The sequence below is a fragment of the Podarcis cretensis genome, assembly GCF_951804945.1.
Source record: "Podarcis cretensis genome assembly, chromosome: 16".
NCBI classification, from domain to species: Eukaryota; Metazoa; Chordata; class Lepidosauria; order Squamata; family Lacertidae; genus Podarcis; species Podarcis cretensis.
This window is the reverse complement of record NC_137186.1, coordinates 35,104,689-35,240,848: the sequence shown is the minus strand read 5'-3', so window position 1 is coordinate 35,240,848 and position 136,160 is coordinate 35,104,689. Positions and strand designations below refer to the sequence as shown.

The window sequence follows — 136,160 nt, the reverse complement described above, 5'->3', positions numbered from 1 at the left end:
GATTATTTTCATGAAACAAGTGTGCCTTTGCCCAAAAAAGGTTGAAAAACACTGCTTTAGAAGGCAGCTGAAGGCAGCCCTGTATAGGGAAATGCATAATGTTTTCTTATGTTTTTATGTATGTTGAAAGCCGCTCAGAGTGGCTCCAGCAGCCTTAGTCAGATGGGTGGGGTATAAATAAAATAATAATAATTATTATCATTATCATATTATATCATTAATATTATAATATTTTGTCATCAAATATTATTGTTATAAGAATTTTAAGGTCTTACATATATAAATGTTCATAAATGTACCAAGCACACACACACACACACACACACATATATATATATACCACATGTCTGAAGCCCACAGAAAAAGTCCTGAAAGCCTTTTGTCCCTCCCAAATTTACCTCAAATATTGTCTCCCCATTGTCTTTTGGCCCACAAATCCTGTCTTAAGGGCACATTTAAGATTTCCGAAATTAAGTAGTTATCATCACAAAAGAATAGCCAGGCTCTCCAGGTAAATCCCTCCACAGGTCTCCTGCTGGCCCCTTCTCTGATGTATGGATGATGTATTGGGGGTGGTCTTGGGCTGCACCCCTTCTGTGACGTATGTATGGGGCTGGTCTTGAGCACCAGGGCGGGGAATTTCCAAAGTTTCTTCGTATAGGAGTTTGCCCAGCATTGTTCGGGGTCCCTCTCCCCCTTTGTGTGTGTGTGGGGGGGGAGCACCCTGCTGCAACAGCTTGAAGAAAGATCAGGCTTCCGAGCTGCTTTGCTTTTTCACATTCTCTGCTTGGCCTCTCTTCTTTCCTCCTCCCGATAGAGAACCTACAAAGGACTTGAGATGAGCTCGTGGGGACCCCATAAGCGAAAAGGAGTTGTTCTTTTTCTTGTAACAATATCTCGGGGTAGTGATGTATGGAAGTGAGAGCTGGACCATCAAGAAGGCTGACCGCCGAAGAATTGATGCTTTTGAATTCTGGTGCTGGAGGAGACTCTGGAGAGTCCCATGGACTGCAAGGAGATCAAACTTCTCCATTCTGAAGGAAATCAGCCCTGAGTGCTCACTGGAAGGACAGATCCTGAAGCTCAGGCTCCAAGACTTGGGCCACCTCATGAGAAGAGAAGACTCCCTGGAAAAGACCCTGGTGTGGGGAAAGATGGAGGGCACAAGGAGAAGGGGATGACAGAGGACGAGAGGGTTGGATAGTGTTCTCGAAGCTGCTAACATGAGTTTGACCAAAGTGCGGGAGGCCGTGGAAGACAGGAGGGCCTGGCGTGCTCTGGTCCAGGGGGTCACGAAGAGTCGGACACGACAAAACGACTAAACAACTGTAGCACCCTGCTTGTGGTTAACACTTAGCTGGAATGAAATATTCAACGCAGCAATAGAGAAATTAAAATAATAATTTATTTGTCAGACAAATAAATATGAGGCACAGTGGTATATGGTTACCAAGCTCTGGCCTGGCCTCCTGCCATTCTGGCCAGCACTTATATTTCCTTAATCCAGCCCCCTTGCTCCTCCTGTGGCTGCCTCTGTCCAATCAGCCTGGTTAAAATTCCTATTGGCTGTTTGCTAGAACCAATCACAAAAGATACACCCATTTCCTTCTGTCCTTTTATGGGAATCAAAAAGCTATATATTCTTCTATCTATAAATGACAAATAAGTAGTAATATATCTTACATGTGTCTCAACAAGGAATCTTAATTACCAGCTCACCTCTTGCCCTCCTTGCCCTATTGCCTTCCAAAACAGATGGTTAATCTTGAATTTTTATCTTAAACATATGTCAAGGATTTTGAGTTCACATCAACATTGAGAGATCTCCTTCATTTGAAGGTTTCTAAACAAAAGGCCTGACAACCATATATCAGGAGTGCTCGATGGCGTCTCCTGTCTGGCAGGAGGCTGGGCTGGTGGCTGACTTAATTTCAGGATAGTTACAACTCTTACAACTATATGAAATAAGAATCTAGCATTTCTTAAATCCTTTGCATAATTATATTTAAGCTAATATATTTAATACATAAATAACCTTTTAAAAGGAAAAGAAATCTTAAAAGGATCTTAGTTTAAGAAAGAAACAGCTTTAGAAAAGACTTCCCAAAAATGCTCTTTCTGCCAGCCAGACCAGTTGCTTTTCACTGCTCTTGACCTTTCAACCTTAGGAAAATATGGCTCAAGTTTAATGGGAGGCACATGGTTTTATTTTACTATTTATCAACCCTTAATTTGTAGGGTCAGTGTAACCTTGGCTCTTAGCCTGTAATTCCCTTTTTACGACTTTGAGAATTGTTTTCTGCTATAAATCAGGGGGCCCCCTTGTCTAGGAGTAAAACATTTTGCCAAGGTTCTTAGGCAGCTGGTCTTCTGCCTGGCATGAAACATTTGAAGATCTTTAAGCTCATTTTAAAATACAAGCCCTGATTAAACATATAAGCTTTAATAAAAATGCAGGCTTATGATTAGATGCCTCACAACAACAACAACAATTTTGCGTGGGAGAAACGCTGGAGGGTATCTGAGCGCGCACCACATTTGCCAAGGCTGCTGCGGGGCGGGTCCCGCTCCCCCGCAGCCCCAGCCGCTTCGCTGGGGGGGGGGGGGACGAGGATGCCCGGGAGCGCGCCTTCCCCCGCCCGCCCCGCCAGCTCCGGGCTCCTCCCCTTCGCCAAGCCGGCGCGCTGCTGCGCTCTGCCCCCTTCCGGCCCTCCGCGGCTGCCGTAGTCGGGCATCGCCTCCTCCTCCTCCGCCGCCGCCGCTCTCCCTTCCCTTCCCTTCGCTCCCACGTGGTGGCCGGGCAGGAGCAGCGGAGTAAGTGGCCGGAGCGGCTCTTGGCGGAGGGCAGGCGCGGGGAGCGAGGAAGGAAGGAAGGAGAGGGAGAGGGACCCCGCCTGCGCCCCGCTCGGATGCCCTTCCTAGCCTGGCTGCGCTCGGGGCGCCTGGCCGCTCCTTCCCTCGGGAGACCAGCCGGGGGCTGGCGGCTGAACGGCATGGCTAGCGTAGGTCTCGCCTCTGGATCTTCGTCCGGGAAAGCGTCCTGACAATCTGACTTGGACCAGCTGGCGCTTCTGAAGAAAGGAGTTCACTTCAGGGCGCAGGAAACTGCCTGGATGCGGAGCTAGCTCAGGATTGCCGCCTCTTGCAGGGTTTGAGAGAGGGGACCTGGAGATGCCACGGGGCGGGGGGGGGGCGTTCTGCATGATCGTCATCCTTGTTATTATTATTAATTAAATTTCTTTAGCGCCCTTCATCCGAAGATCACAGGGCGGTTTACGAAGACGCCAAGATTCATACCGTAATAACAAACCCAATCCACGCAGAAAAAACAGATTTAGTACAAAGATAAGATGCACGCCAGTGGGCCTTTCCCTATGCAACGTGGTGTTTCTGTTGTTTTATATTCTGTTCTTTTTAAAAAAGTGTAGTTTTACCTCTTTGTCCACTGAATTGCAGGGATTCTTCTGTTGCTGATGCATTACCTGATCTTCATTGTGAGCTGCGCCAAAGTTGCTCGTTTCAGCTCTGCGTATGGCATTGTGTTGAATGATGATGTCTGTATATGTACTGTATCTATACGTGAAGCAGAATTAAAACGCCACCAAAACCCCCAGTCCAGTAGCTCCTTTTGGACTTACTTGCTTGGTTGCCTTAAGAAAATTGTCTTTTGTCAGTTGATTTTGAGTGACCTATTCAATATCTGTGTAAAGAAGGTTTCTATGGCTGACGTGCCCTTTAAATGAAGGACTTCATTAGCTTTCGGATGATCTCTTCTAGTGCTTTGCAATGGCCGAGGAGTTGAGAACCGTGGCCAGCAACCAAGCCAAGAGGCTGAAGAGCAGCTGCAGCAACATAGAGGAGGCAGCGGAAGAAGTTGGAAAGCAGGAGGAAAACGGGCATGAAACGAAACGGTTCAAGACCAGTGGGGAGGAGGTGGAGGACGGGGTGAAGAGGTTCCCCAAAAGGAAGGTTGTGATGCTGATGGCATATTCAGGGAAAGGCTATCATGGGATGCAGGTGAGTGGCTCAGGTACCTAAGCTTGAGGAGTGTTTGTGGAGTTACCAGGCTAATTTGTCATTGGCCTTTGTTTAGGCATGTAGGTATGAGATGAGGATGGGGATTGGTGGTCTTGCTGCTGCTGCTGCTCTGTTTTGTCCACCTATTTATTTATTTAAAGTGGTGGAGAACCGCTGGCCCTCCAGATCTTTTAGGCTGGTGGGAATTGTAGTCCAATGACATTTGGAGGGCCAAAGGCCCCCTGCCCTATGATTCTCACAGGTGAATACCACTGCTTCCCCCTGTGCTATAGGGAGCCTTCACTGCCTTTGTGACAGTAGAATTTGAACATAAGGCTGCAGAGCGGAAGAGAAGCAGGGCCACTTCTATCTTGCCTCCCTTGAGAGACCATGTGCCTTTGGGCCACCTCTTAGCCACCACTTTTAAGACTTGGTGTCTGAGTTTGCTTTCCTCCCTTCTTCCTCTCCATTACTTTCCCTGCAAGTGCCATGTCTTCTAGATTGCAAATCTGAGGGCAGGGACTAGCCCACTACTGCTGTTTGCAAGTTCTTCCTTTTAGCTAAAGGGCAGGCTAAAGAAACCAGACCAGTTACCACGTTAACACCTTTCTTTGTTCCATCCTAGGCGCTTGTACCTGGGCTGACTTCCTGATCCTTAGCTCATCCTTTGTAGCAGCCAGGCAGCTCCAGCTCTGGCGAATGAGGTGCATTCAGTCTTTTCTTCTTTTTCATTCCAGCGCAATGTGGGGAATGCTCAGTTCAAGACAATTGAGGATGACTTGGTGACAGCCCTCATTCGATCAGGCTGCATCCCAGAGAACCACGGTGAAGACATGAAGAAGATGTCTTTCCAGAGATGCGCCCGGACAGACAAGGTGATGCGGTTTTGCGGGTGTGAATGGGAGTTTCAACAGCAAGGAGTGTCAGCATTGTGGATTGCAGCCCTGGGGAGCTCCTGCCACACAGTTTAGAAAATACTGAGCTTGATGGGCCAATGGTCTGACTCTGTATAAGGCAGCTTCTTATGTTTCTATATGTGGCACCCTAACACATATGTAACGGGACGCAGGTGGCGCTGTGGGTTAAAGCCTCAGCGTCTAGGACTTGCCGATCGAAAGGTCGGCGGTTCGAATCCCTGCGGCGGGGTGCGCTCCCGCTGCTCGGTCCCAGCGCCTGCCAACCTAGCAGTTCGAATGCACCTCCGGGTGCAAGTAGATAAATAGGGACCGCTTACCAGCGGGAAGGTAAACGGCGTTTCCGTGTGCGGCTCTGGCTCGCCAGAGCAGCGATGTCACGCTGGCCACGTGACCCGGAAGTGTCTCCGGACAGCGCTGGCCCCTGGCCTCTTAAGTGAGATGGGCGCACAACCCCAGAGTCTGTCAAGACTGGCCCGTACGGGCAGGGGTACATTTACCTTTAACACATATGTAAGATACATGGTCCCCAGGTTATGGTTTGGCATAGAGACCCTTGCATTCTTCAACTCAGTTCCGTTTCGCTTGCTTTCAGATTATACTAACTTCCTGAATCCATGCTTAGGACCCTCAGCCCATCACTGTCTGATGGAGACTTTTCTGTTTCCCTCCCCACTGTTGATTTTAATCCCTACCTGTTGATCCACGCAGGGTGTATCTGCAGCTGGGCAGATTGTGTCGCTGAAGGTCTGGTTGATAGACGATATCTTGGAAAAGATAAACCACCATCTTCCTCCTCATATACGAATTCTAGGTAAGGGAGTAAATAACAGGAGCTTTTGGTTGTGGGCCTTGATCTCGGTGATCTCACCTTTCAATCTTTCATAACCAGAGCAATAGGGATGAGCCCTTCTCGCCAGCTTGTAAATGCATAGGCGAGGTGGGCCTTGGTGTTGAGGGTGCTTTGAGTTAAGCTCTGTGACATCAGAAGACCCCTCCTGTCCCCCAGGTTCAGGAGTAGCCAACCTGGAGCCCTGCAGATGTTGGATTCCAGTGTCTATCAGCCCCAGCCAACATAATCAGTGGTTAGGGATGATGGGAGTTGTCATCTAACTACTTGACCACCCTGCTCTTCTGGATAGACTCCAGAAGGGACCTACAATTAATTAGGAACACCATGTTTCCTTATTGGTATCCACATGAGAACAGGGCATTTTAGAGCTCGTTAGATGACCACAATTCATGCCAGCTTTCTTAAGAAATGCCTTTAATGAGTTGCGTTTCCAAGTGATGCCCACTGCAGTCTTGGATGGCCGCTATAACTAAGGTCCCTGACACAGACAGACTTCGTATTTGTGGTCAACCACAGGTGAAAGACATCACTCATTATCTGTTAACCTGCCCCTTACATAGGTTTCTGAAACCTTGGTTCTCGGGGACAGCTCAGTTGGTAGAGCATAAAACTCTTAATGTCAGGGTCGTGCATTTGAGCCCTCTGCTGGGCAAACAGTTCCTGCAGGAGGTTGGACTAGATGATCCTTGTGATCTTTTCCAACTCTACAATTTTATGATTCTGTAAAAGCATCGTGGCAGAAAGGGTTTGGTTTCTTTTGAGTGACAGTAATATCTTTGTAACGCACAAAGTAACCTTTTTTGCATCGTTTACAAAAAAAATCAGGAAAAGGGGGTTAGATAAAATCACTATATATTGTTTTGGTGATTCGGAGATTTAATCTGAGATATAAGCCTCTCTTACATCATGGAAGTCCGCTTATATTATGTAGGTATGTATGTGTGTATGTATGTATGTATGTATGTATGTATGTATGTATGTATTGCATTATTTTATTAATCCTATTGCTGCAAGTTTGTCATGGCCTTTGGCTAGAACAATAAACTTCTGAAGTGGCTCCCCATGGCCCTTGAAGGTTAGCAGAGGCAGGGTCTTTGGCAAGCACAATTCTTTTCCCCACCAGTACCAATGTTCCCCATGACCTGGGGTGATTTGGCATTTTTTAAGTAGGCCCTTTCACTTAGATGGGAGAAGCTTATGTGCCAGGCCAAAATGATATAATTGCTGATTGTGGAAAGTGAACAGCGCAGCAGCCAAGACAGGCCCCAAGTTGTGCCAGACATGATGCACTTCCTTGTGTGGTCAGTTCCATACACACACACACACACACACACACCCCACCAATGGAATGTGAATAGTTTTGCCACCTGTACATTTTGAAGCCTTGGTGTACTGAGAAATTTGAGAGTTCCATTAAGCCAAAACTGTGGACCCCTGAACCTAAAGCAGGTCTGGGGGAGCCTGTGATCCTTCTGATGTTGCGACTCCAGCTCCCATCGTCCTCTGCAAGGATGGACAGTGGTCAAGGATGATGGGAGCTGAGCTTCAGTGACATTGGGAGGGTTACAAGTTTCCCCCCATCCCAGTGGTGAAGTATCCTGGGTCCACGGTTCACCTGAAACTTGATGGGATTGTACAGATCCTGTTAATAGAACATGTGTGTTTTAATCTAGGACTGAAACGGGTCACAGGAGGATTCAATTCCAAGAACAAATGCGATGCCCGGACATACTCTTACATGCTGCCAACTTTTGCCTTGGCACACAAAGACTGCGACCTTCAGGATGACACGTACCGCCTGAGCACGAAGACTCTGGAGACCGTCAACAGCCTTCTGGCTTGCTACAAGGGGACACACAACTTCCACAACTTCACCTCTCAGAAGGGGCCCAAAGACCCCAGCGCCAAACGCTACATCATGGAAATGTACTGCGAGGAGCCCTTTGTGAGGGAAGGCATGGAGTTCGCTGTGATCAAGGTGAAAGGGCAAAGCTTCATGATGCACCAGATCCGGAAGATGATTGGGCTGGTGATCGCCATCGTGAAGGGCTTCGCTTCCGAGGCCATCATGGAGCGTTGCTGGGGGGAGGAGAAGGTGGACGTCCCCAAAGCCCCGGGGCTGGGCCTGGTTTTGGAGCGGGTTCACTTTGAAAAGTACAATAAACGTTTTGGGAATGATGGGCTCCACGAGGCCCTGGAGTGGGTGGAAGAAGAAGAAAAGATTGCTGCTTTTAAAGAGCAACACATCTACCCCACAATCATAAGCACGGAGAAAGAAGAGAAGTCCATGGGGTGCTGGGTGGAGACGCTCTCCAACCATGACTTCAATTCCACTGTCTCGAGGGCACCGGTGGACAACAGGGATTCGAAGGTAACCAAATTGGTGGCCATCACTGCATTCCAAAGTTTAACTATGCGCAGTGTGAAAAAGTGTTTCTTCCATCTGTCGTGAATCTTGTAACATGTAGCTTCATTGTTTTTCCATGAGTTCAAGTGCTATGAGAGTGGGAGGAAAACCTTCCTGGATCCACTTTCTCCACGCATTCCGTAATTTAAAAACCCATGTTTGTGAATGCCACTGACAGTTGTGACTACTCTGTTTCTTTATCTCCTTTTTCCAGAGTGATGATCCTGAGGGCAGCGATGGATGTGGAGATGACTCGGACTGAACTGAAATCCAGAGGGCAGAAATATAACAGCACGTGGGTTGCCCCACACTGTTCTGGGAATCTTCTGCTCGATAACCTTGGGGTTGTCTCTCAACTGGTGGTGTTTATCTGCTTGGGTGATGAGCATTGCCCACCAGGCCAAGCTACGGGAGGAGAAAAAAAAGGAACTTTAGAGCAACTTTGTCTACAGTTACTGCGTGGGAAATTATGTCAGCTGGAGCCAATAGTGCATTAATTATGCTTTACAAAAGAATTATGTCCTTTTTACTGTGTCCAATGCACAATAGAAAGTAATTAATAATGGGACTCTTAAGACAATGGAAAAGTTTTTAAAATATCATTTCCCCCTCCTTTTTAAAATGAAGGCCAAAGTTTCTTCCTCCTTTCTTTTGTGCTTTTTCTGATTGTACTTCATTCCAGCTCAGCTTGCGGAAGGAGAGACACCCTCTTCCTTTCCTTAGCTTGCCATGTCTTTGCCTCTGGTGTTTCCAAGAGACAAAATAGTTTCTCTGAACAAAATCTGACTGTGGAATATCAAACTTTTCGCTTTCTCTCCTTTAAAAAATGAGCTACTTGTGTCAGAGGGCTTTAAAAAGAAAAAAATGCCTCTGGTTTTTGTTTTCTTTTTTGTAAATAAAATAAAGACTTCTCGTAGCACAATTAGAAAAGAAAAATCATACCTACGTTTTCTGTTTACGAAATAAAAGAGCTTAAGATTGTGAGAAGAGCCATCATCCTGTTTTTCCTGTGGCCAGCTAGACTCTTTTGGGAAGTTTGAAAGTAGGACCCGAATGCAACAACACTCTCTCCATTTGTGATTCCTAAAAACTGGTACCCAGCAACACATTGCCTCTGACAAAGAAGGGAAAACATTTCCATGACACGTGTGTGTAATAATAGTAACAATGGGATGCTTTCCTGCCCTGATCCTAGGTCTGCAATCATATAGTCATATAGGTCAGTGACTATGGGGTCATAGTTCTGTGTGGATCTCCCCTTCATGGGCAGAGAGGGGAAGTTGCATCTGGAACGACAGGTGCCTCCATCTTCCTTTACTTCATCAGATGAACACCACATCATCTTTAAAGTGGGGTACACGGTTCTCCTCCCTCCAAGTTAAATTGTTGCAACAATGCTGAGAGACAGTGACTGGCCCAAGGACACAGTGAGCTTTGTGGCTTGAGTGCAGATTTGGACCCTGTTTTTCTAGATCCTAGTTCAGCATCCTAACCGCTACACCGCACAGGATCTCAGTGGGATCTTGCTTCAATACTGGCAATGGGGCAGCTTCCTCCTTGACACCTGAAGGCAGAAGGCTTTGCACACACTTTGTGACTGTATCCTTAACTGCTAAGCTGCACCCGTCATATACACATAGCACTCTTACACAACCTGCACAGACACCCTAAGAAGAATACTGAGAACCAGTGCTTCCCCCCCAAAAAAAATATGTTTAGGGGTACTCTCATTTTCCTACTCATATTGAAATACTGTCCCTCAATGAGACCAAACTTAGATTCACAAAATGTTTAGGGGTATGCGTCCCCCCCCCAGAAAAAAAACACTGCTGAGAACTGTAGTTTACCCCACAGTGCTACAGTTCCCAGGATTCTTTTGTAAAGTGGGGTGTGTGTGCTTTAAGATTGTGCTTTGCAGGCAGCCAAAATATGTTTTCTCATTTATATGTGCGACTTTCACTTCAGAGGAGGTAGGGATCTGTGTCTGAAAGTGAAGTGTGGTGTCGTGGTTTAGGCTAGGTTTGCAGAGGCCCACATTTAAATTGTTCTTTGGCCAGCGATCTTTGGGGGGTGATTGCTATTTCTCAGCCTGGACTTCCTCACTGAGTTGTTGTGGAGGACAGAGTTGATGGTAGTAAAGCGGGGGGTGGGGAGGAATTAATGGTCCACCTTGAAAGTTTGCTTTTCAAAGATTTCCCAAGCAGCCTCACAATAATTACAACTCCCGTGGTTCTCTCTCTGTGAAATAGCCCTGTCAGTTGTTTTTCATCTGAATATATACTACAGCAGGCATTCAGTTGCTGCCAGGTTTATTATGCATTAAAGAGATTTATATCCTGACTTTCCTCATAAGGAGCTCAAGACAACTTATACTGTATAGTTTTTAATAGATTATAAATATCTATATGGTTTCAATTGTATCAATGTTTGATACTTAAAAAAAAAAGTTTTGTTCTGTGTTTTTAGCAGTTATTTTTTTTGTCTGTAAGCAGCCTTGAGTCTGTCAGGGTTTAAACGTATGTATGTATGTATGTGGGACGCAGGTGGCGCTGTGGGTTAAAGCCTCAGCGCCTAGGGCTTGCCGATCGAAAGGTCGGCGGTTCGAATCCCTGCGGCGGGGTGCGCTCCCGCTGCTCGGTCCCAGCGCCTGCCAACCTAGCAGTTCGAAAGCACCTCCGGGTGCAAGTAGATAAATAGGGACCGCTTACCAGCGGGAAGGTAAACGGCGTTTCCGTGTGCGGCTCTGGCTCTGGCCAGAGCAGCGATGTCACGCTGGCCACGTGACCCGGAAGTGTCTCCGGACAGCGCTGGCCCCCGGCCTCTTAAGTGAGATGGGCGCACAACCCCAGAGTCTGTCAAGACTGGCCCGTACGGGCAGGGGTACCTTTACCTTTATGTATGTATGTATGTATGTATGTATGTATGTAACAATATGGTTCCTATTCCTTCCCTCACCCATTTTATCCTCACAAGAACTCTGCTGGGTAGGCTCAGGCTACACTGACAGAAAGCAGCTAGCTCCAGGTCACCTTAAGCCTCTGCCTTAGCCCAACAGCCTTAACAGCTGCACCTCAGTAGTGTAAAAGCCAGTTCTGAGAGGAATGGGAATTTAGTGTGTGTGTGTGGGGGGGGTGACTTGTGACGTAATATGACGTCCCAAACACCATGGTTCATGGCTTCCGATCCGTCATGCATCTTGGGAAAGAGAACGCGCATCGCATTTGACCCTCCTTATTGCGTCCTTGCTGGGTTACCGTACCCTTACTCGCCCGCCCGCCCGTCCGCCCGTCCCGCTATTTGCTGAGCTTGTGATAGGCGGGCTGCTCTAACAGTCAGTACAGCTTACCCAATACCGCGAGAGCTCTCGCGCGGCGCCGGCCAATGGCACCTTGAGCTCGCGCAGCCCCTCCTTCCCAAGCTCGCAATAGTATCTTGTGGAAGGGGAGAGCTTGCGCGCGCGCCCTCCCCCCCCTACGGTGTCCTTCAAATGGCATCGCCCACCGTGGATCCTCCGCGGGGCGATGGCAGGACAGACCAAATGCAATCTTTCGAGAGGGGTGAGCCTGTTTAATGGGTAGGTAGGCTTTGTGCAAGGGCGGGTGAGGTATTTAATGTTAGATACTGAGGTGGTATTAGCATTATTAGCATGACTGCCTTTTCTTTTCCCTCTGCAGGAAGGGGGGGGGGGACACACGACTTCTGCAGTTGGTATGGAGCAGGCTGAAGTTCCACCGGGAGAGTTTCCCCCCAGCCTTGCATTCACTACCCAGGTGCATTCCCACTGAGCTGCTGTCCTTTCTGCAATGGTGCTTTAAAAATGCAATGAGAGAGGTAAAGTGATTAAAGGAAGCATGTGATGTGCATGTGATGGTGGCCTCAATATCTTTATTCCTTGCAGCATTCCAGTGTGGTGGTGGTATAAACTAACAGCACTGAATTTTGAATTGCATTTTGTTATGTTTCTGTATACTGTACTCTGGAAGCTACCCAGAGGGGCTGGGGCGACCCGGTCACATGGGCAGGGTACAAATAATAAAATTATTACTATTATGGTAATATAATCCAGTGTTTCCCAACCTTGGGCCTCCAGCTGTTTTTGAACTACAATTCCCATCATACCTCACCACTGGTCTTGCTAGCTAGGGATGATGGGAGTTGTAGTCCAAAAACAGCTGGAGGCCCAAGGTTGGGAAACACTGATTTATAATCTACCAGTACTGTGGTGGGTAATTAGTCTTGAGCATCTGTTTTAGCACTTGTTTTCCTCTACCTTACTCCAGAGGCTCTCTGACCAGTAGAGTGCTTTGGCATTGCCTGAGGATATATTGAAATCATGCTCATATCCCTCCCCAGTAGGATGTTTGGTTCCCATTGGGGTCTACAATTTGAGCAAACATTCATCTGATGGTAGGTACTTACAAGACTCTGGGCACAGGCATGACGCGGCACATGTACGGAATGCATACAGTGGTACCTTGGTTTACAAACTTAATCCATTCCGGAGGTCCGTTCTTACACTGAAGCCATTCTTAAACTGAGGCGCGCTTTCCCTAATGAGGCCTCCCACCACCAGTGCCCTTCCACTGTTCATTGACCAAGGTAAAGTTCGCTAACCGGAACAATACTTCTGGTTTTGCGGAGTTCGTGACCCGAATAGTCCGTTAACAGGACTGTTCGTAGACCGAGATACCGCTGTATTGGCAAATTACGGCGATGGATTGCAGCTTTACAGCATACCCAACCTCTCTGAGCAAAATCAGGGGAAGGGGCATGAGATCTGGGGCTTAGCAAAAAAGTACTCTTTAATAATTATCCCACATCTTTGCAGTTGGTGGTGGTTGCCAGGTTGGCTGACTGCCTTTGAGAGTGTAGCGGGTTGAAAAGTTGATTGGTTTATTTAATGCAGCTTTGTAAGGAAGCCTATGATAGCTGATTAAAGCAGGCATAGGCAAACTCGGCCCTCCATATGTTTTGGGACTACAACTCCCATCATCCCTGACCACTGGTCCTGTTAGCTAGGGATCATGGGAATTGTAGTCCCAAAACATCTGGAGGGCCGAGTTTGCCTATGCCTGGCTTAAAGCCTAGCAGAACAATCTGCAAAGAGGCTACTGTTGTGTGTTTTCATACTGGCTGCAGAGGAAGGTGATATCCAGTTAAGTCGTACTTGGATAAGAAGAACCATTTAAATAAATGTGCTTAAATGGGTCTACTCTGAGCATGAGTTACATCGTATACTGCAAGTGTCCCTGATAGTGAAAAAGAGAAGAGGAGCACCAGAGTAGCAGGAAAATTCAGGCACTAATTCTTCATAGAGTATTCTCCAGTATCAACCGTACTGGGTCCTAAGATTGGCAAGGGATGCCCTGATGGTGCTGCTGCAACTGGATGTTGCCCAGCTGGTGTTGACCTATGTCAGGGCCTTTTCAGTGGTGGTTTCCCATTTGTGGAATGCCCTCCCTGGTGAAACACATCTGTATCCCTCGCTATTCACTTTCAGGAGGAATTTAAAGATATTCTTGTTTACCCAGGCACTTGATGACTGGAAGATACTGTTCTTGGCAACCATGAAAATGATTAGATTCAAGAGTATGTGGTTGTTTTTAGACAACTTTTTAATTTTACTTTTAGTTGAATTGTTTTATCACTTTTCTGTGTCCTGCTGCCCTAGGTCCCCTTGGGAGATTAATTTAATAAATGAATACATAAAGTTATATATCTTTATTTTATTTATTAAATATCTATTCTGCCCTTCATTTGAGGATCAAACGGCAGTTTACAATAACCCCACCCCACAAAAATACATACCGTAGTAAAAAAAAGAAACAATACCCCACAGTTTAAAAGGCCATAGATTTATTTATATATGGAGACAAAAAACGTGGTGTTTTGATTTTCTATTCATATATAGTTAATACTCCTCTGTTGTTTTCTAATTATTATTTCTTTAGGCACTTTGATCACAGCTGCGGTATTCATGCTGATGAGAGATTATGGCTCCGCATCATGTTCAGCCATAGCAACCCTATTTGTATGATTGGACTCATTCTGCAGTTAAGCCAAGTTTCCAACACACCTGCTAGAAATGGAACTTCCTGGTGGCATCTAAACTCTGAAGTTTGTGAAAGGAACAAAGCTTTAGTTGAAGGAACCATTAGTGCTGTTCTTGTAATTAGTGCTGTTCAAGCCAAGCAGCTGTAAATAATTTGTATGCATCTAAGGCATTACCTATAGGGATGCGGGTGGCGCTGTGATCTAAACCACAGAGCCTAGGGCTTGCTAATCAGAAGGTCGGTGGTTCGAATTCCCGCGACGGGGTGAGCTCCTGTTGTTCAGTCCCAGCTCCTGCCCCCCTAGCAGTTTGAAAGCACGTCGTGCAAGTAGATAAATATGTACCGCTCTGGCAGGAAGGTAAACGGCGTTTCCGTGCGCTGCTCTGGTTTGCCAGAAGCGGCTTAGTTATGCTGGCCACATGACCCGGAAGCTGTCTGCGGACAAACACCAGCTCCCTTGGCCAGTAAAGCAAGATGAGCACTGCAACCCCAGAGTCGCCCACGACTGGACCTAATTGTCAGGGGTACCTTTACCTTTAAGGCATTAGCTATTAATGTTCATATTTTTCATTCATCCACACTTTATTAGATATTTATTTAGATATAGATACATATATAATTTCTGAACTTTGAAGTTCAAGATGGTGCTTTTTAATTTTTTTAATGCTGTGTCTGATGTAATAAAGTAGATCATTATTTGTTAATTGAATACAGTAATAAAAAGTTTGATAGTTATTCATATTGAATATTATATTAATATATTATTAAATAAAGCATACCTTTGCACAATTCTCCTTGAGTCTTTGATATTTTCCTCATCTCATCCTGTTCATTAATATTATGAATCCATTTCCTGTTTTTGTCTTTATGCCAGGCCTTGATTTAGTTAGTTTTTCTGCTAATATAAAAATGCAGACTTTATTATACCAAGCTTCTAATGATGGATCTTTAGAGTATTTCCAGCATTTTTCAACCAGTAAATACCATGATACCCTGATAAAAACAAGAAGAAGCATTTCCTTATATAGGATGTGGACATTTTGACAATGAAAGATTTGATAATGATACTGATTTTGGAGCCATCTGTATTTCCTTCTTTACAATAAGACTATACAGTATTTTTTAAAGATGCCCTGTCAAGACCCATGCACATATTGGCATTCCCAGCATATGTAGGAAATATGCCTCCCATCCCTCCAACAAGTTTTGTGCCCATTATTCTTTTAAACTTTGGGCTGTTCCCATTGTCCCATTGTAAATGTTTGATGCCAGAACTTTCAATGTAAAGTCAAAAGCATCAATTGGTCAAATCCTGTTAAAAGACCTAATAGCCTGATTGCTGCTATTTTGGTTTGAGATAAAGAAAAGACTGATGTAACTGGGACCAGTTTACTCATATTGTACCCAAGTTGACCTAATTTGGGAGCTGCCCCTTCAAAAAGATCATGTATAGAAACTATGTCCCACATTTGCCACTGGCTTAAGTATTTAATTTTGCTCCTTAAAAAAAAAAAAAAGCAAGTATTTAAATGGAGTAACAGGAAAGAAAATGGAGTTTACTCTGTCAGGAGTTCAGCCTACACTCAAGTAGGACCCTGGCAGAGACACATGCCCGACTGGCATGTTCCCTCCCTCCTGGTCTTTCGTTCGGGAGCTTCAAAAGCTTTCTTCAGCCCGAACGTCACAGCAACCGATGCCAACCGACACAGGCACACTTAGGGATCCGCAGAGTTTGCACATGGCTTGTGTGACAGACCTCAGCAACTCAGCATTTTGGCTAATCTACTTTATTTACATATAAACACACACGGACCACTGCAACATGGCTCCCTCTCTCTAGCATCAGACAGCAAAAAGAAAAAGGACAATAGTCCCACTTCAAGGAACACGGTAACACAAACATCCTGCCTTCACCAGGAATTCTAACATACTCTGCCCCCCTCCCAGGCTATAAGCATGTAACTGAGGGAGGGATTATCTGTAGTTTCTGGATTCCACCCCCCACCCCAAATTTGTAAGGTAAACTGCACTGCCCTGTACTTAGTTAAATCCTCCAGGGAGACTCACCAGGTACCATAATTGTATACTGTACAGTGTTTTTCTTCTGGAAAAAAGTGCTGGAAATACCTATCCTTCAGTACCCCCAGAAGAAAAGCACTGATATACAGCTTTAGGTGCCAGACTTTTGGCTCTGAATTCTGTGGCCTCCTTTTGAGTGGCTGGGAAGTTTCAATCTTGCCTCGTTTTTAAAGGATTGCCCTTCAGATTTTTCTTTGTTTTTCTTCGTTGCCGGTTTTGAATTATAATATAATAATGATAAAAAAAATATTATTTATACCCCGCCTATCTGGCTGGGTTTCCCCAGCCACTCTGGGCGGCTTTGGGTTATCACAGTAAAAAAGAAAGATGAATAAATCCAATAAATAAAAATAATTGAGAATTTATTATTCTCCCCATTTCTTTTAGTGGATTTATTCATCGGTTTTCAATGTTCTTTCAAGTTGGATGCTTATTATGGATTATTATCTATTGTATTTGATTGAAGTGGTGCACATCGCACTCTTAAAAATTGCTGGCATTTACTGCTTGATTTTACAATCAGGAATTATAGCAGATTTTTTAAAATGGCTATTTAATTTTTAAACCCGAGTCTCAAATTATGCAGAAAACAACTAGTGCGCATGTACCAATTCAGATTCTTTCTCTTCCTCCTTCCCCCTCCCTCCTTCCTTCCCCCTCCTTTTCTGTCACACTTTGGCACATGCGCCGTCAGGGCCGTCCCTTCCCCGAGCCTAGAGAACGTACTTTACGTTCACGCTGGGCGGAGCCTCTATTCGCATGCGCATTTCTCCAACCCGAAGCCAACTAGTGGAGCTGGGCGGGCGGGCGAGGTTGGGGTGAGGTTGGAGTAAGCGCATTTACCCGGGTTGACCGGCGCGACGTCTCTGGAATTGACCCTCACCGGCGACCGTACAACCAGCTGATGCGCATGCGTCTCTCTCTCTTTTTTGTTTCCTCCTCCTCTTCCCCCCGCCAGTTTCCTGTCAGGAGGCGTATGGCAGAAGCAGGGCTCGGCTCGGAGCGGGAGGGACGAGTTGGGGAGGCGCCTTGACTGGAGCGCAGCGGGTTGACGCCTCGCCGGAGAGACAAGGTAGAGCCGGCCGGTCCCGGGAGGTCTTGGCGGCTTGTGTGTGAGGACCGAGGTGCCTAGGCCGCTCTAGGCCCGGCCTGAGAACCGAGCCAGGCCTCGAACTCGGACCCCCCCTTTTTTTTTCCTCTCGCGCGCGCCTGAGGGAGTTAACGGGCGCCGGGAAGGGCCAAGAAGGGTCGGTCCCGCCGGCAAGAGAACGCAAACGCCGCTCCAGGCTCCCAAGGAAGAGCTTTTTCTGCCGGGTGGGTTTTCGCGACAGGGTGAGGGGACTTTTTTCGTCCTGCCGGATCGGGCCAGCGGCCCCTGTATCCCCAGCATCCTGGTCTCAACAGTGGTAGGGAGAGAAGGGTTGTGCCGGTCCGTGGCCGCGCTTTAGGGCATCCGCTTTGCACGCAGGGTGTCCCAGGATCAGACCAGGTAGGCTGGGAGGAGAGGAGCCAAACTGAAACCCTGGAGAGCCAGTCATTGCATTTGTTTTTTTTTTATTGCAGGCACCCGCAAACTCAGCCCACCAGATGTTTTGGGACTACAACTCCCATCATCCCTAGCTAACAGGACCAGTGGTCAGGGATGATGGGAATTGTTGTCCCAAAACATCTGGCAGGCCAAGTTTGGGGATGCCTGGTTTATTGCTTTTATGCCCCGTTTTTCTCTCCCCAAGGAGCTCAAGGTGGCACACATGGTTCTCATTTAACCCCCTGCAACAACCCTGAGAGGTAGGCTAAGCCAAGAGGCCGCAACTGGCCCCAAGGGCAAGCCCACTGTGTTTCGTGACTGGGGATCTGAACCCAGGTTCTTAGTCCGCTAACACTAACCACCACACCACACTGTAGAACAGCCTTTCCCAAGGCTAGGGTGTTGTTGGACTACAACGCCCATCATCCCTGGTTAGCAGGTCCTATAGTCAAGGATGATGGGAGTTGTAGTCGCAACAGCACCCCAAGGTTGAGAGGTGCTGCTGTAGCTGTACCAAGCTAGATGGACCCAATTGTCTGACTTGTTTAAGGAATTTTCTTGTGTTTCTATGCCTATTTTTTTTTTGTATTGTTGTTAATATTGATATGTTATGGGCATAGAGAGCTGTTGCTTTGGGTGTCATCGATCATTCGCTTCTCACAGCCAAACCCTTACACAATGACTTGGAGAAATAAAAGTAACAGAACCATTCAGACAAGAGTACAGATTTATATGATTCATTTTAAAAGGATCATGAACTCCTTAATCAAATAGATCTTTTAAGTGCCATGCATAATAAAATTGTCAATAAAATACAACTAAATTCCACCAAAAAAGCATGCATAGAATAATTTTTAAAATTCAGATTTGTTTAAACGTTTTACAAATTAAATGTAAGTAATTAAATTACATGTCTGGATAGACTTGTCAAAGTGCTACTGGGTGCAGAGAAAATGATGCTGTACTGGATTAAGACACCAATTCTTTTTTTCCTTAAGGAAAGAAAATTAGCAAAAATAAGGTTTTAACTCCCACAGTGACATTTATTTTAAGTTTGTTTCAGCAAAAACCTACAGAGAATCTTGTGGCTCCTTAAAGGTGACCAAATTTGTTATGGCACAAGCTTTTGTGGACTACAGTCTTCTGTATCAGAAGCATGAGATTTTTAAGGCTTTCCTGAATACTAGAACTGAAGGGGCCTCACAAATGTTAACTAGAAGGGAGTTCAAATAGCTGCAGAGCTACCACCTGGAAATCACTTATTAATTAAATATTTAAGAATTATTTTATTTTTATTAGTGCTTTGGGAACCTGCTGCTGTTATTCAGAGGCAAGTGAATGTGGTTCTCTCTCCCTCTCTGTTTTTAAAAACACCCACAACAACCCTGTGAAGTAGCAAAACAACAAAACAATAACAGATGTATTATGACATAAGCTTTCAAGGTCTGGTAGAGTCCTGTCCTTCAGATGTGTGAGGCGCTGCCCTGAGTTGAAGCGGGGAAAAATTGTAGAAAGAGGTTAGAGAGAACTAAAATGCTGAATAAGCACATTAATGGTGGCAGTTCCTACACCCAAGTTATTAGCAACTTGAATAAGACTTCGTGCATCATATTGTCCACAGATGTGAAAGTCATAATAAATGTGTTTGGTTTTAAGATGCAATTTCATGCTTCTGTTTATGTTTCACATCATAAAAATGAGACAGTAACTGCAGAAAACAATTTTAATCCTTCTATTGTGATTCAGCATAAAACATTTAACAGAGTATGCAGTACTATCCAGGAGAATATTAACCTTTCCTTTCTTGTCTTATACTTGAAAGGTGCAACTAGTGGTAATAGATCTAGTAGCAGTCACCTGGAGCTCATCTGTTTAAATAATTTGGAAAAGTTGGAAAGAAATTAAATACATTTATTTCTATAGTTCCATCAAGGTACATACGTGCATTTTCCAGGGTAACATAAAAAAGCCTGGACTGGAAACTTGGGGAAATCTTTAAAAACCCCTCACAATCATTTAATTTCAAAAGTGGTTGAGGGCACAAAGGGAATGGAAAGACAAGCCTGACAAAACACTGGAGGAATGCTGTCTTTACTGTGTTGCTTAATGAACTTTTCTAAATTTCCCTTTAGGCATTGAGAACATTAAAAAGGTGATAATGCACCATGGCAATGGTCCTCAAAATGCCCAACGCCAGCTCCAAAGGTCCCGCTCCTTCACTGGCAGCGAGGGTGAAGACCAACAGGCGAACCTGCCCCAGTCCCCAGCACCTTCGTTTGCTCCTTCAGCAAGCCCATCAGCACCACAGTCTCCCAGTTACCAAATCCAGCAGTTTATAATGAGCAGAAGCCCAGTCGCTGGGCAGAATGTGAACATTACCCTGCAGAATGTTGGACCGGTTGCGACAGGAAACCAGCAGATCACGCTTACTCCGTTGCCGATCCCGAGTCCGACCTCCCCGAGTTTCCAGTTCAGCCCTCAGCAAAGGAGGTTTGAGCATGGGTCCCCCTCCTACATTCAAGTTACTTCGCCGTTGCCGCCACAGGCTCAGTCTCAGAGCCCCACGCAGCCTAGCTCTATGCCAGTGCAGTCCATATCAAATGTTCGGGCGGGCACTCCAGGGCCTGGCTTGGGGATGTGCAGCCAGAGCCCGACACGAGGCTTTGTTGATGCGAGCGTTCTCGTGAGACAGATTAGTTTGAGCCCTTCAAATGGCGGGCACTTTGTGTATCAGGAAGGCTCTGGCATCACCCAGATATCTCAAGGCACCGCAGCTCAGGTGCAGCTTTCATCTTCCGGAGCACCTGCTGCGGTTCGAGAACGTAGGCTGTCGCAGCCCCACTCGCAAACCGGTGGCACCATACACCACCTTGGACCACAAAGTCCCGTCGCTAGTGGAGCAAATATCCAACCTTTACCTAGCCCTGGTCACATTGCAACAAATAATCTGCCACCTCATATCAGCAACATCATCCAAGGCATGCAGCAACAGCAGCAGGTTCTCCAAGGTCAGCAGTTGAGCAGATCTCTGGGATATGACCGGACTTCTAGTGGGCTGATAGCTGGGGTTGGAGGAGCTTCTGCTTTTGGAATGACATCGCCGCCACCTCCCACAAGCCCTTCCCGGGCCAGCATGTCACAGGGGCTGACAAGCCTCCCTCTTACTCCTTCAGTAAGTGCTGTGGTGAAAAAAACAAAGAAACTGGAGGAGATCCCCCCAGCCACTCAAGAAACCGCTCAGCTGAGAAAGCAATGTTTGGACCACCACCTCAAGGAAATGGAGGTGTTGAAAGACGCTTTCAAAGAGTATTTGATTGAGTTGTTTTTCCTGCAACACCTGCATGGAAATATGATGGATTTCTTAGCTTTCAAGAAGAAGCCTTGTGCGGCGTTGCAAGCATACCTCAGGCAGAATGACTTGGATTTGGAGGAAGAGGAGGAAGAGGAACAATCTGAGGTTATCAATGATGAGGTAGGAACTTGCTGTTCCAATAATTTAGAAACCTACTGAAGCCTAGAATTATTTATACCAGTTATTTGATTTTTAATTCTGCAGTCTGTAGCGTGCATACTTGGAACTCAGTACATTTGAAATCAGTTAGATTTGCATTGGAGTACGAAGCACGATTGGGTTGCAAGATTTATTAGGCCAGTAGGTAGCGCAGCATATCCTGCAGCATTCGTCTTTAAGGTTTGGTGTTTTGATGTTGCAAACAGATTTGCTGGACTTAGGTTTAGGATCTTAATTTTAGCTGTTATTTGTAATTCCATTTGATCTTATTTGTGGTTTTGTTCATAGATTGGTTATGGTGTAGTAGGTAGAATGTTCCTCTTTGATCAGGAAGATGCGAGTTCAAGTCCTGTTCTTACTTTAGCCATGAAATCCAGTTGGTGACTCCAGACAAGTAGCCATCTCTCAGCTTAACTTGTCTTGCAGTGTTGTTATGATAAAATTAGAAAGTGAGGGAAATGGAGAAAATTCCTATGCAATGTTGCCCTCAACTTTTTAGAGCAAGTTCAGGGTACACATATGAAAATGATACGAAGTTATGATGTGCTGGCTTGCAGTGTTACAAAAATAAGGGCAGAATCCTTCGGGAACCCCTTAGGGAATTGTCACTTTATATTATAAATATTTTCTAGTTGTAACCAAAGTGTCAGAAAAGCTGGTTTAACATGGAAGCAGAAGTTGTAGGGCATTTTTCTGTTTTCTGTTTGCTTGCTTTCTCACCAGTCATGCTCACACAGGAACCTTAAACTTGAGTATAAATTTGCACAGTAGGTTTACTGGCACTCAGCTAAAATGGCAAACTTAGCTGTCAGTTAAAAGAAGGTTCAGCTATGTAATTTGTGGTTTATCCAGTGTGTGGTTACTCAGAAGCAAGTCCCACTATGTTAATTGGGGCTTACACCCAGGTAAGCGTGCATAGGATTACAGCCATGATTTTGTAATAACATCAAGTGAAAACTTGAAGCAGGCTTAATTTAGGGCTCCACCAGTTTCTCCAAGTATCACTGTAGTGCAAAATAATGATAAAGGCCTGGATACAAAGAACCCTATAGCTCGTTCCACATTAGCAAATAATACACTCTGGGGCTATGTTTATCAAATAACTCCCTCCTCTCTTGCTGCATAGCAGAGTTTGAAACTGAACTTCTTAAGCAGGCTCTGGTGTCTGCTGTTGAAAAATGGTCTGTTTGTTTTTTATAATCAGCCCTGGTGAAAGAAAACTGTAAGCAGCTACTGGGATCCTGATCCATGTGTCTAATTTTGCTACATTAAAAAAAGTGCATTCCAAAAGAAATTTAAACTTCATTATCTGTAACTATCTGGCGCAGACACCACTTTCTGTTGTTATCTTGCAAAAACTGTCTGTCAAGCCTAAAGTCTGTGTCTTTTTTTATAAAAAACAAATTAACAATGCAGTCTTATACATGCATACTCAGAAGTCAATTCCGTTGAGATTTGCAACTTGAATGGTTTTGCAAGCTTAGCAGTAAATTGTCTAATACTTATACAAATGTTTACCGGTAAAACTCAGGTATAAACAGGATTTATGGAGGTCCCATATTTCAAAGGGGGTATTCCAATTTATGATACTATTGATTCTAAAGGCGATGTTTACCTACTTTAAACTTCCAAATAATGTGTTTATTTGTTAATTTAAATAATTTATTTACCACTTAACTACAATAGTCTCTAACTGGTTTGCAAAGATACAATACAAAGAATAAAAATAAGTTAAAATTATAAAATCAAACTTCATATAAAAAGCCTTCAGTAGGCACTGGAAGTTCAATAGGTGATGCCAGATCTCCAAAGTGTTTCCTTTTGTGAAGAGTTGGAGGCCTTTTAATCCCCCAGTTTGGAACAAATTGGTCACTCACATAATGGGAGCTTGCAATGTCATGAGTGGGGCTTATATGCAGGGAATACCTCTGAAACAATTTCAGGACTGAGACCTTGTAACAGGTGAAGGATGTATAGTTGCTGACTTGCAAACTACCATTTCCAAAGAGCCAGTCTCTTCTTCCAATTCAGTATTGTAAATATGTTGACATTTTCAATACTATCTTGATTACCTAATTAATGGCAGTTGTTAGTACTCTAATGACCTATTTGCTTCCATCAAAATGGTGGGGGCTGTGTGGTCTCACAAAATTATAGAGTGGAAAGCAGGTGAACATCAATTTGAAATTCATTTTAATTAAAAGTGACATAATTAACAAAACAAAAAGGACACCAAATAAAAAACAAAACAAAAAGGACAACAGGCACATAAAACTCCTTATTGCAGCTCAAGGGGTTTCAGAGCAAGACACTCCTCCTTCAGAAGCTTGAAATGCTTGAGAGTTCTTAAAACTCATTCTTAAATATAACCAGCTCAAGCTTGAAAAAATAGTACGTATAACCAGGGCTTTTTCCAGCCAGAACTCACTCAAACTCAGTTTCAGTACCTCTCAGGTGGGCGCTATTGCCATTCTAATGAAGGAGGTATTCATAGTGAGTTTTGGCACCTCTTTTTCTAGAAAAATACTACTGAGTACAACTATGTTTATTTAATTCATAAAATTTATGTACTGCTTGACCGTAGAGGACCTCAACATGGTTGAACCTCTGCAATTTATAATCAAAGTGATAATACTTTGGACCAGTGTTTCTAAGTTTTACAGAAGTGCTTGTCAGGCATGATGAACACTCAGAACACTAAATGTGGAATCAACTCGTGCTTGTCAAACAAAATCAAATATGTTTTCCTGCAGAATCAATTCTAATGAAAAATGCAGCAAAAAGCTATCTCATTGGTGTTGTGCATCCCTTTGGTTTCAAACTTTTGCTATGAAGACAGATGCTCCTAATTTTCAAAATGGTTATTCTTCAGAAAGTCTTTCCAAAATTCATTATAAAGGTTGAGTAAAGGCATTTAAGTTCATCTGAGTAGGCCTGGTGGCATGGCACATAAAATCAAATGTATCACTCCTTAAATTTTGATAAAGTACATTATTTTCTATAGACAGTAATTTTTAAGGAGACTGATTTTAACCTATATCCCCCCCAACAGTATACAGTGGTGCCTCGCAAGACGAAAAGAATCCGTTCCGCGATTCTCTTCGTCTAGCGGTTTTTTCGTCTTGCGAAGCAAGCCCATTGATGGCTTAGCGGCTTAGTGCTATTAGCGGCTTTTAGCGGCTTTTAGCGGCTTATCAGCTTAGCGGATAAGCAGATAAGGGGCTTAGCGGCTTGGAAAAAGGGGGGGGGAGGGGAAAAAAGTCGGAAAAACTCGCAAGACATTTTGTCTTTCAAAGCAAGCCCATAGGGAAATTCGTTTTGCGAAGCGCCTCCAAAACGGAAAACCCTTTCGTCTAGCGGGTTTTCCGTCTTGCGAGGCATTCGTCTTGCGGGGCACCACTGTATCATTTGCCACCCCTTTACTTTTTGAATGGTCAAAATGATTTATACCTGCTTAACCGGTCCTGTGTGACATAAATGGATGTTTAAAGCCTTTCACTTAAATTTATAACAGTTTTGCAGGTATCCCTATTTAACACTCAATTTAAGAAAACCTTTCCCCCCCCCCTTTGTAAAAAATAAAATGGACTTATGGAAGACGTTTGAAGAAACAAGTAATAAACTTCCAGGAACATTGACAATGTTACATTTCCTTTTGAAAAACAAGGCACTTTGGGGGTACCTCCTTCTCTTTGTATTTTGTGCATTTCCTCACTCTTATTCCCCCTTCCTTTTATCACCTTCTGCTAAAGCAATGCAACTTCATCCCTTGCCTGGGTGGGCTGATTATTATGGGAGTTTGGGGGAGGCTGCAAGGAGGGGAGAGAATGCAGGCTATGCTCATTGCTTAATAAATGTTGGGGCTCTTCTAAGTGTGAACTGTCTGTCATGCTAATTTTGTTGTCTGTTAGAAAGCCAATATCTCAAGTTAACCCATGTTATTTGCCTATTCTAAATTTCAGTGGAGACTTTAGGTGGCGAGTGGTCGCAAGTAGCCTGTGCCTTGCCCCATTCTGCTGTCTATAAAGACAAAGCAGAACATCTCATTTCTTCTCTTTTTTCTTAAAAAAAAAAGTGGGTTCAAGTCCCATCACACCTATGGACCTTTTCTTAAAATCCCCTCTTCAGCGAGGAACCATCAATACAATGCAAAGTGGAGTGTGTTGATCAGATTTTTTAAAAACGGAAGAAAAGAAAATGATTTCCCTTTTTGTTTCCCCCCAAAATATCTTCTCTCAGGTAAAGGTTGTGACAGGAAAGGATGGGCAGACTGGTACTCCTGTTGCTATAGCAACCCAGCTTCCTCCAAATGTTTCTGCTGCTTTTTCATCCCAGCAGCAACCATTTCAGGTACTTTTTCAATGGTTCTAAACTTGTAGTTTCATCCCAGGTGATTATTACTATTCCTTTTTTTCCTCATTCAGATTTGGTATTTGAAAAATAGAACCTGCATTTCCCCACCCCACTCCCTGAGAGCCCATCCCTTTTCATCTAAAAACAGAAATGAATAGTAAAACCTCTTAAAATTTCAGATGCATGAGTGTTTATGGAGCTTTGAGGAAGTTACTTTTTCCCACCTCTTGTTTCAAAGTTGCTGGCTTATTTCATTAACTTTCAGCTTTTGATGTGTTCGCTTTGGTTTGCTTGTCTTTGGTTCCCTTGTGCGTTCTGCCTAGTAACAGTGTGGGTCTCTGTGTCTGTGGAATATGACTGTGGATTCTTTCTAAAATTCTGTTCTCTCTCTCCTCCCCCTTTTGTCCTTGATTTTGAAGGTTTTTGAATACAGATACAAAAAAGGGGCAGAACTGCCGCTGCACCTTTTCTCTTTCTGATGCAATTTAAATTACCACACTTTACAAATGCATAATAAAATACCTTGCTGTTTAATAGTCAAACGTATGCACAACAGACCTTATGAATTGTTGGATTAAATTGTGGGTGCCAGAAAATAGAGTGAAAGAGTTATCATGCCCTGCGCTGAAGGGTTGTGCTCGAAATAATGGTCTGGTTCAGATGTAATGGCAAACCATGATTGATTGTAAGGTTAGAGAGCCTAACTCACATACTATTTTTCTCTCTCTTTCTCCTGAGAGGAGGACAGCTTCTGCTTTGAACTACGCACAGTTGTGGGACCTCCTGTGGTCTGCTATAACTATAGCTTGTTCTTCACAAACAAGCTGTGGTTTGGTATCTTGGTTTGTTAACTAACCGCAGTTAGAGCAAACCATAGCTCTCTGAGTTCAGAAATAATGGAATTGTGGCTTAGTTCAAAACTGGAAGGTTTTGGTCATAGGAACATAGGAAGCTGCTTTATACTGAGTCATGTCACTGGTCCATCTAGCTCAGTATTGTTTACAGTGATGGGCAGCATCTCTCCTGGGTTTCAGGCAGAGAAACGGGGAAGACATAAGTCTGAGCCTTTGGCCAGCTCATTCCAATAAAGACAAATTAGCTTTTTTGTTTTGTTTCTTAAACAGGCCATTATGACAGACTAGGGTGCCTCCTAGGCAGAAAGGCAGTTCAAAAGATTGTGTACAGAAAATGTCATCTACAGTTAGTGTGTGGGACATTATTTTAATGATATTTTAATTGCATATATTCAAATATTAAGAACTTGTTTTGTGTACCACACTTTATTTGGTATTACGGTTTCTTTTATTATTTTGTTCTAAACCATATCTTTATGGCAAGCATCAGTTCTTTACACAGGGTGAGGTTTTTTTTCCACCCTTACCTGATATGTGCACCAGGTATTACCTCCTCTGTAAACAAAACAAAACAGAAACCTAATGTCTACAAGTATATCTCAATCTGTAAATCTAAATTTATGTAAAGCTAAATTTCATAGTTACCTAAAGTGTACATTTTTAAAAATTGCTGCCTCTATTATAGTTACAATTCTGAAGCCATTTGGTAGACCTTGATGAAACTCTCCAGCTTTAGGCTGTTATGCCAACACACTAATGCCAACACACACATTCAAGGGAGAATTCAAAGTAGGACTTGCTTCCAAATAAATGTGCTTAGGTACTGGTGCTAATGGTAATATTTACACAATTTGTAGCAATGTTAGATCATATTCTTAGACACTCTTATCTGGGAATGAGGCTACAGTCCCACATCCCTTCATTTGTGAGTAAGCCCCTTGAATTCAATGGGACTTACCTCTGAGTAGACATGTGTAGTGTTGCACTGTTAGTTTAATGTTCCATTAAACATTTTACACTATATTGACATTTCCATTGGAATCTAGATGAGCTCTCCGACGGCAGCAGTCTAATGATCTGTTTGCTCCCATCAAGACAGTGGTGGCTATGCAGTTCCAGAGAACTAGAGACACTGACTACGTGAGCAGATATCCCATCAGCCCCAGCCAACATAGGCATGTTCGGGGTGATGGGAGTTGTAGTCTGAAACATCTGAAGGGCACCAGATTGGGGGGAACCAATGGAGGAGGCTTCTTCTCCTACCAGTGGGAACTACAAGCCCTCCCTCCACTCAGCAGGCCTATAATAATGATGGACTTTTTGCCATTGTATGGTGATTGGATTATTGAATCACTTCTGCTGGTACCCACTTTGTTTTCAGATTTCTGCCTCCAGTATCTTGAGGATTGGTCTGTCCTAGCATTGTTGTTTCTTGCATACATTGGCATCTACTGTTTTGGGGAAAACTGCGAACTGGGCATGACGGGAAGGGCACAGAATCTTGGTGGGATTGGTTGTAGTATTGAAAGCACCAAATTCATGGTGTCTCTATACGTGAAGCAAAAAAAGGTTATGATTTCATTCCAGGATCAAGCACATGAAGGTTTTCAGCTGTGGGGGAAGAAGCTTTTACCTTAACTTTGCTTTGTTAGGAAAGAGAGAGAGAAAGCCACGTAGATTTCCCTTTCTGTAGCATTAACTGTGTCATATAAAAAAAAATTCTTTGTAAAATGGATTCAAAATCATCTTAAATAACAATCATTGAAAGCTAAGAGGTAAGTATATTGGGGTTGCTTTACATTCCTTCATTATAGACATGTTTTAAAAAATGGCCAGCAGTTCTTGGACAGATTTTTCTCTAGATTTTCTCATGTACCATTTTTCTTATTTAAAGAAGGGTTCGTGCATATAAGGTTCTGTCAAAGAAGTTGAGGATTTAATTGAATTCTGACTGCTCTGTTTTTGTTTTATAATAGCAGGCGCATGCAGGGACTCCAGTAACAGGAACTGTGAATACCATAGAAATTGAAGCTTTTAAGAGACAACAGGCACTTACATCAGCAGGTATGGTTCCTTTCAGTGGAACTTTGATCATCCCTTTCGGCTATTAACACCAGGACCATCTTAAATATAGTGCTTACTTTTTAAAAAGCGTGCTTCAGTGTGACCATGTGGCCTGTTCTTTGCGATGGGAGTTTTGGCTTGTGCCATGTGCTCCTCCCACAGCCAGTAAGCTGGATTTCACATGGGCATGGTGTGCATTTGAGCCAGCTACTGCCCTGATGCTGTACTTTTCCACAGTAGAGTTGTAGATAAACAGAAAGCCGAATTTGAAACTCACGGGGCATCTTTTTAAAACACTGTAACCTGAACCCCTTCCACTATACCCTGCCGTAAATGGAATTTGAATATCACCAGATTCGTCTAAGAGACCCCGAATTGAAGTGGGCCGTCATGGGATGGTTTTTCAGCATCCAGGTGTGACTTCAGGAGTCCCTCTTCAACAACTCATGCCAACAGCACAAGGTACTGTGTTGCCACATGCCAACCGCAGATTAATTTAGCAAGGGGGGGGCGTTGGCACCAGAAGCAGAAACCTCACAAAACACAGCCTTTCTGAGATCTCTGGTTCTGCCCTATGCTTTCCCCTTGTAAATTAATATTTGGTGTGAAATGCCTCGTTCCCTTCGAAGGAGCTGAGTGGTAGGCTCCAGTAGTGCATGTGGGCCTGGAAAATGGCCACGCGAGTTGATGCAGAATCATTCACTTGGGAGTTTTCCAGTTTGCAAGAAGGATGGTTCTCTTTTAGACGTTTTTCATTTTAATTCCACATTAGTTTTTGCATTTGTGCGTATTTTGTTTTGTTTTTGCTTACCATTAACCATGTCAACAACATTTTAAGACCATAGGACATGTAGGTGACCATTTAATAAGGTTGTTTGTCTTGTGTTGTGTGTACGTGACTCATGTTGGAAAAAACCATAAGATTTTGCGCATGGTAGATTGATGTTGACCGAATTTCTTACTTCGGTTCACCAATGCTAATCTTATTTTAAGTGATGCTGTAAGTGTGTCAAAGTAAGTACAATTGTACCTCTGCTTACGTATCCCTCCGCTTACGTAAACTTCAGGATACGTAAGTGGCAAACCTGGAAGTATATTTCTGAATTTTTGCCACATGCACAGAAGCGGTTCCTCCGGTTGCAGAAACCTCAGGATCCGACCGGAGCTCCGGAATGGATCCCGTCCGCAACCGGAGGTACCACTGTAAAGAGTTAACTTTTATCTCCTTGACATGCTCTGGTGTCCTAGGAGTCCAAAAGCCTTGGCTTGTGTAATTCAGCTCTTTCCATTATTCTTCTTGTTTGCAGGTGGAATGCCTCCCACCCCTCAAGCGGTACAGCTCACTGGGCAGAAGCAGAGCCAGCAACAGTATGACCCCTCCAAAGGGCCTCCTGTGCAGAATGCGGCAAGTCTCCACACTCCTCCGCCTCAGCTGCCTGGGAGGCTGCAGTCAAGCAGTGTCCCCCTCCCGCCTCTCCCAGCGACCCTGCAGCTTACGCAGCCACCACAGCCGCCGATCACAGACTCTCTGGTGCAACCTCAGATTCACATGAAGGCCCAGCCACAAAGCGTATCCGTTGCTGCTGTCGTGCCGCATGGCCAAGTTCAAGTGCCACTTCAGCAGCAGGTTCAGTCAGCAGCACTTGTACAAGGGCAGATAACAGCCCAGGTATCCCAAGCACAAGCTCCAGCACAGCAACAGGTATTTGGGCAGGAGCATGTGAAAATGTAGCCTTGGTGAAAAGTCTATCCAAAATGTTTATTTATCTTATTTATCTGTCTATCCGTGCAATCTCAGGAACGCCAGCCTGCACTTCTACAGGCACCACACTGTTTCCATTCTGCATTTGCAAGAAGTCATTCCTTTGGTGTGGTAGCATCTGTACTTTGCAACTCCCTGCCTGTTGATATCAGACAAGAACCATCACTGTATTCCTTTAGACTCACCTGTTGAAAAAACATTCTCTTTCAGCAGGCCTGTTAGAAACATGATTTTTAAAAAAATCAGATGTTTTATTGTGTTATTTTTAGACTTTTTTTACAGCTTTAAAATGTTTAAAATGTGTTATCATTTCATTTTTTGCTGCCCTGAACCAAGGGCTGCATATAATTTGAATGAATACATGGAAAAGTAAGGGGCTGGCAGGTCCCGTCTAGAAATACATAACTGGCCAGTCAAATGTGTGTTTTGCAGCTGACCAGCTTGTTCCTTTTTATGGAGGGTAAGTGGTCATGCAAACAGGCTTCAACACAGGGGTACCACTAACAGAATTATTTTCTATTCAAGTGTGATACCAGGATACCAGGGTGCACACATGTGGAAATGCGCACATGTGTGATGTCAGCTGCTTGCCTTCTTAAAAATATATGCAAGATGGGCAGCTGATCATTTTCCAGTCACTGCTCACATCAGGAGAGAAGCAGCTAGAATGCACAGGCATTCATTTCGGATACACGACTTGCATATTTTGTTCTTACACATCGTAACCAATGCCTATCTAGGTGCTCATAGGTGGTCTAGATTCGAACATTCCTTGTGGTTTGCTTCCCCCCGCCAGGTGAAAGCTGAAGTTAGAACGAGGAGATTTATTTGGGGGGGGGGTGTAACTGACATTGTCTCCCAGCACTCCCCTGCTTTTCATGTTTTATGGTTACAGTTGCAGATGTTAGAATCCACACCATGTAGTCTGAACCCCTGAATTGGCAGAGAGTTTCAATTGGCATGCTTACTGCAACTTAAAAAGCTATAAATGAATAAATTCATGAGAACAAACATCTTTAAGGTGAATTGACATTTGATGTTTTATCTTTTATATTCTGCTGGAAACTGCCCAGGGTGGCTGGGGAAACCCAGCCAGATGCGCAGGGTATAAATAAAATGATGATGATGGTGATGATGATGATGATGATACTACTAATAATAATAATTTGTGTTACTGACATGTGTATATTTGTGCACCCAGAGTGAGGCTAATCAAGATTAAGGATGTCTCAGTTCTCAGTGGCTTCCATTGACTTCCATAGAACAAGGAAAATGGATGTGATGGGTGCTGCTTTTAGGGATGATGAATGCAAAGGCTACCCTCAGTTTCTGACATTGGGTGACATGGCCTTTACTTGTAGGTAAACTGTAGCTCTTCAAGCTTGGGATGGCGCTTGCTTGTTTGCTCATCTTTGCAGTACAAAGGCATCGCACCAGGCACCTCACAGGCTAAAACAGCTGGTGTTTCCTATGTGCTGTTGTAACTGGCTACAGTAGTATTTTCTTTGAAACAGCTTGGTTTGCATAATTAGGCCAATATTTGGTCGGTGTGTCTTTGTATCATACTGTATTACAGTCTTTGTATCATACTGTATTACAAATGGCAGCAGTGTCTCACTGCTGAACCCCTTTCACTTGGTCTTTTTAACATGGATGTGTGCCTTTCACAGGCAGTGACCCCAGCGCGACCTTCGGCAGACACCGTCCAAAATTCCCAGCGTCTTCCAGCAAGTGTGCTTCCTCCTACCTCATCCAACCCACCAGCAACTGTTTCCAGCGTGGCACCACAGCCCAGTTACCCGACACAAACCAGTCGAACTTCGCCAGCGACAAATAAAGCAACTTCTCCTATTGCTTCCAAGCCCCCAGGCTTGGCTGTGACAGCAGCACCAAAGATTCAGAGTCCGGCTCAAAATACAACAGTTCTAGCACAGGACAGCTCCCAAGAGAAGCTGGCAGAACAGGTTAAACTGGTAAGAAAACCCACCGCACAATCCGATGCCAGAATTCCCAGTATGCACACAGATTATTCATTTTTTAAAAAAAGAGAGAAGCTTTGAGGTGATGGCTGGATTCTTTTGCTGCTGCGTGAGAATATTTGCAATATCATCTGCCTTACGATTAGCGGTAATGAACAAGGAGACCCTTTGTTAGCGTTGTTGAGTTTCTCAGAACAACCTTCTCTGATTGCAGATCAAAAGCAGAACTTGGGTTTGTCCTCTAGCCGTGATTTGATTCCAGACAGTTGCAACGGTTTCTTTTACCATCCCAGTTAGACATAGTTCAGGAAAGATTACTTTAGGCGCCTCTCTTTCCACAGGTTTCCTGATCTTTCAGATAGCGGCTAACCACAGGGCACCCATCTCAATCCTGATAAACTGATAAGTCACCACAGATGCCAGTCTGATGGGATGGGGCATAAACTGCCTAGATCTTGCAGTGTGGGAGGTGTGTTCTTTCTAGGTATCCAGACATAGCATCAGCTGACTGGAAGTCAGAGCAATGAACCTTGGCCTATGTGCCTTTAAACCCTTTCTCTACTAATGCCATGTCCTGGTGAGGATAGACAATATAACAACCAAGGCCTGTGTGAACAGACAGCAATACCCAGGCCCAACACCCTAAGCATCCAGACCGAATCCCTTCTCATCTGAACAGAGGCCAACCTGTTGCCCATCTTGGCACAGCTCATAGGACAAATTTTATTACTTGAATTTCTAAACTATGGATCTGGGAAAGTGGGCCTTGTCTCAAGAGCTACTTCAAGTGTGCTTCTGCCCTCCTCTCTTGAATTTTTTTTTGCATCTCCAGAAAATGCAAAACCACCTTACTTTCTTATGGTACCTTTTCATTTGAGCAGAGAGCATAGATGTGTTTCACTCTACTGGGCTGAGGGGCCTCCTGTATGTCTTTATTCCCATCCTCTCCGCCTGTCCAGAGTGCTGAGAGAAAAAAAGCTAGAAAGGGCTACTCTGTGTTTCTTGTTGCCCCTCAATGACTGAGGAGGCCTTAGATTTCAGAAATCTCTGTGAGTGTGACATCTCCCCCAGTCCCACTTTCCTAGGGTCCAGTACTGCTCCCAGATCCTAGCTGGCTGCATCCTGGTGACTGAATAGTAGGCTCTCCTCAATTTTGGAGGTGTAGCCTGTGGAATATATGAGACAACCTGGAAGGCCTTCATAAGGTGCTTCTGCTGAAAAAGCCTAGACTACTAAGATCTCTTCAGGGTGGCCTGGACCGGGGACTTGAGCCCAACAGCCTATACAAGCAGGCTTCATCTCCCTCTTCCGTACTGTGAAATAAAGGAATCCAGCCACATTTACAACCCTCATGTAGTCCAGAGGTTATCTTGGAGTCTTGAGAGGGTCCTCTGAAGCTCTCACATTCATTTTCTTTGAACCTGATAAGGAGGTGCCACTTAACTACTTACTTTGAAGGTAGCTTTTCTGGTGGCCAATAATTGCAGCTCACAGAATATCTGAACTGGGGGTCCTATCCGTGAGTAGTCTACACTGACGGAGCCATCCTGTGGATGAATTCCTGAGGTGACCTCAGCCATCCATTTTGTGTAGGAGCTGATTCTTCCATATACAGTGGTGCCTCACAAGACGAAATTAATCCGTTCCGTGAGGCTCTTCGTATAGCGGTTTTTTCGTCTTGCGAAGCAAGCCCATTGACATCTTAGCGGATTAGCGCTATTAGCGGTTTAGCGGCTTTTAGTGGATCAGCTGATAAGCGGCTTATCAGCGGATCAGCTGATAAGCGGCTTAGGGCTTAGGAAAAGGGGAAAAAAGGGGGAAAACCCCGCAGGAACTCGCAAGATATTTCCGTCTTGCGAAGCAAGCCCATAGGGAAATTCGTTTTGCGAAGCGCCTCCAAAACAGAAAACCCTTTCGTCTAGCGGGTTTTCCATCTTGCGAGGCGTTCGTCTTGCGGGGCACCACTGTATTGCACCTGATACGTCATAAAGCTTAACAATACGGTATATTCCCTACTTTTCCTGGGCAGAACGATTACTTAACCCATTACCTACTGAAAGTGTTCCATCCAAAACAGAAAGGTCATTCATGACAGGTGCCCATTGTGCCTTTTTATTTAAGTGGGCCTTTTAATCCAACTTGTTTCCATTCAGTGAGCTGTAACCCCTCCACCCCCTGAAATATATTACATGACAATCCTTCAGGTAGCTGAATTACCTTTTCACCTGTTGCTGTTTATGTTTTCTTTGGCCTATTGGAAGCACAATTTATTTCCAACAACACCCATTTTTATTGCTTGCTTGCTTCAATAAGGAAAACCAAGTCCATCAACGAATAGCAGAGCTGAGGAAGGAAGGTTTGTGGTCTCTGAGACGGCTGCCCAAACTTCAAGAGGCTCCCCGACCCAAATCTCAGTGGGATTATCTCCTGGAAGAAATGCAGTGGATGGCAACAGACTTTGCTCAAGAAAGGAGGTGGAAGATGGCCACTGCTAAGAAGGTATTGTTGTGTCTGATTTGTACTGTATTGGCAAAATGTTGTTGTTAATTAAATTTATGTACCTCCCTTCATCTAAAGATCACAGGGCACATTACAACATAAAAACTCAAAATAAAACCAAAAACTACTTAACATTATAACCAAAACAATAACACCCTCCAGACACATTTAAAAGGCCATAGATCGGGGTCGGCAAGTTTTTGTGGCTTGGGCTGGTTCCCGTTCCCGCAGATGCTGCAGTGGGCCAGAGTGTGTGCATGCGCAAATGCTATTTCCGTTGCTCCTTCCGGCACAGAGGAGGTGTGTACAGCTTCCCATTGACTGAAGGAGCTTCCTGCAGTCAATGGGAAGCTGGCAAGCATTGCGGAAGGTGGTCTCTGCTCTGCTCCACACTGGTTTAGCGCAGCGCATGGGAGCCAACCGAGTGGGAGTCCATGGGCCGGTTAAACGACCCCCATGGGCCTCTTGTGGCCCATGGGCCTCAGGCTGCCGACCCCTGCCGTAGATTGTTTAATCAACCAAAGGCCTGGTTGAAGAGGAACTTTTTTGCCTGGTGCCTAAGGAGATGTAATGCAGGCATCAGGCGAGCCTCCCTGGGAAAAGCATTCCACAAATGGGGTCTCCACCACATGTCTTCTCATGGAGTGGGCACACGAAGAAGGATCTTGGGTGATGATCACAGAGTATGGGTTGGTTCATATGGGGAGAGGCGATCCTTGAGGTATTGCAGTCAGTTTTAAGGCTTTATAGGTCAAAACCAGCACTTGGAATTAGGCCCGGAAACTGATTGGCAGCCAGTGCAGTCAGGTCAGGATTGGTGTTACCGTATTTTTCGCCCTATAGGACGCATTTTTCCCCTCCAAAAATGAAGGGGAAATGTGTGTGCGTCCTATGGGGCGAATGCAGGTTTTCGCTGAAGCCTGGAGAGCGAAAGGAGTCGGTGACCTCTCTCGCTCTCCAGGCTTCAGGAAGCTATCCGCAAGCCTTGCAAGCCCGGTGGGAGGTCCCGCGGGCTCGCAAGGCTTGCGGGCAGCAGCCTGCAGCCCAAAAGCTCAGGGGACAGCGGGGAGGCGGAGCGCCGCCACCCCGCTATTCCCCGACCTGATCTGGAGGCTGGCGGGGGGGGGGGGTGGAGAAGCAAGCTTGCTTCTCCCCATCGCCAGCCCTCAAGCTCGGGGGACAGCGGGGCAAGCCGCTGCCCCACGGAGGCTAGAGAGGCTGTCCCTGAAGGCAGAAGAGGGAGACGGAGCGCTCCGTCTCCCTCTTCTAGCTTGGGGATGGCTGCACAAACCTGGGGGGGGGGGATAAAATTTTTTTCCTTGATTTCCCCCCCAAAAAACTAGGTGCGTCCTATGGGCCGGTGCGTCCTATAGGGTGAAAAATACGGTATTTGCTCAAACTGTCTTGTGCAAGTGAGCCACCTGGCCTCTGGCCTTCTCAGTAGCTGTTTCCAGACTTAGGAACTTTCTCCCTAGAGCAGCTATAGGCTGATTCTCTCCTTACTTTTCCTTCTGCTGGCTGGTGAAGACTTACTTGTTTCAACAGGCTTTAGGGAACTGACTGCTTTTAATGAAAGTGCCGGTGCCATGCTGCTTTTTCGTAATTATTGATAGGGTTTTAATAGATTTTTTAAGTATGTATATAGTTTTCATTTTATCAGTGTTTAATTGCTTTTTAACTACTGTTTTTTTTACTACGTTTTTAGAGGTTCTTATTTTTATCTGTACCTCTAAAAACGTAGTAAAAAAAAAAGAGGTTCTTATTTTATTTTATTTTAGCTCTTATTTTAGAGGTTCTTATTTTTATCTGTGGGACACGGGTGGCGCTGTGGGTAAAAGCCTCAGCGCCTAGGACTTGCCGATCGAAAGATCGGCGGTTCGAATCCCCGCGGCGGGGTGCGCTCCCGTTGCTTGGTCCCAGCGCCTGCCAACCTAGCAGTTCGAAAGCACCTCCGGGTGCAAGTAGATAAATAGGGACCGCTTACTGGCGGGAAGGTAAACGGCGTTTCCGTGTGCTGTGCTGGCTCGCCAGATGCAGCTTTGTCACGCTGGCCACGTGACCCGGAAGTGTCTCCAGACAGCGCTGGCCCCCGGCCTCTTAAGTGAGATGGGCGCACAACCCTAGAGTCTGTCAAGACTGGCCCGTACGGGCAGGGGTACCTTTACCTTTACGTATTTTTATCTGTAAGCTGCCTCAAGTCCCATCAGGAAAAATAATAATGGTAATAGTAGTAGTAGTAATAATAATAATAATAATAAATTTGCACCAGCGTTGGTTTCCAAACCATCTTCAGAGGCAGCCACATGCATAACATGTTGCAGTAATCTAACCTAGAGGTTACCAGAGCATAGACAACAGAAGTTAGGCTATCCCTGCCCAGTAGGGGTGCAGCTGGGCCACCAGCTAAAGCTGATGGAAGGCGCTCTGTGCCACCAAGGCCACCTGAGCCTCAAGTGACAGCATTGGATCCAACCTCTACAGCTAGAATAGGAATAGGCAAGTTCTGTTCTGAGGGACTGCACTGTTTCCAGACTATAGGCATGGCGGCTCTTTTGCCTCGCAAATTTAGGTTTTCTGTTTTTTATTTTCTTAAAATTTCTCCTGTGCTTGAGTATAATGGAGGTTTTCCTTCCTGGTTGTGATATTGAAATTCCTGGTCTCCCCTAACAAATGGTTAATACGATTGTTGTTAATATGGCATGTAAGCTCTCAAATGGCTTTTGTTAACAAAGAGCAAAGCCTGCAGTAAGCTCTTAATGCTGGGAAAGCTTAAGTGACAAGGAAGGCTCAGTGTCCTCCATGCTAGGGAGTTTCTGTTTCAATTTCAGAAGTAACAGTGAAAACCTAGTTTTGGTTTTTCCGCATCCTCTTATGTTTGACAAAGTCTAATTCTTTTTCCAGAAATTTCCTGTTTCTGCTTGCACTTGACAGTTTGCTTTTCAGTCCCACAAAAGTGGAGCCCATAACCTACCCCCAGTATACATGAAAGCTCCCGGGTTCAGTCCATGACACTGCCAGTTTAATATATTGGGTAGCAGGTGGTATGAAAACCTTTTGCTTGGGACCCTGGAGAGCCACTGCCAGCCACAGAAAACCAGCCTTCCTCAATTTGGTGCTCTCCAGATGTTGTTGCACTCTGAGCTCCCATCAGTCCCAGTCACTGTGGCTAATGGTCAGGAGTGATGAGAGCTGTGGCTCAACAACATCTGGAGGGCACCAGGTTAGGAAAGTCTGGAGCAGACAGTACTGAAATGGATGAACAAATAGGCTAACCTGCAATACAGCAGAATCCTTTCTCATTGTCCAGTGATTTTATTTTTATTAGATGGTCCGGACTGTGGCTCGATACCATGAAGAAAAGAAACTTAATGAAGAGAGGGCCAGGAAAGAAGAACAGAACAAGCTGAGGCGCATTGCTGCGACGATCGCGAGAGAAATAGAGTATTTCTGGTCTAATATTGAGCAGGTAGTGCTTTCCTTTTCCTTTGCCACTCAGCAGTCAAGCGGTATTGGTTTTTAAAGCCTTATGCCACAATCCTTCAGAATAAAACCTTGCGTGGAAATAAGTCCTGTTGTGAACCCAGTGAAACTTAACTTCTGAGTAGATATGCAGTATACATTGCATTGCATGTCATGTTTAATTACTTGTTTAAAATATCAAATACTTCATTTAAAGCATTTTAACCTCCTATTTGAAGGCTCTTTGAGTGGCTTCCAGTGATTGGCAGTAAGGCAGTCTCTTTTACCACCTTGGCTCTCTTAAATCTTCTCCATCTCTTGTTGTTTTTTTCATTGTCTCCTGAAGGCACGGGGAGCAGACTGAGCTGCTGGCAGCTGCTCCATTGCTGGTGTGGAGGGTTGCAGTATATATAGAAGAGTACAAGTAAAAATCGGATGCCCTGAAATGTAGGATACAACCGCCTTATCTCCACTAAGATAGTTTTAAGATCTTCAATGTTAGCTGATTGTTCTGTCTGTCACATTTCATACCCACTTTTAGGTTGTGGAAATAAAGCTTCAGATTGAATTTCAAGAGAAAAGGAGAAAAGCGTTAAATTTAAAGCGACAACATTCCAGGAGAGGTAAGAATTTCTACTTTTGGATTGCTTTCTGCAAACAAGGCCACTGCATAAATTGCAGGATGTGTATTGTCGCTCAAAGATAGAATGCCCGCTGATAACTATGGTAGTACACTGAGAATGGTGTAAATACCTTTGCATTCTGCAGTGCATTTGGAGATGCCTTAACTAAACAACTACCCTAATCCGCTCGCTCTCCATGCTGTTCCTACTAATCTTTGTTTAATACAAACTTTACAGGATAGGCAATGCTAAGTGTTTCCCTTACATTGCAAGTTATAGACAGTTTTTTATTCTTCTATACAGTGGTACCTCGGGTTAAGTACTTAATTTGTTCAGGAGGTCCGTTCTTAACCTGAAACTGTTCTTAACCTGAAGCACCACTTTAGCTAATGGGGCCTCCTGCTGCTGCTGCGCCGTCGCCGCCACGCAATTTCTGTTCTCATCCTGAAGCAAAGTTTTTAACCCGAGGTACTATTTCTGGATTAGCGGAGTTTGTAACCTGAAGCGTCTGTAACCTGAAATATATGTAACCTGAGGTACCACTGTATTTGTTTTAATATTTTGTATTTCTTGTATTTGCATTGTGAACTGTGAAAGGTTCACAATGAACTCTATGGTCTCTCAACAAATATTCACCTGTTCTTCTTTACTGTGCAAGAGTACGTAGCATTGGGTCCTTTCTGATTGTATGTATTTATTTTCCCCTTGTTTCTAGGAAATATAAATGTTAGGCTAATAAATGCAGGAAGTGTTTAGTGACTTATAAGAGGCATAACACCTAACAATTTTACAGGTAAAGATGCAAGACATTTAGAAGATATTCTTATGGACAAAGAAACAGACGTGGTAAGATTATCTATAGGTTAATGGCTTTTGCAAATAACAAAGTATTTCATGGAGTCCCCTAACTAAATCCCATGGGATGTCAGGTGACACAGTTTTTGCACACTTGTTTCCCAAGAGCTGACAATCAGCTGATCTTCAGTGCTGAGGAAGCCCTGCGCACAACCCTTCTCACCAAAACCCTACCTTTACCTGCCCTGCATCTGATCATATACAGTGTCAAGTGTAGGGCCAGTGAAACAGCCTTGCAGGAGTCCTGGTGGGTCTCCTTAGGCCTGCAGGTAAGTGGTTTTCCAACCCTGATTTATAGAGAGAGGCCCATATAGAAATGTATCTTTTTCCTCTCCTCTTGACCCATAGAAGCAATGTGTTTCAATAGCTTGGTTAAGATCCTCACAACGTTTTATTTGGAATAGTGAAATGTAGCAAGAAGCATGAGCTCTGTCAATGACTCTCTTAGTTTTCCAGCTGTCAGTCATGACATAAAGTTGGCCCACTTTATGGATGGCGCTTGGATCTTACAAATACCAGGAAATATGCCTGGGTTGTAGGAAACTTTTTGTCTTTCCTTTGATGAAATTAGCAGGAAGAAGTAATTGCATTTTGACTTTAAACTTAGGGACCCTTGTTTCAAACAGGAAGTGTTAGGTAGAGGTCTCCTCTAGATATTGCTGTGTGTTTGGCATGTATACCAGTAATTCCCTTGCTGTTTTTAAAACATTTATATGTATTTTCAGGGGCCATGGACATCTGGAAGAAAAAGAAAGGCAAGCACTTCATTGACAGATGATGAAGGTTGGTCACTTAATATACAGTGGTACCTCGGTATACGAACTTAATCCGTTCCTGAAGTCTGTCCTTAAACCAAATCCATTCTTAAACCGAGGCATGCTTTCGCTAATGAGGCCTCCTGCCGCCGGTGCCCTTCCACCTTTCGGCTTCCGTTTGTAGACCGAGGTAAAGTTTGCAAACCGGAGCACTACTTCCGTTTTTGTGGGGTTCGTAAACTGAATAGTTTGTAAACAGGACTGTTCGTAAACGGAGGTACCACTGTAGTAATTTTCAGCTCCACTGTTTTAATCTTAGCTTATAATACCCATTTATCTGTAAATCTGATAAAACAGACGGGGCCTGCACAAAATGGTGAGGTGTGGAAAGTTCCTGTTCACAATGCTCCGTTACATTCCCCTTATCTCTAGGTTCCCCACCACCACACACAGGTCAGTCAGCATTATGTGGCTACTGAGCATGCTCTGTCCTCACTGGGCTCTTATAGGGGATGGGGATTGTCACCTCAAGGTATTCTTTCTAAAGATTTGTTGGTACGTCTGCAAACCTCGTGAGTTCCCTGACCCTGTCAATGCCTCCCACTTGTCCATGGATGGTGCCATTTTGACTTTGTAAAGGATTGGAACTCACATAGCTGCCTTTCAGCCATACAGTTCCCAGGGGTGGCTTAGAATAATTTAAATTGCTATCACAATGGAAAAACCACACCAGAAACCCAAAGCTATTAGTGAATTTTTAGAGTGGAAAGAAAGGGAGAGAAAAGTACAGCTTAAAAATACAGAAATCTGTTAAATGCCACCAAATTATTGGTTTGGAAACTTCAGGCGGTGCAGAATTCAGCGGCTAGTTTGCTCACTGGGGCAAGACGGTTTGAGCATATAACTCCAATCCTGGCTCTGCTGCGCTGGCTGCCAATTTGTTTCTGGGCCCAACTCAAAGTGCTGGTTTTGACCTCTAAAGCCTTAAACGGCTCAGGACTGCAATACCTCAAGGACCACCTCTGCCCATATGAACTGACCTGGACCCTGCGATTATAATCTGTTCCTTCTACACGTGCCTTCTCCACAAGAGAATTGGTGGTGGCTCCCCATTGTGAAATGCTTTCCCCAAGGAGGCTTGCCTGTCACCTTCATTACATCTCCTTAGGCGCCAGGCGGAAACGTTCCACTTCAAACAGGTGGAACAATCTATGGCCTTTTAAACGGTGTGTGTGTGTGTGTGTGTGATTGTTTTGTTAGTTGTTATGGTATGTGGTTTTTGTGTTTTTTCTATTTTAAACTGCCCTGGGATCTTTGGCTGAAGGGTGGTGTATAAATTTAATTAGATGGTGATGTAGTAGTATGTAGAATATGACCATGATGAAGGTCATATCATCTCTGGTAGCTGCCTGCCTCATCTTTGAAGGCACGAAGACCTGGAACAGGTCCTCGAGTGAAAATCTTGATCCAGGTGTCCTCACCCTTTTTGGGGCCTGGTGGCACATTACGAAATAATGAGAAACTTATAGGCACCACATAGTGCCCATTTCACTTAAAGGAATACTGGTCATGCTCAGAGAGACACTCCTCAGCAGGCAAGATACCACATGTGCTCTCCCACATAACCACAGGCAACTCCCTTTGCAGCAGCTAGCTTCTCTGAAACAAACCAACAATATACACACTACTACCACATTCATAAGGGATGTGGGTGGCGCTGTGGGTTAAACCACAGAGCCTAGGACTTGCCGATCAGAAGGTTGGCGGTTTGGATCCCCGCGATGGGGTGAGCTCCCATTTCTTGGTCCCTGCTCCTGCCAACCTAGCAGTTCGAAAGCACGTCAAAGTGCAAGTAGATAAATACGTACCGCTCCGGTGGGAAGGTAAATGGCGTTTCCATGCGCTGCTCTGGTTCGCCGGAAGCGGCCTAGTCATGCTGGCCACATGGCCCGGAAGCTATACGCCAGCTCCCTCGGCCAATAAAGCGAAATGAGCGCCGCAACCCCAGAGTTGGTCACGACTGGACCTAATGGTCAGGGGTCCCTTTACCTTTACCTTACCACATTCATAATAAAAATAAATAAAAATAGGCATACACAAAAAACAGGAAGCATCCCTTCTCAAAAAGTAGCAAACAAAAGGTCAGGGAAAATACCACGTCCTAGTTTCCCCTCCATTTCTCAAACTTACTGGGTAATGGCAGCATTACCAGGAGTTTTAGCAGGAGGGTGGAAAGCTCAGATTCTTCTCCAGCTGCCCCACTCTCTCCCTTTCCTTTTAAAAACGTGAAGGGAAGAAGGCAGGGCAGCTTAGAAGAAGAAGAGTTTGGATTTGATATCCCATTTTATCACTACCCAAAGGAGTCTCAAAGCGGCTAACATTCTCCTTTCCCTTCCTCCCCCACAACAAACACTCTGTGAGGTGAGTGGGGCTGAGAGACTTCAAAGAAGTGTGACTGGCCCAAGGTCACCCAGCAGCTGCATATGGAGGAGCGGGGACGCAAACCCCGTTCACCAGATTACGAGTCCACTGCTCTTAACCACTACACCACACTGGCTACATATTGTTTTCCAGCTAGTCCAGTTGTTGCCCAAGTTTAAAAATAAAAAAGTTCCAACCTTTAAAAGGTTTCAGACTTAAAGAGAATATCAGCATTTTAGCTGGTGCTAAGGGTAAGTGTGTGTACGTATCTGGGGGTGCCATGGGGACCCCAGCTCTTGGAGTTGGTGCCTACAATAGATGCTGGTCCCTATTAATGGCAGTGCAACTTAGGTGAATGTATTATGAATGGATGTATCTTTATCACTATGTTTGGTTTTTAGTTCTTTTTACAGGGGCAGGGTGGGAAGGCTATATATTGTAATGCTAAAGGTGACAAGCTGAATCTTACGCCAGCAACATGCAGCTTCCTACATCAACTTGATACATTGAATTTGTGTTGTCTTCTAGTTGAAGATGAAGAGGAAACCATCGAAGAGCAGGAAGCTAAAGAAGGCAATGTCAATCATCAAAGTGAGCTATCCACTTTGGCAAAAGAAGGTGAGTCCAAAGACTTCTGAATAGCATTTCCACTGAATGTCTGAGAATATATGCCTGAAATATATGCCTGAGAATATATCCCTTTCTCTTTGCACACTGCTTTCAGCCTTAGCATCACTGATATTCTTGTTGACTTATTTGGAGAGGTGGTAGGCTAGACACTTTTGGAGTTCAAAACGCTTTCCAATTCATATGTTGGAACATGACACAGATAAGAAATGCATGATGGTCTGTTTCACACATAGCGAATGGTTTACTGTGAACACGCTGATCTTTATGTTGTTTCATTCCTCCCTGCTAGTGCACGGAGAAACAAACCACAATCCTTGGCTTAGTCTTCCATCTGTACCAGTGAATTCTGGTTTGTTTTGCTCCAAACAAACCATGGCTGGCAAACCAAGAACAAACCTTGACTTATCCCTATGGTTTGTTTTGTGTGAAACAAACCATAACCTCCGGTTTGGACAGAATGCTAAGTTATTGTGTGTGTGTAGCGAAGGAGGTTAGTCAGGATCGGGAGTCTATCTACCCTCCCCCTCCGCTTCCCACCATCCATAGATACTCCTTTGGTTAGACTTGGTCATACTACTCCATATTGGTTTGAGCACGGATGAGACCAGCTGTGGAAGGAGCATGGAGATCCAGTTGGAAAAACCCAAAAGCCCAAGAGAGGTGATTGGGAAGGAGTGGTGTGACATATTCAGAATGCCCCTGTGGCTGAGAAAAAGAAATCCAGAAGGAGGCTGAACCACCTTCCCCCTGGTCAGACTCTGCATCTGTGAATGAGTCCTCTTTTTCCTCTCCCAGCCCTCCCAGTGCCTGTGGGAACTCTGCTCTCTGGTGAGCCTGGGCATATAATCTCATTTGTGATCTTAATTTAATTGAAGCTTGAGAATCCAGACCAAAAAAATGTGTTTTCTGCTCTAGAAACGAATACCTTCCAAAATGACACCGCTCCATCCATCTGCGAAACATTTTTTTGAAAGCGCTCTGTTGTTGTTAACATGAAAGCCTTGCGTGGATGTTAATTAGGAAGTACCATTTTAAAAATAACATTGTCCTGTCTAAAATGGTTTTCGTCGTGCTCTGCTTTGGTGCTAAGTAACTGCAAAGGCATCACACTTTGCTTTTTCAATCTCATTCAGCTGAACTGTCTTTGGATGATTTGGTGAAGATGTATGAAGGTGCCTTTGCCGAGAATTTTCACTGGCCCCAGCCAAAGCTTGAAGAAGAGACTAGTGAAGAAGGTATATTTTGGTGACGTTTCATTCCAAAATACCATTGAGCTGCTCTGACCTTTTTAGGGAAAATGTTTTGCATCCACAGTTCCGCAGATTATTTATTTATTTATTAAATTTAAGTAGCCTACCTTCATCCTGTGTCCTTGGGATGGTTAATATAATAATACTTCAGATTGATGTAGATCTTTAGAATTTTCAGAGGATGCTGTCTAGGAATCAACGCAACAGCTCTGTCAGCATTATAATCCTCTTGTCAAAGATGATGGGTGGAATTAAAGCTGAGTACAGTGGTGCCCCGCGAGACGAATGCCTCGCAAGATGAAAAACTCGCAAGACGAAAGGGTTTTCCGTTTTTCGAGGTGCTTCGCAAGACGAATTTCCCTATGGGCTTGCTTCGCAAGACGAAAACGTCTTGCGGGTTTGCTTCCTTTTTCGTAAAACCGTTAATACCTGGGGAATCCGCACTCCGCAAGACGAAAAAATCGCAAGACGAAGCAACTCGCGGAACGAATTAATTTCGTCTTGCGAGGCACCACTGTATGAGAGTCTTGTTTAAGGCCACCTAGTTGCGACCTTATAAATTTGAACTATAAGGGCATATTCGTTCTTAAACTGCTACAATACACCAACAGCGTATTTGCCCACGCTTTAACGTTAGGAAGGTTGCAGGGGAGGAAGACAAAGGATAGAAGAGAATTCAAAGCATGTGTAAACAATTAGCAATCTTTCCTCAGTTATGCATGTTAACAGGGATTGGACGTACTCATGTGCACAAGATCCCTACAGTCAGTGTGCATTTGTCCCATGCATTTTTGTTTAGTTGGTGGCCGCCACAGGAAGTGATCAGGCTGCGTTACTTAACAAAGCATGATTTCTTCCTTTTTTTCTCAGTGGCAGGGCAGTGCGGGGTGTGTGCATGTGCCAGCCTTTTCCAGAGGCCCTTTCACAATCCTGCTGTTTAAATTTTATTTTGTTCTCTTGATTGTTTTGTTTAGAAGTGCAGCAACTTTTAAGAGGTGAGTTAGTCTGAGAAAGACTGACTTTCTCAAGGCCACCCAGTGAGCCTTGTGGAAGAGCATGGATTTGAATCCAAGACCAGCTCTGCACTATATTTCCTGACAGTGGAACGGCTTCATGCTGTCTCCTGAAGGCCTGCATGCTGAGATGGAATGCCATCTAAACCAGGCGGGGTAGATAACCTGTGGCCCACTTTTGGGGCTCCCAACTTCCACCAGCCTTGCCTATTGGCTGTGCTAGTTGAGCTGTATATGGAAGTTGGTCTCTCCAAAACATCTGGAGGGTCACAGGTTACCCTTTCCTGATCTAGGTCACTGGGTTATTGTTTATGATCCCATTCTCACCTGGATTCAGTGTCTTGGATTCTAGTATGTGCAGAAATATTTTAACGTGTCAGGTGTTATTCTGACGATTCTGCCTGTGCAAAATTGATTGTTTGGTGTATTGTTTTGTCAGAGATGGAAGACCACACAGCTGAAAGGGAGAGTGTCCAGAAGGAAGTTATCCTGATCGATTCTCTCCTTAGCATTGATCAGTATAAGGGCGCTGAGAGAGCAGTTCCTACTAAGAAACACGGGAGGGACATTGCAGAGGTAGCGGCTGCAGCAGAAGCGCTTTTGCCAAAAGGCAGCGCCCGGATCACAACTTCGGTAAGTATTTTCTGTTCCATTTGTGGCAAACAGTTGACTGCATGTAGAGATGTCCCCACCGCATTCTTGCAGTGCAGTTCTAAACTCATTGGCTCAGAAGTGAGACCTGCTATGTTTAACGACACTTTCCCCCCCAGATAAGTGTGCACAAGATTGCTGTCTTAACTGCTCCTATCTGCTGCTTTCTTCTTGCAACACCCCCCCCGAATCCATAGTTGTACGAGTGTAAAAGTGATCTTTAGTTTGAATGCTCAGCAATCTTACAAAACTGTTTCCTCCGTGGAAGCCTAAGAATTGATATGAAGGTGTCATTTTTGTTCAATTGACCATTTGAATGCCCCTGGAATTCCTTTAACATTTGTATTATGAAAGAATTCTGCAGTGGTGGGGGTAATGCTGCTAGATAGAAAGTGGCGGTAGGCTAAACAGAATTGCCCCATATTTTAAAAAACAAATATCCACCGGCATCCAAGACAAGTTCTTTGTGAACTGCTCTGAGATCTGAGGATGAAGGGCGGTATACTACTACTAATTCTGTTTGAGAAGGGGAAAATTTGTCTAGATCTTTAGAAATAAACTTTACTACTTTAGTAAAAAGCTGCTGGTTGTCCTGTGAAGGAATCTTGGAAGTTTTTAAAGTGTGGGGCTGCATGTCATTTTGTTGCAGGTTAAATACAACACTCCTCCCCTCTTGTACGGCTCCCTTCGAGAGTACCAGAAGATCGGATTGGACTGGCTTGCCAAGCTGTACAAGAAGAATCTCAATGGCATTTTGGCAGATGAAGCCGGGCTTGGCAAAACGGTGCAAGTTATTGCCTTTTTTGCACATCTGGCGTGTAATGAGGGTAAGCCTGCCCTCTGCTTTGCAGCTACTATTTACTGAAATGGGAAATGGTCCAGGGCTGGCTTTCATGCCAGCGTTGGGCTCCTCAGAAGTGAACAGCTCTCCTACATCCCTCTCCTTCTCTTCCCTTTACCAGGTGACTGGGGCCCTCATCTCATTGTTGTTCGGAGTTGTAATATACTGAAGTGGGAGCTTGAACTGAAGCGATGGTGCCCTGGGTTGAAAATCCTGCTCTACATTGGCAGCCAGCAAGAACTTCGAACAAAAAGACAGGTACAGCACTCTGAAGATATTTTTTAAAAAATAATTCAACATCTGACGGCTGAGCAAAATTCCACCTATATTTCTCATTCACTATAGCTATGCCCCATCTTCCAGCTGAGATTGGCTTAGCAAGCAAGTAGCTTACAAAAATTAAAATCCAAAATATATGTGCAATATATTAGGAATAGTGTATGTACATTTCAGGCTCTTTTGGCCCCTGGCAGTTGGATGTCACACCCCAGGTTCCAGGCTTTTGCCTGTAAAGGAGGAGTGGGGGAGCATCAGACCTTGCAGACAAATGTGTCCCTTCAGGCCTCTAGCCTTTGGAAATCTCCGCAGGTCAGATCTCCTTCCCAGGGCTCAATCCTTAACTGGATCACTATGTAGTTTTGCTTAGCTGAAATGTCTCCTTGAAATCTGATAATGCCCCTTGCTTACCTGGATAGAGGATACAGAAGGGTGTGTAAGTATGTGTAGAAACTAGCATGCAGTACAAAGGCAAAAATTCACATTTGTTGCCCACATTTGCCTCTGGCCATGCCCGCCACATGCAATTTGCCTCCAGAGGATTGCAAAGAAGGAAAAGTGGCCCTTAGGCTGAGACAGGTTCCCTACCCATGCACCAGAAGGATGAGGCATTTGAGTAGCTGTTGAGCACAAATGGTGCCAGCTCACAGAGATAACTGCCTTCCATTGACCTGAAGGCCTCTTCTGACCCCTGTTGTGAGACACAGTCCACATTCCCCAATCTGGCCGTGGACGGTGTGGCTGTGAAGCTCACTGGGTGACCTTGGGTCAGCACCGCCTCTCAGCCTAACCTACCTTGCATGGTTGTTGTGGGGATTAAATGAGGAGCAGGAGAACCATGAGATCCTTGGAGAAAAAGGTGGGATATAAGTGCAATAAGAAAATAAATTGGTTGCATTTATATCCCCACCACACCTTCCTTAGAGTTGCTCAGAGCAGCACTTAATTAAGTATTGGTGAATTTGGCTCCTTGCAGGAGATTCCCTGTAGTAGTTTAGATCAAGAGGAAGGGTCAGTAGTTCAGTTGTAGAATATGTACATTGCACGCAGAACAATAATAATAATAATAATAATTTTTTATTTATACCCCGCCCTCCCCAGCCAAGGCCGGGCTCAGAGTGGCTTACAAGCAATAATAAAAACAAGATGAATGATTACAACTTAAAAACAAAAATAAAATACAACATTAAAATAATGGAACATTAAAATATTAAAATGTAGCCTCATCGCAGGAGGAGAAGGAAAAGAAAAAAGAAAGAGAGGGAGGGAGGGAATCAAATTGGCTCCAAGCCAAAGGCCAGGCGGAACAACTCTGTCTTGCAGGCCCTGCGGAAAGAAATCAGATCCTGCAGGGCCCTGGTCTCATGAGGCAGAGCGTTCCACCAGGCCGGAGCCAGAGTTGAAAAGGCCCTGGCTCTGGTTGAAGCTAATCTAACTTCCTTAGGGCCCGGAACCACTAGGGTGTTGTTATTTATGGACCTTGAGGCTCTCCGTGGGGCATACCAGGAGAGGCGGTCCCGTAGGTACGAGGGTCCTAGGCTGTGAAGGGCTTTAAAGGTCAAAAGCAGCACCTTAAATCTGACCCTGTACTCCACCGGGAGCCAGTGCAGCTTGAAAAGCACTGGGTGAATATGCTCCCATGGCAGAGACCCCGTGAGGAGCCTCGCTGCAGCATTCTGTACCCGCTGGAGTTTCTGGGACAGCTTCAAGGGCAGCCCCGCATAGAGCAAATTACAGAAGGCCTGGAGTTCAGTCCACAGCATCTCCATGGAGGGTTCCGAAGGTCTGAAAACCCTGGGAGCCCCTGTGTGTCAGTATAGACAAGATTGAGCTAGATTTTGTTGTTGTTTAGTCGTTTATTCCTGTCCGACTCTTTGTGACCCCATGGACCAGAGCACGTCAGGCACTCCTGTCTTCCACTGCCTCCTGCAGTTTGGTTAAACTCATGCTGGTAGCTTTGAGAACACTGTCCAACCATCTCGTCCTCTGTCATCCCCTTCTTCTTGTGCCCTCAGTCTTTCCCAACATCAGGGTCTTTTCCAGGGAGTCTTCTCTTCTCATGAGGTGGAGCTTCAGCTTCAGGATCTGTCCTTCCAGTGAGCACTCAGGGCTGATTTCCTTAAGAATGGAGAGGTTTGATCTTCTTGCAGTCCATGGGACTCTCAAGAGTCTCCTCCAGCACCATAATTCAAAAGCATCAATTATTTGGCGATCAGCCTTCTTTATGGTCCAGCTCTCACTTCCATACATCACTACTGGGAAAACCATAGCTTTAACTTTGTTGGCAAGGTGATGTGTCTGCTTTTTAAGATGCTGTCTAGGTTTGTCATTGCTAAGGCAGTTTGGTGTAAGGTAGCTTTCCATGTTCCTGTTTTATCTATGGAGCTGCACACCTCAACAGGGACTTTGATTTGGGTTTGCAACCTTATTAAACAACAAATTATTTAGCCTTTGAGGTAGCCAGGACTTTTCTCTTCCTTGCTCTCAAGTCAGAATTCAAGTCAGAATCTTGAGAAGGCAGGCCACATGGGCATGATTTCTTGTACCAAATCTGGGTGTTTTTCGCTTTCCTTACATTCGTCAGGGGCCTTAGCAAGAAAATACAATACGAACATATGAAGGTGCCTTTATTCTGTAAGACTTAACAGTTCATTACTGTGATTGGCAGTAGCTCTCTTCAAGAGCACTGGCAAAGGTCTTTCCTAGCCTTTCTGTCTGGTATCTTTTCAGCTAGGGAATCAGTTTGCAATCAGTTTGCAAAACTTGTTCTCTTATCCCTGGGCTCAATGGCCCCCTTTGCCAGGTAGATCCTGCTTATTTGTTGTTGCCTGGAGAAGCTGCAGTTCATTGGGAAGGAGCTGCTGCAAGAATTCCCCATCCCTTTGCAGAGTCTAAAGAGCAGGGGCCTCCCTGAGGGAAGAAAGTGTATTGCATGCTGATGGATATTTATTTAAATGAACATCCTCAAGGCAGCTTAGAACAGAGCAATAAGATGCAATAATAAAAACCAGTGAACATTGTCAATCGAATCCAAAGGGACCAGTAAAAATAAAAAATCATTACTCTCTCTAACACTGTACTAAATGCTTAGTGGTTTAGCAAGTATGCTTTAAAGTGCAGTGAGATTTCTGGAAAGAAAAGGCCAGGGGAAATCCTCAAGTTGTCTCAAAGGGGGAGCAGCCAAAAGACTGTTATTCACCACCCCCTTGCTCTTCATCCATCTTGCCTGCCTGCTACTAGGTATAACTGTATGAATGCCCTTGTTTTGAATAAAGCCATAGGCTTGGGAAGTTCTGTCTTCTGCCTGTAAGTTTTGACAAGCATAGTTATCTCCCTCCCTCATTTTTTGCAGGAGTGGATGGAACCCAACCGCTTCAATGTGTGCATCACATCCTACAAGCAGCTCTTCAAAGGCCACCAAGCCTTCACAAAGATGCGATGGAAGTACCTCATTGTTGATGAGATGCAACAGATCAAAAACATGACGGAGAAACACTGGGAAGCACTTTTCAGTCTCCGCAGGTCTGACACATGTAGAAGTCTTGCACCTTGCACTTCATAGTGCTTTATGTTGGTCTAGGACAGTGGCGGGTAGCCTGTGGTCCTGCAGATATTGTTGAACAACTTCAGTTCCCATTATTCCTGACAGTTGGCCATGGTGGCTGTGTGATCCTTGTTTGGGCCAGGAAGAAATCTGTGGGTTGAAAGGGGGGGGTGAAATTGCTAAATGGGATATCCCAAGTACAGGTGAGCACAGCATTCAGTGGCACAGGACACTACTGTCTTACATGAGAGTTTGGAGTGCAGATGAACATAAGCTGAAGACTTGCTCCCATCAGACTGAGTTCTCAAAATAACATCTAAGGCCAGGGCCAGATTACATCTTTGCCATGTGATTGTCTGTTCTGAAGACAGCTGCAGGGAGATAGATCTGAACCACAGCATGCGGAGAGGGGGCGTGTTGGCACCTTTGCAGTCAAGTAGCAGCTGGACAGTGTAATTTTTGTCAAGAAAATGGGAGTAGTTGTTGTGTCAGTTCTAATTGGGGAACCCAATTGCAGTTGCTATTTCTAAGGGAAACCTAAGCCAGGCATAGATAATCACATGACAACTTTATTGTTAATTCCTGGTCTTAACTGGGGCCTGAATGTGTTTCCTTTTTACCTGTGTGGGGTTTCCCCCCCTCTTGATTTTATTTACTAGTTCTAGTAAATTGCTAGATGGACACCAGTGGGATAACTGTCCCTTCATAGCATTTTGAACTGTTCTTCACAGCCAGCACCGCTTGCTCCTAATTGATACACCTCTGCACAACACATTGATGGAATTGTGGACCATGGTGCACTTCCTGATTCCAGGAATCTCCAAACCTTACCTGGATTTCCCAGTAAAAGCAGCCAATGAGGAGAATCAGGATTACTGCCACAAACTTGTCATCAGGTTACACCGAGTGAGTGACCTGACTTTGGTCTGAGCGCATGCATGGCTCTCCCAGCTTCGCTTTAGTAATATGGTTTAATTTAATGAATACAATATTTATGTTAACTTGGTTTTTCTATTTTCACCCGCCCCCAGATGATCCAGCCGTTTATTTTGCGAAGATCAAAAAGAGATGTTGAAAAGCAGCTAACCAAAAAATATGAGCACGTGCTTAAGTGTCGGCTTTCAAACAGACAAAAACTGATGTATGAAGATGTCATTCTGCAGCGGGGGTATGAGATATGCAACTTGTTGAACATGTCGGTTATGCAGTTCACAATGCAGAAATTTCAGATTGCGTTTAATGTGCTAACCAACTCTTTAGCCACCTTAAAATAATAGGATGTAGTTTAGTTGTAAGCACCTGCACAGAAAGCCTTGTTGCTGCTTTATTCCTCTTCCTGTGCAAGCTGCAAAATGAACCAGGAATCATAATTTCATGTTGCATTCAAACTAGGAAGTGTGGTTGAGGACTTCTAAATGAGCCAGATTCAGAAACATGGTTTAAAAATTGGATTCTGAATCTTACTCATTTGGGAAGCCTTTAAGCAAACCTAGGTGGTTTGCATGTAACAGGAAAGTATGGTTGACTAGTGATATCCTGGTTTGCTTAGCTTTTTGTGTGAAAGGAGGAACAGACTGGCTGCAAAGAGCACACATAACTCATGTATATTATGGCATATTAAGTCAGAATTTAGTCTGTATTGTAGCAAGGGTTGGGGGGGAAAGGAGTCCTAGCTACAATTTTAACGTAGCTTTTAGAACTATAATTGAATCATGTGAGTCCTGGTCAACACATGCTCAGAATGAGGTAGAATGGGCTGCATCTCTTCAGTCATCAGGTGTGGAGACTTGCAGTATGGAATGTGCACCTGTGTTAAAAATGCCTTCACTACAGATCTAGGAAGAGTGCCCACTGTTGCAGAATTGCTTAAGCTAAGCTGCTGTGGATCTGATTAGTGTATTGATGGGAGGCTGACTTGTGTCTCATGTAAGCTTCTTTGAGCTTTCCAAAGAAAAGTGGGATACAAGTACTGTGTAATAAATTAACGTTTGAGAATCTGCACCACAGCCATAAAACACTGGTTTGAGCGATGAAGGATGTTTCATGGGGCTTTCTTAACATTTGATTCAAGTTGACATGCTTCTTTCCTTTGGCAGAACCCAAGATGCTCTAAAAAGTGGGCATTTTGTCAGCGTTCTTCATGTTCTGATGCAGCTGCAGAAGATCTGCAACCATCCTGATCTGATAAACCCTCGGCTCTCCAGTTCCTCCTATGTCTCAGAGACACTGCAGTATAGAACTGCTTCACTGGTCTTAAAAGCACTTGAACGTGACGTTTGGAAGGTGAGTCAAACAGTGGACAGGGATTGGGAAGCTGTGGCTCTGTGGATGTTCTTGGACTCCCATCAGCCCCTGCTAGTATGGAACAAGGATGATGGGAGTTGTAGTTCAGCAGCATCTGGAGCAGGGTGGTCCAACGTTTCGTACCAAGTGGACTGCAAGAGTACTTTGACATGGAACCTGCAGGCCACATACTGCCTTGCGTGCGCAGTGACGGGAGGGGAGAACAGCAAGACCAAACTTTGACAAGCTTGTAACTCTATTTTAAAAGAAGAAGAAGAGAGATTCATCTGGCATGACTTGTTTTTGTGAAACCCATGCTGGATCTTAGTAATCTCAGCATCCTTTTTTAAGTGCTCACAGACCGACCATTCAATTATCTGTTTTATGACCATTCCTGCTTTACTCAAGGGCATTGTAGAGGGTGATCTTTACAAGCCTGCTTCTGTCTACACAGAACAGCATGGCATCTTCATCAGATAGTTAGTAGCACAATGTTGGGAACTGGCCTCATCCATAGAATTCAGTGGCAGTCACTCAGAGATCAGGATCCAGCACTCTCCCTATGAAGATTCACTGTTGCTTTTAATACAGAAATTGAAAACAATTTCTATTCAGGCAGCCTGTCACTTTTTAATATTTTTTAATTAGGCCCCTCATTAACTGTTTGAATTTTTGAATGTGTGGAATTGTAATGGTTCTTCATATAATGTGGTACGCTGCCTTGACAAGTTTGTCTGGAAAGGTGCCCCCCAAAATACTTCAAGCAACTAACTTGGTGGGTTTTAAACATTTAAATTATTATTTCATTGATGTTTCTTGGGTTTGTTTTGTTTTGTGAACAGAAGAGTAGGTTATAAACGATAACGTCGGATGAGTGGTACTAATGCTTTAAATTTCTCTTTGTCTACCTATAGGATACGGACCTGAGTCTCTTTGATTTGATTGGGATTGAGAATAAAATGACTCTGTATGAGTCACAAGTGCTGCCAAAGCAAAAAGTGACCAGAAAGCTCATTGAGGAAATATACACCTCTCCTCTACCTCCCCCAAGGCCTAATCCAGTGAAGTTGAAGCCAAGCAGGTATGCAGCTTTTAAAACAAGCCTGGAAAACCCATTTAATTTGAGCAGCTATTCAGTTGAGGCATTGAGCTGGGCATTTGACTGTTTAATGGCTTCTGTCGCTGCTGGTTTGAAATTATTTCTGAAGGGAGGGAACACCCCCCTGCATGTGTGCCCCAAAAATGTACTCCAGAGTGCTGGGGGGGGGGGAGTCTAGTGGAGCAGATGCAGAGGGTGAGGTACAGATGGAAGGAGAAGAAAGGGAAGCTAACATTGGGAGTAATGCAATTAGTTTACATGGGTTTTACTGAGCGTTCTGCTGGACAGTGAAATGATTTTAGACTGCCCGGCGGGCGGTCCTGCCGGGCTCCCAAGGCTTGCAGGCAGCAGCCTGTTCTGGGGGCTGGGGCTTCCCCCACACCAGCCCTGCGCCTGGGGGGGGGGAAAATAAATTTTGTTTCTTTATTCCCCCCCCCAAACTAGGTGCATCTTATGGGGCGGTGCGTCCTATGGGGCGAAAAATACGGTACTTTTAAGCTATGCAAGTGCTTCTGTTCTGTTGTCCAAAACTGTAATTCAGAACGGGGTTTTGTTAGTGTTGTGCTTGTGGGAGGAGGTAATAATGAAGTAACGCCCAACCTTTTCAGGTTGTTCCAACCCGTTCAATATGGGCAGAAGCCTGAAGGCAGAATTGCGGCTTTCCCCAGTGCTCAAGTGCAACAACGCACAGTGACGACAGCTACGGTGGCTCAACAGGGGCAAGTGCGTGGAAGGTCACCTGTAGCTACAGTGTCTGCAAATCAAGGTACGAAAGGTATTGCCACTCTAGTTTTCTTCTCGGTCTCAGATTGTCATATACCAGTCTGATAAATTGAAATTGTCCTCCCACCTGACTACAAGTATGGCCATTTCTTTCAATTAAACTGCCAGGTTAAAGCTGTGCACTGAGTGGATCAGGATGAAATTTAACACAGTTGTCATGGTGTAAGTGCTTCCTCTCAAACTCTGTTCATCACTCTCTCCTGTGTTTACCACGCCATCAGAAAACTGCCCAAAATAGGTTGACGGGGAATTTTTGTGTGTGAAATGCGAAGTATTTGACTTAGGTTTGCTGCCTTCCAACCTAAGCAGGGTCCTGTTTTAGCAGTTTGAAATTGGCTCTTAGTTGCATGCAGTTGTGGTACTCAAAATGTGAGGTGAGCCTCCCTGAGAAGAGATTTAAGCTATGTCCTGACCACACCACTTTTTTGTGGGTGCTGACCTCTCCTGCCACCTGAAAAACGATGCACCATAGGCTTTTGCCTACACAACAGTTCGTTTTGAGATCAAGCGGAGACCACTCCACGATTTTTCACGAGCTTCTCTCTGAAAGCTTTTGAACCAGTTAATGGGACAAATATACTACCATGATAACAGTTCTTTGGGGGCTATGCCAATATTAGGATATGCTTAGCGAACTGTGGGTTTTTTTTTTTTTAATGCTTTCCCATGGCAAGAGCTCCTTGTCACATTGAGAAAAAGGATTCTAGCCTAGTCTGTTTGCTGATGTGCTAGTTTTCCATGTGCAATGAACCCTTGAGGTGAGAAGAACATTAAGGCCTCTGAATACCAGTTGCTGGGAAGAGAGTTGTTGTGCTCAGGTTGTGTTTGTGGGGTTTCCATAGGCACCAGGATTGCTGCCATGAGAACAAGACGTTGGACTAGATGGGCCTTTGGCCTAATCCAGCAGGGCTCTTCTTAAGATGCTGATCTTTAGTATGCTGTTTTCACCTTCACTGCCCTGGGAAGCATGATGCCATATGCATGGGGGGGGGGGGAGAAGAGATTTCTAATGCAGGATATTAAAGCCTGCACTCTTTTTGCTTGCAAAGTCCTGGAAGGCTTGCGCCATATTCCTCCACTCCCCCGGTGTTTCCATCAGCTCGGAGAATGAGCACTGTAAGATTTTATCAGACTTAGTTATACTGACAGTGGGGCGGGGGCATAATTCCAATTTGTTCATCGGGATCTTTGATTTTTGTATTAGATTTTGTCCGAGCAGCTCATCTTTGGCACAGCTCAAGAACCCCACGTCCTACAATACTAACGGCTGTGGAAACAAACTAATAGCCGGTTGATGATTTTGTGACCACCTAAAGTTGCGTGTATGTGTGTGTGTGTGTGTGTGTGTGTGTATAATGAGCAGGCGGGCCTAATTGATAACACATGTAGTTTTCCATGACTTCTGTGACCCAGTTGGTATTTACGTTGCTGGTTGTTGTGTTATAGCCTGTGAAAACAGAGGATTTTGCAGCACTTCTGTACCTAAAAGCTGTTTTGTTTTGTTTTTTTAATTACAAAAAAAATCTCCAATGCTATAACCCTTAAAAAGCGGACTGAATCTAACAGCTTGCACAACCCAACCTTATTGATTGCAGCCTCCGCAGCCGTCTCCTCCGCAGCTCCACAGTTTCAGACAACTCAGTCTTCCATCAGTGCTCCTCCAAGACAGCAGCCAGCAGTGACCTTCACAGCAGCAACTAGCCCGGCCAATCCTGCGAAACTGCGGGGTCAGACCACTGTGCAGGCCTTACAGCTAGGCCAGGCCCAGCCACAGGCCCCCCCGCACACCATCCAACAGAGTGTGCTGCCTCAGAGGCTGGTATTGACCTCTCAGGCTCAGGCACGGTTGCCTAGTAAGTGCCCCAACTCCCCACCCCACCCCACCTCCCCTCTACAGGTTTCTCCCACTTTTTAATTTTTATTTTGTTTCCAAAGCTTCCCTGAGGTTAAGTTATTAGGCACCCTAAAAAAAATGTGTACAGAATGATTTTGTTGTGGTGGCTTGTTTTGTGGTTTTTTTGTTTTTCTTTTTTTAAACACAACTCCCCCCCCCTCACTCTGAGTAGCCTTGCTCACTGTTTTCCACTGCTTATATGACCATGGAGAAAGGTCCCAAATTTGGATAAGAAAAAAATATAATAGAAGGGGGAAAAAATGCTGTGGACATAACATTAGCGGTGTCAACTTAATCTCTTCATTTCTGCATGTTTTCTTCGCTGGCCAGACTTCTTTTGGACCCGGAAACAACTTCTACTCCCCCTGCCTTTTTTCTTTCCTGCAAAGCTCTCCTCTTCCTAATTTGACTCTCTTTTCTTTCTTTTTTTCTTTCTTTTTTTGAAAACACTAACTTCATCCTGCTAAGAAGGCCTCTCGACTTCCTTGGAGGCGAAAAATGCAGCTGTTAGGTGGAATGGGGAGGGGAACGATTCAGATTGTATGTGCACTGCCTACAAGCATGTCTAGAGATTATTGAGCACTGATATACTAATGTTTTCATCCCTGGGGGAATAAACTGCCTTTGCAAAAGTTCAAAGATCCATGGTGACTCGGATCCAGAAATTCAGGTGAATTTTTTATTTGGAGCTTTCTCAGTACATTGAAGCTATGCTTTCAGATTTAAAAAAGCCTGTTGCGAATATTTTTCCAGTTGACCTAAATTATTTTATGATTGGTGTTATCATTACTTTAAATCTGTTCTGAGACACCCTAATCACCTGTTTAAAAAACCCCAACAACCATAGTTTAACAATGCAGTTTTTTGAATTAAGTAGATCATGGAACTGATGTGAAACAAACTTGGCACATTTTGAAAATGCATTATAAAATGCTTTCAGTGAAAGTTCTACCACAGGCACGATAATGATTTATTATTCTTGATTTGTTACCTTCCTGTTTGTTGCTTTCTATGAAAAAGGCTTACAGGCAGGGAGTACTGGAAACAAAATTGCTTCAGCCAAGTCACTAAACACTGACAGTCCTGCTGAAATTCTTGGCGTCCCTTGAATGCGTTTTGCTTTTGAAAAGGCAGTGGAGTCCCGCTTAATGACTTTCTACTCTCTGGTTTACAAAGTGTCACATGAGTTTTTTCAGGTTGCTGTTGTTTCCTGCAAAAATGGAAGGGTAACTTCTACACACCGCAACCCCCTGCGTTGTTCTACATTAAAACAAAACAAAAGAAACCTATTTGTTCACCCCCTGTATGCAAGCAGTACCTGTGGAACTTTTATATGACACTTTTCCCCCTCTGCACTATGTATAATTCTGCATGGGAGCAGCTTCAGCATCAGTTTTACTAACTGGAGTGAGGACAAAGACTGTTTGGAAGGCAGCCCCTCCCCTTAATGTGTGGTTCTGTTCCTCCCCCTCCTCCAGGTGGCGAAGTGGTAAAGATAGCCCAGTTGGCATCCATTGCAGGTGCACAGGGCAGAATTGCTCAGCCAGAGACTCCTGTGACGCTGCAGTTTCAGGGGAATAAATTTACTTTATCCCACAGTCAGCTTCGCCAGCTCACTGCAGGACAACCTCTGCAGCTGCAAGGTATTGTACAAACCTAATTTCAAAAGAGCGCATCTCTCTCTCCCTTTCCAAATGCACACTCTCTCATGCACACAATATACCCACGTTGGGTATGACGGCTTGCATCATCTCTGTCCATTCACTATGCCGTCTGGGGCTGTAGGGAATTGGAGTCCAAGAACTTCTGAAAGAGCCACAGCTTACCCATCCATGGGCTAAGAAAAGTAGTTGGATTTTTTTTCCCGGGGGGAGGAGGAAAGAGTCATGTGGCATTGTCACTTTTATTACCTGCATTTTAAGGATAACTCAAGAGACTTGGAAGGTTTAGGCTTGCCTGCTTTTGTGATGCATGGTGTAAAAAAGAAAACTGGTGGCGGGTTTTTTCCTTGTTAATTTTTGGATCAGTTTATGACCTCTTATGTTTCAATTTCTACCAACGCAGGCAGCGTTCTACAAATTGTGTCAGCTCCTGGGCAGCAGTACTTGCGGCCTCAGGGCCCGGTAGTCATGCAGACAGTGTCTCCGGCGGGGACTGTTCAAAACGCTCTGAACGCTTTGGGAAACCAGCATCCGGCTGGCTTGCCAGCTCCGGCAGTAGCGCAGCAAGGTAGGGGCTCTTTCCTGCATGTCTACCTCTGGGACATTTTAAGAAGCAGATTTTTAAAACCATATGGGGATTTTCTGGCCTTTCTGCCTTCCTATGTTCCCTCCCCATCCCCATCCCATAAGTAAATAGGGGAAATGATTTCAATTGGATGAAGCAGATGCGATTACTTCCCTATCCCTAGACTTGCATCTGCAAGCCTGCAGGGCTCTCAACTGGAGCTGTTTCTCTGCGGTCAGCTTTTTACATCAACTCCCACACCCTAAAATTCAGGAAACAGCTCTTCCTCTCTGCACCCTTGCCCCATTCTCCCTCCTTGGTGTCTCCTGCAAGTTGAATACCACCTCCCCCAGGTAATCATTTTCCCCTACCATAGAAGCTGTGTTTGGACATCGCCATAAACTATGGTTTATTCACGACAGGAGTAGTCCCCCAAGGGATGGTACAAATAAAATAAAATAAAATTGCATGCTAGAAATGCAGTGGGCTGGCAGAGGAGAAGTAGAGTATTCTGCACCTCTTACAGCAGCTCATTTAGTTTCCTACACCAGGTGTGCTGCAGGAGCAGACTTTTTCTTCTCCCCAACACAGCATCTAAACGAAGTAGGCTAGCTAGTGGTAGAAGAGGCACAGAATGTCTGTCCTCCCACCTGCCGACCTGCACGGTCTACAATTCCTTGTTCCCTGTGGCAACCAGGCATGTGGTTAAATGCAAGGCTGGCCTTGGAATTGCCTTGGGTGGCGTGTGGCATGTTACGGCTTGTAGTAGCTTGAAGTCCTTTGTAAAGAGTGTATTTGGGATGTATAAACACATGGTTTATCTTTAAGTGTGTGTTCTAGGTAGAACAATGGGTGGTACTAATTTAGCTTCGGGGGACTCGGCGTCATCTTTAAAACCTGGCCTTATTCACGGAGGACACTCACAGGTACTTTTACTGATTTTTACTGTGTGCGTTCAGTTGTCAGATGAAATAGCTTCCCTTTCAATTCCTTCGAGGACTGAAAAGTGAAAATAAATGAAGTTGCAATATTTAGCTCTTTGATTTTTCCACTTTATTTTGCTTGTCAACAAAGTTGTATGTTGTAGCTTCTACTCCCCAAGTGTGGGGTGTGTGTGGCTACAGATACAGATGCTCTCCTGCAGGTGAATTACTTTTGATATAAATTGGGCTTGTAAAGAAGTGAACCCCACCTTTAATTATGTAGAAGCAACTTTTGGCAGATTGGAGAGGTTATGAACATATTTTAAGTATGGAGAAGGAAAAAATGCAGCTTGGCTCACTTTCAAAAATTAAATGGTGAAATTTGATTTTTGAAAGAGGGACAATGAAAGGTACCCACAGAAATATGAAAGGGAAGCTATGTATTAAACAAAAAAATAATAAAGGAAAATACCTTCTGTCTGATTTGGAAGCTGTATAATTTTCAGTATCAACAAAATAGATGATTGTAACTAGCTGCCTTTTATACTGTTAGACCATCTGGCTCAGTATTGTCTGCTCTGACTGGCAGCAGTTTTCTGGGGTCTCAGGAAGAGTTCTTGGCCCTTCCCTTTTCCCTGAGACCTTTTTTTAATGGAAGGTGCTGGGAAACTGAATCTGGGAGCTTCAGTATGCTATACATGTACACTGCTACTGAATTATGCCCCCACCTGCTAAATTTATGCTTAAGACTAAAATGTAGACTATAACCTTACAGAATTTAATTTAATAGAAGTAGAGCAGAATGGGGGGATTTAATTGATTATTCTGGAACAGAATCTACAGAGCGCTCCAGTAGGGATGCTAGCATATAGCTGTATGAATCAGAACTGTTTTGTTGGAGGTTGTGCCAAAAAAAAAAAAGGGGGGGGGGAGAGATCCCTTTGCTTTGGGGTAAATATGCAGTTGCATTCTTATGCATCTTTGCTTGGAATTAAGACACATTGAATTCAGTGGGACTTACTCTGGGGTAAGTGATTTTAGGATTGTAGTCAAGTAACAGACTTTGAACTCTTTATAGTTCTGATTTTAAAGCATTCTGCCCATGGTATACACTTTTTCTTGTGGTTTTTTTCAAATTTTTATTACAAAGGAGTCGTTTGAGGAAAAAAACAGGATTCTAAAGGAGCGCCTTGACCGCATCTTTTCTTGCAATGAGCGCCGCTGTTCCAGAGCACCGGTGTATGGCCAGGACCTCATGAGAATTTGTTCTCTAGTGGGGGACAGAAAGATGACCCCTCAGTTTTCCGCTGGAGGCAGCAAATGGAGCTGGGCTGGTTTTGCAAACTGTCTCCTCTCGTCGAATCCCTCTTGGGACCACAGTGATCCACTGCAGGGGATGACACGGACACTGGAGCAGCAGCAGGACTCTCTGAGGGATGCTGTTAACAGGTGATCACTGGAATGTTTCCCTTGCTCTTGATCCTGAAGCTGCCGCTGGAGCAGAAGCCTGCCTTCAGCCACCTCTCATGTTCCTCTTCCCCAGCCATGCCACCCCTTTGAAAGAGACCAGAATGAGAATCTAGGCTGCTGGTTCTGTATTTACCGTATTTTTCGCCCCATAGGATGCACCGCCCTATAGGACGCACCTAGTTTTTTTTTTTGGGGGGGGGGAAATAAAGAAAAAAAAATATTTCCCCCCCCCCAGGCACAGGGCTGGCGCAGGGGAAGCCCGAGCTTCCCCCGACCCCAGCCCCCAGAAGAGCCTGCTACCCGCAAGGCTAGGGAGCCGCGCCGGCCTCTGGAGCGCTCTGGGAGCGCAGGCAATTCTGCGCGACCCTCCAGAGGCTGGTGCGGCTAGGCGCCAGGCTCCGGAGGGTCGCGCAGAGCTGCACGGAGCCCGGGAGCACAGGCAGCTCTGCGCGACCCTCCGGAGGCCGACGCGGCTTTGCGCCAGGCTCCGGAGGGTTGCACAGAGCTTCCTGAAGCCTGGAGAGCGAGAGCCTCTCGCTCCCCAGGCTTCAGCGAAAGCCTGTATTCGCCCCATAGGACGCACCCACATTTCCCCTTCATTTTTGGAGGGGAAAAAGTGCGTCCTATAGGGCGAAAAATACGGTAACAAGGCCACCATGCAATGATTAATATATCCAAAGTACTTAGCCACGTGTCTGCTTTTTGTTTCCCAGGCTGCTCTGTGTGCTGCCATCTGCAGTGGCTGCTCCTCCATCTTTGCACATGGCAAGGCTTCCTCCTTTGTACAGCCATAGAATGAAACTACTCAGGCACCGTCTAAAAGAGGCAGCCTCACCTTACTTGAGTCAGCTGCAGCAACTCACCACCCCACAATTGCTTCAGTTTCCTGATCTCCGACTTGTTCAGTACGATGCAGGTAGAGGAGAATCTTTTTTTATTTATTTTCTTTCTTTTCTTTTTTTCCTTTTGGTTGGATTGTGTAGGACCTGGAATCGGGCAAATGTTCTGTGGGAAGGCTTTACACTTTCTTATTTTACAAAATTTAGGCAAGCTGGAAGCCCTGGCGGTCTTGCTTCAGAAGCTGAAGTCGGAAGGACGCCGGGTGCTGATCTTGTCCCAGATGATCCTCATGCTAGACATCTTGGAGCTCTTCTTGAATTTCCATTTCTTCACCTACGTGAGGATTGATGAGTGTGCTAATCAGGAAGAGCGGCAGGTAAACTTTACGTGGAGCAATCCCTCCATCTCATTCTTTATACGAGGGGTGGCTAACCTGGTGCCCAATGGATGCTGCTGGACTCCCAACTTCCAGTCAGCACAGTGAATGGTCAGGGGCAATGGGAGTTAAGTGGGTTACGTCCATCCCCACTTGCCCAAGAGAGACAATGAATCATGAGTTTAGTACAGTGGTGCCCCGCAAGACGAATGCCTCACAAGACGGAAAACTCGCTAGACGAAAGAGTTTTCCGTTTTGGAGGTGCTTCGCAAAATGAATTTCCTATGGGCTTGCTTTGCAAGACGAAAATGTATTGCGAGTTCCTGCGGTTTTTTTTCCTCCCCCCCCCTTTTTCTAAGCCGCTAAGCAGCTTATCTGCTAAGCCGCTAAAAGCCGCTAAGCCGCTAATAGCGCTAATCCGCCAATGGGCTTGCTTCACAAGACGAAAAAACAGCTAGACGAAGAGACTCGCGGAACGGATTCTTTTCGTCTTGCAAGGCACCACTGTATCTATCCAGCTCCGTGGTAGCTCCTCATCGGTTTAACGCTTTACCTTGCCCAGTAAAGAGCACTTCACTCCTTCTCTAAATAGTTTGCTATCACTTTTTATTTATTTCTTGCTTCTGATTTTCAGTCTCTGTCTTTGTTTGTTGCTCATTTGTTCTCAAAAGCTATTTGGTGGTTCTGAGTACTGCATCAATTTTCCCACAGGGAGGAGGGGATCCTTGGATGGTTTGCCCCTCCCACTTGTTCCACTTGGCAGGTCTTATGTAAAGTGTACTTACTGTACATCCACATGGGAGGGAAACCTCTCTTCAGTTCCTTCCTGTCTGGCTCCCTGTGCAGCCCGGGTAGCAGGGATCTCTGTATGCTCTGTATATACGTTTTTTAGATTCTGAACACCACATCCAATCAGATAGGGTGGCCCAGCACTTGATCCCATGTGTGACAAAGGTGTCTGCCCTGAGAATAAGTAATGTGATACTTGTCATCTCAACAGTGAGTGCTAAATGCCTTATGGTCTGTGATGCTTTTCCTCCCCACCCCTCTTTTCTGATCAAGGAACTGATGAAGACTTTCAACAGAGACAAGCGCATCTTCTGTGCAATTCTTTCTTCACACAGCCGCTCCACGGGTGTCAACCTTGTGGAGGCTGACACCGTTGTGTTTTATGACAACGATTTAAATCCAGTGATGGATGCTAAGGCTCAGGAATGGTGTGACAGAATTGGCAGATGCAAAGACATCCACATCTACAGGTGATGCCTGCAAAGTAGCTGTTCTACAAATAGAAAATGGTTCCTCTAGTGAGATTGGCAACGTGCAGCCTTGCCCATGGTAGGCACGACAGAGGCTATTTGTGCTCCGGAGATTCCTGATACCATAACTTCATCATGTCATCTAAAGAGGACAGATGTTGCCCATATTTTGTGATAATCTTAACAGATTTGCGCACACCATCACTTGGGAGTTCTAAGGAAGGAAGGAAGCAGTGCATTTTTGAAAGATTAGTCTGTCATGTTGATTCAATATGGCATCTGTCTGTATTCAAACATAGAAGAGAACCTGCTTCTTGATCCCAATAATCATGATGCAAAATTTGGTTGTGAAGGGTGTCCATAGTGAACAAAGGACTTTTCAAAATATGTAGTAGATAAATGATTATGTCCTAGAGCAGTCATCTTTGCTCTGCTAACATGCCCAGCAATAAAACATTGCCTAAAAACCATTTTCTAATCTTGACTACTCAGTAAATTCAGTCTGTTCTGGCTATTCTCATTTTGCTCTCAGCTTTAAGGTTTTGGTACATCTCCTTGGTTTCTTCTCTAGGCTTGTCAGTGGAAATTCAGTAGAAGAGAAGCTCTTAAAAAATGGCACTAAGGATTTGATCCGAGAAGTAGCAGCTCAGGGAAACGACTATTCTATGGCCTTTTTAACACAGGTATATATATTTTTAATAAGTATAATAATTTTATCAAGAAACCTTCCTTGTTTCCCCAAATACTTTATACCCTTTGTTTCAAAGCATCGGCTCCTGAGGCTTTATTGTTGTCTTGAGACACAACTAGCAGGACTTCTAATTGGCTTTCATCATGGAGGTTATTTAGGATTGGGCTGCTCCAACTTGGCTTTGAAAGGTGGGAGGACTATGCAAATGCTTGACCCCTCGGAGTAGGCGGAGCCTCCTAGTCCTGCCAGCTTCAAAGCAACTGGGACTTCATAGCAGATTTGGTGGAGAGTGTTGATCATGGTATCTGATGGCTACAGCTTTTCTTCTACTCTCCACCCACATAGTTTAATCATAAGAAAGGAAATGGAGAAAAAGATGCACTTATTAGTTTGACCTCATTGAGGAGAGTTTCTGCTCATTGTGTCTTTTGTGAATCTGAGAAAATGCTGAGGGTACTTTGCACAGTGCATCAGTAGCTAGAGTGTCTCGGTGGTGTTAGGTTTCAGACCCAGCCTCTCTGATCCCCTCTGAACTGATTTCCCAAATCCTGGCCAGTAGCAGCATCTGTATTTTGTTAATGAATGAAGGAGTAGGTGTGTCAATTTTTATTTCTTTTGGCCTCAAATCCCTCCCCTTCAAAGAGAACTGTTAATGGAGTGCTGTGGGGTGAGGAGACATTCCTTTTGTTCCTCCTTCGGATAGAAATCTGGCCCTGAGTTAAGTTACAATTGGGGGGGAGCATAAATAAATTGACACTTCTTCAGGAGCTTGATATGAGACGTATTTCCCCTCCTTCCACAGCAAACGATTCAGGAACTCTTTGAGGTTCATTCTCCAATGGAGGACTCTGGCTTCCGCGTGAAGGCTGAAGAATTTGTGATGCTTACACAGGAGCCCTCCCCGGCTGAAACCATATCTCCTAAGGTTGCACGACCTTTTATAGAGGTAATTAAGCACAAATAATTTGAACAGAAATAAAAGAGGATATATAACTGTGTGGCAGAACTGTTTTGATTGCCTTTTGGGACTTTCCAAGTGCTCCCTTCAGAATAATCATGTCATCTTCTTTTTTTAATCTTCTGAATCATTTCTTTTAAAGGTTTCTTGAAAGCTTATAAACTATTCATGTAGGTAATACACTACTTCCCCTGAGAGCTATTTAAGCCTTTTAATAATACATATATTCTCTCCTCCTCTTTCTCTGGGTGCAGTATTTCAGCACATTTAGGAGATGAATAGGGTGAAGTATTTGCATGATGCAAATGTTCACTGGTTCTGCACAACATTAAGGTTGCCTGCAACTATATGATAGAAACCTAACATGGGATGTACTGCTTACACCACAGGAGGGATGTCTGCAACTTGGCTGCATTTTATGCAGCCTCCTACACCTCTTGAAGCTGCCGCATTCTCCCATCCCATCAGAGTTCCTCCCTCCCTGATTTTTCATGCCTCTTTGATGTCTCCCCTCATATAGTTTGAGAACAACTGCATGCCATAGTATTTTATTAAATAAAAGCATACAGCCATTGATAACTGCCATCATCATCATTTAGCTGTTGATCTCCTATACAGTCGTCTTAAGGCAACGTACAATAACAACTGCAGGAACCAGTTGAAAGCTTAGAGACAGCAGATGCATTTAAGATAAAACTAAAACCCTATGGAATAGATACAGCAAGGACTCATTTATCCAACTGGGAAAGCCTGTGGGAACAAAAATGTCTTCCAGTTGTTTCCAGAAAGCCCAGATAGGGGGTGCCTGTCATATCTTGATATAGATTCTATTTCGTAGATCAGTGGCAGCAGCAACACTAAAAACCCTGCTTTAGTTACTGCAAAGTGGGCTTCTGAGATTTTGGGGTTTTTATAAATGAGATTTTTTAAAAATGGGGCTTAGTTTTGAGTAGACCTGCATCGTATTAGGGGTCTGAGGGAGCCACAGTGAAGACTGAAATGGGATGTCTTTATCCTGGATTAATTAGTCCAATTACAAATTACAGATTACTCTCAAGGGAATGCAGCCCTTGTCTAGGGTGGAGTTGGGGAGGTTGTATGCCCTTTAGTCAAAGCATCACATTTTCCCCAAATTCCTAATTATTACTGCAAAATCTAGAAGGCCTTTTCTATGCAAGAATACTTCCATATAACCCAAGTGAATAATTCACTATTCAACAAACAAGTGCCCTGCACATATCTACCTTGAGAGCCCATGTGGCACAGTGGTTAAGTGTTAGACCAGAATGTTGGAGACTTGGGTTCAGATTCTTCCTGAGCCTTGAGACTTGCTAAGTGACACTGGACCAGTCAGTCTCTCTCACCCCACCTATCTCACAGGTAAAGTGAGTATGAGATTTCCATTGCTCCGAGTGCCAGGCTGAACAATCTCTTACAACTTCCTTACCTATGAATAGCAGTAGAAATTGCCTTAATTTGCTCAATTTATTTAACTGATAAAAAATTGGTTTTCTTATCAGAATAACTTTTTTAAAAATGTGATGGATGTGCCGCTGCATTTATACAAAAAAACACCTTTTGTGTGTTTTAAAAAGGCTCTCAAAAGTACAGAGCGAGAAGAGGAGGAGGAGTTGAACACATGCATTCAGGTCTCAAAGACTGAATCAGCTTTGGAACCTCTCATTTCTGAAATCGGCAAGTCCCAGTATCTTGATGAGCCTTCTCAGCTGCAGGAGTTGGTTGCTGTTGTGGATCAGGTACACTTGCTTTACATTAACAGTTGAAGGTATCTTTAGAGCATTGCAAACCAACCTTCCACAATGTGGCGCTTCCCAGGTATAGTTCATTCCCAGCTCCCATCAGCCCCTGCCAGCATGGCCAGTGGTCAAGTGTGGTGGGATCCAACAGCATCTAGAGGGTACTAGGTTGGGGAAGGCTTGTTGTTGTTTTGTCGTTTAGTCGTTTCCGACTCTTTATGACCCCGTGGACCAGAGCACGTCAGGATAAGGCTAGTGTAGATTAAATCAGTTAGATTGATCAATAACTTTGTATACGCAGTAACTTCCTGTGGAAAATGCCAACTGTACCTAAGTTGTCTGAATTGCTTTGGAACTTATTATTAAGGCTGTTAGTTAATTGAGGGAAATGACAGCTAATTTGATGAATCATTTTCCAAATGAGCAGAAGCAACCGTTTTGAAGCAGGAAGCACACTTTTGTTTGTGAGGTACACATTTGTCTCTAATGCCAGTGTGGTGTAGTGGTTAAGAGCGGTAGACTCGTAATCTGGTCAACCGGGTTCGTGTCTCCGCTCCTCCACATGCAGCTGCTGGGTGACCTTGGGCTAGTCACGCTTATCTAAGGTCTCTCAGCCCCACTCACCTCAGAGAGTGTTTGTTGTGGGGGAGGAAGGGAAAGGAGAATGTTAGCTGCTTTGAGATTCCTTCGGGTAGTGATAAAGCAGGATATCAAGTCCAAACTCTTCTTCTAAAAACAAGAACAATCTTAGAAAAGCCTTCTGCCCTTGACAAGAGAGAAGGAGGAGAGGTTCATTTTCTAAGATGATTCTTGCCATGTTTTTTTTTTTTACAAACACATCTGTTAAAAGTAATGCACTTAAATCTGTTGGCTGGTTAATTGGACGTGCTTATTGCATTTATGGTTTGGTAGTCCCTAGAGGAAGCATTGACGTACTCTTTGTCGGATAATTACTTCTTTGTATCTTCTCTCAGCTCACCCCAATTGAAAAGTACGCTTTGAATTATCTAGAGCTCTTCCATGTTTCCACTGATGATAGTGAACTGAAGGAAAATGAGGTATGGCATGTATATGCAGTCACTTCTACAGCAGTAACCTTTTGGGGGGTTGGGGGTGCATGCCCTTGGTGTGTGTGGCCAGACATACCGCGCTCCCCATCCAGGCAAGCAAGAGGTCTTACCCCAGTTCAAAGTCACATTACAGCCTGGCCACTGAGGGATCTGGCCTGAGCAGATTCCTAAGGGCACATAAAGTACTGTGGGAGGCCTTCTTCTGCTCTTACAGTATTATGCAGCAAAGCATCTGTAAGGACTTGATGTGAACAAAAGCAAAAGCTACAGAAGATGCTTAGAAGACCCAGGATATATATTTTTTTTAAAAAAAGACAAGAGAGAGTGACATTTTTATTTCTGTAGCCCATGAAAGCTTATGCCATGGTACATCTTGTGGCACCTAAATATGCACACACACATACTGTATATAAATATAATAGTTATTTCCACCCTGGAAATCATTGCCTCTGAAATAATTAGCTCAGGGGTGGGCAAACTTGTGGGATCTACTTTGTTGGGCTTTTGAGGTCCAGCGCCGAGGGCCTTCTTGCGGTTCCCTCATTGTAAGAAGTAAAGCTACAGGGAACCAGGCAGAGGGCCTTCTTGGTGGTGGCACCCACCCTGTGGAACACCCTCCCATCAGATGTCAAAGAGATAAACAGCTACCTGACATTCAGAAGACATCTGAAGGCAGCCCTGTTCAGGGAAGTTTTTAATGTGTGACATCTTAGTGTATTTTTGGTCTTTGTTGGAAGCTGCCCAGAGTGGCTGGGGAAACCCAGCCAGATGGGCGGGGTACATATAATAAATTATTATTGTTGTTGTTGTTGTTGTAGTAGTTGTAGCAGAACCTGGATATCCACCAACTGGCTCTTGATGTAACAGCTGTGCACTTAGAATTAAAGGATTCTGAGCCCACAAGATTGTTTTGAATACCAGAACGGAGCTCTCGGTCTTTCCACGCAAAAATCCCCTCCTAATTACTTCAGCCTAGTATAATTTAGATTGCCGGGAGGTCATTTTGTTGCTGCTATTGTTAAATAGTATTTGGGGTCAGAGATCCTTATCGGTCTACTGCAAGTAACCCAGAAATTTATACCTCCTGCTGATTCCTGAGTTAGTTTTGTAATTGATCTTAATACATTACATTTTTCTTTTAAATATATAAAAATATATATCTTACCTAGATGGAAGTAAGAACTGCCAAAAAGGTGTGGGAAAATCATCACCTGAAGTCGCTGAAAGAACAAGAGGAGAAAATGCTTTTGGACGGGGAAGAGGAGGAACTGCTCACCTACACTCGGGAAGATGCATATAACAAAGTAATTTACCTGCCAGCTTTTATGCACTTCTTAAAACGTTTGAGGGAAACCTGCAGGAAAACAACACTTATGTCCCTTCATCTCCAATGGATTGCCAACCTAGCTCTCCTCTAGGATACTAGAAGCTATAAGGACCTCAAGCAGGGCAGGCCATCTCTTCCACTCCAGAGTTTTTCCATTTTTCTAATATTTCATTGGGTACTGGTCCTTAGTTTTCATTGGGCTTTTTTAATTTAAGGGGGGTGTATTACCTCTCCTTAGCTTTTTCTTTTTTTAAAAGGTTGTATCCACTGTTAATCCTAGATGCATTGAAATTAATGGACCAAGAGACATAATTTCATTTAGTATACTCTTAAGTAGGACCACCACGGGGATAAAATGAATTGTGCTTCTCATAGATTCTTGGAAGAAGTTGGAAGGCATTCCGAGGGTCGTCTAGTCCAACTCTACTAAATCATACATGACAGGTGGCCACCCAAACTCTGCTTAAAAACCTCCAGGAAGGAGAGCACACCACCCTTTGTGGAAGTCTCTTTCACTGTTGAACAGCTCTTACTATCAGAAAGTCCTTCCTGATGTTTAGTTAGAATCTCCTTTCTTGTAATTTGAATCCATTGGTTCGGGTCCTAGCCTCTGGAGCAGGAATAAACAAGCTTGCTCCATCCTCCATGTTACAGCCCTTTAGATATTTGAAGACAGCTATTTTGTCCTCTGGTTTCATCAGAACTAAGTGTGTCTCTCTTCCCCCCGCTCCCTGCTCCAGGAATATATTTATGAAGGCCCAGATGGACAAACTGAAATAATGCCAGTAAGTCTGTATTGATTTTATTACCTCTTCAGCGTGGGGGTGGATGTGGGGCGGAGGCGAGGAAAACGCATACACACACGTTTTATTACTGAGGGGCAGTTTGCTCTTGAGTACCAGTTCCTGGAAACTGCAGGAGGAGAGATTGCTGTTGCACTCATGGTCCTGTTTGCAGGCTTCCCACAGGTAGCTTGTTGGCCAGTATGAGAACAGGATGCTGGACTAGATGGGCCATTGGCCTGATCCAGCAGGGCCTTCTTATGTTAGTGCATTCACACCTCTGCTTACGTATCCCTCTGCTTACGTAAACTTCGGGATGCGAACACGGCAAACCTGGAAGTATTTTTCCAGGTTTCCCCGTGCGTGCATGTGCAGAAGCTCTAAACCGTGCCACGCGTGCATGCACAGAAGCGATAAACTGTGCCATGCGCATGTGTCCTCCGGGTTGCAAAAACCTCGGGATGCGGCCGGACCTCTGGAACGGATCCCGTTTGCAACTGGAGGTACCCCGTACACACTCTTCCTCTTCCTCTTCCTCTTCCACACGCACGCACACCCTCTGCTTATCCAAGAACACAAAGCGAGGTAACTCTCTTCTAATGCTTTGTACAGCTCTGGACTCCCCCAACGCCACCTCAGGATGACAACGACATCTATATCGACTCCGTCATGTGCCTGATGTATGAGAGCACCCCGATCCCAGAGTCCAAACTGCCCCCCGTGTATGTCAGGAAGGAGCGTAAGCGCCACAAAACGGATCCATCCGGTAAACATCGGGTTTTTATGTAGGATATACATTGTCAGACACCTCCCGGCGTTGCTTCTGTGGGTGTGGAACTCCTTTGTTGCAGGAAGCCCAAGCTGAGAAAGTTGCTGTTATGTCATAGGCTTTCCAAAGATTATTTTAAACATTGAGAAACCGGCTGGGAAGTGGGGTTGTGCTGTTGTGAGGCCCAGCAGGAGGGGGCTCCTCAGGCAATTAGGTTGTGGGAGGGTGCTGGTACTCAGTCCGAGGCAAGAGGCAGGCATGGATCAAATTCTGAACATTCCAGGATAGGCAAGAGATAAAATCAGAGCATGTGCTTTTCAGAAATTCCCGGTTCAACCTGTGGCACCTCCAGTTTGTTTGTTTTCTTTAAAATAAGGTATGAAGTAGCTGATGATGCAGAAGACCTCTCTCTGCGTAAGACACTGAAGAGCTGCTGCCAGTCAGCAGACCAGGGATAGCCAGTGTGGTACTCTCTGGATATTTGTTGGACTACATCTCCCATAATCCCTGACCATAGGCTGTGCTGGCTGAGTCTGATGGGAACAACATCTGGAGCGCACCACATTGGCTACCCCTGCAGTAGACAACCTTGGGCTGGGTGGACAAACAGTCTGACCTCACACAAGTTTCTTACCCAGAAGTCTCAGGGCCAGAGGCAGGGAGTGTAAACCAAGGCAGACAAGAGGTGGTGTTACAAAACCAGCAGTATAAGGGGATGGAGAAGGAGAGGTTAGGTTTTCTGAAATGAACAGGTGGCTCAGGTTGAGGAGTCTGTGGCCCTCCAGATGTTTGTGACCTTCAGCTCCTGTCAGCCCCAGACAGCATAGCCCAGTGGTCAGAGATGATGGGAAATGAAGTTCAACCTGAAGAGCCCCAGGTTCTCTGGGCTCGAGGTTTTGCAGGGGATGTTCAAGGATTGACTGTTATGGTCAGCTGACAAAGTGCTCAGGCAGGTGATGACACTTCTGGTACTGCAGCCTAGGGGGCACCTACGAAGCACAGAGCTCAGCCTGCCAGGTTTGTGGATGATACAGCACATGGGTGGCAGAGGTGCTAAAGCATTAGCGCCTACTGGCTGGTTGCAGTGGCACAAGTGCTCTTTGTCCCTCATTTGTTTTACGGCTGTGGGTCTCCCCCTGCCCTCCACATTGGTACAACTAGTACCTGCCCAGATCACTAAATTTATGAAAGTGTTAGGGATTTGGGTTTTTTTTTAATTATTGCCCAGCAAACAGCTCAAAACCTCCCTGATCTGCCAGAGTACCATAGGCGTTGTGGTGGATCAAAGCTTATTACGCCTGTGGCCTTTTGAGGGCTTTGGAAACCCTTTCATAACTTTTAACATCCTTGCGTAGTTTGTATGTTCATTGCCCCTTCCCACTCCCCGCCACCAACTGCTTCACTGAGCCCAGCATCCCTCTTCCCAGCTGCAGGAAGGAAGAAGAAGCAGCGCCATGGGGAGACGGTTATCCCTCCCCGGTCACTCTTTGACCGAGCCACTCTGGGGATGCTGAAAATGAAGCGGGAAGGCAAAGAGCAGAAGAAGAACATCCTTCTGAAGCAGCAGACCCAGTTTGCAAAGCCGCTCCCGACTCTTGTGAAGCCGGCTGCGGAGGCGGGCCAAGACAATCCCGAGTGGCTCATCAGCGAGGACTGGGCGCTCCTCCAGGTGAGATGGCGTCTGCAACACTGGGTTCACCGCAGATGCAAGAAGTCTTTGGGTTACACTCACCTCTGGCTTGTACTCCGAATAGACCCATTGAAACTGATGGGCATAACCAACGCAGACCCGTTGATTTTCAGCGAGTCTGCTCGGAGTAGAATTTAGTTGGCTAGAACTCCATTGCTGAATAGCTAAATGTGCGTTTCTCCCAGTTTGTCGCCATCTGGCAGTCCTGGGTGCTTGATGCTTTCCCACTCCACCCACTAGGTGCCAGGTACGTTCCAAGAAAGGCTTGGCAAGAACTGGGCTCACTTCAAAGTCCTTCACCTTCCTCTGCAGCGTACAGACAAAAGGTCTGGCGGGGTGTGTGTGCGCTGCTTATTTTTATTTATTGAGTCCCCAGTGCCCCCTCCCAATAAGAGTATTCCCAGGGTGGTAGACATTGCTACATGAAGTCATTTAAAAGGCAAAGGCAACAGAATAAACCAGTGCAAGAACAGGTGGATTTGGTTGCAGCATAAACCAGCATCCTCAGAAGATTTAAAAGCCTTTGAAAATAATAATTTAAAAAGTTCAACACTTTCATTTGATTGCCTTTCTTGGAATGTCTAAAACTGTAACCGTTAGTCACTATTTTTCTTTATTTTCTGTGCAGCTACTAAGGTCTGTATTCCTTGTATGGGTATGTTTCTTACTTGAAATTAATGAGTTTAAAAACTTAAAAGTAATAATTTGTTGAGTGGGATGCCAGGTAACCCTCCCAGGTGGGGGTATTCCATAGGCAGAGCTCCCCAGCTTACCCCGCTTACCAAAGATACTCAGAGGTGTGTGTGTGTCCAAAGACGATCTTATATTGTATAGGTTGATTCATCTGGCATGTGTTGTGCTTTTTGGGATCCCGCTTGGTGGACATAATGGCCAACCAGTATCGAGCCAGTTTTGCTTCAACCACAATGATGACCTAAACTATTCCCTGTAAAGTAAATGGAAGACACTTGCTAATTTTGGAGAAGGTTAAGGAGACACCAATGGGGTGTTGACTAAACCTACCCCAATGCCCCCAGTTAATATGGAGGAGTCAAGTTTTCGCAGTTGTGTTGATTTTATTTTGCAAAACTGCAGCCCCACTCTGCATACCCCATTCCTTCATTTACATAGTCCTCACTCGCCACAATGGCTGTCTTCTGCTTCCGCTGTCAAAGGCAATGCGCCTCTGATTATCATTTGCTGGGGGTCAAAGGAGAGTGCTGTTGTGCTCATGCTCTGCTTGCAGGCTTCCCATGGGTGCAGAATAGGATACCGGACTAGATGAGCCTTCAGCCTAATCGGGCTACACAGGGCTCTTACGATCAGTTTTGTGCTGATAAAGTGTGATAAAATAGTGAGTTCAGCTTCATGTGCAACATACTAACCTGTAACGTATTTTATTAAGCAAGTGGGACCCGCAACAAAGTCTTGCAGCGTGGGGTGCTCTTGTTCAAGTACCCCAGAAAGCAGCTCTGTCTCTCTGGTTACTTCATTCCATTCCCCTTCTCCTGTCTTGTTTTCTGGGTCCTCCACTCCAACAGATACTCCACATTCTGTGGCCACTGACCATGTGTAGTCCTGTTTTGTCATACACACACCTCAGGTTTGCGTCCCCCCCCCCCCCGGTTGTACTGCTGCAAACCTTTTGTTCCTCCCAAGTGCCTCCTCTTAGGGAACCAGAACTGGACCACCCACACATCAGAATCAGCACTCACTCCCCAGATATCACTAGTGGAGAGGATAGCAATACAGTCTTACTTCCTTTCTGTCCTCCCCCTTCCTTGCAGGCGGTCAAACAGTTGCTGGAGTTGCCTCTCAACCTTGCAGTCGTGTCCCCGGCTCACACGCCCAACTGGGATCTGGTCAGCGACGTAGTGAACTCCTGCAGCCGAGTTTACCGCTCCCCGAAACAGTGTCGCAACCGCTACGAAAACGTCGTCATTCCGAGAGAAGAAGGGAAGGTGGGTGTAAGCCGAAGTAGGCAACTTTCTTTCACACGCTTTAGGGAGTCAGAAGCATAAGCAAATCCTTAGGAAATCTGTAAAGAGAGGACCCGTACTTGTGATACTTTTCTCTTTTGGATCGTTTTACGTGGCACTCTTTTTCCTCCCTTTTTTTTTTGTATTTGGAAATAAAATAAAATCGGCAATGTGCTATAGAGTTCTTGCAACAGCCCTGTGAGTTAGGCCAGCATTTTGCCCGTTTTACCAGTGGGGAGTTGAGACTGAGACATAGTGGCTTGTCCAAGGCCTCCCGGCATGCGTTCCCCCTCCCCCTCTTTTTTTTGGGTTGATCAGGGTACTGACCTCTGATCTCCTGGGCCTTAAGCCTCACCCTCTGTCCACTTGTACCACACTGGCTCTTATAGAGACTTTCTATTTATGTCACTAATCTAAATCCAAACCCATCGCAGAAAGTCAAACTTTGCTTCTTATTTTACAGCTTATGTATGAAGCGAACCCTAAGAAGAAGACAAAAAGCATTTATAAGGTGTGCACTTACAAATTGTTGTTCCAATTCAGACAGTCTGGTATCTTAAGCATCAGCAGAGGTGGACACAAGATGAAGTAGGAGATCCATATTTGAGTCCTGATTTGAACGCTCAATCAGCCATTTAAAGCCTTCCCATCTATTTCGCGTTGACGCAATAGATTGTGGCGCCAGGCGACCTTTGTCTCAAAGATGTGATTTGAAGAGTGATTTCTCACACTTTAGCCAGCTTGAATTAAAAAATAAAAAAGTGTTTTGTCCACCTCCCAGAAATGCCACCTCATTCCGCATGATTATTATAATTAGTACCTTTTTTTGGTTTTTTGTTTTGAAAAAAAAATGTTTTGTTACTAGCATTTTTTTACTTTTCATTTTGAAATCTGATTGCTTTGCAGACATTTAATGAATTAATCCCTGCAACGCCCCATCAGGTAATGTATCACCCCCAACTTAACACCTGCAGAAGTGTAGTTGTAAATTAGTTGTAGTAGGGTTAGAGGTGATAGCAGCAAATATAAACAGCTTTCCGGAAACCAGACCGCAAAGGGGCAAAGTTGGGCGCCATGGAGAAAGAGCTTTTGGCCTCAAGTTACAGTTCCTGCTAAACTTCTTCTTCCGACCAAGATAATCATATTTAGGGAAATTTATGGGATGTTGCCGATTAACATGGCATTTGTCGGGAGACCAGTGAGTGTGAGAGAGAATGCACATGTGCATATTTTTATGTGCACCTGGTGAAGGAGTACCTGAGGAAGTAGCATCACTGAAGACAAGCGGGTGTGCACCTGATCAGTGGCTCAGCTACATTAGGCCTCTGAAGTCCCCATGCATGCTGCTCTGTGCTTTCCACAGAAGAGCAGGGTTAAATAAGTACAGGAAGCAAATTAGTGCTAGCAAGTCCATCTGGCAGTCTGTGGCCGATATGGTCTGATGTGACGGTATGGCTGGTTAGGCAGAGTAACTGCCCTAAGCACTCTGGCCCACTGACTTGACTGCTCTGACGTCTTAGGAACCCTGGGTACGGGAGCTCCGAGGGGGGGTGGGGCCAAAACAGGGGGAACAAGCCATTTTGTAAAAACAAAACCCAGCGCCAAAACAAAACCTTTGGCACTTAATCAAAGAAAGGGAGTTGTGGGGCACCCAGCCAAGCTGCTTCTCAGTGGTGCAGTTTGAACTGGTCAGGCCAGGTTCCCTGTTTCTGGTCCCGGTCAGCCCAGAGTTCCTACCTGCCCCATGGAATAGGGGGGTCAATAATGAGAATTATTCAGCTGCTCAGCCTTAATCTTCTGGCAAGCGGGAGAGGCTTGTGGGATTGGGGAAGAGTGAGGGTGGGCTGGAGAAGAGGGAAAGAGGAGAGTAATAAGAAAGGGGGTGGAGATGAGACAGAATCGTTTTGGAGTGTGGGGATAAGAAGTCAGTTGTTTCAGGTTTGTGTACACTTCAGAAATACTACCCACCAGGACCTCCCAAGTGTTCCTAATTCTCCAGGCTCCATTTTCATGATTATATAAAATGGGAAATTAATCTGGTACTATTTTTCTTTCCCTACATTTCTGACACTTGAATCAGCAGCTTACAAACTTGGTACCGATGCAATATTTGGCATAACCTATTAGCCATCGTTATAAGAGCGAAAGCAAGCCACATATCCCCCTTTGCCTCCTGCCCATCTCTTACACATGCTCTCTCTTCCTTTTCTGTTTCACGGCTGTTTATAGAGCAGGTTTATCTCTGCACTGATGACAGCGCTACCCATGGTTGGCTTGCAAGCCTCCTTCAATCTCTGTATACAAAGCTAGCTTGAAGCCAGCCATGTTGAGCAATAATACAGATATTCATTTGTTCATTCATTAAATACATCTGTACAGTGCCCTTAATTCAGCAGATTCCCAATAAATCCAGGAACCATCTACCCACACCGTGTTTAGCTCTGAAAAGCAAAGGAAGAGGGACAAACGTGATAAATGGAACATTCAGATCCATGGATCACCCTGCTATTGGGATTAAGCTCTAGTAGTTTATAATCGTAGTTTGTGCTTTACTTGTTTCTTAGTATTTGTATACTTAGTATACAGTAAGCCTGCAACTTTCGCATTTAACTTGTGTGCATTCAACTTCATGTGCTTGGCAAAAATAGCAAATTAAAAGGGGGGCAGAAAGGGAGTGAATTTCGGGGGGGGGGAGACTTTGGCAGTCCCACCTGTCATTGAATCAAATGCGATTTTGGCTTTAGGCACAGTCCCTGGAACAGAAGCCCTACATAAGTTGCAAGTTTACTGTACCAGATCTCTTACGTAGGCAGAAACATTACAGAGTCTTGTATTACGCCTTGTAAAACTTTGTTGTTGTTTGTTCATATTTAGACAAAGAATAGCCGACCACTTCGAACAAATCAGCTCTATGCCCAAGATGAGGGCTCCACGCACACCCAGCTTTACACTAATCATTTTGAGATTATGAAAATCATTGCTGGGAAGAGAAGCCCACCGATCAAACCCTTGTAAGTTCATAGGGAAGACGCTCCTCTTGCAGCCACTGCAGTAAAACTATTCTATACAAAAGCCATTTGCTATGCAAGTCCATTGCAACAAAAACCACAGAGGCTTGTGACACATTGCAAGTAGCTTTTTATGGCATAGCCTTTTTGTGGACCCTAGTCCAGTTCATCAGGTGCATGAAGTGCTATCCTTGAGTTAACAGCTCTTGAATCGGGTGGATGTGACTTAATAGCAATGACATGAGAAAAAAACTTCATCCAGTGATTATTCCATATTTAATTTGGTTAGTTCAGAAGACAGCTGTTGATAGCACAAACGTTGTGGCATTGGGTAGCCAATTAACACATGTAATTGACAAAAATCCCATGTGTTTTCATATTGTCTCCAATGGCAGTTCTTCATATACAGTGTATTGATTGTAAACAGAATAGAAATCTGAAGTCCACTATATAATTCTTCCTTGGGGTTCTTTGCCCAATGCAAATATGTTGTGTTTTCTTAAGGTTAAAAAGTGTTCTCGTGGATCTGTCAGTGCATGTGTTGGTGCCGTGACTTTAGAATATACAGCACTGTTCCTCTCTTCAGGAGTATTCTTTCTACCCTCCCCTCCTCGGCCACCTTTAAATAAAGGGGCATTTTGGAAATGTGTTTCTTTGACAACAAATGTCCTCTTGGGTTGTATTTCAGACTTGGTATGAACCCTTTCCAGAAGAATCCAAAACACACTTCAGTACTTGCAGAAAGGTAAGAAGCTTCAGGTAGGAGGGAGGGGTGTGATAGGGCAAGATTAGCACCTGCCCCCCCCCCCTTCTCCAAGCACTTTAAGCAAAGAACAGGGAAAGGATGGAGTTGATCAAGGGTCAGCAAACTTTTTCAGCAGGGGGCAGGTCCACTGTCCCTCAGACCTTGTGGGGGGCCGGACTATATTTTGAAATAAATAAATAAATAAAGAACAAATTCCTTTGCCCCACAAATAACCCAGAGATGCATTTTGAATAAAAGCACACATTCTACTCATGCAAAAACACCAGGCAGGCCCCACAAATCACCAAGTGATTCATTTTAAATAAAAGAACACATTCTGCTCATGTAAAAACACCCTGATTCCCGGACCGTCCGCGGGCCGAATTTAGAAGGCGATTGGGCTGGATCCGGCCCCCAGACCTTAGTTTGCCTACCCATGGAGTTGGATCTTTTTAGCAGAGACACACACATACACAGAGAGATGCTCTGCATTGGGTGCAATCCAGCTAAAGCGAAAAGCTTCTAAGTCCTTGTTGATATTGCTGGAAGTGATTTTAAGCATGTGCTCAACTCTTCCATCAAAATCAGTAGGCCTTAATAAAAGCTCTGGACTTTTGACCAAATGGTGCCCCAGTTCATCCCCCTTCATAATTTCTAATTTAGTTCGTTCCTCTTCATTCCCAGCGGCATCAACTATGACAAGCCACTTCCTCCCATTCAAGTTGCATCTCTCCGAGCAGAGCGTATCGCAAAGGAGAAGAAGGTACGTTGCGAAGGAGATTCCAGTTCCTGCGCCGAAACAGTGAGTCGGGGGATGTTGTTTGGTGATAGGTCCAGTCTCACTCCTCCCCCTCCATAGTGGGGATGAACTAATGTATATGGTATGCTGCAGCTATTTGAAATATGTGATTTAAAGGCTTTGTATTGACACTGTAGGGGCTTTATTCACAGTCTAATCTGGACTTAGTTCATTTATGAAATTTGTTGTTTTACCAGCACGGCTGGTCTCTCATTGTGTTACCAGTTCGGTTTTTTTAGGGCATGTTCTCACGTTCATTTTGCCAGTGCGGCTGGGGCAGTAATATTGAAACTTGGGAATAGCGTCATGGGTGTATCTTTCATTCATCATGTGATAAGTGTCTCCCATGCTTCTTATTTTGTTTAGAAGTCGGGTGGTGGTGGGAGGGTATGATTCAGACTGGGACAGCAGTGCATGGGATTGATCTTGTCTCCCTGCACCATTATTTATTTAAATATTTGGAAACCACACTTCCACACATAATAATCAAAGGTGCCATACAAGACACAGCATTGCAATAAAAATGCCAGACAGATCAGTAAGAATGGGTTGGCAGAGAATATGAGATTTAAAAGCATGCAGGGGGCAGGCTTTATGTTGGGGGGGGGGGCAGAACTGAGTTATCTGTGAAATGATTGGTCAATTAAGTATTTTTTATTATTTTCTTAATGGGAGGGGCAGCTGCCCCCCTGCACCCCCTGACTAAGCCCATGTTTGAAAGGCCCGTCTGAATAATACAGTTTTTAGAAGACATCAAAAAAGTGAACAGGGATGTCTCCTGCCAAACTTCTATTGGCAAGGAGTTCCACAGGGCAAAACGTGCCACACCAAAGACTCGGTCCCTGATTAGGGCAAGCTGAACCTCAGGGGCATGTGAAACAAACCAAAGTGTCCCAGGCCTCAGTGGCCAAGGTGGACCGGAAGGAATTCCTTGCTGTAAATCCCCCAAATCTCAGCTATTTACCCCTCAAGTAAATTCGTATTTTGGGGCTGGTCGGAGGAAAAGATTATTGGGAAATGGCACATGGAATTTTTCTGTACCACAGTCCCAAGCTGGATTGGGGGTTTCTCTGTTGATTCTGAGGACAGGAGAGACTATCCTGTGATGAACCTGTTGCTTGTTTGGGGCCACTAGCGCTGCTGTATATAATGAGGTGGAAGAGGCATCTGAACAGCTATTCCCAAGTCTTTATATATTTTTCTCCCCCTGCCCCCCACCTACACTGGGAAAGGTAATATGAAGATCTGCCCTAAAGAACGGACACAAAATGAAGGGACTGGACCTTGTATATAAAGATGTCTAGGCAAATTCAACATATCCACCTGTTCACAACCCATTGAAGAGAGGAGCGTGAGAATGGCTCGCCTTGTTTGGGATGCTTTTATCTGCCCTTTGAACAGGAACCAACCGCTTTTTCTCCTTCCTTATTCCCCAGGCTCTGGCTGAGCAGCAACGGGCCCAGCAGCAAGCTGGACCTCAGCAGCAACAGCAGGCCGGCCAGCAGCAAACACAGCAAGCGGCGGTACAGCAAGCCCAGCCTCAGCCCCAGGCTCAAGCCCAGGTAGTCCAGCAGCCCCAGGCTGTGGTGCAGACGGCTGTTACCACTGTGGCAAACACTGCAGTGCTGGTAAGACACTCCCGAGGGGTTGCAAATAGCCACTGGCCCAGATGCCTGTGGGGAGTGGAGAGCGTGTCCGGACTGATTCAGGCAGTTAAGCTATGCAAGAGTCTCCTCTTATTCCTAAAACTCAAAGGATGCATAGCATCATAAAGTGTGGGAGAGGCAGGCTAAGAAGTGTCATGACAAGCCACATTAGCAGGGGTTCTTGTGGGCTTGTAACTTTCACGGGCAAAACTGTGTGGCTGCATTCTTGTTTTAGGACCAGCATCCTGTAGCGCTACAGGCACAGGCAGTGACCAGCCTTAACACCAGGCACGTCCATTTATATGCTGACTGTTTGTTTGACTGGTGGCAGCAAAGATGTTACCTGCTATAGGCTGCAAACCATAACCCTGATTTTCTGTCGGGAGGGAATCAGATGGTTATAGGCTAAATTCATGTTTTGTACTTCTCCCCCACCCCCAAGAGGACCTGTTATTTTTAAAATAAGTTTTGGATTTATCAGCAGCACAAACCCACTTCATTTTTATTTATTTTTTTACTTTTTCACTTGTGCTTACATTTATTGGTGTGTATTCTGTGCTAAATCCTTAAACCAGTTAGAAACATAGCTTGAATATCCATGGAGATCATTTGGGACTCTGGCTAATTTTGAGAAAGCTGTGTCACATATGAGCAGGTAGCTTCACGACTCTTACATGGTGCCCACATTCATGCATAATGCTGAAATTTCTGGCTGCTTCAGCCAGAGCACACACAAGTTTCCACAGCCCTTTTCCTGTTGCTTCACTTCGCCTGAACAAGTCAAGATTTAGCACTTGTCTGTATCTTCCAGTTGCTTCTGAAAATAGGGCTAATGTCTTCCAAACAAACCAGGATAGGAAACCATCATTTAAACTTTGTATCATATCCTGGCTTGTTCGGAAGGCATCAACCACAGGTTTGGGGTTCACGTGCAAAGGGGAACTTTCATTAAAATGCCAGCTTTTTAATTAACTGCCGGCTTCAAAGGTTTGTGAAGAAGTTTTGTGCTGCTGCACACAGCTCATGCCACATCCTGGCCAGCATTGCATGCCAACCCTTCCACGTCCCGGTATGTTTCTATCTTTAACCAAAATTATCTCTTGGCCAGGCTGGCACAATGAAGACCTCGGTGACTGGGACAAGCATGCAGACAGGTAAGTTATACCTCCCGTAGTAAAGCATTGTGGGTAGTGGAGAAATGACTATGCCTGCCTCCATTGCAGGCCCAGACTGACCTTTTGGTTTTGTTTCTCAGCTACAGTGAGCGGGAACGTTATTGTAAATACAGTGGCTGGGGTTCCTGGAACGACCTTTCAGCCAATCAACAAGCGGCTGGCTTCGCCCGTGATACCGGGATCACTGGCGGTGAGTATTTTCAGATGTCCAGTGTGTCACTTTCAGGCTCCCAATGAGGGCAGCGATTTCAACTAGAGTCCAGTGTGTGTGTGGATGCAGTTTGATTATAGATAGGGGCACCTGGAAAAAATCCTATCATGGAAGTGGGATTCTTTACTATGGTGAGGACAAAGCTTGGTTTGCCAAGATGTCTTGAGTTTGAGCCATTTGGTCAAGGATAACCTTAACTTGAGAGCTGCGACAATTTACATCTTTCTTCCTTTCCTTTAGACCGCAGGAGGAACGGCTACAGCCCAGGTGGTACATACTCAACAGAGAGCAGCTGCCGCACCTGCTGCATCTGCAGAACTGGTGACCATAGCATCTACCCCAGGGGTCCGAGCAGTGACATCGGTGACAGCGCCAGCGGTTGTCACTACTAACCTGACCCCGGTCCAGACCCAAGCAAGATCCTTAGTCACTCAGGTTACGCCAGGTAAAGAGTGTACATTTTGCATAGTCTGATTTTTTTTAAAAAAAACAACATTTAAATCTTACCTGTGGGATACATTCCCAAACTGGTAGTAACATCTGCTTCTTGTTTCCAATCCTCTGCTGACTTGGCCTTATGTGGGTTTTAACAACAACAACAACAACAACAACAACAACAATTTATACCCTGTTCATCTGGCTGGGTTTCCCCAGCCACTGTGGGCAGCTCCTAACAGAATATTAAAATCATGATAAAACTTCAAACATTAAAAACTTCCTTAAACAGGGTTGCCTTCAGATGTCTTCTAAAAGTCAGATGTTTATTTCCTTGACATCTGATGGGAGGGCGTTCCACAGGGTGGGCACCACTACCGAGAAGGCCCTCTGCCTGCTTCCCTGTAACCTCAATTCTTGCAGTGAGGGAACTGCCAGAAGGCCCTCGGGAAGCTGGACCTCAGTGTCTGGTCTGAAGGATGGGGGTGGAGATGCTCCTTTAGGTATAATGGGCTGAGTATATTATATTTAGCCCATGGATGGGGAACCTGCGGCTCTCTAGATGGTTTTAGACTCCAGTACCCATCGTGCCTGCCCACTGAGCATGCTGGCTGGGGCATCTGGAAGGCCAAAGTCTCCCTGCCCTCAGTTAAATCTGTGGGGACCTTTTCAACTCGAAGGGCAACCTCCCCGGAGTGGGGAGCGCATGACAGAGTGCTGAGGCAGAGACGAAGGAGGGCACCAAGGTAAATGCTGCCTTTGTACTTACCTCATTTCTGCACCCACTCCCACACCCCTCTCTATCCCATATCAAGGCAAGCCAGAGGCTTTATCAGAGTTCAAGGACACGTTCTAAGCTCTCTCAGAAACTAGAAACTCTCAGGCAGGGTGTGAAGCAGGGCCAAGCAAGAGTGTGGCCTGGGAACAGGGCTGGCCGAGTAGGGGGGGCTGTTGATGACTTGTAAATTGTGCCGCTGAAGCTTTTTGCTGCTTGTTACTGGGAATTGTTTTGTGAAATCTTTATGAATTGCATGCTGTAGGTTTTGTTCCTTAAAAACGTTGCAGGTCGCTTGGAGGTGAGTTTTTTGTGTGTGTAATGAATGGCTAGGAAGTGTAATCAATCTCCTTTTCTTCTTCTCTTCCCCCTGCCCCCAGCAGCTCCAGCAGGTGTGCAGTTGTCGGGGAAGGCTATCAGCCCGGCTCACTTCCAGCTCCTGCGGCAGCAGCAACAGCAGCAGGCGGCAGCAGGCCAGGTCCAAGTCCCACAGGCCCAGTCGCCAGCCCAGATTAAAGCTGTGGGGAAGTTATCCCAGGTGAGGGAGAGGCTCCTCGATTTCCGAGCACTAGTGTCGGTCAGAGCGCTGCATTGCACCCCATCTGCACCATGCGTTGAAAGCAGCACCACGCTGCTTTAAGAGTGAGAAAAATCCTGAAGTGGCCCTCCAAGACCCACAGCAATTTTCAAGTATTCAGGGGGTGGGGTGGGGAGTCCATAGCTTGGTAGAAGAGTGGTGTAAATTGGACATATTTGCATCATGGAGTTGCGGGGAAGGGCAAGGAGTTTGCCCGAGTGCTGAAGCCCTGCCTCCAACCCCTAGAGATTTAACCTGATCCCCTCTCACTTCTGAGATGCTTTGCCCATGCACAGTGTCAAGCATATCTTTACAGTCATCAGAACTGGAAACCTGCTCTTTGAAACCAAAAGATAAAAGCAGGGGGTCTGGGAAAGGAGGCTCCCACTCTCAACACCAGATTCTCTATTTTTAGCTTTGTCATTTCCATGGAATCCTGGTATAAACATAGCGTTCATGTATTTTTGATAACGTGGCATTTGATTTTACATGTGCACCTAATATATATAGCAGTCTTCTCCAACCTGGGGCTGATGGAGTTTGCAGTCCAAAGCATTTGGAGGGCAGCATAAGAACCTGCCTTATACTGAGTTGGACCCTTGCCCTGTCTAACTCAGTTACTCCCTGTGCCGACTGGCAGCGCCTTTCCATGGTTTCCGGCACAGACTCTTTCCTAGCCCTACCTGGAGAAGCCGGGGATTAAACTAGGGACCTTCTGCACGCAAGGCAAAGACTCTACTGCCGAGAGCAACCCAGATGGGGGAAGGTGCAGTGCATTACATAACATGCCCTGTGTTTTGAGATCTATATGCTCAGTCAGGGTGGATAAAAATCAAGGATTAATTAAAAAAAACACAGACTTTTTTTATTTAAATCGGATTTTTAAATTAAAATGCTTTTGGAGGAGAAATCTTTCTAAAGAAGGTTTTCTATTTAAGTTACATTACAGTCCAAAGGCTATTCATCAGGAAATAAGTATTCGTTTTACGTCAGTGTGGTGTAGTGGTTAAGAGCGGTAGTCACGTAATCTGGGGAACCGGCTTCGCGTCTCTGCTCCTCCACATGCAGCTGCTGGGTGATCTTGGGCCAGTCACACTTCTTTGAAGTCTCTCAGCCCCACTCACCTCACAGAGTGTTTGTTGTGGGGGAGGAAGGGAAAGGAAAATGTTAGCTGCTTTGAGACTCCTTAAAGGGAGTGAAAGGCGGGATATCAAGTCCAAACTCTTCTTCTTCTTCTTTTCATGAGTGCTAAAACTCAGTCTAAGTTTTTTAATAAAAAACCCCATTTAACCACATCAGTTAGCAGACATGGATACATATGCTATAATGTTATTGTTTTAGTTAAATAAATTGTTATTAAGGAAATTATCATTTTTCTCCTTCCAATAAAGTACAGCAGAAAAGTTGTCCAAATATAAACAGTTAACTTATTAAACCTCACAATAATTTCATAATTATCTGTCTAGGTATTTATAATAGTATAACCAAATCAGTAATTTTTGATATAACTAAAAACTGCTCTGAAAATTGATTATTCCAAAAATGAAACCTTCATCTGGTTGTAAATATTAAGATTATACCAGCAAGAATGAGTCTTTCTGTAAAATAAATAAATGATTTAAATCAAGTCTTACTGACTAGTGATTTAAATCAGGTCTTACTGACTCGTGATTTAAATTATGATTTAAATTGATTTGATTTAAATCAAATCCACCCTGCGCTCAGCAAATCTTGTTACTGTATCAGAAAAACTTTGGTTCCAATTCTCTCCTGGTATCAGAAGCCATTTAGCAGAGCCAATATTCGTGGTGGTGGTACCATGTTGTGTTTCTCTCTCTTCAGGAGCAGCTTATTAAGTTACAGAAGCAAAAGATGCAGATTCCCCAGCAGCAGGCTGCCCAGCAGCAGGCCCAGCCTGGAGCCCAGCAACAGGCCTCTCAGGTTCAAGTGCAGCAGCAGCAGCAGACCCAGCAACTCACGGCCGTCGCAGCACCGAGGCCAGGGGCGGTCCTCACTGGCACCACCGTCACGAACCTCCAGGTTGCTCGCCTTGTAAGTCAGCCTTGGGGATCCCGCAGAGGTTAACAAGCCAGCAGAAATTTCAGTTAGCCTGGCACTGGTGGGACGGTTGGCAAAGAGGAAAGACTGGGCACAAGCCTTCTCCTCTCTCTTTTTTGGCTTGGCTAAATGCTGCCTGCTGTGTGTGTGTGTGTGTGTGTGTGTGTGTAGAGAGAGAGAGAGCTCTGCCCTTCCTCTGCTGGCTCATTCACTCTCCTGCATGGTCTTCTGCACTGGCTGGGCAAATTCTTAAAATGCATTTAAGCACTGGACTGGCAGCCGCAGAATTCTGCTCAGCTAGAGCACTCTTCGTTGTGAACGCAAGGTGAAAAGTCTTTCTGGAACAGCTGTCTTCTTTCTCACAGACAGTATATATTTGGGAAGCAGACCGTTCCTCACTCTTGACCCCTAAGCAACTGACATTTAGAGGACACTGCTTCTGAACACCAGGGCTCCATTTAGCCCTCATGGCTTCTGTGGGTCAATAGAGCCTGCCCCTCCTCCATGGATTTGTCTTAAGCCCCATTTGAAGCCATCTGGGTCAGCCTTCTCCAACCTGTTGTCCACCAGGTGTTTGGGACAACCACCATTTGTTCCTGTCCATTGGCCAGTTGGACTGATGGGTGTCATAGTACAAAACCTCTGGAGGCTGCTGGCTGAGAGTTGGAGTGTAGCAGCATCCGGAAAGCCACAGGTTCCCCCTCCCGTTTTAATCCAGGGGTGGGGAACATTTTTAAAGTTGACGGCCACATTCTCTTGCAGAGAACCTTCAGGGGGCCACATGCTGTGACAGGCAGGGCCAGAGGTGAAAGTGGCCTAGAGCACTTTGTACGAACACTCACAAACCTTTCTCTGTTCTGCAAGCAGGGCAAGCGAGAGGCATTATCAGAGTTCAGAGAAACATTACAGACAGGCAAAGTGACTCAAGGAGGGTGTGAAGCAGGGTCAGTGAGGGCCTGAGTAGAGTTCCAAGGGCCAGATAGGTTTCTCATTCCTGCCTCATTGCGTTGCCGTTCTGTGGAGCAGATTGCATTCCACCAGAAATAGGCAGGTCTCCTCTCATGCTTGTGCAATAATCCCAATTCCTTACTGCTCAGACTCGTGTTCCTGCTTCCCAGCTTCAAGCGCAAGGCCAAATTCAGGCCCAGGCACCGCAAGCAGCCCAGGTGGCGTTGGCGAAGCCTCCGGTGGTGTCTGTTCCAGCTGCCGTAGTGTCATCTGCAGGGGTCACCACACTGCCTGTCACAGTCGCTGGGATTAGCGTCGCTATTGGACAACCACAGAAAGCAGCAGGTGTGTCAATCATTATTCTTAACCTGTGTGTGTGTGAGAGAGAGAGCATATCAAGAAAAAACCCGAACTTTCATTTTAAGTCTCCTTTCCCCCTTTTCCTTTCTCAGAGTGATGCCCAATATGTCACTTTCTTTTTCTTTCTCTTTTTAAAATCAGAGACTTACTAACGCCTATACTGTACCATGCTTGTGACAGTGAATTCTCCAGTTGGCCAAGGACTTGGGATATTCAGTGGGTCAGGGAATCAAACAGATTGCAGACTTGCTTCTGTGAAGCAGAAGGAAAGCTGTCGGTTTAGCTGTAGCACAGGAGCTGGTGGAGAACTGGCAAGAGGTTTTATTTCTGTATCAAAAACTTGCCCCCTGCTTCATCCCAAGGTGTTTTAGGTCAAGATATGAAAACAGTTCAGAATTAGCCCTCCTCCTCCCCCTCTCTCTAAAACCACCCCACTTTGGGTTGTGCTGCGTGCACACAAATTGCTGCCCAGCACATTGCCTACAGTCGGCAAGAAGAAGAAGAGTTTGGATTTGATATCCTGCTTTATCACTACCCAAAGGAGTCTCAAAGCGGCTGACATTCTCCTTTCCCCTCCTCCCCCACAACAAACACTCTGGGAGGTGAGTGAGGCTGAGAGACTTCAGAGAAGTGTGACCAGCCCAAGGTCACCCAGCAGCTGCATGTGGAGGAGCGGGGAAGCAAACCCAGTTCACCAGATTACGAGTCCACCGCTCTTGACCACTACATCACACTGGCAAAGTTGTGGGGACGTGCTAGTGGAGGGCAGGAGCAGCAGTTCTGAGGAGGAGGAGGGTGCTCAGGTTCGCAGTGCTTCGGAAAAGTCCCTCCAAAGCACAAGTGCTCCAGAAACTTGGAAGGAGTTGAGTAGGATCATCAATGGGCATCAAAGGCACTTACCTCCAAAATTCAAGAGGACCCCAGGTGAAGGCCTCATCCTTCTGGAAGCAGGCTTGTGTGGCTACCACAAATGTCAGGTTCGTTTAGTAGCCAGGACAGGTGGGCCTCTGACTACTGATAAAAGAGCAGTAGTGGGGAAAGATATGTTGAAGGAGGAATGTCTTCAATAGGCATTGAAAACACAACAGTCTCCGGGTTAGCGCGATCTGGTTAATGGCGGATTCCCTCCGAGCTCCGGAGGGAATCGGCTCCGCTGGAGAAGGGTTCTACCGCGACGGCGACGCGGGGACCCTCAGAAACCGCAGGCGCTGAAGCCTGCGGACTTGGTGACTCGGCGGGCACCTAAAGCGCCCCCCCGACCCACGAAGAGCCTTTTTAAAGGCTGCGGAGAGGGTACGGGGAGCGGCGTGGTGCTGTGAGTGGACCGCTACTGCAGTGGAGCGAAGCCGCGAGCCATGGCCGGAGACCACTGACTTTCTTCCCTGAAATTCGGACTTTAATTAATCCGTGAGTAGAATGGAATTTGGACTTTAAAATTTCTACCCTTGAATTCGGTACGATCGGGGGATGTGCTAAAGGGAAGTCCGCACCCCCCTGCTTACAGAAGATTTAAAGCAAGGATCGGAGAACTAAGGTGGAGAGTTTTTTCTTTTTGGTGTTTTTTAAAAGATAATATTTTCATGAATTTGACAGAAGAAGATTTGTGCTGGAGAGTAAGAGTGGAATTTTAGAAGCTTTTGTTTAAACCCCCCCCAGACCCGGGAGTGTCCTGTATGTGAGCTGGAGAAAAAGGAACAAGGAGTTTGACAGCTGTCAAAGGAGCTGTCAAACGGGCAGTGAAAGTTAAAAATCTTATTATTTAATACTTTTCTGGACTAAATTCGTTATATTTGAACTAAAGTGGTTGGGAACAAAGTAGTGAAATAACAAAGTAACGGACTGTTGGGAAAAGACTATTAAGTAACCAGAATCCCCCTAGGGGAAATATTGAAACACTACAATGGCTGCAGATGGAAAATTACAGGCAGAGATAGAAAGAATGTTTTTTCTCGTGGGAAAGTTGCAGGAGCAGACTACGGCTATGAGTAAACAACTTATAACCTTGAACTCTAAAATAAGTGATTCTGCTGAATGCACAATGGACTTGACCGGGAAAAAATCTGCAGCTGAATTAGAAGAGATAACTTCGGAACAGGAGGAGAGGGAACAAGGGCCAGTACAGATGGAGAGTATCAACCAGAAGCCTACATTGTCAGAACACAAAGAAGAAGACCTTTGGATTACAAATTTGCGAAAGATGCGAAAGAGGAGGGAGGAAGCCCCTGGAACACTTGGAATATTTGAATTTAAAAGAAATAAGAAATATGATTGGGGCTTCCTCTTTGAGTATGGATTAGTTGACCTTTCGCAGCAGCTGGTACCAAGTACTTTGGATGGAAGAAAATCTGATGAGACTGAACTAGAACTCCTTCGAGACCCGAGGACCAACAAAGAGGGCTACCAACAAAATTGGCAGAGAGAGACTGACAGAGATTTAAAGGCCTCAGATGTGAGGAATCCAGGCTAAAAACTGTTTTTGTGGACATGGGGACATTGGGAAGGGACAGAAACCGGGGCGGGGGGGGGGGAAGAATTTTTAAAAATATGTTTATGACCTTTGTGTTTGATTATTATGACCTATTTTTAAGATAAAAGGGAAATTCGTGGAAGGAATTCGAGTCGACCTTAGAAAAGGATTTAATATTTATAAGAAAACTGGATAAGTAAAATTTGGCCAAGTAATAAGAATTAAGTATTTCTTTAAAAATATATATATATAATAATGATATGTGAAGGATGAGAGATATGAACTTGCTGAGCTAATTTAATTGAATTAGGATGTATGAAGGGGGGGTGGGGGGAGGTCAAGAACTGGGGTTAGGAAAGTAAGGATATGAAACTTTATATGTGTTGTCTTTGTCTGTGTGTGTGTGTCTGTGTTTATAAAATGTGAAAACTCAATAAAAATTTTATAAAAAAAATAAAAATGAAAACACAACAGTCTAATATTTAACAGGAAGGAATTCCAAAAAGGTATTGCGGAGCATCATTGTAAACAGTGTCTCAAAACTTGCAGTGTCCAGTCTTTTAGTTCTGTCCTTCATATCCTGCATAGGAGGACAGACTGTGGTGGCTCAGCCACTGAACGTCCAGCAGCTCTTGAAACTCAAGCAGCATCACCAGGCAGCCCAGCAGCAGAAAGCCATCCAGCCTCAGGTTGCCCAAGGACAAGCTGCTGTTCAGCAAAAGGTACCCCTCTCTGTTCCCGTTAATGCCTTTGCAAACGCTGCATTACCATTAAGGTGGGAGACTGGATATGCTGGCTGTTAGAAGCGTTCTAAAGATGGAGGAATGGCCTGCTGTTATCACCAACTCTTACCTGTAAGTAAATTGTCGCAGTAGAGCACAGCTGCATAGGGCAAAGATTTGTATGTACTTTCCTGGATTCAGAGAACTCCACTCTGTTTGTTACGTTCCATATCCTGCCTTTCCCCGAAGGAGGTCAGGGCAATGTGCATGCTTCCACACACATATCCTCTAAGCAAGCCTGTGAGGTAAGTTGGGAAGAGAGGTCGTGACTGGCAAAGGTCACCCAGCGATTTTCCTGGGGGAAATGGGGAATCGGAACCTGATTCTTCTGGTCATAATCTGACATTTTTAACCAGTGCGCTGACTCAAAGAAGTTGAACGCCCTATTTTGCCCTTTCAGATAAATGCCCAGCAAGTCACCGTCCAGGCCCAACAGCAGACATCACAGCAGCAGAAAGTCTATGCTACACAGCCATCCATTAAGGCACAGTTCCTACCAACGCCGATTTCTCAGGCCCAGAAACCTGGTGGAGCCCAACAAGTCCAGACCCAAATACAGGTAAGGCTACTGTGCCTCTTCCCCTCTCTTTGACGAGGATCTGATATTGGTACTCATACAATAAGAGCCTCTTCCGTTTCCCTGCCGGTAGTTCGGTGTCTGTTTCTACCCAGATCGTCCCCAGTCAGGTGTGGAACCCACAGATGCTGGCTTAATTCACACATTTGCGGAATACTGGATACTTTTTAAATGACAAACCCCTTCTCCCCCAATGTGTTGTTCTTAAAGGTTGCAAAGCTCCCGCAAGTGGTCTCGCAGCAGGCAGCAGTAGCCAATATTCAGCAGGTGGTGTCTGTTTCCCAACAGGTAAGGTTTGTGGGATCCTACATTTCAAACTTGCATGCATTTTTTTCAAAATCTTGAGCGGGGAAGTGTAACTTCTGAAATTGCCTTTAGAAAGGATTTTCACTAGCAAGCATTTCTGTTTACCTCTTCCCCTTTTTCTTCCTCCCTGCACCCCCCAAGGTTCAAGCTCAGCCGCAGACGGTGACTTTGTCCCAAACGACAGCAGGACAGCATCAGGTCCAAGTCATCCCTGCCACCACCGCCACCGCTCAAGTGGTCCCACAGAAACTGGTCCAGCAGCAGGTTGTCACGGCAGCATCTCCCCAGATTCAGGCAGCCGGCATACAGAACCCATCCCAGGTTCCGGCATCATCTGACGGCCAGACTCAGCAAGCAAAAGTGCAAATGAGGACTCCGGTCAGGATAAAGGCGCCCAATAAACCCAGCTGAGTCCATGGTGACCTCACAGCAATGAGCAAAGGAGGACACGCTGTTCGTGCTTCCTGCAACCTGGCAAAAGCTGGAGCCTGCAGACCTGTTTGCACAGGAAAAACTTTGCCGGCGGTCCCTTCACCAGAGAGCCTCTCCCCAAAAGCTGCAGGCACACTTTGTGACTCTGATCCTGTGTGAAGTTCCCAGGAAGGCCGCACGTTCAAACCATACGCCGTGTAAATATTTAAAGACCTGGATCTCTGCTTGTTTTCATAAGAGAGATAAGCGAAGAGGTTGCTCTCAAGTATCCGTAGAAATCTGCATAGTCTCACATATCACCATCACTGCCATAGGGAAATCCTCTTTGAGTGGGTTTCAAATGACTAAAAGGCAATGCTCAGTCAGCGGCTGGCAGAGCAAGAGTCCTCTCCACTTGTTTTGAAGTTGAGTTGTGACAAGCCCTTCATAAGTTGGCTGGGAGTGGGGATTTGTTAAAAGCTCTCTCCAGAACATTTAGCCAATAGATGTGAAGATTTGTAAGTATCTGTAATTATGAACCATATTTCACTCTCCATTTTTGTAAGTCCTTTTTTAAAAAAAAACAACAAAAAAACATTTGCTAGCTGTGTGTCAAGTTGTGTGTCCTGTTCCCCTCCCCAACTGTACAGTTTTTTTTAAAGCACTCACCCATAGGCTTTCACTCTCATTTTCCCACCTTTAAGGTAAATAATAATCCAGGCATGTGTCTTGGGGAAATAAATACTATGTGATAGTATCTGTGTGTTTAATTATTACCCATTGTTTCTCTTCCTACCCCACTTAATTTCTAAAAAGAAAGGTTTCGTTATCAATTGATAAGCAAAAACGGTTCATTGCCCTTATTTCTCGCCTGGAGCAGCCAGACTAGGAGAATGCTCTGGTATTTTTTTCATTGTTGGGATCTGTTTTAAATGTCTCTGCTTTATAGGAAGAGGAACTTAAAAATTTCAGTCTAAATTCTTTAGTTGTATTAATAATTGGATCTAAATGTTTTTGTGCTCTTCTTTTACCAAACGATAAGAAATGAAATCTTCATGCGGGGCATTTGTGGGTTGCTAATTTTGCAAATTTCGCCTGCCTTACTAATTTTTGAGTTCCTGAGCAACTGTGAAACAATCAGGGACAGCAGCTTCTGACTCCCTCACCCCCCCCCCCAAATTCATGGCAAAATGTCTTTGCCATGTTTTAAAAACTGACACTGCTTCTGGAACCTCAGATTGTCTGCTGTTTTAGTTACTATGCTGCACAATGTGCCATGAGAACAAAATGAGAAATTATTAAATGCTAGAAAAAGGACCATGGTTTGCAGGGAAGTGATATATCTGCATGCTACACAATTGGGACCCCATTTTTGGTGGGGTGGGGGTTCTGCCGTTCTTCTCAGACTACAGAGCCAGCCCATGACTACAGAGCCTGCCCAAAGCTTGTGGGTCACAGTGGGCTCTGTGCTAAGCTCTTGTGGATTGTGACCAACGTAGATTCCTGTTCTGCGTACATGAATTATTGGACTGTAACTGTTAGAGAGCACAGGCAACGTTTTGAACCTGCAGAGCCCCTAGCCCTTTCGTTTAAATTCAGTTCCCTCTTGAAACATGCCTGCTTTTCTTGGAACCTCAGTTTTTACAATTGTCAGTTGTGTGTGTTTGTTTGTTTTAGTTTTTTTTATAAAAAAATAAGTGTTTGTACATAAAAGAAGTAGAGACAGATCAACCCTCCCTCTATAGCTTTGTACTATTACATTTGTTGGTTTGTGTTTGTGAGAGCTGCTATTACACAGGCAGCGGAAGAATTAAAATGCAAGCTGAAGGCAACGGCAACACACAAAATAAGATGGTTGGGAACCACTTGGAATGTCTCTTGTGTTAGCAGAGGGCTTGCCAACCTGGTACCCTCCAGATGTTATGGACTACAACTCCCATGAGCCCTCACCAGCAGAGTTGGCTGGGAACCACCCAGAATATTTCTTGCGTTAGCCTCTTTGGAGATGAGTGGGTCATGCATAGAAGCTGGTTCCTGGTAGATCATTGCGCCTATTTCATACTGTATACTGATGTCCACCCCACCCCCCTCCAAAAAGTGTAGTTAGTTCTGGTTTTACTTCTGAAAAAAAAATGTTTATATCTTTATTATGTGTATAAATGCAGTGGGGTGTAAATGTAAACAGAAAAGAAAAAGTAAAGGTTTCTCTCCTCCCCTGCATTTTTTTTTGACAGCCTCTGTGTTTGGTTTTGATTGTGTCAGCAGAAGCAATGTCTATTTCTACAGACAGTGAAGATGAAAATTAGACTCTCCCCTCTGTCTCTCCCTCCTCTTCCCTCCCTCTCACAAAAAGGTGTGTTAGGAAGCCGGTCTAATTTGTAAATATCTTTATGAACATAAAACATTTGTACTTGACCAGTAGGATTGTAAGGACTTGTGATGTATCCTACCTGAAGGTGTAATAAAGTGTACATTTTTATAACACACGGCTGCCATTATTTCTTTGGACTTTTGTATTTTGCATTGACCCCTTAGGATCTGCTTCCTTGCCACGAAATGTTAGTTCCTTCCCCCTCTGGAAACCATGAGGGAAGGGGAGGCTAATAAAACCCCAGAAACTTTAAAACAGCTTTGCAGGTTCAACCTTTTATCAAGATGCATCATTCTAGAGGTGATAAACAGGAAGAAGCTGAAATTAGAACTCCATGTGCACTAATGTCAAAACAGAGACATCTCCCCCGTCTCCAAAATAAATAGGGAGAGCGAGTCTTTCTTTAAAAAAATAATTTTTATTGAGATTTAAGATCACCCACCAACACCGACCAACACCAATAAAACATCAAATCTTATTACATATATCCTACTTTATGCTCTGTAGAGCTGTTGACTTCCATCCTTCCCTTCCACCAGTTTTCCTATTCCATTCTATAACACTGGTCAACAACAAATTTGTTGTCTGTGTTTTTTCAGATGATTTAGGACGAATCTGATGTGCTGAATCCAAAAATCACATTGGTTTTGCTCAACCAGATCAAGTTTTTGAGCTATGGCCACATGTCTTTTTTATGTTTTTGTTCACATGTATGCTTGTGTGGGGACGCAGGTGGCGCTGTGGGTTAAAGCCTCAGCGCCTAGGACTTGCCGATCGAAAGGTTGGCGGTTCAAATCCCTGCGGCGGGGTGCGCTCCCGCTGCTCGGTCCCAGCGCCTGCCAACCTAGCAGTTCGAAAGCACCTCCGGGTGCAAGTAGATAAATAGGGACCACTTACCAGCGGGAAGATAAACGGCGTTTCCGTGTGTGGCTCTGGCTCGCCAGAGCAGCGATGTCACGCTGGCCACGTGACCCGGAAGTGTCTCTGGACAGCACTGGCCCCTGGCCTCTTAAGTGAGATGGGCGCACAACCCCAGAGTTTGTCAAGACTGGCCCGTACGGGCAGGGGTACCTTTACCTTTACTATGCTTGTGTGGAGCATTTTAAAAGAAGTTGGTGGGGGTAAAATGCCATGTTGAATACTTGTTTTGATTGGAAATGATTATTTTAATGACAAGAAGTATTCAGGTCCGATAGTTCTGGGTGATTATGTCGAAAAGTTTGAAGTCATAAAACCTTGAAATCTTCCATAAATTGGTGCGGCAAAGCATAAAGTTGGGGGATCAAAACTAAGTTAATGGAAAGAAAGAACTGGAGCAGCCTCAAGTATCCTGATCTTCAATCAGCACGTCATCCTGTAGCTCATTGTGATGAAATTCCAGTGCCTATCTTCGGAGAACTTCCTGACATTAGTGACGAAGATGCCTCCAGTGTTGAAGGACATGAAGAAGAAGAAGTGGTTCTTGAAGATGATGCTCCACATCTATTTTTCCAAAAGGAGTTGAATGATCTAGTTCACGACCTCAGCTTGTCAAAGGACTCTGCCAAACTGTTGGCATCCAGATTGAAGGAAAAAAACCTCCTCTCTGACAGTGCTCGCATCAGCTTCTTCTGCAACAGGCATCAAGAGTACCTCCGTTTTTTCTCAAAAGAGAAGGACTTGGTGTACTGTGCAGATATTGCACAGCTTCTGCTCAAGCTTGGAGTGCCACAGTACGAACCCAAAGATTGGAGACTGTTCATTGACAGCAGGAAGCGATCACTGAAATGTGTTCTGCTACACAACGGCAACCAGTTTGCCTCTATACCTCTGGCTCACTCAAGTACACTGAAGGAGAACTATGAAGCGGTGAAGTATGTGCTGGGGAAAATTGGTTATGATCAGCATAAGTGGTTTATTTGTGTTGACCTGAAGATGGTGATCTTTTTGTTGGGACAACAGTCTGGCTTCACCAAGTACCCATGTTTTCTGTGCATGTGGGATAGTAGGGACCGTGCTTAGCATTACACGAAGAAGGACTGGCCTGTGCGGGAGGAATTGGTGCCTTGCAAAAAAAGGAACGTCATCAACGACCCTCTGGTGGACAGAGACAGAATACTCTTCCCACCGTTGCACATCAAGCTCGGCTTAATCAAGCAGTTCACCAAGAATCTGGACAAGGATGGTGACTGCTTCACTTACTTGTGCCAGGCTTTTCCAGGACTGACCATGGAGAAGTTGAAAGCTGGCATCTTTGACGGTCCTCAGATCCGTCAGCTCATCAGAGATCCAGAGTTCGGAAACTCAATGAACAAAGTGGAACTGGAAGCGTGGAAGGCATTTGTTCTGGTAGTGAAGAACTTTCTTGGCAACAATAAGGCCAGAAACTACGCAAAACTTGTCAACAACATGCTGACTGCTTTCAGAAACCTGGGCTGCAACATGAGCATCAAGATGCACTACTTATTTTCACATATGGACCGGTTTCCTGAGAACCTGGGTTCAATGAGTGACGAGCAGGGGGAGAGATTCCATCAGGACATGAAAGAGATGGAGACCAGGTATCAGGGTCGCTGGGACGCAATCTTGATGGCTGACTACTGTTGGACTCTGAAGAGAGACCTCCCTGCCGCTGAGCATTCCAGGAGTTCCAAGAAACGGAAGTTTGAAAAATGGTGAAGCAACACGCAATTTATGTGTACTTACCTTTATCAATGCCCACCATTCAGTTTACAGTAAACCTGACCTGATGGAGAGAAACGGATGCCATTTCCTGATTCAGCAGTGCAAAAATACCCTAAATCAGTTGTAGAAATCTAGACAACATTCAAAAAGTAAAAAATTGTTGCCCAGTGTAATTCAGTTTCTTTGATTAAATATTACAACATGACATAAGATTTACTTCAATCCTGCCAACGTTTTCAAATTTGTACAGTTCTCACTTATATAAATCAAAAATTTACACCATTCTTTTTGGTACTTTGTCTCCTCCTGATTGCAAATTCTGTGTGTCAATTTAGCCATCTCAGCGTATTCAACCAGCTTTATCTGCCATTCTCCTATTGTCGGCATCTCCTGTTGCTTCCACTTTTGAGCTATCAGAACTCTAGCTGCTGTTGTTGCATACAGATATAATCTTTGATCAATCTTCTTAATATCTTCTCCCACCAAACCTAGCAAGAATTCTTCTGGCTTTTTGGGAAAGCTATATTTAAACATCTTTTTTAACTCATTATAAACCGCTTCCTAGGGAGAGCGAGTCTTGAAAGAAGGAACAGTTGCAGTATAGGCTAAGAGCAAGACTCTGACCCTGATCTAGGGAAGAAGGAAAAGTTGCACTGGGTACTTTACCTGGGAGTAAACATTACTTGAGAGAGAGGAAGGCAGACCTTGCCTTGTCGAGGGGGGGGGGAGATGCTTCTGGAGGGGCAGTTGCCAAAAGAGCTCAGGGTTCTGATATTTTGAATGTAGGTATAAAATTGGGGGGGGGGGAGTATGTTTAGTTACCTAATTAAATTAATGACTGAGCAGGGCTTTGAACATGATTCACCCAGGGTCAGAATCAATATTCTAGCCAAGGCACCAGAGTGCAAGGCAGATGGGGCTTGTCAACCTGGGAAGGGAGCCCACTTAGGAGGAGGAAAACTAACCCTAAACCTCTGCTTCCTTGTGGGATACCGGTATATCTTACACATCTGGAGTAGAGTCCCTAAGATGGTTGGATGGCATCTTGTACACCACCTGGTGCCAAACGTATTTCCCCCCAGTTTTCAGGGGTTTTATTATTTGCTTTTATTAAAAGATTTTCATGGATAACCAAGATACACATAACATCTCTGTTTTCAGTTCATAGAGTCCTTTCTGCATGTCAGTTACACTCTGTGTGAGACATTGCTGTTAAAGGGGAATGTATCCACAATATAGGGACACGGGTGGCGCTGTGGGTTAAACCGCAGAGCCTAGGATTTGCTGATCAGAAGGTCGGTGGTTTGAATCCCCGTGACGGGGTGAGCTCCCGTTGCTCAGTCCCTGCTCCTGCCAACCTAGCAGTTTGAAAGCACATCAAAGTGCAGGTAGATAAATAGGTACCGCTCCAGCGGGAAGGTAAATGGCGTTTCCATAAGCTGCTCTGGTTCGCCAGAAGTGGCTTAGTCATGCTGGCCACATGACTTGGAAGCTGTACGCCGGCTCCCTCAGCCAATAAAGCGAGATGAGCGCCGCAACCCCAGAGTCTACCACGACTGGACCTAATGGTCAGGGGTCCCTTTACCTTACCTATCCACAATATACGAAATACTACTCCAAAAGTATTGCTCTGCTGTCCTTTGGACCTTATTATCAGTGAGGTCGAGGGGGCTCTTGTTATCTGGGCATCTCACGGGGAGGTCACTTTCGAGTTGCTAACACAGTGGTTTGACTTCACCTCCAGAGGCTTACTCCACTGTCTGCGAGACAGATGTCAAAACGATAGCCTCCTACCAGCCAGGCCAGATCCCTTAACCCAGACGAAAGTAATTCTAATCGTGTGTGGCCATGTTTTTCCTATGCTTTTGGTGCCCAATGATGCCAAACCTCCAGGCTAACCTATGTAATGTCTCTCAACTTCTGTCAACACTTACCGGTACTGTAGAAGCCCTGCACAACCTGAGATCAGGATACCTGAAAGACCAGCTGAGTTCTTACATCCCAGCCTGGTCACAAAGGCCCTACTGGCCTCACTCACTTCTTTAAATGTAGCTTGATAAATCTCCCCAAATGCCACAGGGATGCATCCTGACATACTTTTATTTTTAGTACGTGAAAATTGTTATACAGTATATACTACAGAAGGGACGCAGGTGGCGCTGTGGGTTAAAGCCTCAGCGCCTAGGACTTGCCGATCGAAAGGTCGGCGGTTCGAATCCCTGCGGCGGGGTGCGCTCCCGCTGCTCGGTCCCAGCGCCTGCCAACCTAGCAGTTCGAAAGCACCTCCGGGTGCAAGTAGATAAATAGGGACCGCTTACCAGCGGGAAGGTAAACGGCGTTTCCGTGTGCGGCTCTGGCTCTGGCTCTGGCCAGAGCAGCGATGTCACGCTGGCCACGTGACCCGGAAGTGTCTCCGGACAGCGCTGGCCCCTGGCCTCTTAAGTGAGATGGGCGCACAACCCCAGAGTCTGTCAAGACTGGCCCGTACGGGCAGGGGTACCTTTACCTTATATACTACAGAACTGTAGAGTTGGAAGGGACTCAAAGAGTCAGCTAATCGAACCCCCCCCCCCTGCAATGCAATCTTTATTGTTGGGGTTATAAGATAAAAGGAGTGGGTTGGAGGATATTTTTTTACTGAATTTATATACAGTGGTACCTTGGGTTAAGTACTTAATTCGTTCCAGAGGTCCGTTCTTAACCTGAAACTGTTCTTAACCTGAAGCACCACTTTAGCTAATGGGGCCTCCCGCTGCTGCTGCTGCACGATTTCTGTTCTCATCCTGAGGCAAAGTTCTTAACCTGAGGTACTATTTCTGGGTTAGCGGAGTCTGTAACCTGAAGCGTATGTAACCCGAGGTACCACTGTACAGCCCTATATCCGCAGGTCTCAGGGCTGTTTCCAGGATAAAATCAGAATTATACAACCCCAAAGTACATAATCAAAATAAAAACAACCCAATAACACACACACATATTTTTAAAAGGGCATACCATTCCAGCTTAGAAAACAAGTTTGCAACATTACTGTCTAGGCCCCCAAAAAATCTGATAAAAAAACAGTGTGTAAAAAATGCACGTGTTGAAGAGCCGCTTTCTCTCTTTCGGCTCCTCGGCTCTTTACGCGCGCCTTGGCTGGGGCGCTTCGCTGCGCATTGCGCTTGCATCTAACGGAGCCTCGTGCGGCTTCCTCGCGAGGAAGGAAATAAAAACAACATAAGGATACACAGTGCCAGGACTGGCGGTCGCTGCTGTCGCTGATCCGGAGCCGAGCGGAGTCTCTTCCCGCCCCGGGGGCGGAGGAGGAGGAGGATCGGCTCTGGAAGGCGGCGCCTGGCCGGGTTTCCTTCCGCGCACGTGGGCGCCTGGGCCCCGGAGGAGAGCAGAGAGCCATGGCGGGCCGTGGGAGCGGAGGGAAAGGCGCCGCCGCCGCAGCGGAAGCCGCGCTGGGCGCCTGCCTGGAAGCGGTGCTGGGCAGCCGGAGCAGCGCCAACCGCGTCTTCGAGATCCTGGAGCTGCTGCAGGTGAGCGAGGCGCACGGGCGCCGCCGGGGGAACCGGACGCTCCGGCACCTCTTTCTTTTTTGGGGGGTGGGGTGGGGGGAAATCCCAGGAGCCGCACGACCCGAAGCAAAGAGAATGGAGAGGAGGAGCCGTGCTCGGGAAGGGCAGTTGCCTCTGGCCACGACTGGACGCCGCTCTCAATGCTTCCCATGCTTGGGTAGATGGATGGATAGATGGATACTGGGTTTAACTCAAAGGAGAAGCCCCACTGAAATATACTCAGAGTCGCAAAGTGATTTCATGCTCTTTATTCAGCTCATAGTGGTGAGGAGGAATGAATGAAAGTCCCCTCAAAGTATCTGCTTTATATACATTATTTACACAATGGGCTGCACATGATTGGCTAATTCCGGAATTCTACTGTAAGCCAATCAGGTTGTGGATTCACTTCTATCTGGAGCATGATTGGGTAGTTCCTGCCAACCAATCATACTGCTGCATTGTTCTAGGACCAATCAGACTGCTGCATTCTGAATCCTATTGTTCTAGGACCAATCAGACTGCTGCCTTTTGGATCCTATTGTTCTAGGACCAATCAGACTGTTGCAGTTTGGATCCTATTCAACTCAGTACATAACACCCACCGAGTTCGCAGGTGCTTACTTCCTGGCAAGTGTGGTTCACATTGCAGCCTTGGGCAGGTGATATTCTCTCTCTCTCTCTCTCTCTCTCACACACACACACACACAGGCAGGCAGGCAGGCACACATACAGTCCAAGCCAGCACCTCCCATAGTTCACCAGTGCCAGATTTATGTGGCGGGTGGCGCTGTGGGTTAAACCACAGAGCCTAGGACTTGCCGATCAGAGGGTCGGCGGTTCACATTCCCGCGACGGGGTGAGCTCCCGTTCCTTGGTCCCTGCTCCTGCCAACCTAGCAGTCTGAAAGCACGTCAAAGTGCAAGTAGATAAATAGGTACCGCTCCAGTGGGAAGGTAAACGGTGTTTCCGTGCACTGCTCTGGTTCACCAGAAGCGGCTTAGTCATGCTGGCCACATGACCCAGAAGCTATACGCCGGCTCCCTCAGACAGTAAAGCGAGATGAGCGCCGCAACCCCAGAGTCGTCTGCGACTGGACCTAATGGTCAGGGGTCCCTTTACCTTTACCTTTAAACAAGCTATAGCTTAGGGCCCTACTTTCTTGGCTTCCGTTTCCCACACTTTCCAAGCATGGACTGTAAACACAGACATGTGATATAACAATCACACATCTAGCAACAGGAGAGAATGAAAATACTGACAAACCCTTCATTATTCCATTATTGCATTCATCAAAACTTATTTACACTGTTGAATTTATCTTAATGCTGCCAGTGTTTTCAGCTGTACACAATTATTTCCCATATATTCAATAAACGTTTTCCAATCTTCTCTAAACATATGTTCTTCTTGTGTTGTTATTCTATATGTTAAGTCTGCAAGCTGAGCATATTCTTCTTTGGTTGGGACCTTACTCGTTTTCCATTTTCCCTCCTTCCCATTCCCATACAGGATGAGCAGAAGGAGATTGTCTTGTGTGCCATCCGGACCTGCAGCCGCCTCTTTGGGTCTTTGCTTGAACGGGGAGAGCTCTTTGTTGGGAACCTGCCTCTGGAAGAGCCATCTTTGCAAGGTGAGGATGAATATTGTGCAGGAAACTGGACTAGGGGGGAAATTGTGATGGGCACCACTGGTATTTATTTATCTATTGCTTGCCTGCCATTCACCCTAAGGTCCTAGGGCTAGGTCACATCATTAAAACATAACATTTAAACCAGTTTAAAACAACTCTGTGGTTGATCCGCAACCAGCTGAAGACCAGTGACTCCTTCTATTTCTGAAATACAGGTGTAGCTGCCAATACAGTTCTCAAACTTAATCCGTTCCAGAAGTCCATTCCAAAACCAAAGCGTTCCAAAACCAAGGTGCGCTTTCCCATAGAAAGCAATGCAAAATGGATTAATCCATTCCAGTCTTTTAAAAACAACCCCTAAAACAACAATTTAACATGAATTTTACTATCTAAGGAGACCATAAAATGAAAGCAATAAAAAATGTACTGCAGTCACACAATCAATCAGTAGCTGAACTGGGTTCCACACATAGTCACCAAAAAAAGAGCTGCAAAAAGAAAAACACAAAATAAATAGCAAAAACAGACAGACCTCGGCATAACACTCAAAACGGATGTGTGGCTCTCAAATTGGAAGTGTAACACTCAAAACGGAGCACATTTGGCTTCTGAAAAAAGTTCGCAAACTGGAACACTTCTGGGTTTGAAGTGTTTGGGTTCCAAGTTGTTTGAGTACCAAGGCGTTTGAGAACCAAGGTACCACTGTATTTATGCAGTCAACACAGCTCTATCTGAAATGGATATTGAATAACAGTATCCATGAGTTTTTTAAAAAACATGTATAATTAAAGGACTCTCAGACTTATCCAATGTACAGTAAAACAGGCGGAGCACTCTTTCCATGGGAGAAACACTCAGGAATTGTTCAGCAAAATAAAAAACCCAAACAAATTCCTAACAAGAGAGGTCATACATAGAATAAGGTTGTTGAACTTGAAAATCATGACAAAAATCTGTTTGCTCATTTGTTTTTTTCTTTCTTGACTATAACTTGAACTTGGTTGACCGATAAACACTTGATTGACAAAAACCCCGTTCGTCATTTCCATCTGCCTTCTCTCTTTTCTCACTTCCCACTGGGCCCACATCCCCATTTTCTCATCTTGCCCCCTCCAGAGAGTTACAGTGCAGAAGACAAGTACAAAATTTGGATGAGGCATCGATACAACAGTTGCGTACATTGCTTGGGGGAACTGATGGGCCACGAGTCTTTCCAAGTCCAGGTGAGTTTTGCTGGGGTGATTAGTTTGGCTACATGATTCTACTGTCAGGGAGAAAGGCGGGGTATAAATAAATATATAGGCAGCCCCCCATTTGCGCAAGTTTATAGCTTTGTAAACAAGCATTTTGGTTTCCCTGCGAATGTCCTGGTCCTCAAGAAGAAGAAGAAGAAGAAGAAGAGTTTGGATTTGATATCCCGCCTTTCACTCCCCTTCAGGAGTCTCAAAGCGGCTAACAATCTCCTTTCCCTTCCTCCCCCACAACAAACACTCTGTGAGGTGAGTGGGGCTGAGAGACTTCAGAGAAGTGTGACTGGCCCAAGTTCACCCAGCAGCTGCATGTGGAGGAGCGGAGACTCGAACCCGGTTCCCCAGATTACAAGACTACCGCTCTAAGCCGCACTCGCAGAGCTCAGGCAATACTGGATTTCGGCATCAATGTTGGCCCTTGTGGAAAGATAACTGCTAAGAGGAAGGTATGCTTGGTAAATCCACACCATGATCGACTCCTGCCTGGAAACCAATGTCCCCACTGTGGAAGGACGTCTGGATCCACAATTGGCCTCCACAGTCACTTACGGACTCATTGTTAAAACCGTGTTTATGGAAGACAATCTTACTCGGCTACGAGTGATCGCCAAAGAAGAAGAAGACAACGCAAGTTTAATATGTGCACAACCGTGTATACGCTCATCGTTCCGAACCTGGAAGAGACTCGGAAATGTCATAAAGGCGTCACTGGAAAGGGTGGAGTTTGCAGGCTTTTTCAATGGGTTTCAATTATACGCGATTTCACTGGTGCATGCGGTGCCTTGGAACATAGCTCCTGCATGAACGGGGGGGCTGCCTGTAATAAAAATAAAAATAAAATAATAATAATAATTTATTTATACCCCGCCCATCTGGCTGGGTTTCCCTAGCCACTCTGGGTGGCTTCCAACCGAATATTAAAAACAATACAGTGTCAAGAATGCTTGGGGAGGAGGCCGGGCAGTCTTAAGGCCCTCACGACTTAAGACTGTGGCTGCATTCACATGTGCATTGCATCAGTTTAATTGATTATAAGGCTAGCTCTTCAGTCCTGTTTCCTAATGTTATCTTTCCCTCTCCCCCTGTTTATTTAAAGGAATCTGCCCTCTGCACCCTGATGAAATTTGTTGAATTGGAAGCCAAGCACCCTCTGGTCAAGAACGAGTGGCGGTTTAACTTCCCGCGAGAACTTTTGAAAGTAAGCCGCACTTTTGATACCATTGACCATGACATCCTTCTGGATCCTCCAGGGGAGCTGGGCGCTCTGTTATACAGTGGTTCTGCTCCTTCCTCCTGGGCTGTGTTCAGAAAGTGGTGGTGGGGGATGAGTGTTCAGACCCCTGGGCTCTCACTTGTGGGGTGCTTCAGGGCTCCGCCCTCTCCCCCATGCTTTTTAACATCTACACGAAGCCGCTGGGAGAGATTATCAGGGGGTTTGGGCTGGGTGTTCACCAGTATGCAGATGATACCCAGCTCTGCCTCTCTTTAAAATTGGAACCACTGAAGGTGGCGAATGTCCTATGAGAGTGTTTGGAGGATGGATGGTGGTTAACAGATTGAGGTTGAATCCATACAAGACTGTTTTGGGGGGGATGGGGTGGGCCGGTGTGGAGGACTCCCTGGTCATGACTGAGGTAACTGTGCCCCTGAAGGACCAGGTGCGCAGCCTGGGAGTCATTTTGGACTCACAGCTCCCTTTTTGCCATCATTTATTCCCTCTTCATCTCTGAAGATTTGTTTATGGTCCAATTTGGGATTAACATAAAGTACTCCCCCCCTTTTTCTTCTTCTTCAAGCATATGAATTCCTGTCCTAATCCTTTATTTAACGATAGTCTTCTGTGTTGTCTCTTTATACAGGTTGCTTGGTAGCAAATAACAGCTAGTTTTTGTCTCGCCAAAATATGTGTAATCCTAATTCGTCAGTTTTTATTGTTCAAACCATTAGCATTCCGAGAGAGCAATTTTAAATCCATCATTGATTCTTTTCATATAGCTTAAAGTCATTTAAAACATTTGTAATGACCTTATTTACTATCTTCTTCCTCCCGCTATTCCACCTGCTTATCTCCTAGTTCCTTTTCGTATTTCCTCCAAAATGCTTCTGCTTTTATTGGCTCTACACATCTTTGCTTTATACGTAAAAGAAAGTCCTTCTGGATATTCCCTTCTCACAGATCATCCTTTGTCCTCTATTGGCCTGTTTTAGGGTTCTTCCCTCTTGGGGTATTTTGTTCCCTTAAGCATCCTTTTATCACTCTCTTTTTTGAGGGTGCTTAAGGATTGGCACTAGGGATGTGGGTGGCGCTGTGGGTTAAACCACAGAACCTAGGACTTGCCGATCAGAAGGTCAGTGGTTTGAATCCCAGCGGCGGGGTGAGCTTCCGTTGCTCGGTCCCTGCTCCTGCCAACCTAGCAGTTCGAAAGCACGTCAAAGTGCAAGTAGATACAGTGGTGCCCCGCAAGACGAATGCCTCGCAAGACGGAAAACTTGCTAGACGAAAGAGTTTTCCGTTTTGGAGGTGCTTCGCAAAATGAATTTCCTATGGGCTTGCTTCGCAAGACGAAAATGTCTTGCGAGTTCCTGCGGGTTTTTTCCCCTCCCCCCCCTTTTTCTAAGCCGCTTATCCGCTAAGCTGCTAAAAGCCCCTAAAAGCCCCTAAACCGCTAATAGCGCTAATCCGCTAAGCCGTCAATGGGCTTGCTTTGCAAGACAAAAATACCGCTAGACGAAGAGAATCGCGGAACGGATTCTTTTCGTCTTGCGAGGCACCACTGTAAATAGGTACTGCTCCAGCGGGAAGGTAAACGGTGTTTCCGTGTGCTGCTCTGGTTCACCAGAAGCGGCTTAGTCATGCTGGCCACATGACCCAGAAGCTGTACGCTGGTTCCCTCGGCCAATAAAGCGAGATGAGCGCCACAACTCCAGAGTCGGCCACGACTGGACCTAATGGGCAGGGGTCCCTTTACCTTTACCTAAGGATTGGCACTAAGAAAACTAGTTTGTTGTTTGTGTATCACAAGCCAGCTCACATGTGCCTCTCCAGATGTTGCAGAACCCCTAACACCCATAAGTTCTGACCATTATCCCTGCTGCCTGGGAATGATGGGAGCTGGACTCCATCAACATTGTTGGACAGCCACGCGTATTGTGGCATAAGTAAAGGTCCATTTGGGTCAGCATTTTTGATCCAGCTAACCAAATGGCCTGGGAGGTATGCAAGCATGTAGGAAGGCCTTGCTTTGCTTGGTTGCTTGTTTTCATAGTACATGGCATTCAGAGATACACTGTCTCTGAAAATGGAGGTTCTATTTGAGCAAGAAACTGCATCTCAGTGAAATGGGGGGGAGCGAGTGAAAAGGGATGGGTAGTGTGGTGGTTCAGCTGATCTTGCCTGCTGATCTCCTGGCTTCCTTTGCTTGCGTTTTTCTTTTTTAAAAAACATTTTTTAAAAACTATTTTTTCCTAGGTGGTTGTGGACGGCTTAATTCCAGTGGAAGCTAATTCTTCGCTCTTGATTTCTCGCTTCCAAGAATACTTGGAACGTGACGATGTCCGGTTCTTTGTGATGAAGTCAGTGACAGAAAACGTGGGTGGCGTCATGCAGAAGACCAAAAAGGTACTGGAAAATGTCAGCTGGCTGCAACGAAGAGGCTGAGCCTAGGGTGGAGCCTTGTAAATGACAAGGCATGTCTATATAGATGAACAGGTGGTGCTTATCGGATAAGGGTCAGTCTCCAAAGTCTGCTATCTCCAGAAGCAGAGAAGAATATACTACTACTACTACTACTACTAATAATAATAATAATAATTCATTATTTATACCCCGCCCATCTGGCTGGGTCTCCCCAGCCACCCTGGGCAGCTTCCAACAAAGTATTAAAATACAGTGGTCTGTTAAACATTAAAAGCTTCCCTAAACAGGGCTGCCTTCAGAAGTCTTCTATAAGTCTGATAGTTGTTCTTTTCTTTGACATCTGGTGAGAGAGCGTTCCACAGGGCGGGTGCCACTACCAAGAAGGCCCTCTGCCTGGTTCCCTGTAACTTGGCTTCTTGCAGTGAGGGAACCGCCAGAAGGCCCTTGGCGCTGGACCTCAGTGTCCAGGCAGAATGATGGGGGTGGAGACGCTCCTTCAGGTATGCTGGGCCAAGGCCGTTTAGACCTTTAAAGGTCAGCACCAACACTTTGAATTGTGCTCGGAAATGTACTGGGAGCCAGTGTAGATCTTTCAAGACCAGTGTTATATGGTCTTGGCGGCCGCTCCCAGTCACCAGTCTAGCTGCAGTCCTTAAATCAGTGGTGTGTCCCCTGTCCCCCACTCTCTTTTTTTTTTTTAAATTAATTTTTATTGATTTTTCAAACAAGTAATAAAAACTCAACAGAACAGACAAAAGAAAAACAAAAAACAGATAAGGCACATAACAATTAAACCCATGTAACTTTAAATTCCTCATTTCATACCCTTCTTTCTTTTGACTTCCCCATGCCTCCCCTTCCTTGCATCCTTGTTTAATAATTCTTTAGCAACCCTTAGGTCCATTGTCTTAATTCCCTTTCATAAAGTTTCCTTTAATTTTTTAGTTACTGCTGCAATTCTTTACCTCTTACCCCCTGACATCTTAACATTCCTCAATTTTACAATTGTTTTTAAGATATATTTTAAATTTCTTCCAGTCCTCCTCCACTGTCTCTTTCCCCTGGTCACGGATTCTGCCCGTCATCTCGGCCAGTCCCATAAAGTCGATCACCTTTGTTTGCCATTCTTCCAGAGTAGGTAGTTCTTGCATCTTCCAATACATTGCCAGTAGAATTCTTGCTGCTGCAGTGGCATACATAAAGAAAATCCTATCCTTCTTTAGCACCGATTGGCCAACCATGCCCAAGAGAAAAGCCTCTGGTTTCTTAGGAAAAGTCCACTTAAGGACCTTCTTAATTTCATTATAGATCATTTCCCAGAAAGCTTTAACCTTTGCCCTGTCCCCCACTCTCACTGCAGTTTGTCTGGATCAGGCCAATGGCCCATCTAGTCCAGGATGCGGCTCCCGTAGTGGCCCACCAGATGCCTGTGGGAAGCCTCAAACCAGGACCCCCGAGCACTACAGCAGTCTCACCTCCTCTGGTTTCTAGCAAGTGCCATTCAGTGCCATTTCAGTTGAACACAGGATAATGGGTAGCCTGGCTCTCCTTGACAAGAGGGTGTGCTGAAATGCATCTCTGTAGAGGCATCTTGCCATCCCTTCCAGCCCTTGCAATATTATTGTTATTATTGTTATTATTATTAGTAGTAGTAGTACCCCGCCCATCTGACTGGGTTGCCCCAGTCTCTTTGAGCAACTTCCAACATATATAAAAACATAATAAAGCATTAAACATTTAAAACTTCCAGATACAGGGCTGCCTTCAGATGTCTCCCAATGCAATTTTTTTTTTTACTTCTTTCTTTTTTACATGCACAGACTAATTATTATAATGATGAAAAAATTCAGCTTGGAGAAATGCACTAGGAAAGCATGGTTCTAAAGCAACAGTAGCATGAAATCATGGTATTAGTAGTCGTATTACTTTTACTGTTATTATTACTACTACTATTTAGGGTTAATGGCTTCTGAACAGTTCACAAATTAAAAAAAAAAAAACAATTGCAGATTGGCAACACCCCTTCACCAAAACACCAGATGATTCTCAGCACATGGTAACATGGCGGCAGGCTTTTTGCACCAAGAGAGGAAGATGTAGCCTTCTCTGAGCTGGGGAGAAATTTAACCGCTCATTAAAATAAATTGCGAGAAATGTTTTTGCCAGCTCTGTTAGAAATAAGGAGGGACATTTTGCTCGTTGCCGGGAAAAGATTCCCCATACTTCTTTTTGGTGCTTGTGATCACTGCCCAAAGCGGGGGACTCGCGCAACACCCTCACCTTGAAATCAGATATTTTTATTGATTTTCCATTTTTAACAATATTATAACATCATATCACCTTTTACAAATTTTAGCTCTGCTTAGCTTTTGATCTTCCTCCGTTCCATCATCTGGTTTTTATAGAACACAACTTAAATCCACAGATTTATACCGTCGAAATTCTACATTTATCTTAAATTATTTAAAACCTAAAGCACAAGTAGAAGGTTTCTTCCTTTAAATGTTGCAAGCTTTATCGCTGTCCCACTAGTGTCTTTATACGTTCACAATGATGGTTTGTGTATTGAACAAATTTACTCCACACTTCCTGGAACGCTTGGTCCCTCTGGTTTCAGATTCTCCCTGTCAGCTTTGCCAATTCCACATACAGTGGTACCTCGGGTTAAGTACTTAATTCGTTCTGGAGGTCCGTACTTAACCTGAAACTGTTCTTAACCTGAAGCACCACTTTAGCTAATGGGGCCTCCTGCTGCCGCTGCACAGCCGGAGCACGATTTCTGTTCTCATCTTGAAGCAAAGTTCTTAACCTGAAGCACTATTTCTGGGTTAGCGGAGTTTGTAACCTGAAGCATATGTAACCCGAGGTACCACTGTAGTCTATCATCTTCGTCTGCCATTTGTCTATCGTTGGTAATTCTTGCTGCTTCCATTTCTGGGCTAATAAAATTCTAGCTGCTGTAAAGGTAAAGGTAAAGGTACCCCTGCCCGTACGGGCCAGTCTTGACAGACTCTGGGGTTGTGCGCCCATCTCACTTAAGAGGCCAGGGGCCAGCGCTGTCCGGAGACACTTCCGGGTCACGTGGCCAGCATGACATCGCTGCTCTGGTGAGCCAGAGCCGCACACGGAAACGCCGTTTACCTTCCCGCCGGTAAGCGGTCCCTATTTATCTACTTGCACCCGGAGGTGCTTTCGAACTGCTAGGTTGGCAGGCGCTGGGACCGAGCAGCGGGAGCGCACCCCGCCGCAGGGATTCGAACCGCCGACCGTTTCGATCGGCAAGTCCTAGGCGCTGAGGCTTTAACCCACAGCGCCACCTGCGTCCCTCTAGCTGCTGTAGTAGCATACATAAACAATTTCTGGTCAACTTTTAATATTTCCACTCCTGTCGTCTGCAAGAGGAATGTTTCCGGTTTTTTTGGGAAAGTATATCTAAACATTTTTTTAACTCATTATAAATATTTTCCCATAAATATTTTCCCACAACTTTATCACAAGTCCACCACATATGATGAAAACCACCCTCTTTAATGTTACATTTCCAACAATTCTTATTACTCATTTTATACATTTTAGCTAATTTAGTTGGTGTTAAATACCATCTATACATCATTTTCATTATAGTTTCTTTCAACGCCATGCATGCAGTGAATTTAATTCTGTCATTCCATAACTTTGACCAGGCTTCGAATTGAATATTATGTCCAGTGTCTTTTGCCCACTTAATCATCACCTCTTCATCTTTTGTATGCCGTTCTAATAGTAAGTCATACATTTTTTATAAGATTATTTTTTCCCTCCCAACAATTTGGTTTCTAGCTTAGATCTAAAAATTTCAAAGCCATTCTTCCTGTTATCTTTTTTAAATACATCATTTATTTGATGGTATTGCATTCAAGTTTGGTTCTTTGTGTGTCTTCCACGATACAACAATGTGGAGTTTTTCTTCTTCTGCAGGTGCCACTTCCAGTGTACCAGAAAAACGCCTTTGCCCTCATTTCATCTATTTCCATGCCGAGCGAGGAGAGCGAGATACAGAATTTCCTAGTGAGAAACAGTGAGTGAAATGTGGCAGCTGCTCGTTCGGACACACCGTATTTTTCGCTCCATAAGACGCACCAAGTTTTTGGAGGAGGAAAACAAGAAAAAAAATATTCTGCGCAGCCTGCATTCGCTCCATAACACACACACACACACACACACACACACACACACACACACATCTCCCCTTACTTTTTAGGAGGGAAAAAGTGAGTCTTATAGAGAGAAAAATACGGTATTTGCGTTAGGACTGGGGTGCTTTGACCCACACGGCCCCCCTAAAGCGCTCAGCAACTCTGCCTGGCCAGCGTTGGAGATTTCAGTGAGGCAGCCCAAGGGCCACATTCCCCTGAGAGCAGCTTTCTGGGGGCCGCAAGCTAGGGGTGGGCAGGATCAGAGGCAAAAGGGATCAGAGCCTTCATGCAGCAGGCTGCATCCCATCCTCCCAAATTTCGAGAGGTTTCTACCTGTACAAATGCCTCTCCAAGCTCCCTGGCCTAGGAAGGGCCAGAGGCAAATGTCTGCACCAGACATTTGAAGCAGTATCACGCCACTTTCAACGGCCATGGCTTCCCCCTGAGCATCCTAGGGACGGGGTTGTCATTTGCTAATGGTGTTAAGAGTTGTTAGGGGGCAGTCTCACAGAGCTAAAATTCCCAGATTTATTATTGCTTATTATTTAGATTTGTATACCGCCTATAAATCCCAGCATAAGGGTACTAGATCAAAATGCAAAATGCAAGATAAATAAGAACGAAACAAAACAATATTTTTTTTTTTTAAAAAAATATTTATTAAGATTTTTTGAATACAAAAATGCAAAAGTAATAAACAATATAACATATATCATAACGTATTATCAAAACTTCTTTGGACTCCCTCACGTCTCCCGCTCCCACTTGCATCATTGCAAAACTTTTCCCAGCAATTTATCAACTTATTTACATTCTTAAGTCTTATTCATTTAATTTAGTCTGATAATTCTCCAAAAAAATTTATATTTTCCTCAATCTCATTTTTCATCCAGATTACGTCTAATTTAGTGGCGCTCAATTGTTTATGATCTGGCATCCTTCTTAACATTCAACCAAATTACAGTGTTTTTGTAAATAAATCCTGAATTTCTTCCAGTCTTCTTCAACCCTCTCTCCCAGGTCTCGGATTCTGCCGGTCATCTCTGCCAATTCCATATAGTCTATCAGTTGCATCTGCCATTCTTCCAGTGTGGGTAGATCTTGGGTTTTCCAATGCTTAGCGATGAGTATCCTTGCTGCCGTTGTTGCATACAGGAAAAAAGTTCTGTACTTCTCTATCACCCTCTGGCCGACAATACCCAGGAGGAAGGCCTCTGGTTTCTTAGGGAAAGTATACTTAAATACCTTTTTCAACTCATTATATATCATTTCCCAGAAGGCCTTCACTCTAGGGCATGTCCACCAGAGGTGAAAGAATGTTCCTTCATTCCCTTTACACTTCCAGCATTTGTTATCAGACAAATGGTATATTTTGGCAAGTTTAACTGGGGTCATGTACCATCTATATATCATTTTCATTACATTTTCCTTCAAAGCATTACATGCAGTGAAGTTCAACCCAGTGGTCCACAACCTTTCCCAGTCCTCAAACATAATGTTATACCCAATATCCTGTGCCCACTTTATCATAGCCGATTTAACCATTTCATCTTGTGTGTTCCATTTTAACAGCAAGTTATACATTCTTGAAAGTACCTTAGTCTTAGGTTCTAACAATTCTGTTTCCAATTTCGATTTCTCCACCTGGAACCCTAACTTTTTGTCATTTTTAAAGACTTCTTTAATCTGAGCGTAGTGTAGCCAGTCTCGCACTTTATCCTTCATTTTCTCCAAACTCTGCAATTTCCAATTGTCTCCATCTTTTTCTAGTATTTCCCCATATTTTGGCCATTTGGCCTCCATATTGGGTCTTTTTTGGGCCTTAGCTTCCAGAGGTGATAGCCACCTTGGAGTTTTATTTTCCAATAAGTCTTTATATTTTGTCCAGACATTAAACACTGCTTTTCTGACAATATGGTTCTTAAAGGCCTTATTGATCTTAACCTTGTCATACCATAAGTATGCATGCCAACCAAAAGCATTGTTGAAACCTTCCAGATCCAGTACGTCAGTGTCCTCGAGAAGTAGCCAGTCTTTTAGCCAGCAGAAAGCTGCGGCCTCATAGTACAACTTTAGGTCTGGCAGGGCAAAGCCCCCCCTTTCTTTCGCATCAGTTAGTATCTTAAACTTAATTCTGGGCTTTTTGCCCTGCCAGACAAACTTAGATATATCTCTCTGCCACTTCCGGAAGCACTCTGTCTTGTCCACAATCTGTAGTGTTTGGAACAAAAGCAACATTTTTGGCAATACATTCATCTTGATGGCAGCAATTCGGCCTAACAAAGAAAGTTTCAATTTTGTCCAACTGTCTAAATCTCTCTTAATTTCTGACCAACATTTTTCATAATTGTCCTTACATAAATTCAGATTTTTTGCTGTTATGTTTACCCCTAGGTACTTTACTTTTTTAACCACATTTAATTCTGTCTCTCTCTGAAACCGTTCTGACTCTGTATCTGTCAAATTTTCCCCCAATACCTTGGTTTTCTGTTTGTTTAATTTAAATCCCGCCACCCGACCAAAGTCTTGAATCAATTGTAATACTCTTTTCGTACTAGATTCTGGCTCCTGCAGGGTCAAAACCAGGTCATCTGCAAAAGCTTTAAGTTTATATTGTTTCGCTCCGACCTGGATTCCTTCCACCAACCGGTCCCCTCTGATCATATTCAAGAGCACCTCCAGAACCGAAATAAATAGCAAAGGGGAAATCGGGCAGCCTTGTCGTGTTCCTTTTTCAATTTTAAACTCTTCTGTAACCACATTGTTAACTATCAATTTAGCCTTTTGTTCTGAATATATTGCATCAATCCCATTCTCAAAACCCTGTCCCACTCCCATTTCTTTTAAATTTCCCTTCATAAATTTCCAGGAAATATTGTCAAAGGCGAATGAAACAAAACAATAATGCCCCCCTCTCACCTGGGGAGTTCCCTGGGAAGAGGTGTTGACTCTCCAACCACTTCTTCTTCTTCTTCTTCCTCTTCTTCTTCTTCTTCTTCTTCATTCATTCAAATTATATACCCTGTACCCAGCGTGGTGTACAACATTTATTGAAGCTCTGTGAGGGAAATAACAGTTCACAGAACCCGTAACAAACTACAATTCCCAGAATTCTTTGGAGGCTGTTTGAAGTGGTATGATACTGCTTTAAATGTATAGTACATGCTGTACGGTACAGAATTCTGTGTCCAAATGTGTACAAAACAGCATGCATGTTTACTGAACGCACACAGGCTTCGCCATATGAAAGCACTGTTATGCTCCCTTTCCATCAAGCCCTTTATTGTGTACAATAAGAGCCCTTATAGAGTCCTTTGTAGGTTCTCCATTGGTCGGAGAAAATATCAGAGGCCAACCAGAGAATATTGAGAAGCAAAGCAGCTCATAAGCTTGATCTTTATTGAACTGTTGCAACAGGGTACTCCCCTCACACACAGGAAAGGAGAAGGACCCCGAACAAAGACATTTTTAATTCCCCCCCCCCCCGGAGTCCAAGACCACCCCCAGAAACATACATACATACATTACAGAAGGGGTGTAGCTCAAGACCACCCCCCCGATACATCATACTTACATCACAGAAAGGTCAGTCTACAACAGAAATCTGAGTGCGTTGTTTATCTCCTGTCTGGAAGGTTACCTGTTAATGGTCACTTGATTGGATACCCTGAGAAGCCTGGCCAGTCTTTTGTAATGACAAATACTTAGTTCCTGAGCCAGGTCACAGGCTCATCCTATTCATATACAGACATATCCTTAAGACAGTATTTGTGAACGAAAAAGCAGTGGGGAGGCTTTTCCTTTTTCCTTCAACCTTGCAGAGAAATATTTGAGGTCAAAATGGCTTCAGGACTTTTTCTGTGTGGTTTATATATGCAGTTATGAACATTTATCTTTAATTTTTTTATTTCAATTGTCTACTCTGGCATGGCAGGCTGTCTCATAGCTGTTGGCACACGTTAGCAGTCCATCTAACCCAGTGTTGCTTGCTCTGGTTGGCAGCAGTGCTTCCAGCACAGAGTCATCCCCACCACCTGCTCCCTGATGTCCTTTGAACTGGAGATGCTGGGGTTTGGACTTTCTGCAGGCTGAACGTGGGCTCCACTGCAGAGGTGTGGCTCCTGCCTCGCAGACTTTGTCGCACTTTGGGTTTCTGTTTACCTGACTGTTTCCTTCTTTTCCTCTCCCCCTGCAACAGCTAACCAGGAAGAATGGAAAGTCTCAAAGCTGAAGGTAAGTATTTTGGGCGGCTGAATGGAATTCCGTTTCTGCTCTTGTCTTACACATCCTGTTTTGTTTACAGCAGGATGGGGAGGGTCGGCCTGGGTGAGCGGCCGACCTCTGGGGAGCATCTCAACTCACACCAGCCCCAGCTAGCATGTCCCACAATTGGGTGTGGGGTTGAGGGCACCAGGTTGGCTAACTGGGTTTAGGGTTGCTGTCTGATGCAACCGTTTCGCACCTGTGGAGGTGGCCCTCTTGAGTGTTTCTGTCATGAATTCTACTGATATTGACCCAGAGCGGATTCCAACATGTAGTTAGCAAAGTAAAAACCTAAACACGTTGCAGGATTCCCAAAAAATGGACCAGAGGCAATTAATATTTCATCCAGCAGAGCTTTACTGCTATTGAAGGCAAATGAGCATAATGGTCACAAATCCAATTCATTCAGGATTGGCACTGCCCATAAGAAATCCAGTCGCAGCAGACTTCACTTAAACTTACAATAACTTATAATAAGACTAAAACCTTAATGCTAAGCGTACTATATACAGAACACCACACCAGAAGGAAAGAGGGATAGATAGTGAAGCCCAGGCTCCTTCTGGCCTTATCATTCTAGTCAGCATGACATTGACAGAAAGAGATCACAGGAGCAGTTTAAGCCATCTGTACTCGGCTTCTCTGAAGGAATAACCCAAACATCACGAACCTTTTGCTTGGTTCCAGTTTGTGTCATGCAGAGAAGCTTCCAGAACCCTCTTGAATTAATTAGAATAGGAAAGATCTCCACACATCAGATTGATACTTTCTGTACTAAGAAATGCAAACTGATGGTTTCTTCCTGGAAGTGACGAGGGAGCAGGGATGGTGGCCATCATAGGCTCCTTTTGTGGTCTTGTGTCAGTAGCCACCGACTGAAGTCCGGGCTAGCCATTCTCAAACTCTCTTCGTTCAGAGGGACTGCTCTGCATATATTCCTATGCCAGCCAACCCCAGAGCATCAGCTGTAGAACCCCCTGTTGCAAAGCAATCTGCAGAATTTTCTAGGGTCTTCTGGAATGTTCCGGAATCCATTCTGGAACGCTCCTCCTGTGGTTGGAGGTTGCTGGGGAAGAAAATGTGCTTGCTCTTAGAAATCCTCTCACTGAGGAAATCTGAACTTCAAAGAATTCCCTGGTTTTCTCCTGGGACGAGAGTGTGAAGACCGTAGTGGTCGATCCACGAAGCCCCTTTTGGTGTGATAACGCTTTCCAAAAACATGAGCCCACTAAAGCCCAATGAACGCAAGATGGTTTCTGTGGAGACCTACTTCCTCCATGTTCTTTCTGCCCTTTCTGTTTACAGGAGCACAGGCGAGCTTTTGAGAGGATGTGGCTCGTATTTCTCAAGTACAAGGTGAGTGGCTGGTGCTGTTGAAGGTTTTCATAGAATTGTAGAATTAGAAGGGACCCCATGGGTCATCTAGCCCAACCCCTGCAATGCAGGAATCTCAATTAAAGCATCCGTGGTTTTTGCTTTAATGTCACGCTAAAAAAGCAACAACTGCACTCTTTCGTTACAGTAGGTTTTTTAATGGTTTCTTTCAAGCGGTTTTACCCCAAAGAGGGCTCCCAGAGTGGTTTGCAGTGACCAAATATCGCACCAGCCTTTCAGACTAAAAGGGGACAGCGCAAAAGGGGGGAAAGGGGGATTTGGGGGGAAGGAAGGGAAATGCAAAAGCTGGGTGCCAGTTCTAAGGTTCTTCATAAAGATCATCTGGAATAAGAACGGTTCTGGGAGAGGAGGAGCCGGAAGTTGTTATTCTTCCAGCAGAGCCGATGGTGTGGCCCTGCTCTGTTTTCTTTCCTTTCTTCTATAGCCTGATGGATCGTCATCCATGGTGGATGATGCTGGAAGGAAAACCTGCTTGACTGTGACCATCTGACTATCCTTCCTCTCTCCCCAGCTACCTGGCAGCCTCTACAAAAAAGTGCTGGTAATACTTCACGACTCGATCCTCCCTCATATGAATGAGCCAACCCTCATGATAGATTTCCTGACGGTCGCCTACGACGTAGGTAGGTCGAGAGGTTGCGTTCTCCAGGCGATGGAGAGTGGTGATGCTGGACTGGCAAGTCACCTGTGGGCCAAATGAGCTTTGGGGTGAACCTGAGTGGCCAACCTGGGGGCACAGGGGCTGCGAGAGGCCAGAGGAATCCGGGTCTTTTGCACTCCTGGCTAAGGAGGGTCTCTGGCTTGGCTCTGGCATATGCCGTATTTTTCGCTCCATAAGACGCACCTGACCATAAGACTCATCTAGTTTTTAGAGGAGGAAAACAAGAAAAAAATACTCTGAAGGAAACAGTGGATGTATGATTTTGGGGGTTCATGCTGTGGCCACAGACATGTGATTTGACGGTGAGTTTGGGGTAGCCCAATGCAAAAATCCTGAGAATCCATGTGGATCCGTGCTTTTTAACCACATTTTTGCGCCATTGCGGCCCCACAAAACAGTGGATGCGGGGTTTTTTTGGTGCAGGCTGTAGCCATCGACATGCTATGTGATCTGATGGTGAATTTGGGGTGACCCAGTGCAAAACTCCTGAGGATCCATGTGCTTTTTCCTCCCCCCTTCCAGGCAGCCTCCTTTATCGCTAGCGTCCCTTATCTCCCTCCTGATCGCTTGCAGATCAGCTGCTGAGCAGCTTTTTTTCAACACCCCCTTTCCTCTTTCAAAAAAAAAAGCATGATCTGCTTTTCGCCCCTGGGCAATTTGGCTCCAGGGACCACGCATTTGCTCCGTAAGACGCACAAACATTTCCCCTTACTTTTTAGGAGGAAAAAAGTGTGTCTTATGGAGCAAAAAATACGGTAATCAGTCTGGCCTACAGTGTTTTCTGCGTCTCTGCCAGCATGGAACTTGATGATGGTCTGTGTGGGCCTCTTGGCTGCTGCAATGCGCTTGATGTAGGGCTGCCCCTGGAGACTGTCTGAAAGCTGCGGTGAACACAGGATTCGGCTGCTAAATTGAGGGGGGGAGGGCAAGAATAAAAACGGAATTAATAATACAAAATATATAATGATCATAATTAGCTTCAGCAAGGCAGCTGCATCATGTGCCTTCATACTGTGACAACTTGGTAAAACATTCTGACTGCACATCTTGTGACTCCCACATGAGTGGCTGAACTAGGACTTTTGATCCAGTATATGCTGTTGACTTATGTATGCAGGTTTTCAGCATTTTAGAAATTTGTTTCTAATATAATAATCTATTGTAATAATTTATTATTTATACCCCGCCCATCTGGCTGGGCCTCCCAAGCCACTCTGGGTGGCTCCCAACAGAATATTGAAAACACAATCAAACAGATGTCTTCTAAAAGTTAGATAGTAGTTTATTTCCTTGACATCTGATGGGAGGGCGTTCCACAGGACAGGCGCCACTACCGAGAAGGCCCTCTGCCTGGTTCCCTGTAACCTCACTTCTCGCAGTGAAGGAACTGCCAAAAGGCCCTTGGAGGAGGACCTCAGTGTCTGGGCTGAATGATGGGGGTGGAGACGTTCCTTCAGGTTTAAATAATAGCATTCAGTCCACACACATGTGTAGTCCTGCTTATGAGCTGAGAGCCCGGTTCCTACCCATTTGTTGCTTCCCCAATAACGTTTCCCCCAGGCTTTCCCTGATGCCTAAGACTGAACTCTATTATTACAGAATTTCTGCTTTTATAATATGTACTGTTTTTGGTTGTTGTTTTTCTGGTGGAAGGTGGTGGACTCCCCTTCACTGGAGGTTTTTTTAAACAGGTTGTATGGCCATCTGTCGAGTATTCTTTAGCACTGCAGGGGGTTGGACTAGATGACCCTCGGGTCCCCTTCAAACTCTACAATTCTGTGGTGTGCCCCTGATTTTTTAAAAATTGGTGTATTTCTGTGTATTGCTTAGAAAAAAATTAAGCAGTTTAGAATTGCTTTTATTTTAAGTAAACGAATGAATGCTTCTTTCACAGGTGGAGCAATCAGCCTCCTTGCCTTGAACGGGTTGTTTGTCCTGATTCTGCAGCATAACCTGTAAGTTTCCCCGGCTCCCTGGGATGTGAGCCACTCTTGGGATGCCACCTGTTTGGATAATCATGCATTGAAGCCCTTTCGTATGCAGAATGGGCGGTGTTTGGCGAGTGAATCTTAGTTAAAGATCTTGGTTGTTGCCATCTCTCACAGAGATAGGGAGGCCAGCTCAAGATGCGTCAACCCCACGCGAAACTCGCCTTTTGCAAACCGAGTTGCGCTCAAACATCTATCGTCAACCATATTATAGAAGCATCATAAGTAAAACACAGAACACCACATGACACAGCACAAAATAATCATTAAGTGACTGGCTGGACAAGAGAGTTATGGGCAGCTGGACAGGGGTGTCTGCGTGAAAAAAGTCTTTAAGAGACTCCTGGAAAGCAAAAGTGAGAATTCCTACCAAATTCCACAGCACTTGGGAACAGTGAGGCTAAATCTCCAATTTCTGTAGCACAGGGGACAACTAACAACCCTTATCCAAAATATTTTTGGTGATCGAGCTAGGCTTTATAAGAACTCAGGCGATCCTTAAGAGCTTTGTGTATTAACTCTAGAGCCTTGAACCTGGCTGGGTAGGCGTAGTTTATTTTTTAAGAGATGAATTTGAGATTGGCTTTGAACCAAAGAGCCACTTCTGGTTGTTCTTGCTGGAGCTCCTGCATGTTGCGCTAAACCGTGGTTTGGTGTGAAGTGCAAACGCAGCCGCTGTGTTAAATGAGTTTTCACTATCTTTGGAGTCAGTAGTCACTCAGATGTGTAAGAGGGTTCAGCGAGGCAGCTTACCTATCTGTTTTGGTCTCCATAGGGAATATCCGGATTTTTACAAGAAGCTCTACAGCCTTCTGGACCCATCTATCTTCCACGTGAAATACCGCGCCAGGTTTTTCCGTTTATTGGATTTATTCCTGTCTTCCTCGTAAGTACGCACATAACAAAAATGCCACAAGACCCTTTTCTCTCCTTCTTGCTTAGACTTTGATCAAGTAACCTGAAGACTCATTTTCCCTTTGGCTGTTTCCAAAGGCTGGCCTAGCCCTCCTAAAATCTTCATTTTCTCTGGGAACTTTGAGGATCTCTTTTCAGTAGGTTTTAAATCCACAAAGAACCTCTGAAAACCCACCCACCTCCTCCAAAAAACTAAACACCCCCCCCCCACTATAATTTCTTTGATTTTAGGTGCTGGGGTACTTTTGAAAGGCCTGCTTTTCTCTGCAGCATGCCTTAAACATAATTTGCAATAAGCAATTGGCAAGACAGGTGCTGAGATTCAGAAGCAGGGGAGAAAAATATATGGGGGAAGCTGTGTTCCGCATCATGCTTAAACTATGCAAATAAGCAGATTTGCATATTTGTTTTATTGTGTGAAATTTATACCCCGCTTGATTGTGACAAAAAACCCAACAACAACCCTTCAAAGTGGTTCACAATTTGAAGAGTTGCGTGCCCAAGTATAGTTCTACCTTGGTTCTTGAAGTCCATTCGACTTCCGAAAATGTTTGAAAACGAAGCCTTGGAAGCCCCGTCGGATGTTCAGGTTCCAAAGAACGTTCGCAAACTGTAACACTCACTTCTGGGTTTGCGGCATTCAGGAGCCAAAACATTCAAGTTGCAAGGCGTTCAACAACCAAGGTGTGACTGTACTGATATTTCAAGGCCTTTTCTTTGAGCAACCTTGAACTGGGCTTGTGTGATGGTGGGGAAGAAAGGAAGAGAGTTTTCACCACCCTCTCTTCTTCCTTTCCAATAGGCACTTGCCCGCATATCTGGTGGCTGCCTTCACAAAGCGACTCGCTCGCCTGGCACTCACAGCACCGCCTGACGGCTTACTGATCGTCATCCCTTTCATCTGCAATCTCTTGCGGAGGCATCCAGCGTGCAAGGTCCTCATCCACAGGCCCGAAGGCCCTGCAGGTAAGAGGAAGGTGGCACAACCTTGAACCATTTCTGGACAAAGGCAAAGGCAGGGCTGAGCTTTTCTCTGAGCGTTCTTTTTGCCTCTGTCCAAAATTGTGGGACATGCACATAGCCTGCATCAAAGGGGCGCCAACCTTTTGAACCCTATGGAACAGGGGTTGGTAAGGCTTACCGCGCATGGGCCAGATCACTCCCGCGGAGATCCTCTGTGGGCCGGGCTGGCGCAGCGCGACGCCTGAAATCGCATCTGCGCATGTCAGCGGTGCCAGAAATTGCTTCTGCGCAGAAGTGATTTTCGGCGCTGCAGACGTGATTTCCGGTGTCTGGGCATGCGCAGAAGCAATTTCTGGAGCCGTGGAAGAGAGTCCCCGTGCCGTGCTTAGCCGGTTTAGTGCAACGCACAGGGACTCAGTGAGCGGGTAGCTCGGTTTGGGGGCGGCTCGGGGGCCGCTTAAACGGCCTCCGTGGGCTGCTTCCAGCCCATGGGCCTTAGGTTGCCAACCCCTGCTATGGAAGGAGGCAAGCTTGGAGGGTTTTTTTTAGTACTGTTTATTTGATATTACCGACAATGAAAATGTATTTCCAATCTTAATGCTTCCATACCATGCATTCAGATACTCAACAAAAAGCTGTCCCACCTTTCCTCAAAATCAGCATTCCTTTTTCTTCTTTGAAGGAGCGAACTTATCCATTTTGGCCACTTCCAAACGTTTTATTAGCTGCCAGAGCGTGTTGGCACTTCTGTTTTCTAGGTGCCTTTCAAGAGAGAAGAAGACAACCCCTTTCACCACATCATAAATAAGGGAGGCTGTTGGGGTGGAGCCCTCAGAGGATTTGTCGGCATCGGGAAAGGCCTCAAGAGAGTTCTGTTGTGCCTGAGGGGGTACCAGGCCCTCTGGCCTAGATGAAATATATGCCAAATTGTCTGGGCAACCTCGTCATGGCAGCTGGTGACCATTGGGACTGGTAGGGTGGAAGGCAAGCAGTCCAACGACAGCAGGGAGAGCCAGAGTCGATGACCCCTAAAGGCGTAAAGCAGGAGGCCAACAGTAGCTGGCGCTAGAGCCAGTTCTGAGGTGTAGCTTCTTGGGACACGGGCCTCACATGTTTGCTGATAATGGCGTTCTGTGTTTCCTTGTAGAGATGTCAGAAGATCCCTACTTGATGAGTGAAGAAGAGCCTTCGGAAAGCAGAGCGATGGAGAGCTCCCTTTGGGAGATACAGGTACGTTTCTGGGTATCTGAGCAGCTTCCTTGTGTGCTGGTGCCAGGTTCCAGTGAGGGAGCCTGTCATGGGGGAGCCTGGTCCCACCCACTCCAAAAAATGGCCACAGGGCTACAGCACTCCCTGCCTCTCCCCTTTCTACGCCATTGACGGGCTGCTCTATAAGTGATGCAGAAAGCGCTGGTGGGATTCAGCACTGTGTACCTCTTCAGCTTGGCCTGAATCTAGAAAGCCAGGTCACTGGGGAGAAAGGTTTTGCAGAGACCTGTCCCTGATGTGCCTGTTCTCTGCATGCAGGGAGCTCTTCGCATCGGGCAGCATTCAAAAGCATGGCTGCATTCCCTACTTTCAGAAGTGGAACAGTCCAGAATTTTGCCACTTCGTTTTGCCTAAAATGTAGAAAATGTCTAACGCTTGCCTAGGGAGAAACAGGCAACTGCAAACAGGAGTAGGTAGCCCTTCTCTCTAACAAAAGGGGTGAGGAACATTTTTCACCCAAGAGCTAGATCCCCTTGGGGCAATTTGTGGGATTTGAATTCTGTCTTTGCACAATGAACCCATTTTGCAGGTGGAGGATGAGAGAACAGTGGCTTCTGTAAGGCCACTGTTAATTTTATTTTTTCTAATTGAAAATATTTCAGTTGAACAAAATAAAGTGAAAAATAAATGAAAAAGTAACAAGTAATACGTAATTTTTTAAAAAACAAAAAACCCCGAAAGCAGAACAACATTATAATTCTATACCTACTCATCTAGTACAAAGGTATACAAATGAAACTTTTATTCTAATACATATCCATTTATTTATAACCTACTATAATTTTTATAAATGTTTTCCAAATATAATATTTGTCCATACACAGTCTATGTCTTTAAGCTCTCCAATCATATGTAGCAAGAGTTGTCATGTCTTCTATCCATTCATTAAAGGGAGCCATAGATTTATGTTTCCAGTGGATCAATATCAGTCTTTTAGCTGTAGTGAGGGCATATAGAATCCATTTATGTTAGCCAGTTGTCACATTCCGTGTAGTAGGTAGATAATTTAAAATAATAGTACCCTCTGGCATCGTTAACGTTCTCCCCAAAGTAATATTTGTACAATCTAGTACTCTCTCCTAAAACTTCATAGGTGTAGGACATTGAATAAACATATGTGTCAAAGAAGCATTATCCTTATTGCGTGTACAACCTGTTGTCATATATAGTCCCTTTCTAGACAAAGCCACCATGTGAATTTGTGGCAAAATTGAGGTTTGGACAGGGGAGCCTATCCCAGCTTGCTGACAGGAGTGTCTGTCAGAAGCAAGTCGGCAATAACTCACTTGGTATTAGTGAAGTTAAGTCTTTTTTCAAAGAAACAAAATGGCCCAGGAGGCCAGGCCTAGTGGGCACAGCAACCCTTCCCCTTCCTGCAGTTGTGAGGACTGCCTTCCCACCGCTCTCTTTAAGTCTCCTTCTCTCCAGGTCCTTCCCAAGCAACCCGAGACTTCTCTACCTGGTCTGTCTTTGCTGCGCCTTCTTCATACCTCTTTGGGAACTGGGAGGAGGGGAAGACAGCCTAGTTTCCTCACCAACCAGACTCATCTCTGGCTCTTGGTCCTTCTTGGTCCCCCTTCTCTCCAGCCTCCGCTTCTGCCTCTGCTTCTGGACTGCTCCCCGCCACACCCTCATCCTGCTCACTAAAGCCTGTCGCCTCTCCAGCTTCCGGCACGTCCTCCTCCCAGTCTGCTCCCTCTTCTCCCTCTGACCACTTATCATCATCCCACCACCAATCCCATGGCTCTGAGTCTTCTTCCCTTGGGGTTCCTCAGCTGGTGCCTCCCACCACTCCTCTGTGTCCAACCAGTCCATGACACTTGCACACTTAGCTGCCGTATTTTGCCAGGGATTTGCCGGGGCCACTCTAGCAAGGCCTTGACTTAAGCTGACGCTGAGTTCTGTTCTTACCGGCGCCTCAGACCCTGCAGAGCCATTACCACCCAGAAGTGTCCAAGGCTGCTACCACAATCAACACGTCGCTGTCGGAGATGGAGGATGACTTATCAGAACTCCTGGAGCTGACGGCCTACGAGGTAACTGATGCTCTTTGTGTGAATGCAGCAGTGTGTGTGTGAGACTGAAATCCCAGACCCCCTTTTTAAAAACAAAGAAGCTGAGCATCTCCAGCGCTTTCGTTTGCAGAATCTCTAGAAACAGGGGAACAGCCTTTTTATTTGTTAACTTCAGGAGTGGTGAACTTTTCCTAGCCTGATGGCCCCACATGGCCAACATGCCTCTGCCCATATTCCAGTAGTGGGCGGGGCCAGAGGCAAAAGTGGGTGGGGCAATGGGATGCAAATGCCACCATTGCACAGTAAGCTAGTTTCTTCACATGCACAGATATACCCCTCTCTGTCTTATATCTAGGCAGGCAAAGAGTTGGTGTTCAGTCTGCCCCGCTGATGTTGTTTTCCCAGTCAAATTTGTCCCACCAGGGTGGGCAGTGGGAAAAAATGGGGCCCGCAGTATTGGTGAACCAAATTGCAAAAGACTGATATTTTGTCTGCCTTTCTCTCTCTCTCTCTCTCTCTCTCTCTCTCTCTCTCTCTCTCTCTCTCCCCACTGCTACCAGATCTTTGATAGGGATGTAAAGAAAGAAGCAACAGATATCCCGCTGGAATTTCAACAAGCCCGAGGTCTGTTTGGCAAGAAAGATGATATTTTTGCTGAATATTTTACATTGGGTTGATTAAAAAAACAACAACTTGTAGTGTTGGAAATACTGTACAAATAAAGCTTTGCTTTCGTTATTTAAGAGATTGCACATTGCTTGCTTTAAAAAAAAAAATACTCAGTGCACCTTTGCACCCAGAACAGACCATGTCTAAATATGTGGTTGAATCCTTGCGGCGGCCAGTGGGGATGGGAAACAGATCATACCACTTCAGACCCTTTGGTGGGTGTGAGAGAATGATGATTTATTCAAAACTGTATCCAACATAATTCTCTGCCCACTGGTACAAGGGCTAAGTTTTAATGTTGTGCAACCCTGCAATTGTGCTAGTGGAAACTCCCTGTGCAGCTGAGTGCACAATCTCTTGTGCAGTAAAAGTACCGGCCACTTGGTTTATGCATGCAAACCCAATCTCCGAGTGATGAGAGACTCTGGGGTTATGGTGCTGCTTACCCTGGTCCTCAGTTCCTTTGGAAGGAAGGTCAGCAGAGACTGGTGCCTTCAAGATGCACGGTTTCATTTATGCATATATACAACCTGAGTAGGGACGTGGGTGGCGCATCCTCTCTCCTCTGAAGCACGGAGAGAAACACTGTGTGAACAGTGAAAAACAGGAAACCAGTGTACGTCACATCCAGTCTCCTTTCCCGTGAGAAACTCCAACAGCACAGACTGTGGAATGTAAACACCTGTCTCGTGACAAGCACTTCGCTGCACAGTGAAGAGAGCAGAAACCAACAGGTACTTCCCCTCCATGTAAAGACAGGCTCCAGCGCATAGAGCAGACAGGATCAATATTGCGTCCAGCGGTCCAGAAGGCGCTTTGTGCACATGCTCTAGAGCAGTGGTGGCCAGACTTGGCCTTCTAGCTGTTTTGGGACAATTCCCATCATCCCTGGCCACTGGTCCTGTTAGCTAGGGATGATGGGAGTTATAGTCCCAAAACAGCTGGCGGGCAGAGTTTGGCCAGTACTGCTCTAGAGAAGATGGTCCATCTAATAAAAGGAAAACTCTCATCCTGTCTTAATCTGGCCCTGCTTGTCCACAACGTTTGACGACCCCTGATGTAAAGCTTCAGGTACACTGATGGTGTATGTAAATAATAATAATAATAATAATAATAATAATAATAATAATAATGATGATGATAATATCTTACTTGTTTGTTTATTCAATTTATATCCCCCACTTCCTTCCAAAGGAGCTCAGGGCAGTAAACACACCAAAAATAAAAACATTTTAAAAAGCATTCCAAAAACCGGTTTTGAGGTTGCCAGGAATCTCTTTCAGCGATCAAATGCCTTAGTAAACAGGAATTTATTAAAATTTCTCCTAGACAGATGTGCCTCACCAAGGAGGACATTCCACAAATGAGGAGCCACCACTGAAAAGGCCCTGTCAGGGGGCCAAGGCAATTGGCCTGGCTGGTGTGAGAATCGAATGCTGGACTTGTTGGGCCGTTGGCCTGATTTTGCAGCGGCTTCTTATGTTCTTAGGTCGCAAGTCCAATTACGGCATTTAGGAATAGGCAAACCTTTCTGATTCAGTTTCTCATTTTTTTCAGTCTGCAGTTCATCTCCTTTTTGTTGCATTGTTAAAATCTCATCCCGTGCTTCCTTCTGAAGTTCAGGGCAGCAAGCACATCAATAATAACAATAATAATAATAATAACAATAACAATAACACAAAGGAAGTTTAAAACTTTATCCCAGCCATCAACCAGGGTTGCTAGAGACAGTTATCTTACAGCCATCAAAGTCCTCCTGAAAGCTAATGTCAGGGAACTGCCATTGGAGCCAAGAGTGGAGGTAAGGCTCCCCAATGACGCCGGAGAGGGAACCAGCAAGGAGAGAGGGAGAGCTTCTGCTGGGGAAGGAAATCAGCGTGACGCCAGGAAGGAAGGGGAGCATGAGAGGGCTTTGGAGGGAGGGCTCCGAGACTCTTCCACCGAGACCAGCGGGGAGAGCGCAGGACCTCCGCTAGGCACGCCCACTCTGCGCAGAAAGCTTCCGCGTAGGGAGGCTAGGCAGAGACTTGGTGTCAAAGAACTTTTATGTTGGAAGAAGTTCAGGAAACGCCCACTGACGGATTCTGCCAGTGACTAGGACAGCCACGGAGTTAGGGCTGTCCAGCCAGGGAGAGGTTTTAGCCTGGAGCAGTCTGGAGCAGTTGTGGCTTACGCACAAGCAACCCCAATTCCCATTACAGCTAATAATGAGGGAGATGGGTGCACCTCACCAGGGAGGGCATTCCACAAAAGGGAGCCACCACTGGAAAGGTCCTGTCAGGCGGTCAGTGCCAACCAGGTGGCCCCCAGCAGCGGCACCACCAACAAGCCCTCACCTGCCGATCGCAGATGTCCCCAAGATGGTTGACATGGAAGAAGGCACACTTTTAGGTACTTGGGGCTTTCTAAAAAGCTAAAGGTAAAGGTACCCCTGACCATTAGGTGCAGTTGTGGACGACTCTGGGGTGGCACGCTCATCTCGCTCTACAGGCCAAGGGAGACGGCGTTTGTCTGCAGACAGCTTCCGGGTCATGTGGCCAGCATGACTAAGCCTCTTCTGGCGAACCAGAGCAGCGCACGGAAACGCCGTTTACCTTCCCGCTGGAGTGGTACCTATTTATCTACTTGCACTTGATGTGCTTTTGAGCTGCTAGGTTGGCAGGAGCAGGGAGCGAGCAACGGGAGCTCACCCCGTCATGGGGATTCGAACTGCCGACCTTCTGATCGGCAAGCCCTAGGCTCTGTGGTTTAGACCACAGCGCCACCCACGTCCCTTGGGACTTTCTATGCTAGTACTAACACCTTGAATTTGGCCCAGTAGCTAAGAAAATAGTTCAACCCGTGTTGCTGTAAAGAGGGGCGATAAAACTATTACATGACTTGGGATTGTCAATGTCCTGACCGCAGACAGAATGGGCTTTTCAAAACGCTCCTCACGATTTTGTGTTGCTGTTGATTTATGGGGACCGCAAAGCCACCTCTCTTTTCTTTCTGACTTGACGACTGTCTTGTCCTTGAAAGCAGGTGTGTTCTTGTCTGCTTAAAGAGCTGCTTATCTTTAAACTTCATGCTGGATTTCTGGGGGCTGGTGGGGTGGGGGGTGGGGAAAGGATGCTCTGCCCATTCTCCGCTGAGTTGGAAAGCTGGCTGTTTATAAATATTAAAAGTGCGAGGCTGTTCCTGGCGACGGCGTGAGCCTTATCGGCCTGCACACCCGCTCTCCCACGAGACATTCCGGGGTCTCTGTAGGCTTGAAGATTATAGATGCTTTAATCAGTTTTGGTATTAACTGCAAGGCGAGATGGAAGCAGCAATGCAGAGGGGAGCATAAATCATTCCAGCCGTGATTTGATTTTTATCAGTCTTTTAAAATAAATAAATAAAGTGTGATTACTGAAAGGAAGGCACCTCTCTAGAAACACAGGCCTTGCCTCCATCTCTCTGGGCAGCTCATAGGAATACAGGAAGCTGCTTAATACCTAGTGAAACCCTTGGCACATCTAGCTCAGTTTGTCTGCACTGACTGGCAGCACCTCTCCAGGATTTCAGACGGGCCTCTCCCAACCCAACCGGCAGATGCCAGGCATTGAATCTGGGAACTGTCTGCCTCGCCAGAGAGGTGCATGCTCTGGTTATCTCCCGCTTGGACTACTGCAATGCGCTCTACGTGGGGTGACCTTTGAAGGTGACCCGGAAACTACAACTAATCCAGAACATGGCAGCCAGACTGGTGACTGGGAGCGGCTGCCGAGACCATATAACACCGGTCTTGAAAGACCTACATTGACTCCCAGTATGTTTCCAAGCACAATTCAAAGTGTTAGTGCTGACCTTTCAAGCCCTAAATGGCCTCCGTCCAGTATACCTGAAGGAGCGTCTCCACCCCCATCATTCAGCCCGGACTCAGAGGTCGAGCTCTGAGGGCCTTCTGGTGGTATCCTCGCTGTGAGAAGCGAGGTTACAGGGAACCAGGCAGAGGGCCTTCCCCGCAGTGGCGCCCTCCCTGTGGAACGCCCTCCCACCAGATGTCAAAGAGAACAACAACTACCAGACTTTTAGAAGACATCTGAAGGCAGCCCTGTTTAGGGAAGCTTTTAATGTTTGATGTATTACAGTATTTTAATTTTTTTTGGAAGCCGCCCAGAGTGGCTGGGGAAGCCCAGCCAGATGGGCAGGGTATAAATAATAAATTATTATTATATTATTATTATTATTCAGAGTTTAAGGATTAACAAGAACCGATTCCATACCTTCCAATATTTCTCTGATGAAAATTGGGATGGCCCATTCAACAACAACCACCACAACAATAGTCATAATAATAATTTTATTATTTATACCCTGGCCATCTGACTGGGTTGTCGCAGTCACTCTGGGCGGCTTCCAACATATATAAAAACATATTAAAACTTTAAACATCAAAAAAACTTCCCTATAAGGGGCTACCTTTAGATGTTTTCTGAAGGTTGTATAGTTGCTTAACTCCTTGGCTCATGGGTCACATAACTCTATATCCTCCCAACATTTGAAAATAGGGACATCCCAAGGAAAAGTGGGACATTCCAGGATCAAATCAGAAACCAGGATGTCTTCTGAAAATCTGGAACTGTCCCTGGAAAACAGGGACACTTGGAGGGTCTGATCCGATTCACACGTAAAGCAAGAATGGAGAAAGGGAATGATGGGCAGAGCCGGAGATGAAAATAATCTGGTTTACCTAATCCAGACGGCAGGTGTCATTGGTAGTCCTACCCAAGGATACCATGTCGAAATGCCAGGCGTAAGCAGAATCCATCGCAGTGCATGGGGGCATTGCTTGGTGGTGGGTGCCAAGAGTTCCCTGACAGCTGAAAGTTTTGCAGAGTGCTCAGCTCAGAATTCCTGTGCTGTTGGTGTTCACCAACATTAATCTGGATCTAGAGATTGGACACTAGAGGTCAGTAACGCCTTTTGCAAAGAGCAAGGAGAACTAGCAAGCTGTGGTTAACGGCAAGGAGAGGTTGCAAAGCAGAGGTGTGGCGTTACTTAGGTGTTTTGCACGTACATGTCTGTATACAGCGTCACTCTTGACGTACCTGGAACCTGGTGGTGGCATAAAGGTGCAGAAGGTTGCATGCAGTGTGCCTGGAAGAACGTTGCAGGGGGTTGGGCTAGATGATCGTTGGTGTCCCTTCCAAGTCTACCGTTCTATAATCCTGAGAGCTATTGCATTGGATTCTTCTCTTGCACAGCATTAAAACTCACCAGAGCCCTTTCCTTAGCGGACAGTGAATGTTGAATGCAGCCCAAAGTATTGACAAGCTGTTGCTTGCAAGAACCTTCATTCTGGGAAGAGCAAAAGGCATATTTCCTGATTAATAATAATAATAATAATAATAATTTATTATTTATACCCCACCCATCTGGCTGGGTTTCCCCAGCCACTCTGGGAGGCTTCCAACAGAATATTAAAATACAATAGAGTATTAAACATTAAAAGCTTCTCTAAACAGGGCTGCCTTCAGATGTCTTCTAAAAGTCTGGTAGTTGTTTTTCTCTTTGACATCTGGTGGGAGCGCATTCCACAGGGCGGGTGCCACTAACGGAGAAGGCCCTCTGCCTGGTTCCCCATAACCTCACTTCTTGCAGAGAGGGAATAGCCAAAAGGCCCTCAGAGCTGGACCTCAGTGTCTGGGCAGAACGATGAGGGTGGAGACACTCCTTCAGGTATACTGGACCGAGGCCGTTTAGGGCTTTAAAGGTCAGGTCAGACCAACACTTTGAATTGTGCTCGGAAACGTATATTTGTTTTTTGAGCTGGCAGTGGTGGCTTGGTTTCCATCTGCCAAGCTAAAATAGCGGGACAGAGCACGACAAAGGAATCAAGCTGTGTCAGGTGGAATCGATAGGTCTACTCTGAGGAAAGAATGCCTCTTCCTGCCATTAGGAACTTTCTCTGTAATGTTTAGCCACAATCTCCTTCTGCGCCATTTCCACGAAGTGGTCCCAGTTTGCCCTCTGGAGCCGCGGAGAACAGATTGCCACTTTCTATGCAACAGGCCATTCAAAATTTGAAGGTGGCTCTCAGATCTCCCTTTGAACTTCTCCAAGCTAAATAGATAAATAAACGCTAATAAATATTCTCCTCGCCCCCTCCCCCACTATGTAATGGTATTAGATATATGTGTGTGTGTGTGCTCGCACGTGAGTAAGAATCTCATTTGTTGAGTAATTAAAGTTATCTATTTTGACCCAAGTGTTCTCGATGGTGTGCGCATTGCGGAAAGCGGAAGGGAGTTCGTTCTTAACATGATAAATTTTACAAATGAATGAAAAAGAACCAAATGGGAGGGAGGTGTATTGAGGCAAGGAAACGAGGGTTTAATTTGATCCAGGGCTGAGCCAAAGACCCTGACGACTTAAAAATACTAATTTATATAGCATTTTCCCCTCCAGTGCTCCGAGCCCTCTGCGTTACAATATCTCGCTTTCCCCCACACCACGGCATTTTCCAAGTTTATCCTATGGACTTGTCTGCAGTGGAACCCCAAGTTCCTGGGCCAGAGTCTTGGAGTTTTGCTGGAGATTTTGGGGAAAGAGGTTTTATCTCAGCCACTGCCACAAGGCTGTCACCTGTCCTGTGAAACCTCCCATGCACTTGAACCACAGCTGCCTTGTCCTGTTCTTCCACATCAGTTGGAAGTGCTGGAAGTGGCTATGTGAAAACGGAGTCTTTTCCGTGGTGGCTCCAAGGTTGTGGAACTCGTTGTCCAAGAGGGCTTCAACTTGCCCCCTTTTTTCTTATGTTTGTCATCATTGTGCAAAAACAAGTTTAGGGGTGAATATTTGGATGTTGCAAGTTGGTGATGTTGGTAGCTTCCCAATAAGAACAGAAAGTGCCAACAAGGCTGGAGGATTTGTGGGCGGGGGAAATGAATTTGCAAAGATGTGCAGGAAATATGCTCTTTGACCCAATGAGTTTTGGTTAAGTTCTTTCTTGGGGAGTATAGATGCAAGGCCGGGTTGGGCAAAGTTTTTTCTTTGTTTATGCCTTCCCAAACTTTATAGTTCTCATAAACTCACCCCCAGTGCCCCCTAACCTATAAAAACTGCTATTTGGAATGACCCACTAAGGAACATAACAACACAATAAAACTCCGAATACAGTGGTACCTCGGGTTACATACGCTTCAGGTTACAGATGCTTCAGGTTAAAGACTCCGCTAACCCAGAAATATTACCTCGGGTCAAGAACTTTGCTTCAGGAAGAGAACAGAAATTGTGCAGTGACTGCGCAGCAGCAGCAGGAGGCCCCATTAGCCAAAGTGGTGCTTCGGGTTAAGAACAGTTTCAGGTTAAGAACAGACCTCCGGAACAAATTAAGTATATAACCAGAGGTACCACTGTAGTAACAATAGCACATTTGTTCAAAATTCTCTTAGAACTATTTTGTTCAATTAATCTAACAAAATTGATAACTTGATTCAGTGAGACCAGCTTAGTCACTTACACCCCCAGCTGCCCCTTGCCTCTTAGCGCCCCTTAAATAATCTCACACTTAATACACTTGCTTGGGTAAAAAGTGCATAAGGGGGGCAGTGCCACCCACTTTGAGAACCACTGGTTTGACTGTTTATAGATTGCCACCCAGAGCAGACCAGGGAGGGCTAGATATTTACCTCCTCCACACACACACACACACACACAGCGACTTTCATCTGTGAATGGTCTGATGTTACAATGAAGCCAGGTGACTCCTTTTCGCTTGCTCATGTGCTTTGGAATCAAAGGGAGTTTCACCCTATAAGCACCTGGCAGGGCGAACAAGGGCAGAGAATCTGCTATCGCCACTACTCAGTAGACAATCTTGGGCCAAGCAAACAACATCACCTGGTTGGAGGCAGCAGCTTCCCCCCACCCCCCCAAAGATCTCCTAAGCTCCTGAGATATATTGTGGGGCAGAATCCACTCACAGAGATTAAACAGCTGAAATCTGGTTGAGCTCAACCAGCCTCCGGTTATCAGCAGGACCGCAGGCAGCAGAGAATGAAGCCGGACTTATGATAGATGGCTACCTTTTTTGATTCCCTGGCATGTACTTGAAGATTGTGTCGGGAGCCGATCGCTGGCGCAACATGATGAATGTCTCTTTGCTAAGCTGTGCTATGTACTTTCTAGAGCTGGCGGGGCATAGCCAGCTGCTGATCTAGCCGAGCGAGGCCTGTTTGTCCCTGTCGCCGGCGTTGCTTTGTTTTGCGTGAGTGATGGCGCCATATCGACATTACAGTTTTGCTCTTCCGCCTTTTGGCTGCACTGTGCTATGGCATGGGATGAGGCTGGGGTACGGCGTTGCAGCTGCCAGCAGGTTTGGCCCTCCATATTGCATTGCTCTCCACTCCCTCCTGGGGAAAGGAAAACATTATATGTCTTGAAGTACTGGATTAAAGCATAAACGGTTAAGGGAGCTTGAAGACTCGAGAGCAAGGGATTGAAAACAAAACTGAGCAGAAGACTGTCTGCAGTGTGTGTAGTCTTCTGTAGGGCCGGCCCTAGCGTTAGGCAGAGTGATGCAGCTGCCTCAGGTGACAGGTGCTGGGGAGGCAAGGAGCAGTGAGGAGGTGCTGGAGAAGAGAACTTTGTCTGCTGAGCAACCCTGCCCTGCTTCCCTTAAGCTAGCCAGCTGCCCACAGGTATGGTGGAAGCAGGGCTGGCACAAGGCATTTTGGCGCCTGAGGCAAACCGCAAAATGGCACCCCGCCCCCCACAGCCAGGGAAGAAGGGTCCCAAGGGTCTTGGGAACAAGAGAGAGGAAATAACGATATCCATCAGCAATAAGGGGGTGAGTGACGATCTACATTGGGAGCAAGCAGGGGATCAAACCAGCCTTACCCAATGGTTGAAGTGGGAATCAATAGCCATTGTAGTGAGGAAATGGGTTCACTCTGAGTCATGCCGGTTGTCTGCAGAGCCCAGGAGACCCCAGAGGGCAGCCCTAGTCATTTCCTCCCTAGGTGTGGAAGGAGACCAGCAATGTCTCCCGAAACGCAGACGCCCTTCAAAAGTTGCGCCTTTCCTGGATTTTGCAGTACGGCTCTCCTGCCAAGTAATGTGTACAAAAATACACTTGCTTGGGTAAAAGGTGCATAAAATGCGTGTATCAGCAACATTGGTTTGCAAAAGAAATGTGGATTTTGGGCAAAGCCATATGTTCAATTTTGTAGATTTAGAGGAAAGTGCACCAAAATGCTGGTAAATTTTCGTGAGGATTTAAAAAGAAAAGAAAAGAGCAGATCAATGTGAAGAATTCAGCTTAAGATTGGAAAAAGGAGAACTTGAGAGAGCCTCAAACTGTTTGGTTGGCCCAACCCTAGTAATGGGGGAAATCCTGGAGATCTGCTCCTTGCCTGGGCTACATGGGCTGACTCACCATAAAACAGCTATCTTCTTTTAAGGAGCAGGTCCATAGCTGAGTGGTAGAGCATCTGCCTTGCATGCCAAAGTCCCCAGGTTCAATTCCTGACATTGCCATGTAGGGCTGGGAAAGCCACACACACACACAACCCTGGGGAACTGCCTGCCCGTGTCAACAATACTGGGGCTCGATGAACCAATGGCCCATGAACAAACAGACATTGTTAGACCACTCCTCCCATTATCCTTGGCTGGCAATGATGGGAGTTCAGCAACATCTGGAGGGCCTAAGCCTTCCCACCTTTGATATATGTGCTATGTGGGTTTCATTAGACCTGCACCTATGCCTATCAGTTGGTTTGCCTGGAGGCATAAGCAGTGGCAGGATCTTTGGGTCTGTCCTGTTCTGCCTGCACACAGCACTACCCCTATAGGAAAAGCCAATGCTATGATCTCTTTGGGGACCTGCTTGGATCATTTCTAACCTGTTACGTAAGTTTTATTTGAGTCTTTAGTGTGATTTTGTTTGTAACAAAAATAAAGAATAAACCAAGCTTCTGAAATAGGTTTGATGGCAGCTGATTGCACTTTCCAGTTGTTAAATTCAACAGCCATATGTCTGGAAGTAAATCTCACAGTGATTCACTGATGCTTACTCCCCAGGTAAATCTTAGAAATTCAGCACATTAAGATGATGCTAAGCTTTGCTTTTT

At 45.2% G+C, this 136,160-nt stretch overlaps 3 protein-coding genes and 1 long non-coding RNA gene across 24 annotated transcripts; all 4 read left to right on the top strand.

Moving 5' to 3' along the window:
- The first annotated feature begins 2,803 nt into the window (after window positions 1–2,803).
- Window positions 2,804–9,180, top strand: PUS1 (pseudouridine synthase 1). Its single transcript, XM_079956894.1, has 6 exons — window positions 2,804–3,002; window positions 3,778–4,017; window positions 4,755–4,892; window positions 5,643–5,745; window positions 7,458–8,155; window positions 8,406–9,180. The coding sequence occupies exons 1-6, from the start codon at window positions 2,910–2,912 to the stop codon at window positions 8,451–8,453; spliced, it is 1,320 nt and encodes a 439-aa protein (XP_079813020.1). The 5' UTR covers window positions 2,804–2,909; the 3' UTR covers window positions 8,454–9,180.
- Window positions 9,181–10,997: 1,817 nt separating this feature from the next.
- LOC307205482 lies at window positions 10,998–15,035 on the top strand. Its single transcript, XR_013834023.1, has 3 exons — window positions 10,998–11,765; window positions 11,866–12,022; window positions 14,143–15,035. It is a non-coding gene; the product is annotated as an uncharacterized lncRNA (long non-coding RNA).
- A 2,226-nt stretch (window positions 15,036–17,261) lies between these two features.
- On the top strand, window positions 17,262–95,129 carry EP400 (E1A binding protein p400). Of its 21 annotated transcripts, none has more exons than XM_079956264.1 (56): window positions 17,262–17,395; window positions 19,984–21,323; window positions 25,602–25,712; window positions 28,546–28,633; window positions 28,988–29,095; window positions 29,941–30,335; window positions 32,066–32,368; window positions 34,688–34,873; window positions 38,199–38,339; window positions 38,874–38,955; window positions 39,749–39,801; window positions 40,536–40,584; window positions 43,515–43,604; window positions 44,750–44,851; window positions 46,319–46,512; window positions 47,180–47,357; window positions 47,493–47,629; window positions 51,000–51,169; window positions 51,923–52,097; window positions 52,223–52,359; window positions 53,288–53,474; window positions 54,389–54,555; window positions 55,182–55,348; window positions 56,952–57,209; window positions 58,729–58,893; window positions 59,315–59,479; window positions 60,305–60,402; window positions 61,550–61,848; window positions 62,583–62,785; window positions 62,916–63,085; window positions 64,148–64,344; window positions 64,916–65,027; window positions 65,838–65,981; window positions 67,589–67,750; window positions 68,725–68,808; window positions 69,990–70,124; window positions 70,888–70,932; window positions 71,542–71,695; window positions 73,126–73,367; window positions 75,176–75,349; window positions 75,831–75,878; window positions 76,274–76,309; window positions 78,242–78,378; window positions 79,064–79,120; window positions 79,805–79,922; window positions 81,356–81,547; window positions 82,674–82,719; window positions 82,821–82,930; window positions 83,192–83,396; window positions 84,542–84,699; window positions 86,581–86,790; window positions 87,894–88,089; window positions 91,160–91,293; window positions 91,754–91,912; window positions 92,141–92,218; window positions 92,378–95,129. In XM_079956264.1, the coding sequence occupies exons 2-56, from the start codon at window positions 20,010–20,012 to the stop codon at window positions 92,645–92,647; spliced, it is 9,495 nt and encodes a 3,164-aa protein (XP_079812390.1). In that variant the 5' UTR covers window positions 17,262–17,395; window positions 19,984–20,009; the 3' UTR covers window positions 92,648–95,129. The 21 variants fall into 21 exon arrangements, with proteins under 21 accessions (XP_079812390.1, XP_079812395.1, XP_079812389.1 ...); XM_079956269.1 differs by having other exon boundaries at window positions 40,536–40,593; window positions 55,182–55,339; window positions 79,805–79,883; XM_079956263.1 differs by having other exon boundaries at window positions 40,536–40,593; window positions 55,182–55,339.
- Window positions 95,130–101,020: 5,891 nt separating this feature from the next.
- On the top strand, window positions 101,021–126,131 carry NOC4L (nucleolar complex associated 4 homolog). The gene is made up of 15 exons (XM_079956837.1): window positions 101,021–101,206; window positions 102,737–102,857; window positions 103,974–104,080; window positions 105,204–105,305; window positions 107,577–107,726; window positions 111,702–111,801; window positions 116,118–116,152; window positions 117,488–117,538; window positions 118,089–118,200; window positions 120,133–120,193; window positions 121,002–121,112; window positions 121,944–122,107; window positions 123,252–123,334; window positions 125,296–125,409; window positions 125,949–126,131. Exons 1-15 carry the CDS (start codon window positions 101,075–101,077, stop codon window positions 126,063–126,065), a joined length of 1,560 nt encoding a protein of 519 aa, XP_079812963.1. The 5' UTR covers window positions 101,021–101,074; the 3' UTR covers window positions 126,066–126,131.
- Window positions 126,132–136,160: the final 10,029 nt, after the last annotated feature.

What these genes read in the sequence shown, in the direction of transcription:
- PUS1 (XM_079956894.1), top strand. Translation starts at nt 2,910, where the DNA reads ATGCCCTTCCTAGCCTGGCTGCGCTCGGGGCGCCTGGCCGCTCCTTCC. An exon ending in TCCTCATATACGAATTCTAG is followed by an intron (nt 5,746 to 7,457) that starts GTAAGGGAGTAA and finishes GTTTTAATCTAG; the next exon opens with GACTGAAACGGGTCACAGGA. An exon ending in TGGACAACAGGGATTCGAAG is followed by an intron (nt 8,156 to 8,405) that starts GTAACCAAATTG and finishes TCCTTTTTCCAG; the next exon opens with AGTGATGATCCTGAGGGCAG.
- EP400 (XM_079956249.1), top strand. Translation starts at nt 20,010, where the DNA reads ATGCACCATGGCAATGGTCCTCAAAATGCCCAACGCCAGCTCCAAAGG. An exon ending in AAAGACATCCACATCTACAG is followed by an intron (nt 64,345 to 64,915) that starts GTGATGCCTGCA and finishes TTTCTTCTCTAG; the next exon opens with GCTTGTCAGTGGAAATTCAG. An exon ending in AGTCACTCAGGTTACGCCAG is followed by an intron (nt 83,397 to 84,541) that starts GTAAAGAGTGTA and finishes CCCTGCCCCCAG; the next exon opens with CAGCTCCAGCAGGTGTGCAG.
- NOC4L (XM_079956837.1), top strand. Translation starts at nt 101,075, where the DNA reads ATGGCGGGCCGTGGGAGCGGAGGGAAAGGCGCCGCCGCCGCAGCGGAA. An exon ending in AGATCCTGGAGCTGCTGCAG is followed by an intron (nt 101,207 to 102,736) that starts GTGAGCGAGGCG and finishes ATTCCCATACAG; the next exon opens with GATGAGCAGAAGGAGATTGT. An exon ending in GACGGTCGCCTACGACGTAG is followed by an intron (nt 118,201 to 120,132) that starts GTAGGTCGAGAG and finishes CTTCTTTCACAG; the next exon opens with GTGGAGCAATCAGCCTCCTT.